This window comes from Phyllobates terribilis, unplaced genomic scaffold (genome assembly GCF_046119375.1).
Source record: "Phyllobates terribilis strain yellow unplaced genomic scaffold, ASM4611937v1 Scaffold_1__5_contigs__length_1240528914, whole genome shotgun sequence".
Lineage (NCBI taxonomy): Eukaryota > Metazoa > Chordata > Amphibia > Anura > Dendrobatidae > Phyllobates > Phyllobates terribilis.
Window position 1 is genome coordinate 467,037,916 of NW_027362761.1, and position 144,179 is coordinate 467,182,094.

Below are 144,179 nucleotides of genomic sequence, written 5' to 3' on the forward strand. Positions count from 1 at the left end.
GGACACGTGGACAAGTGCTTGTGGGCAGGGATGATACATCTCGCTGACGGCACACAGGGTTAACATAGTGGAAGCCGGGACCCAGTTGGACCTTGGGACGGAACACGTCCTACCGACGACAAAGATTGTGGGCCCTAGGTCAATCAGGGTAGCCCCCACGGTCTACAGCTCCTGCACCTCATCCTCCTCAGCCTCCTCCTCCTCTTCAGCCTCCATCTCCAAAACGACCACATCAGTCACAAGCTGGAAGCACTACAGCACTGCCTCGGCCAAGTGGCAACTGGCTGTACTGAAGCTAATATGCTTAGGTGACATACCGCACAATGCTGAAGAGTTGTGGACAGCTCTGAAAGAGCAGGAAGATCTGTGGCTCACAGCGCTGAACCTACAGCCAGGCATGGTCGTGTGTGACAATGGCTGGAACCTGGTGGCGGCTCTGTGGCGAGACGAGCTCACACACGTACCATGCTTGGCCCATGTGCTTAACTTCATGTTTCAACAGTTTCTCAAATCCTATCCGGAGCTGCCAGATCTGCTTGTTAAAGTACGCTGCATGTGTGCCCATTTTAGAAAGTCAGCTACAGCTTCCGCCGCCCTTGCAGTCTTTCAGCAGCGTTTGCAGCTTCCAGCTCACAGACTGGTGTGTGATGTCCCCACGCATTGGAACTCTACACTGCAGATGTTGGGAAGGATTTGTGAGCAGAAGAGGGCAGTTGTTGAGTACCAGGCCGTCTGTATTCAGTTCAGACTCCACACATAAGGCCTCAGGAGTGGACATGGATGTCAGACATATGTACCATCCTCCAAAACTTTGAGGACTCCACCAAGATGGTGATCGGGGATGACGCCATAATTAGCGTCACCATCCGGCTTCTCTGTCTTCTGAAACGCTCTTTGCTCACAATCAAAGAGGATGCATTGCAGGCGGAGCATGATGAGATGGAGCAAGGAACCATACAGGGTGATTACACACAGCCAAGCCTCATCTCATCCCAATGTGGATTGGCTGACTATGAGGAAGAGGAGGAGGAGGAGGAAGGACAGGAGCTAGTTTTATGCACTATAGACGGTACTACCTGCACAGCTTTCATACCATCTGTTCAGCGTGCATGGCCAGAGGACAGAGAGGAGGAGGAGGAGGAGAGCATGATCAGTCATCCTCTTGGTGAGGACACAGAAGTCTTGCCTGTTAATAGTCTGGCACGCATGGCTGAGTTTATGTTACGCTGCCTTTCCCATGACCCTTGCGTTCTCAAAATTTTGGGTGACAGTCATTACTGGTTGGTGACACTTCTAGACCCACACTACAAGGAGAACTTTATATCTCTTATTCCTGAGGCGGACAGGTCTACAAAAATGGGGCTGTACCAGAAGGCCCTTGTTGCGGAACTATTAAAAAATTCCCATCTGAAAACGCTGGCGGCAGAGGGCACACTTCGTTGGACAACCAAGGAGTACAGGCGAGAGAGACACAACTTCAATCCAGCAGAGGCAGGGAAACACTGTCAAAGTTCTGGGAGAGTTTTCTCAGACCCTCAAATCTCACAGGCCCTCAGGCGCGGGGTACTCTCACAAGGAGTGCAAAGTTTGGAAAGATGCTGAGGGAGTACCTTGCCGACTGTACTAACATCCTCCGTGATTCCTCTGTGCTTTATAATTATTGGGTATCCAAGCTGGATACGTGGAATGAACTGGGTCTCTATGCCTTGGAGGTCCTGGCCTGCCCTGCCACCAGCGTTTTATCAGAGCGGGTTTTTAGTGACGCTCATGGAATTATAACTGATAAGCGCATCTGCCTGTCATCTGAAAATGCTGGCAGGCTGACTCTTATAAAAATGAACAAGGGCTTGATTGGGCCAGACTTCTCAACACCACCGAATGATAGCAGCGTAACATAAACTCAAATCCAGTGTCTTTTCTTGGGAGGTGTATTCCCATGCACCTTTTCACACCCACACATGGGTATACGCTTCCTGATTTTGGCTATTTTGCTCTTGTCCTCCTCCTTCTCCTTATCCTCCACCACCATACCACCAGGGTGATCGTGGTCTGTGATGCAACACCCACATAATTTTTTTTTAAAGGGTGTTTTTGATGCGCGTAAAAAAATTTTTTTATACAGTATGTTCATGTATACCCCCTAGGGGTAAATGTTTGTCAGCTCATACACTTAGTGCATGGGCATTACAAGTATAGGAGGCCCGCTCTTTTCTAATGGGAACATTTTTTTATGAGGCCCTCCTCCACATCTCTACCAAGGGGCATTGAAGTGCCTCCAAATTTTTGTCAGCCCTTGCGTTCACTGCATAGGTCAACACTATGGGAGACTCTCTCCTTTCTAATGGGAATTTGTCGCTACTGTGGCCCTGCTCTATGTGTTTTTAAATTGTTAGTGGGGTTTTTCCTAAAATTGGTCAGTCGTTGGACTCACTGCATACCCTATAACTGTATAGCAGACCCTCTCCTTTCTAATGGGAACATGTCTTACTTGTTTCTGTGGCCCTGCTCTGTGTGTCTTTAAATTGTTAGTGGGGTTTTTCCTAAAATTGGTGAGCCATTGTACTCACTGCATACCCTATAACTGTATAGCAGACTCTATCCTTTCCAATGGGAATTTGTCATTACTGTGGCCCTGCTCTATGTGTCTTTAAATTCTTAGTGGGGCTTTTCCTAAAATTCTTCAGCTGCTGGACACATTGCATAGCCTATAACTGTATAGCAGACCCTTTCCTTTCTAATCGGAACATGTCGTACTTGTTAATGTGGTCCTGCTCTGTGTGTCTTTAAATTCTTAGTGAGGTTTTTCCTAAAATTGGTCAGCCTTTGGAATCACTGCATACACTATAACCATATAGCAGACTCTCTCCTTTCTTATGGGAATTTGTCGTTAATGTGGCCCTGCTCTATGTGTCTTTAAATTCTTAGTGGGGTTTTTCCTAAAATTGATCAGCCTTTGGACTCACTGCATGCCCTTAAACTGTATAGCAGACTCTCTCCTTTCTAATGGGAATTTGTTGTTACTGTGGCCCTGCTCTATGTGTCTTTAAATTCTTAGTGGGGTTTTTGCTAAAATTTGTCAGCCTTTGGACTCACTGCATACCCTATAACTGTATAACAGACTTTCTCCTTTCTACTGGGAATATGTCATACTCGTTATTGTGGCCCTGCTCTATGTGTCTTTAAATTCTTAGTGGGGTTTTTCCTAAAATTGGTCAGCCTTTGGAATCACTGCATACACTATAACCATATAGCATACTCTCTCCTTTCGTATGGGAATTTGTCGTTAATGTGGCCCTGTTCTATGTGTCTTTAAATTCTTAGTGGGGTTTTTCCTAAAATTGATCAGCCTTTGGACTCACTGCATGCCCTAAAACTGTATAGCAGACTCTCTCCTTTCTAATGGGAATTTGTTGTTACTGTGGCCCTGCTCTATGTGACTTTAAATTCTTAGTGGGGTTTTTGCTAAAATTGGTCAGCCTTTGGACTCACTGCATACCCTATAACTGTATAACAGACTTTCTCCTTTCTAATGGGAATATGTCGTACTCGTTATTGTGGCCCTGCTCTGTGTGTCTTTAAACTCTTAGTGGGGTTTTTCCTAAAATTGGTCAGCCGTTGCACCCACTGCATACCCTATAAATGTATAGCAGACTCTCTCCTTTCTAATGGGAATTTGTCTTTACTGTGGCCCAGCTCTATGTGCCTATAAATTCTTAGTGGGGTTTTTCCTAAAATTGGTCAGCCTTTGGACTCACTGCATACCCTATAACTGTATAGCAGACTCTCTCCTTTCTTATGGGAATTTGTCGTTACTGTGGCCCTGCTCTGTGTGTCTTTAAATTCTTAGTGGGGTTTTTCCTAAAATTGGTCAGCCTTTGGACTCACTACATACCCTATAACTGTATAGCAGACTCTCTCCTTTCTAATGGGAATTTGTCGTCACTGTGGCCCTGCTCTATGTGTCTTTAAATTCTTAGTGGGGCTTTTCCTAAAATTCTTCAGCTGCTGGACACACTGCATAGCCTATAACTGTATAGCAGACCCTCTCCTTTCTAATGGGAACATTTCGTACTTGTTACTTTGGCCCTGCTCTATGTGTCTTTAAATTCTTAGTGGGGTTTTTCCTAAAATTGGTCAGCCTTTGGACTCACTGCATACCCTATAACTGTATAGCAGACTCTCTCCTTTCTAATGGGAATTTGTTGTTACTGTGGCTCTGCTCTATGTGTCTTTAAATTCTTAGTGTGGTTGTTCCTAAAATTGGTCAGCCGTTGGACTCAATGCATACCCTATAACTGTATAGCAAATTCTCTCCTTTCTTATGGGAATTTGTGGTACTCATTACTGTGTCCCTGCTCTGTGTGTCTTTAAATTCTTAGTAGGGTTTTTCCTAAAATTGGTCAGCCTATGGACTCACTGCTTACCCTATAACTGTATAACAGACTCTATCCTTTCTAATGGGAATTTGTCGTTACTGTGGCCCTGCTCTGTGTGTCTTTAAATTGTTAGTGGGGTTTTTCCTAAAATTGGTAAGTCGTTGGACTCACTGCATACCCTATAACTGTATAGCAGACCCTGTCCTTTCTAATGGGAACATGTCGTACTTGTTTCTGTTGCCCTGCTCTGTGTGTCTTTAAATTGTTAGTGGGGTTTTTCCTAAAATTGGTCAGCCGTTGTACTCACTGCATACCCTATGACTGTATAGCAGACCCTCTCCTTTATAATGGGAACATGTTGTACTTGTTACTGGGACCCTGCTCTATGTGTCTTTAAATTCTTAGTGGGGTTTTTCATAAAATTGGTCAGCCTTTGGACTCACTACATTCCCTATAACTGTATAGCAGATTCTCTCCTTTCTAATGGAAATTTGTAATTACTCTGGACCTGCTCTATGTGTCTTTAAATTCTTAGTGGGGTTTTTCCTAAAATTGATCAGCCTTTGGACTCACTGCATGCCCTAAAACTGTATAGCAGACTCTCTCCTTTCTAATGGGAATTTGTTGTTACTGTGGCCCTGCTCTATGTGTCTTTAAATTCTTAGTGGGGTTTTTCCTAAAATTGGTCAGCCTTTGGACTCACTACTTACCCTATAACTGTATAGCAGACTCTCTCCTTTCTAATGGGAATTTGTCGTTACTGTGGCCCTGCTCTATGTGTCTTTAAATTCTTAGTGGGGCTTTTCCTAAAATTCTTCAGCTGCTGGAAACATTGCATAGCCTATAACGGTATAGCAGACCCTCTCCTTTCTAATGGGAACATGTCGTACTTGTTACTGTGGCCCTGCTCTGTGTGTTTTTAAATTCTTAGTGGTGTTTTTCCTAAAATTGGTCAGCCTTTGGACTCACTGTACACCCTATAACTGTATAGCAGACTCTCTCCTTTCTTTTGGGAATTTGTCGTTACTGTGGCCCTGCTCTATGTGTCTTTAAATTCTTAGTGGGGTTTTTCCTAAAATTGGTCAGCCTTTGGACTCACTGCATACCCTTTGACTGTATAGCAGACTCTCTCCTTTCTAATGGGAATTTGTTGTTACTGTGGCCCTGCTCTATGTGTCTTTAAATTCTTAGTGTGGTTGTTCCTAAAATTGGTCAGCCGTTGGACTCACAGAATGCCCTATAACTGTATAGTAAACTCTCTCCTTTCTTATGGGAATTTGTCGTACTCGTTACTGTGGCCCTGCTCTGTGTGTCTTTAAACTCTTAGTGGGGTTTTTCCTAAAATTGGTCAGCCATTGCCCCCACTGCATACCCTATAACTGTATAGCAGACTCTCTCCTTTCTAATTTGAATTTGTCGTTACTGTGGCCCTGCTCTATGTGCCTTTTAATTCTTAGTGGGGTTTTTCCTAAAATTGGTCAGCCTTTGGACTCACTGCATACCTTATAACTGTATAGCAGACTCTCTACTTTCTTATGGGAATTTGTCGTTACTGTGGCCCTGCTCTGTGAGTCTTTAAATTCTTAGTGGGGTTTTTCCTAAAATTGGTCAGCCTTTGGACTCACTAAATACCCTATAACTGTATAGCAGACTCTCTCCTTTCTAATGGGAATTTGTCGTTACTGTGGCCCTGCTCTATGTGTCTTTAAATTCTTAGTGGGGCTTTTCCTAAAATTCTTCAGCTGCTGGACACATTGCATAGCCTATAACTATATAGCAGACCCTCTCCTTTCTAATGGGAACATGTCGTACTTGTTACTTTGGCCCTGCTCTGTGTGTCTTTAAATTCTTAGTAGGGTTTTTCATAAAATTGGTCAGCCTTTGGACTCACTGCATACCCTATAACTGTATAGTAGACTTTCTCCTTTCTAATGGGAATTTGTCGTTACTGTGGCCCTGCTCTATGTGTCTTTAAATTCTTAATGGGGTTTTTCCTAAAATTGGTCAGCCTTTGGAATCACTGCATACCCTATAACCGTATAGCAGACTCTCTCCTTCCTTATGGGAATTTGTCGTTACTGTGGCCCTGCTCTATGTGTCTTTAAATTCTTAGTGGGGTTTTTCCTAAAATTGGTCAGCTTTTGGACTCACTGCATACCCTATAAGTGTATAGCAGACTCTCTCCTTTCTAATGGGAATTTGTTGTTACTGTGTCCCTGCTCTATGTGTCTTTAAATTCTTAGTGTGGTTGTTCCTAAAATTGGTCAGCCGTTGGTCTCAATGCATACCCTATAACTGTATAGAAAATTCTCTCCTTCTTATGGGAATTTGTCATACTCATTACTGTGTCCCTGCTCTGTGTGTCTTTAAATTCTTAGTGGGGTTTTTCCTAAAATTGGTCAGCCTTTGGACTCACTGCTTACCCTATAACTGTATAAGAGACCCTCTCCTTTCTAATGGGAACATGTCGTACTTGTTTCTGTGGCCCTTCTCTGTGTGTCTTTAAATTCTTAGTGGGGTTTTTCCTAAAATTGGTCAGCCTTTGGACTCACTGCATACCCTATAACTGTATAGCAGACCCTCTCCTTTATAATGGGAACATGTTGTACTTGTTACTGGGGCCCTGCTCTATGTGTCTTTAAATTCTTAGTGGGGTTTTTCCTAAAATTGGTCAGCCTTTGGACTCACTACATTCCCTATAACTGTATAGCAGACTCTCTCCTTTCTAATTGGAATTTGTCGATACTCTGGCCCTGCTGTATGTGTCTTTAAATTCAAAGTGGGGTTTTTCCTAAAATTGGTCAGCCTTTGGACTCACTGCATACCCTATAACTGTATAGCAGACTCTCTCCTTTCTTATGGGAATTTGTCGTTACTGTGGCCCTGCTCTATGTGTCTTTAAATTCTTAGTGGGGTTTTTCCTAAAATTGGTCAGCCTTTGGACTCACTGCATACCCTTTGACTGTATAGCAGACTCTCTCCTTTCTAATGGGAATTTGTTGTTACTGTGGCCCTGCTCTATGTGTCTTTAAATTCTTAGTGGGGTTGTTCCTAAAATTGGTCAGCCGTTGGACTCACAGAATGCCCTATAACTGTATAGTAAACTCTCTCCTTTCTTATGGGAATTTGTCGTACTCATTACAGTGTCCCTGCTCTGTGTGTCTTTAAATTCTTAGTGGGGTTTTTCCTAAATTTGGTCAGCCATTAGACTCACTGCATACCCTATAACTGTATAACAGACTCTATCCTTTCTAATGGGAATTTGTCGTTACTGTGGCCCTGCTCTATGTGTCTTTAAATTCTTAGTGGGGTTTTTCCTAAAATTGGTTAGCCTTTGGACTCACTGCATACCCTATAACTGTATAACAGACATTCTCCTTACTAATGGGAATATGTCGTACTCGTTACTGTGGCCCTGCTCTGTGTGTCTTTAAACTCTTAGTGGGGTTTTTCCTAAAATTGGTCAGCCATTGCCCCCACTGCATACCCTATAACTGTATAGCAGACTCTCTCCTTTCTAATTTGAATTTGTCGTTACTGTGGCCCTGCTCTATGTGCCTTTTAATTCTTAGTGGGGTTTTTCCTAAAATTGGTCAGCCTTTGGACTCACTGCATACCTTATAACTGTATAGCAGACTCTCTACTTTCTTATGGGAATTTGTCGTTACTGTGGCCCTGCTCTGTGAGTCTTTAAATTCTTAGTGGGGTTTTTCCTAAAATTGGTCAGCCTTTGGACTCACTAAATACCCTATAACTGTATAGCAGACTCTCTCCTTTCTAATGGGAATTTGTCGTTACTGTGGCCCTGCTCTATGTGTCTTTAAATTCTTAGTGGGGCTTTTCCTAAAATTCTTCAGCTGCTGGACACATTGCATAGCCTATAACTATATAGCAGACCCTCTCCTTTCTAATGGGAACATGTCGTACTTGTTACTTTGGCCCTGCTCTGTGTGTCTTTAAATTCTTAGTAGGGTTTTTCATAAAATTGGTCAGCCGTTGCACCCACTGCATACCCTATAACTGTATAGCAGACTCTCTCCTTTCTAATGGGAATTTGTCGTTAATGTGGCCCTGCTCTATGTGTCTTTAAATTCTTAGTGGGGTTTTTCCTAAAATTGGTCAGCCTTTGGAATCACTGCATACCCTATAACCGTATAGCAGACTCTCTCCTTCCTTATGGGAATTTGTCGTTACTGTGGCCCTGCTCTATGTGTCTTTAAATTCTTAGTGGGGTTTTTCCTAAAATTGGTCAGCTTTTGGACTCACTGCATACCCTATAACTGTATAGCAGACTCTCTCCTTTCTAATGGGAATTTGTTGTTACTCTGGCCCTGCTCTATGTGTCTTTAAATTCTTAGTGTGGTTGTTCCTAAAATTGGTCAGCCGTTGGTCTCACTGCATACCCTATAACTGTATAGCAAACTCTCTCCTTCTTATGGGAATTTGTCATACTCATTACTGTGTCCCTGCTCTGTGTGTCTTTAAATTCTTAGTGGGGTTTTTCCTAAAATTGGTCAGCCTTTGGACTCACTGCTTACCCTATAACTGTATAAGAGACCCTCTCCTTTCTAATGGGAACATGTCGTACTTGTTTCTGTGGCCCTTCTCTGTGTGTCTTTAAATTCTTAGTGGGGTTTTTCCTAAAATTGGTCAGCCTTTGGACTCACTGCATACCCTATAACTGTATAGCAGACCCTCTCCTTTATAATGGGAACATGTTGTACTTGTTACTGGGGCCCTGCTCTATGTGTCTTTAAATTCTTAGTGGGGTTTTTCCTAAAATTGGTCAGCCTTTGGACTCACTACATTCCCTATAACTGTATAGCAGACTCTCTCCTTTCTAATTGGAATTTGTCGATACTCTGGCCCTGCTGTATGTGTCTTTAAATTCAAAGTGGGGTTTTTCCTAAAATTGGTCAGCCTTTGGACTCACTGCATACCCTATAACTGTATAGCAGACTCTCTCCTTTCTTATGGGAATTTGTCGTTACTGTGGCCCTGCTCTATGTGTCTTTAAATTCTTAGTGGGGTTTTTCCTAAAATTGGTCAGCCTTTGGACTCACTACATACCTTTATAACTGTATAGCAGACTCTCTCCTTTCTAATGGGAATTTGTCGTTACTGTGGCCCTGCTCTATGTGTCTTTAAATTCTTAGTGGGGCTTTTCCTAAAATGCTTCAGCTGCTGGACACATTGCATAGCCTATAACTGTATAGCAGACCCTCTCCTTTCTAATGGGAACATGTCGTACTTGTTACTGTGGCCCTGCTCTGTGTGTCTTTAAATTCTTAGTGGGGTTTTTCCTAAAATTGGTCAGCCTTTGGACTCACTGCATACCCTATAACTGTATAGCAGACTCTATCCTTTCTTAGGGGAATTTGTCGTTACTGTGGCCCTGCTCTATGTGTCTTTAAATTCTTAGTGGGGTTTTTCCTAAAATTGGTCAGCCTTTGGACTCACTGCATGACCTAAAACTGTATAGCAGACTCTCTCCTTTCTAATGGGAATTTGTTGTTACTGTGTCCCTGCTCTATGTGTCTTTAAATTCTTAGTGGGGTTGTTCCTAAAATTGGTCAGCCGTTGGACTCACTGCATACCCTATAACTGTATAGCAAACTCTCTCCTTTCTTTGGGAATTTGTCGTACTCATTACTGTGTCCCTGCTCTGTGTGTCTTTAAATTCTTAGTGGGGTTTTCCTAAAATTGGTCAGCCTTTGGACTCACTGCTTACCCTATAACTGTATAACAGACTCTATCCTTTCTAATGGGAATTTGTCGTTACTGTGGCCCTGCTCTATGTGTCTTTAAATTCTTAGTGGGGTTTTTCCTAAAATTGGTCAGCCTTTGGACTCACTGCATACCCTATAACTGTATAACAGACTTTCTCCTTTCTAATGGGAATATGTCGTACTCGTTACTGTGGCCCTGCTCTGTGTGTCTTTAAACTCTAAGTGGGGTATTTCCTAAAATTGGTCAGCCGTTGCACCCACTGCATACCCTATAACTGTATAGCAGACTCTCTCCTTTCTAATGGGAATTTGTCGTTAATGTGGCCCTGCTCTATGTGTCTTTAAATTCTTAGTGGGGTTTTTCCTAAAATTGGTCAGCCTTTGGACTCACTGCATACCTTATAACTGTATAGCAGACTCTCTCCTTTCTTATGGGAATTTGTCGTTACTGTGGCCCTGCTCTGTGTGTCTTTAAATTCTTAGTGGGGTTTTTCCTAAAATTGGTCAGCCTTTGGACTCACTACATACCCTATAACTGTATAGCAGACTCTCTCCTTTCTAATGGGAGTTTGTCGTTACTGTGGCCCTGCTCTATGTGTCTTTAAATTCTTAGTGGGGCTTTTCCTAAAATTCTTCAGCTGCTGGACACATTGCATAGCCTATAACTGTATAGCAGACACTCTCCTTTCTAATGGGAACATGTTGTACTTGTTAATGTGGCCCTGCTATGTGTGTCTTTAAATTCTTAGTGGGGTTTTTCCTAAAATTGGTCAGCCGTTGTACTCACTGCACACCCTATAACTGTATAGCAGACTCTCTCCTTTCTAATGGGAATTTGTCATTACTTTGGCCCTGTTCTATGTGTCTTTAAATTCTTAGTGGGGTTTTTCCCAAATTTTGGCAGCCTTTGCAGTCACAGCATGGGCATTACCACTTTAGGAGACCCGCTCCTTTATAATGGGAACATTTTTTTTACTGAGACCCTCCTCTATGTCTCTTCAAAGGGGTATTGGGTTGCGTCCAAATTTTTGGCAGCCCTTGCAGTCACTGGATACACAATAAAAGTATAGGAGACCCACTTGTTAATAATGCGAACAACAAAGCATAGCCGGCTGATGGCTCTCTAACAATAGCGAGGGCCGACTGCTTTATGACTTTCAGAGTCCCTCCATCATAAATAAAACAGGATATGTCTGATGATGTGTAACATAACACATTGCCAGATAAGGTTGTAAAATGTTAAAATGACATTTCCCGGTGAATGCATTTGTCTTAAAAAATAACGTAAAAAAAACAAAACAATAAGATTTTCTTTAGTATAAAAAACAGCGTCATCAATTTAACCTCAATGTAATCACATTGTTCAGCTCATGCACCTCCTCCTTCATCTCTGAAATGACCACATCAGTCACAAGCTGACAGCACTGCAGCACTGCCTTGGCCAAGCTGCAACAGGCTGTGCTGAAGTTAACATGCTTAATGCCTAATTGACAAACCACCCAGCGCAGCAGAGTTGTTGAAATCTTTAACACAGCAGCCTGATCTGTAGCTCTCACCGCTGAACATACAGCCAGGCATGGTCGTGTGTGACAATGGGCAGAACCTGGTGATGGAGAAATGACAGCCGGAGTAGATACGGTTTCCCTCTATGCCAGTACAAGCTAAATACAACTCTCAGCAAAAAAAGTTGTAGACTGGCTCCGTACCGTCCCTTGCCACATTAACCTGTCCAAGTGTTTGTGGTTAGGCGGTCCTTCCCAGTAAGTGCACTGGAGAGGGCACAGGTAATGTTGGGACCTGTGCTTGTGGAAGGCGGAGATGATACCGGGAGAAACAGTGGCGGCTGGGTACCGAGTATGGACACCCGGCCGCCGCCGGCTTGAGGTTGTGAATTCTTCCGCCTCCACGAGCTTAAAAGGCCATATTTCAAGTGCAAGCAGCTGCCCAGAAATCTGGCAGTTTAGTGTTGCGGCCTGTGGGTGGGTAGGTGTGTGGCTGGCTGCATACTTGCACTTGCATTCCAAGTAACAGAAAACTAAGCAGATGGTGGCCTCTATTATCATCATGGCCTCACCTCGGCACTATGAACTCTTCTAAAGGAGAAGCCAGGGCCCTCCGGGGGAGTCTCCGCTTCTCTGGTGGGGCCCGTTCATCCCTGCCGAGAAGCAGCCCTGGCTAAGAAAAGTGTGGCGGAAGGTTCCAGGACACTCTGTGGCTGCTTTTTTAATGTGGATCGGCCATGCTTATGCATGTTATTTCTTAATCCGCATTACAGATCAGGCCATTGTCCAACTCTGTATTCAAGAAATTAAATGCGCAAAGAAAGATGTGTGTGTGTGTCAAAGTACCACTGACAAGTGCGAGTTGATGTTGGACGGGCTGCCATTGCTTCTGCAACAAGCGGCATTAGAGGACTTCCTGGGAGAAATGACATGCAGGGTAGATACGGTTACCCTCTATGCCAGTCCTTTCACTGAGCTAAAAACAACTCTCAGCATAAAAAGTTGTGGACTGGCTCCGTACCGTCCCTGGCCACATTCACCTGTCCACGTGTTTGTGGTTAGGTGGTCCTTCCCAGTAAGTGCACTGGGGAGGGCACGCGTAATGTTGTGGGACCCATGCTTGTGAAAGGCGGAGGCGACACTGGGAGTAACAGTGGCGGCTGGGGACGGAGTATGGACACCCGGCCGCCGGCATAAGGTTATGAAAAGCTTCCGCCTCCACGAGCCTAAAAAGGCCAAATTTCAAGTGCAAGCAGCTGTCAAAAATTTGGCAGTATAGTATTGCAGCCTGTGGGTGGGTGGGTGGCTGGCTGCATACTTGCACTTGCATTCCAAGGAATGGGGTAGGGGCAACTGAACACTGCACTAGGTCAAGGACGTGGATGGTAATTGTTGCAAGTCTGCAATGACAAGTGCATGGCGGGAGGCATCTTCACATGTGCCACGGATCACTTATGATGGGCACACTTTTAGGCAGTGACCTGGGAGTCAGAAATGCTTCCAGAGGTCTTCCCCATGCTTTTCTCATGTCTTTTCAGCACTGTATGCATGTGTTTGATGATGTGTCACACACCACATGGCCAGATAAGGTTGTAAAATGTTAAAATGACATTTCCCAGTGAATGCATTTGTCTTTGTTGAAAGCAATGCAAAAGTGCAAAAACACATCAAAAACGCTACGTGTGAACATAGCCCAAGGTGTGGAGGAGTATTTTTGTTTTTGGTTATTTATTTTGCTTTATATACATTGTACATGTCATGGAAAAGATGTTCCATAAGTTTTATTGTGAGTCCGTAAAAGTGGCGTAATACCTGTGACAACGCTGTTGACAGCAGTGACCTGGGAGTCAGAAATGCTTTCAGGGATCTTCCCCATGCTGTTCCCATGTCATTTGAGCACTGTTCCCATCGATTTGGGCAATTTTTTGGCCCTCTGCAGACCGCCGGGGGGAGCCGCCTGAAAAATGCTCGAGTTTCCCATAGACTTAAATTGGGCTCGTTGCTCGGGTCGAGCACCAGAGTATTCCAATTTGCTCGACCCGAGAAACGAGTACCCGAGCATTTTAGTGCTCGCTCATCACTAGTTCCTTGTAATACGTTCCAGTGGGATTCCGATGGGATTCCTAAGAATAACCCCTATAGAAATGGAGTTTCTAAACCAGAAAACACTTTTAAGTTTCTTTATATTAAAACAGTATCCATGCCAATAGTATATGCAATTACAGTTAAATGCACATCAGTCAATTACATTTTAATCTCTCCATATATTTTCTTGGAACGTAAAATACCTTGTTAAAGATAGTCTGTATTTTATAACTGACTACCATAAACCAAATACTGTGATTGAAAACTCTGGGTTTTATGCAATACTGTATTCTGAGTGATTCATTTTTTTTTATAACCAGTTTTATAACTTCACGATGAAAATGATGAATTTAATAATCCTAAAATAAGACATAAAACTTCAGGTAAGCTTTTTTTATGGACTACAAAGTTTTATGTTTTCCTGGTCTGCAAACTTCTATGAAAAAAAGTTTTGAAAGATAAAACCTATTTAGATATCCTGTCTTCTGCATCTGGATATTCTTGGATTTGAAAAAAAAATAGTTTTCATGTCCTACTGCACAAACAATCTATCATACGAATGTATGTAAAACTTGTTCAAGCCTATTTAATACAAATTAAGAGAAATAGTAGTAGGACAAACCCTGACATACAACTCAGACATGTTTTTTTCAGCAGTGGCCTAAAACATCTATGGACAAAATCACATGTGTCAGTAGATTTCCTCCATTACAGGTTTATAACCTAATAATACGTTTTACAGGTTTAAAACTTATTACTCTGACCTTCACTGTGCCAAACAAGCTTATTTCACCACCCTCTCATTTCATCACTATATCATAATCCAGAACAATTGATATTTTTCACTCCTCAGTAGTGTTGAGCATGCTCGACACTGCTCGGTACTCGCCCGAGCATCTCACTACTCAGGATGTTCGGCGAGCACCGAGCATTTCTTGGTTACTCGGGCGGGAGCTTGGGTCTCTGCCCTGCACGTTTGGCGCTCTTTACAGAGCCAATGAACATGCAGGGATTGCCAGCCAGTCACTGTAATGTCGCAGCCATGTTGTTTGTGGGCATTGCAGTGATTGGCTGGCCGCACAGCGTCACCTCGAGTATTTAAAACCGGGTGCCGCCATCTTGGACACAGTCGCTCCGGATCAGCCAGTGTAGGGTTAGTGCTGCTGAGCTAGGGAGAGATTTATACTCCGAAATAGTTAGTGTAGGGTCTCTAAAGCCTGCCAAATCAAACAAACAGTCCTTCTCAGGACTAATATCCATCCCAGATATCAGGCAGGCAGGCAGGCAGGCTGTATAGGAGATGCAGTGGTTATACCAGCAAACGCTGCATTACAGTCCTGTGTGCTCCTGATGTTCAAATTGCTAGACTTATCACCCCGGTCTCAGGGGCCAGGAAAAATTTTTTTTTTTTCATCTAAATCCTGTATTTTTTTTTTCCTCAGTCAGACTGTCCAAATACGAGTCTTATTAACCTTTTGGTATTACCCCCACTCCCCCCAAAAAATTGAGTGTGTCTGTGACTGTTCAGACACCAATATATCTGTTTAAATTAGTCTGGTGTAGGCCAGAAAAATAGAACTGTGGTTTTGCAGTTCCACGAGTCAAATCCCTGTATTATCCTGTTTTGGGCATTTTTTGCCGTAAAAAAAACTGTAATAGTGTCTCCCTGAGTGGTTAGACACCAATATATCTGTTTAGAAGAGTCTGGAGTAGGCCAGAAAAATATAACTGTGGTTTTGCAGTTCCACGGGTCAAATCTCTGTATCATCCTGTTTTTGGCATTTTTTGCCATAAAAAAAAACTGTAATAGTGTCTCCCTGACTGTTCAGACACCCATATATCTGTTTAAAAGAGTCTTGTGTAGGCCAGAAAAATATAACTGTGGTTTTGCAGTTCCACGCGTCAAATCTCTGTATTATCCTTTTTTTGGCATTTTTTGCCATAAAAAAAACTGTAATAGTGTCTCCCTGATTGTTCAGACACAAATATATCTGTTTGAAAGATTCTGGTGTAGGCCAGAAAAATTTAACTGTGTTTCTGCAGTTCCACGGTTCAAATCTCTGAATTATCCAGCTTTTGGTATTTTTTCCGTAAAGAAAAACAGTAATAGTGTCTCCCTGATTGTTCAGACACAAATATATCTGTTTGAAAAATTCTGGTGTAGGCCAGAAAAATATAACTGTGATTTTGCAGTTCCATGGGTCAAATCTCTGTATTATCCAGATTTTGGTATTTTTTCTGCAAAGAAAAACAGTAATAGTGTCTCCCTGATTGTTCAGACACAAATATATCTGTTTGAAAGATTATGGTGTAGGCCAGAAAACATAACTGTGGTTTTGCAGTTCCACGGGTCAAATCTCTGTATTATCCTTTTTTGGCATTTTTTGCTGTAAAAAAAAAACAGTAATAGTGTCTCCCTGATTGTTCAGACACAAATATATCTGTTTGAAAGATTCTGGTGTAGGCCAGAAAAATATAACTGTGGTTTTGCAGTTCCACGGGTCAAATCTTTGTATTATACTGTTTTTGGCATGTTTTACCGTAAAAAAAAACCCGTAAGGGTATGTGCACACGGTGCAGAAATGAAGCAGAAAATTTCTGCATCATTTCTGCATCTCCCTGGCAGAAAAAATGCATGCAGATTGTGCATGCGTTTTTCCTGCAGAATACATGCGGATCCACATGCGGATTCACATGCTTTTCCGCATGCAGGTTGACAAGCGCTTTCCAGGCGATTTTAGCATCACCTGGAAAGTGCTTGACAACTAGGTCACACTATATAAATCCATGCAAACAGCATGGATTTATATAGTGTGACCCGAGAGAATGTATGTACTTACCTCCGATGGCCCGCGCTGTCCTGCTTTACACTCCGTTCTCCCGACGGCTGGCAACTTTGAATTGAAAGACCTGCCGACGTCAGCGTCACGTGACCCGTCACATGACTCTGACGTCAGCGCAGGTCCTTCAACTCACTGCAAGTACCGGGAACCAAGCAGGAGCGCTGCGCGGGCCGACAGATGGTAAGTATATATGTATTTTTTATTTTATTCTTGCTTTACAGCTTTTTTTCAAATTCAAGTTTTTTTTTTTTTGTGTTGAAAAAGTACAAGAAAATACAATATACATAGTAAAAGGGGTAACGTAACTATAAATCTATGCATAACTACAGTACATTGGGGGGTACAGGGAGGGTTTTCCATCAATATCCAGATCAAGCATGTATTTTTCCATATGAAATATAGAGAGAGAGGGAGCGGACCACGGCAGACCACAAATCAATAGAGTGTGATTATGATCTTTGTTGTGACGACATCCCGGATAACTTTAGTTGGGGGCTAGATGGTAGGCGTCAGAGTTTTGGAAATCCATCCAATCCCTCCAAGTCACACAGTGTCTATCAACATCAGCCGGTGAGATGGCAATCAGATGCTCCATCCTATTAAGGAGGGAGATCTCCGCAAACCATTCCTCCACAGTGGGTGGGTCTCTGCTTTTCCAGTGTCGTGGAATGACATTCTTAGCCGCCTGTATTAGGTAGCCTATTGATGACCTTTTATAACTACGTTTACTTATTGGTAACATTGATAAAAGGAGGGCTTCTGGCGTATTAGGGATAGTCAAACCAGTTATTTTCTCAATCATGGGAACCACCTTTGCCCAAAATGCATTTATTATAGGGCACCCCCACCATATGTGTGACATTGTCCCTTCCCCCTCCCCACATCTCCAACATCTGTCTGAGACCACTGGGTACCATCTATGAAGGACTGCTGGTACCCGGTACCATCTAGAGATAATTTTGAAGTAGGTTTCCTGAGCTTTGGACCCTATTGAGGTTTTATGTGTTAGGAAGAAACATTTATCCCATTGTGAGTAAGAGAAGGACTTCCCCAGTTCCCTTTCCCATGCACCGCAGAATCCTGGCCTATTGTCAGCTACCTGGGCAATGAGGAGATTATACAGTAGGGAGATGGAGTGTGTAGGGGGAGACAATGATAGGCACAATTTTTCAAAGTTTGTGAGATCTCTATGAAGATGTGCGCGCTTCTTCACAGTTGAATAGAAGTGTTGTAATTGACTATATTCAAAATTAGCCTTCGGGGAAGTGGCTCTTCCCTGTAACAAGTCATTGAGGGGGAGCAGCGAAGTGTTGGAGATGACATGAGAAAAGAATATCGGATGGGATTTGTTTGAACCGAGAAATCTATTTGCAGATAGTCCTGGTGGGAAATCCGGATTATCTGAAATCGGGAGCAAGGGGCCCTGGGGGTCGATTAAGGATAAGCTTTTTTTATGGGATCTCAAAGCCAGAGCAGTGGCATAAGTACTATATGACATAAGGCCAAGAGAGGGGACAGTTAAATGGGCGCACTCTCCTCTCCTCCACACTCGGGTACCATCCGAACATTAGAACGCGCCAATAACGCAAGTACAGATGCAGTCTTGCGGAATTGGCGCGTTCTAATGCAAGTCAATGGCGGCGAAAATGCCGCATTTACGCAAAATTAATTGACATGCTGCGGATTTTTGAGCGCAGCGTTTACGCTGCGGAAAAATCCGCATCATGGGCACAGCACATGCTAATTTCAATTGGGGAACATTGCTGCCCTTCTACCATGCGTTTTTCATGCGTTTACGTAACTGCAAAAATGCCGCGGAAACACATTAAATACGCATCGTGTGAACTCAGCCTAATAATGTCTCCCTGATTGTTCAGACACAAGTATATCTGTTTGAAAGATTCTGGTGAAGGGCAGAAAAATATAACTGTGGTTTTGCAATTCCACGGTTCAAATCTCTGTATTATCCAGCTTTTGTTTTTTTTTCTGTAAAAAAAGACAGTAATAGTGTGTCCCTGATTGTTCAGACTCAAATATTTCTGTTTGAAAGATTCTGGTGGAGGCCAGAAAAATATAACTGTGGTTTTGCAGTTCCACGGGTCAAATCTCTGTATTATCCAGCTTTTGGTATTTTTTCCGTAAAGAAAAACAGTAATAGTGTCTCCCTGATTGTTCAGACACAAATATATCTGTTTGAAAGATTCTGGTGTAGACCAGAAAAATATAACTGTGGTTTTGCAGTTCCACGGTTCAAATCTTTGTATTATCCACTTTTGGGCCTTTTTTACATAAAAAAAACCAGTTTGAGTGTGTCGCTGACTGTTCTGCCCCAAATATATCTATTAAAAAAAGTCTGGTATACGCCAGTAAATTAGAACTGTGGTTTTGCAGTTCCACGGTTCAAAGCTCTGTATTATCCAGCTTTTGGCCTGTTTTACTTAAAAAAAAAAATAGTGTCTCCCTCTCTGTTCAGTCACAAATATATCTGTTTAAAAGATTCTGGTGTAGGCCAGAGAAATAGAACTGTGATTTTCCTCTTCCACTGTTCTAATCTCCTTTTTATTACCCTTTTTCCATTGATAGTGCGAGTGTAAGCTATTTTACTTAATTTACAATGGGCAAGGTGCGTGGAAAGCGATGTGGAACTGGACGTTCTGGTGATGGTGCATGTAGAGGACGGGGCCGTGGCCAAGGTGAAAAGTGTCACCACCAACAGCCACATCTTATCGCTCCCACTTCTTGACCGAATTACTAGAGAACCACACTACAACACCAGTATTGCAAACTGATCACTGTGAACAGGTTATTAATTGGATAGCAGATAATACTTCCAGTTACCTTGGCACCACCACCTCCGGTCTGTCTTCCACACGGTCAAGTTTTAGTAGCCATGAGTCACGACCGCATACTCCTCCTCACCCTGATGCTCCTTCCTCCCACCATGCCGAGTGTCGTCAAACAGCAACTGATCCCACACTTGGACACTCTGAAGAGCTGTTCACTGGTCCATTTCCATATTTGTGCCCCTCGCCTGCTCCGCTTGAAGTGGTGGAAGAGGAGATCCCATGTAGCGATGCCCAAATATTTGAACAGCCACGACCACAGGAAGTCTACGCTGGCAAGTTGTCACAAGAGGTGGACGATGACGAGACACAATTGCCAGGAAGTGAGGAGGAGGATAGTGGTTCGCAAGTGGAAGAGGAGGAGGTGGTGGAAGATCTAGTAACTGACCCAATGTGGCAGGAGGACAACCAGAGCGAGGCCAGCAGCACACAGGGGGAGGGAGGCAGAGAACCCCAACAGGCAGGAAGAAGCAGTGTGGTGGCCGCACACAGAAGGCGGAAAACAGTTCCCCGTAACACCAACACGAGGGACGTTGCCAGTACAACCGGTAGGTCTTGCAGAGTCTGGAATTTTTTTAAAGACTCTGCTGATAACCCCAAAAAGGCCATTTGTACCACCTGCCATGCCACCATCAGCAGGGGTGACAAAACTACCAGCCTGACTACCACCAGCATGATCAGGCACATGGCAGCAAAGAACCTGACTTTTTGGGGCGAACCCCAGGGTCCACGTCCAGTGTCAGCGGGTGTCACCACTGCTTCTTCCTCTGTTGTGCATGTAATAGAACCCCCTGCTGTACGTGCAAGGCAATCCCCTGTCCATACTGCATGCAAAGATGCCCCCACCTCTCAGTCTTCACTTGTTATGGCAGTTTCTCAAGAAACAACATCAACGTCCACGTCCACGTCCCACCGCAGCGTTCAGTTGTCCATATCCCAGAGCTTTGAATGAAAGCGCAAATTCGCAGCCAACACCCCACAGGCCACAGTCCTAAATTCGCACATTTCACGATTGCTTGCATTGGAAATGCTGCCTTTTAGGCTGGTGGAGATGGAATCCTTCCACAACCTTATGGCGGTTGCCATCCCTCGGTACTCGGTCCCCAGCCGACACTATTTTGCCCGGTTTGCCATCCCCGCACTACACAAGCAAGTGTCACAAAACATCTGCCGTGCCCTCAACAATGCAGTTACTGGGAGAGTCCACCTGACAACGGACACATGGACAAGTGCTTGTGGCCAGGGACAGTACATCTCCCTGACGGCACACTGGGTAAACATAGTGGAAGCCGGGACCCAGTCAGACCTTGGGACGGAACACATCCCCCAGAGTATACAGCTCCTGCGCATCATCCTCCTCCTCCTCATGATCAGCCTCCATCTCAGATATCACCACATCAGTTACAAGCTGGAAGCACTTCAGTACTGCCTCAGCCAAGCGGCAACAGGCTGTGCTGAAACTCATAAGCTTAGGTGAGAAACCTCACTCTGCTTGTGAGTTGTGGACAGCTGTGAAAGAGCAGGCAGATCTGTGGCTGAGACCGCTGAACCTACATCCAGGCATGGTCGTGTGTGACAATGGCCGTAACCTGGTGGCGGCTCTGAGCCGAGGCGAGATCACACATGTACCATGCCTGGCTCATGTGTAGAGATGAGCGTTGTTTGACTCGAACTGTTCGCCAATCTCAAATTCGAGCTGTTTTGGGTGGTGTTCGAGCCGTTCGGCAAACACGAACAATTTGAAAAAATTCGGCTGTTCGAGGTTATGTTCGATAACTGTTCGTGCACCAAAATCATAACTAGATTCTTTCTCAGTAATGCTGAAAATTAATGTTAATACGCAGTTTGAGTGTTCAGCGGGGCGGGGGGAGGGGCAGGGGATGGATCTCTGCAGGAATAATGAAGATCTCCATTTTTTTTTCTCTTTCCCGCATTTACAGTGGGGAGGTGCAATCTGTCAGCCTATCAGCAGAGCACACACGGAGCGAACTGCTTTTTTTCATACAAGCAAGGGCATGTGTCATTGGCAGTGCATGTCACATGTCCTTGCCCTATAAGACCCAGCGATTTTCCCCGTCGCCACCATTTTCTCACTGCTGCAGCTGCGTGTTAGACGGCACCGATGTTGCTGTGTGCGCTATACCTTGTTAATTTAAAGCCAATTTTCGCACAAATCTACAGATAGCTTGGGAGTAGGGAAGAGTTGTGATTGCAGTCCTTTTAAGGACTATGTTACAGCATTTCCTACGACTTTTATCAGGCAGGTCTGTGCTCTTAAATAGATAGGTTGGGAGTAAAGACTAATTGTAATTGCAGTCCTTTTCAGGACTAAGTTACATCAGTTCCTATCAGTTTTTGCCAGGCAGGTCTGTGCCAGTGCTGTGCAAGTTTTTTTCACAGTATTTGGCTAAATCTAGCAAAGCTAATTCTTTTTGGCCTATTGCAGAGTGTGTTAGTCAGTGGAGTAGCCTATCTGTATTGCAAGCTACACCACCTGTGTATAGAATACCAATTTTTTGACTGCACCTAGTGAAGTAAAACCTTATGGGCATAGCATCATTCTATTAGTCCATCTATACCGACCTCCATCAGGTTGCAAATTGAATATAATTTTTATCTGCATCTAGCTCTGAAAAAATATTTGGGCTTCTAGCAGTGTGTGGGACTTGGTCTATTAGTCCATCTATACTGACCTCCATCAGGTTGCAAATTAAAAATATTTTTTTTCTCCATCTAGCTCTGAAAAAATATTTGGGCTTCTAGCAGTGTGTGGGACTTGTTCTATTAGTCCATCTATACTGACCTCCATCAGGTTGCAAATTGAATATAATTTTTTTCTGCATCTAGCTCTGAAAAAATATTTGGGCTTCTAGCAGTGTGTGGGACTTGTTCTATTAGTCCATCTATACTGACCTCCATCAGGTTGCAAATTAAAAATAATTTTTATCTGCATCTAGCTCTGAAAAAATATTTGGGCTTCTAGCAGTGTGTGGGACTTGGTCTATTAGTTCATCTATACTGACCTCCATCAGGTTGCAAATTAAAAATATTTTTTATCTGCATCTAGCTCTGAAAAAATATTTGGGCTTCTAGCAGTGTGTGGGACTTGTTCTATTAGTCCATCTATACTGACCTCCATCAGGTTGCAAATTGAATATAATTTTTTTCTGCATCTAGCTCTGAAAAAATATTTGGGCTTCTAGCAGTGTGTGGGACTTGTTCTATTAGTCCATCTATACTGACCTCCATCAGGTTGCAAATTGAATATAATTTTTTTATGCATCTAGCTCTGAAAAAATATTTGGGCTTCTAGCAGTGTGTGGGACTTGTTCTATTAGTCCATCTATACTGACCTCCATCAGGTTGCAAATTAAAAATAATTTTTTTCTGCATCTAGCTCTGAAAAAATATTTGGGCTTCTAGCAGTGTGTGGGACTTGTTCTATTAATCCATCTATACTGACCTCCATCAGGTTGCAAATTCAATAAAAAAAATTTCTGCATCTAGCTCTGAAAAAATATTTGGGCTTCTAGCAGTGTGTGGGACTTGGTCTATTAGTCCATCTATACTGACCTCCATCAGGTTGCAAATTGAATATAATTTTTTCTGCATCTAGCTCTGAAAAAATATTTGGGCTTCTAGCAGTGTGTGGGACTTGGTCTATTAGTCCATCTATACTGACCTCCATCTGGTTGCAAATTAAAAATAATTTTTTTCTGCATCTAGCTCGGAAAAAATATTTGGGCTTCAAGCAGTGTGTGGGACTTGGTCTATTAGTCCATCTACACTAACCTCCATCAGGTTGCAAATTAAAAATATTTTTTTTTTGCATCTAGCTCTGAAAAAATATTTGGGCTTCTAGCAGTGTATGGGACTTAGTCTATTAGTCTATCTATACTGACCTCCATCAGGTTGCAAATTAAAAATAATTTTTTTCTTCATCTAGCTAAGAAAAAATATTTGGGCTTCTAGCAGTGTGTGGGACTTGTTCTATTAGTCCATCTATACTGACCTCCATCAGGTTGCAAATTGAATATAATTTTTTTCTGCATCTAGCTCTGAAAAAATAATTGAGCTTCTAGCAGTGTGTGGGACTTGGTCTATTAGTCCATCTATACTGACCTCCATAAGGTTGCAAATTAAAAATATTTTTTTTCTGCATCTAGCTCTGAAAATATATTTGAGCTTCTAGCAGTGTGTGTGACTTGGTCTATTAGTCAATCTATACTGACCTCCATCAGGTTGCAAATTCAATATAATTTTTTTCTGCATCTACCTCTGAAAAAATATTTGGGCTTCTAGCAGTGTGTGGGACTTGGTCAATTAGTCCATCTATACTGACCTCCATCAGGTTGCAAATTGAATATAATTTTTTTCTGCATCTAGCTCTGAAAAAAAATATTTGGGCTTCTAGCAGTGTGTGGGACTTGTTCTATTAGTCCATCTATACTGACCTCCATCAGGTTGCAAATTGAATATAATTTTTTTCTGCATCTAGCTCTGAAAAAATGTTTGGGCTTCTAGCAGTGGTTGGGACTTGGTCTATTAGTCCATCTATACTGACCTCCATCAGGTTGTAAATTAAAACTAATTTTTTTCTGCATCTAGCTTTGAAAAAATATTTGGGCTTCTAGCAGTGTGTGGGACTTGGTCTATTAATCCATCTATACTGACCTCCATCAGGTTGCAAATTGAATATAATTTTTGCTGCATCTAGCTCTGAAAAAATATTTGGGCTTCTAGCAGTGTGTGGGACTTGTTCTATTAGTCCATCAATACTGACCTCCATCAGGTTGCAAATTGAATATAATTTTTTTCTGCATCTAGCTCTGAAAAAATATTTGGGCTTCTAGCAGTGTGTGGGGCTTGGTCTATTAGTCCATCTATACTGACCTCCATCAGGTTGCAAATTCAATATAATTTTTTTCTGCATCTAGCTCTGAAAAAATATTTGGGCTTCTAGCAGTGTGTGGGACTTGGTCTATTAGTCCATCTATACTGACCTCCATCAAGTTGCAAATTAAAAATATTTTTTTTCTGCATCTAGCTCTGAAAAAATATTTGAGCTTCTAGCAGTGTGTGGGACTTGGTCTATTAATCCATCTATACTGACCTCCATCAGGTTGCAAATTCAATATAATTTTTTTCTGCATCTAGCTCTGGAAAAATATTTGGGCTTCTAGCAGTGTGTGGGACTTGGTCTATTAGTCCATCTATACTGACCTCCATCAGGTTGCAAATTCAATATATTTTTTCTCTGCATCTAGCTCTGAAAAAATATTTGGGCTTCTAGCAGTGTGTGGGACTTGTTCTATTAGTCCATCTATACTGACCTCCATCAGGTTGCAAACTGAATATAATTTTTTTCTGCATCTAGCTCTGAAAAAATATTTGGGCTTCTAGCAGTGTGTGGGATTGGTCTATTAGTCCATCTATACTGACCTCCATCAGGTTGCAAATTAAAAATATTTTTTTTCTGCATCTAGCTCTGAAAAAATATTTGGGCTTCTAGCAGTGTGTGGGACTTGGTCTATTAGTCCATCTATACTGACCTCCATCAGGTTGCAAATTAAAAATATTTTTTTTCTGCATCTAGCTCTGAAAAAAATATTTGGGCTTCTAGCAGTGTGTGGGACTTGTTCTATTAGTCCATCTATACTGACCTCCATCAGGTTGCAAATTGAATATAATTTTTTTCTGCATCTATCTCTGAAAAAATATTTGGGCTTCAAGCAGTGTGTGGGACTTGTTCTATTAGTCCATCAATACTGACCTCCATCAGGTTGCAAATTGAATATAATTTTTTTCTGCATCTAGCTCTGAAAAAATGTTTGGGCTTCTAGCAGTGTGTGGGACTTTGTCTATTAGTCCATCTATACTGACCTCCATAAGGTTGCAAATTAAAAATATTTTTTTTCTGCATCTAGCTCTGAAAAAATATTTGGGCTTCTAGCAGTGTATGGGACTTGGTCTATTAGTCCATCTATACGGACCTCCATCAGGTTGCAAATTGGATATAATTTTTTTCTGCATCTAGCTCTGAAAAAATATTTGGGCTTCTAGCAGTGTGTGGGACTTGGTCTATTAGTCCAACTATACTGACCTCCATCAGGTTGCAAATTGAATATCATTTTTTTCTTCATCTAGCTCAGAAAAAATATTTGGGCTTCTAGCAGTGTGTGTGACTTGTTCTATTAGTCCATTTATACTGACCTCCATCAGGTTGCAAATTGAATATAATTTTTTCCTGCATCTAGCTCTGAAAAAATATTTGGGCTTCTAGCAGTGTGTGGGACGTGGTCTATTAGTCCATCTATACTGAACTCCATCAGGTCGCAAATTCAGTATAATTTTTTTCTGCATCTAGCTCTGAAAAACTATTTGGGCTTCTAGCAGTGTGTGGGACTTGGTCTATTACTCCATCTATACTGACCTCCATCAGGTTGCAAATTAAAAATAATTTTTTTCTGCATCTAGCTCTGAAAAAATATTTGGGCTTCTAGCAGTGTGTGGGACTTGGTCTATTAGTCCATCTATACTGACCTCCATCAGGTTGCAAATTAAAAATATTTTTTTTCTGCATCTAGCTCTGAAAAAATATTTGAGCTTCTAGCAGTGTGTGGGACTTGGTCTATTAGTCCATCTATACTGACCTCCATCAGGTTGCAAATTAAAAATATTTTTTTTCTGCATCTAGCTCTGAAAAAATATTTGAGCTTCTAGCAGTGTGTGGGACTTGGTCTATTAGTCCATCTATACTGACCTCCATCAGGTTGCAAATTCAATATAATTTTTTTCTGCATCTAGCTCTGAAAAAATATTTGGGCTTCTAGCAGTGTGTGGGACTTGGTCTATTAGTCCATCTATACTGACCTCCATCAGGTTGCAAATTCAATATATTTTTTCTCTGCATCTAGCTCTGAAAAAATATTTGGGCTTCTAGCAGTGTGTGGGACTTGTTCTATTAGTCCATCTATACTGACCTCCATCAGGTTGCAAATTGAATATAATTTTTTTCTGCATCTATCTCTGAAAAAATATTTGGGCTTCAAGCAGTGTGTGGGACTTGTTCTATTAGTCCATCAATACTGACCTCCATCAGGTTGCAAATTGAATATAATTTTTTTCTGCATCTAGCTCTGAAAAAATGTTTGGGCTTCTAGCAGTGTGTGGGACTTTGTCTATTAGTCCATCTATACTGACCTCCATCAGGTTGCAAATTAAAAATATTTTTTTTCTGCATCTAGCTCTGAAAAAATATTTGGGCTTCTAGCAGTGTATGGGACTTGGTCTATTAGTCCATCTATACTGACCTCCATCAGGTTGCAAATTGGATATAATTTTTTTCTGCATCTAGCTCTGAAAAAATATTTGGGCTTCTAGCAGTGTGTGGGACTTGGTCTATTAGTCCATCTATACTGACCTCCATCAGGTTGCAAATTGAATATCATTTTTTTCTTCATCTAGCTCAGAAAAAATATTTGGGCTTCTAGCAGTGTGTGTGACTTGTTCTATTAGTCCATCTATACTGACCTCCATCAGGTTGCAAATTAAAAATATTTTTTTCTGCATCTAGCTCTGAAAAAATATTTGGGCTTCTAGCAGTGTGTGGGACGTGGTCTATTAGTCCATCTATACTGAACTCCATCAGGTCGCAAATTCAGTATAATTTTTTTCTGCATCTAGCTCTGAAAAACTATTTGGGCTTCTAGCAGTGTGTGGGACTTGGTCTATTACTCCATCTATACTGACCTCCATCAGGTTGCAAATTAAAAATAATTTTTTTCTGCATCTAGCTCTGAAAAAATATTTGGGCTTCTAGCAGTGTGTGGGACTTGGTCTATTAGTCCATCTATACTGACCTCCATCAGGTTGCAAATTAAAAATATTTTTTTTCTGCATCTAGCTCTGAAAAAATATTTGAGCTTCTAGCAGTGTGTGGGACTTGGTCTATTAGTCCATCTATACTGACCTCCATCAGGTTGCAAATTAAAAATATTTTTTTTCTGCATCTAGCTCTGAAAAAATATTTGAGCTTCTAGCAGTGTGTGGGACTTGGTCTATTAGTCCATCTATACTGACCTCCATCAGGTTGCAAATTCAATATAATTTTTTTCTGCATCTAGCTCTGAAAAAATATTTGGGCTTCTAGCAGTGTGTGGGACTTGGTCTATTAGTCCATCTATACTGACCTCCATCAGGTTGCAAATTCAATATATTTTTTCTCTGCATCTAGCTCTGAAAAAATATTTGGGCTTCTAGCAGTGTGTGGGACTTGTTCTATTAGTCCATCTATACTGACCTCCATCAGGTTGCAAATTGAATATAATTTTTTTCTGCATCTAGCTCTGAGAAAATATTTGGGCTTCTAGCAGTGTGTGGGATTGGTCTATTAGTCCATCTATACTGACCTCCTCAGTTTGCAAATTAAAAATAATTTTTTTCTGCATCTAGCTCTGAAAAAATATTTGGGCTTCTAGCAGTGTGTGGGACTTGGTCTATTAGTCCATCTATACTGACCTCCATCAGGTTGCAAATTAAAAATAATTTTTTTCTGCATCTAGCTCTGAAAAAATATTTGGGCTTCTAGCAGTGTGTGGGACTTGGTCTATTAGTCCATCTATACTGACCTCCATCAGGTTGCAAATTGAATATACATTTTTTCTGCTTCTAGCTCTGAAAAAAATATTTGGGCTTCTAGCAGTGTGTGGGACTTGTTCTATTAGTCCATCTATACTGACCTCCATCAGGTTGCAAATTGAATATAATTTTTTTCTGCATCTAGCTCTGAAAAAATATTTGGGCTTCAAGCAGTGTGTGGGACTTGTTCTATTAGTCCATCAATACTGACCTCCATCAGGTTGCAAATTGAATATAATTTTTTTCTGCATCTAGCTCTGAAAAAATGTTTGGGCTTCTAGCAGTGTGTGGGACTTGGTCTATTAGTCCATCTATACTGACCTCCATCAGGTTGCAAATTAAAAATATTTTTTTCTGCATCTAGCTCTGAAAAAATATTTGGGCTTCTAGCAGTGTATGGGACTTGGTCTATTAGTCCATCTATACTGACCTCCATCAGGTTGCAAATTGAATATAATTTTTTTCTGCATCTAGCTCTGAAAAAATATTTGGGCTTCTAGCAGTGTGTTGGACTTGTTCTATTAGTCCATCTATACTGACCTTAATCAGGTTGCAAATTAAAAATTATTTTTTTCTGCATCTAGCTCTGCAAAAATATTTGGGCTTCTAGCAGTGTGTGGGACTTGTTCTATTAGTCCATCTATACTGACCTCCATCAGGTTGCAAATTGAATATAATTTTTTTTTGCATCTAGCTCTGAAAAATTATTTGGGCTTCTAGCAGTTTGTGGGACTTGTTCTATTATTCCATCTATACTGACCTCCATCAGGTTGCAAATTCAATATAATTTTTTTCTGTATCTAGCTCTGAAAAAATATTTGGGCTTCTAGCAGTGTGTGGGACTTGTTCTATCAGTCCATCTATACTGACCTCCATAAGGTTGCAAATTGAATATAATTTTTTTCTGCATCTAGCTCTGAAAAAATATTTGGGCTTCTAGCAGTGTGTGGGACTTGTTCTATTAGTCCATCTATACTGACCTCCATCAGGTTGCAAATTGAATATAATTTTTTTCTGCAACTAGCTCTGAAAAAATATTTGGGCTTCTAGCAGTGTGTGGGACTTGGTCTATTAGTCCATCTATACTGACCTCCATCAGGTTGCAAATTGAAAATAATTTTTTTCTGCATGTAGCTTTGAAAAAATATTTGGGCTTCTAGCAGTGTGGGACTTGGTCTATTAGTCCATCTATACTGACCTCCATCAGGTTGCAAATTCAATATAATTTTTTTCTGCATCTAGCTCTGAAAAATTAATTGGGCTTCTAGCAGTGTGTGGGACTTGGTCTATCAGTCCATCTATACTGACCTCCATCAGGTTGCAAATTGAATACAATTTTTTTCTGCATCTAGCTCTGAAAAAATATTTGGGCTTCTAGCAGTGTGTGGGACTTGTTCTATTAGTCCATCTATACTGACCTCCATCAGGTTGCAAATTGAATATAATTTTTTTCTGCATCTAGCTCTGAAAAAATATTTGGGCTTCTAGCAGTGTGTGGGACATGTTCTATTAGGCTGTGTGCCCACGTAGCGTTTTACAAGCGTTTTTGATGCGGAATTTCCGCAGCGGAAACGCTTGTAAAATGCTTGGTAACCCGCACCCCATGATCCCCAATGGGTTTCCGCAACTTCTATGCACATGCTGCGGATTTTTCCGCAGCGTTTATGCCGCGTTCAAAAATCCGCAGCATGTCATTTAATTTTGCGTTTCCGCATGCAGAATTGCCTTTGTCCAATGCATAAAAAACGCAAGGCAATTCCGCATGTGGAAAACGCGTGATAAACGCGCGAAAAAAGCGCGATAAACGCGTGCGGAATTCCGCATGCGTTTTTCCGGGAGAGGACTTGCATTTATGCAGCAGAAATTTTCTGCTTCATAAATGCAACGTGGGCACATAGCCTTAGTCCATCTATACTGACCTCCATCAGGTTGCAAATTGAATATAATTTTTTTCTGCATCTAGCTCTAAAAAAATATTTGGGCTTCTAGCACTGTGTGGGACATGGTCTATTAGTCCATCTATACTGACCTCCATCAGGTTGCAAATTAAAAATAATTTTTTTCTGCATCTAGCTCTGAAAAAATATTTGGGCTTCTAGCAGTGTGTGGGACTTGGTCTATTAGTCCATCTATACTGACCTCCATCAGGTTGCAAATTAAAAATAATTTTTGCTGCATCTAACTCTGAAAAAATATTTGGGCTTCTAGGAGTGTGTGGGACTTGGTCTATTAATCCATCTATACTGACCTCCATCAAGTTGCAAATTCAAAATAATTTTTTTCTGCATCTAGCTCTGAAAAAATATTTGGGCTACTAGCAGTGTGTGGGACTTGTTCTATTAGTCCATCTATACTGACCTCCATCAGGTTGCAAATTGAATATAATTTTTTTCTGCATCTAGCTCTGAAAAAATATTTGGGCTTCTAGCAGTGTGTGGGACTTGTTCTATTAGTCCATCTATACTGACCTCCATCAGGTTCCAAATTGAATATAATTTTTTTCTGCATCTAGCTCTGAAAAAATATTTGGGCTTCAAGCAGTGTGTGGGACTTGTTCTATTAGTCCATCAATACTGACCTCCATCAGGTTGCAAATTGAATATAATTTTTTTCTGCATCTAGCTCTGAAAAAATGTTTGGGCTTCTAGCAGTGTGTGGGACTTTGTCTATTAGTCCATCTATACTGACCTCCATCAGGTTGCAAATTAAAAATATTTTTTTTCTGCATCTAGCTCTGAAAAAATATTTGGGCTTCTAGCAGTGTATGGGACTTGGTCTATTAGTCCATCTATACTGACCTCCATCAGGTTGCAAATTGGATATAATTTTTTTCTGCATCTAGCTCTGAAAAAATATTTGGGCTTCTAGCAGTGTGTGGGACTTGGTCTATTAGTCCATCTATACTGACCTCCATCAGGTTGCAAATTGAATATCATTTTTTTCTTCATCTAGCTCAGAAAAAATATTTGGGCTTCTAGCAGTGTGTGTGACTTGTTCTATTAGTCCATCTATACTGACCTCCATCAGGTTGCAAATTCAATATATTTTTTCTCTGCATCTAGCTCTGAAAAAATATTTGGGCTTCCAGCAGTGTGTGGGACTTGTTCTATTAGTCCATCTATACTGACCTCCATCAGGTTGCAAACTGAATATAATTTTTTTCTGCATCTAGCTCTGAGAAAATATTTGGGCTTCTAGCAGTGTGTGGGATTGGTCTATTAGTCCATCTATACTGACCTCCATCAGTTTGCAAATTAAAAATAATTTTTTTCTGCATCTAGCTCTGAAAAAATATTTGGGCTTCTAGCAGTGTGTGGGACTTGGTCTATTAGTCCATCTATACTGACCTCCATCAGGTTGCAAATTAAAAATAATTTTTTTCTGCATCTAGCTCTGAAAAAATATTTGGGCTTCTAGCAGTGTGTGGGACTTGGTCTATTAGTCCATCTATACTGACCTCCATCAGGTTGCAAATTGAATATACATTTTTTCTGCTTCTAGCTCTGAAAAAAATATTTGGGCTTCTAGCAGTGTGTGGGACTTGTTCTATTAGTCCATCTATACTGACCTCCATCAGGTTGCAAATTGAATATAATTTTTTTCTGCATCTAGCTCTGAAAAAATATTTGGGCTTCAAGCAGTGTGTGGGACTTGTTCTATTAGTCCATCTATACTGACCTCCATCAGGTTGCAAATTGAATATAATTTTTTTCTGCATCTAGCTCTGAAAAAATGTTTGGGCTTCTAGCAGTGTGTGGGACTTGGTCTATTAGTCCATCTATACTGACCTCCATCAGGTTGCAAATTAAAAATATTTTTTTTCTGCATCTAGCTCTGAAAAAATATTTGGGCTTCTAGCAGTGTATGGGACTTGGTCTATTAGTCCATCTATACTGACCTCCATCAGGTTGCAAATTAAAAATATTTTTTTTCTGCATCTAGCTCTGAAAAAATATTTGGGCTTCTAGCAGTGTATGGGACTTGGTCTATTAGTCCATCTATACTGACCTCCATCAGGTTGCAAATTGGATATAATTTTTTTCTGCATCTAGCTCTGAAAAAATATTTGGGCTTCTAGCAGTGTGTGGGACTTGGTCTATTAGTCCATCTATACTGACCTCCATCAGGTTGCAAATTGAATATCATTTTTTTCTTCATCTAGCTCAGAAAAAATATTTGGGCTTCTAGCAGTGTGTGTGACTTGTTCTATTAGTCCATCTATACTGACCTCCATCAGGTTGCAAATTGAATATAATTTTTTTCTGCATCTAGCTCTGAAAAAATATTTGGGCTTCTAGCAGTGTGTGGGACTTGGTCTATTAGTCCATCTATACTGACCTCCATCAGGTCGCAAATTCAGTATAATTTTTTTCTGCATCTAGCTCTGAAAAAATATTTGGGCTTCTAGCAGTGTGTGGGACTTGGTCTATTAGTCCATCTATACTGACCTCCTCAGTTTGCAAATTAAAAATAATTTTTTTCTGCATCTAGCTCTGAAAAAATATTTGGGCTTCTAGCAGTGTGTGGGACTTGGTCTATTAGTCCATCTATACTGACCTCCATCAGGTTGCAAATTAAAAATAATTTTTTTCTGCATCTAGCTCTGAAAAAATATTTGGGCTTCTAGCAGTGTGTGGGACTTGGTCTATTAGTCCATCTATACTGACCTCCATCAGGTTGCAAATTGAATATACATTTTTTCTGCTTCTGGCTCTGAAAAAAATATTTGGGCTTCTAGCAGTGTGTGGGACTTGTTCTATTAGTCCATCTATACTGACCTCCATCAGGTTGCAAATTGAATATAATTTTTTTCTGCATCTAGCTCTGAAAAAATATTTGGGCTTCAAGCAGTGTGTGGGACTTGTTCTATTAGTCCATCAATACTGACCTCCATCAGGTTGCAAATTGAATATAATTTTTTTCTGCATCTAGCTCTGAAAAAATGTTTGGGCTTCTAGCAGTGTGTGGGACTTGGTCTATTAGTCCATCTATACTGACCTCCATCAGGTTGCAAATTAAAAATATTTTTTTTCTGCATCTAGCTCTGAAAAAATATTTGGGCTTCTAGCAGTGTATGGGACTTGGTCTATTAGTCCATCTATACTGACCTCCATCAGGTTGCAAATTGAATATAATTTTTTTCTGCATCTAGCTCTGAAAAAATATTTGGGCTTCTAGCAGTGTGTGGGACTTGTTCTATTAGTCCATCTATACTGACCTTAATCAGGTTGCAAATTAAAAATTATTTTTTTCTGCATCTAGCTCTGAAAAAATATTTGGGCTTCTAGCAGTGTGTGGGACTTGGTCTATTAGTCCATCTATACTGACCTCCATCAGGATGCAAATTAAAAATTATTTTTTTCTGCATCTAGCTCTGAAAAAATATTTGGGCTTCTAGCAGTGTGTGGGACTTGTTCTATTAGTCCATCTATACTGACCTCCATCAGGTTGCAAATTGAATATAATTTTTTTTTGCATCTAGCTCTGAAAAAATATTTGGGCTTCTAGCAGTGTGTGGGACTTGTTCTATTAGTCCATCTATACTGACCTCCATCAGGTTCCAAATTGAATATAATTTTTTTCTGCATCTAGCTCTGAAAAAATATTTGGGCTTCTAGCAGTGTGTGGGACTTGGTCTATTAGTCCATCTATACTGACCTCCATCAGGTTGCAAATTCAATATAATTTTTTTTTGCATCTAGCTCTGAAAAAATATTTGGGCTTCTTGCAGTGTGTGGGACTTTTTCTATTAGTCCATCTATACTGACCTCCATCAGGTTGCAAATTGAATATAATTTTTTTCTGCATCTAGCTCTGAAAAAATATTTGGGCTTCTAGCAGTGTGTGGGACTTGGTCTATTAGTCCACCTATACTGACCTCCATCAAGTTGCAAATTAAAAATATTTTTTTTCTGCATCTAGCTCTGAAAAAATATTTGAGCTTCTAGCAGTGTGTGGGACTTGGTCTATTAGTCCATCTATACTGACCTCCATCAGGTTGCAAATTAAAAATATTTTTTTTCTGCATCTAGCTCTGAAAAAATATTTGAGCTTCTAGCAGTGAGTGGGGATTGGTCTATTAGTCCATCTATACTGACCTCCATCAGGTTGCAAATTCAATATAATTTTTTTCTGCATCTAGCTCTGAAAAAATATTTGGGCTTCTATCAGTGTGTGGGACTTGGTCTATTAGTCCATCTATACTGACCTCCATCAGGTTGCAAATTCAATATATTTTTTCTCTGCATCTAGCTCTGAAAAAATATTTGGGCTTCTCGCAGTGTGTGGGACTTGTTCTATTAGTCCATCTATACTGACCTCCATCAGGTTGCAAATTGAATATAATTTTTTTCTGCATCTAGCTCTGAGAAAATATTTGGGCTTCTAGCAGTGTGTGGCATTGGTCTATTAGTCCATCTATACTGACCTCCATCAGTTTGCAAATTAAAAATAATTTTTTTCTGCATCTAGCTCTGAAAAAATATTTGGGCTTCTAGCAGTGTGTGGGACTTGGTCTATTAGTCCATCTATACTGACCTCCATCAGGTTGCAAATTAAAAATAATTTTTTTCTGCATCTAGCTCTGAAAAAATATTTGGGCTTCTAGCAGTGTGTGGGACTTGGTCTATTAGTCCATCTATACTGACCTCCATCAGGTTGCAAATTGAATATACATTGTTTCTGCTTCTAGCTCTGAAAAAAATATTTGGGCTTCTAGCAGTGTGTGGGACTTGTTCTATTAGTCCATCTATATTGACCTCCATCAGGTTGCAAATTGAATATAATTTTTTTCTGCATCTAGCTCTGAAAAAATATTTGGGCTTCAAGCAGTGTGTGGGACTTGTTCTATTAGTCCATCAATACTGACCTCCATCAGGTTGCAAATTGAATATATTTTTTTTCTGCATCTAGCTCTGAAAAAATATTTGGGCTTCTAGCAGTGTATGGGACTTGGTCTATTAGTCCATCTATACTGACCTCCATCAGGTTGCAAATTGAATATAATTTTTTTCTACATATAGCTCTGAAAAAATATTTGGGCTTCTAGCAGTGTGTGGGACTTGTTCTATTAGTCCATCTATACTGACCTTAATCAGGTTGCAAATTAAAAATTATTTTTTTCTGCATCTAGCTCTGAAAAAATATTTGGGCTTCTAGCAGTGTGTGGGACTTGGTCTATTAGTCCATCTATACTGACCTCCATTAGGTTGCAAATTAAAAATAATATTTTTCTGCATCTAGCTCTGAAAAAATATTTGGGCTTCTAGCAGTGTGTGGGACTTGTTCTATTAGTCCATCTATACTGACCTCCATCAGGTTGCAAATTGAATATAATTTTTTTTTGCATCTAGCTCTGAAAAATTATTTGGGCTTCTAGCAGTTTGTGGGACTTGTTCTATTATTCCATCTATACTGACCTCCATCAGGTTGCAAATTCAATATAATTTTTTTCTGTATCTAGCTCTGAAAAAATATTTGGGCTTCTAGCAGTGTGTGGGACTTGTTCTATCAGTCCATCTATACTGACCTCCATAAGGTTGCAAATTGAATATAATTTTTTTCTGCATCTAGCTCTGAAAAAATATTTGGGCTTCTAGCAGTGTGTGGGACTTGTTCTATTAGTCCATCTATACTGACCTCCATCAGGTTGCAAATTGAATATAATTTTTTTCTGCAACTAGCTCTGAAAAAATATTTGGGCTTCTAGCAGTGTGTGGGACTTGGTCTATTAGTCCATCTATACTGACCTCCATCAGGTTGCAAATTAAAAAAATTTTTTTCTGCATGTAGCTTTGAAAAAATATTTGGGCTTCTAGCAGTGTGGGACTTGGTCTATTAGTCCATCTATACTGACCTCCATCAGGTTGCAAATTAAAAATATTTTTTTTCTGCATCTAGCTCTGAAAAAATATTTGGGCTTCTAGCAGTGTTTGGGACTTGTTCTATTAGTCCATCTATACTGACCTCCATCAGGTTGCAAATTGAATATAATTTTTTTCTGCATCTAGCTCTGAAAAAATATTTGGGCTTCTAGCAGTGTGTGGGACTGGTTCTATTAGTCCATGTATACTGACCTCCATCAGGTTGCAAATTGAATATAATTTTTTTCTGCATCTAGCTCTGAAAAAATATTTGGGCTTCTAGCAGTGTGCGGGACTTGGTCTATTAGTCCATCTATACTGACCTCCATCAGGTTGCAAATTAAAAATAATTTTTTTCTGCATCTAGCTCTGAAAAAATATTTGGGCTTCTAGCAGTGTGTGGGACTTGGTCTATTTGTCCATCTATACTGACCTCCATCAGGTTGCAAATTAAAAATAATTTTTTTCTGCATCTAGCTCTGAAAAAATACTTGGGCTTCTAGCAGTGTGTGGGACTTGGTCTATTAGTCCATCTATACTGACCTCCATCAGGTTGCAAATTCAATATAATTTTTTTCTGCATCTAGCTCTGAAAAAGTATTTGGGCTTCTAGCAGTGTGTGGGACTTGGTCTATTAGTCCATCTATACTGACCTCCATCAGGTTGCAATTTGAATATAATTTTTTTCTGCATCTAGCTCTGAAAAAATGTTTGGGCTTCTAGCAGTGTGTGGGACTTGTTCTATTAGTCCATCTATACTGACCTCCATCAGGTTGCAAATTGAATATAAATTTTTTCTGCATCTAGCTCTGAAAAAATATTTGGGCTTCTAGCAGTGTGTGGGACTTGTTCTATTAGTCCATCTATACTGACCTCCATCAGGTTGCAAATTGAATATAATATTTTTCTGCATCTAGCTCTGAAAAAATATTTGGGCTTCTAGCAGTGTGTGGGACTTGGTCTATTAGTCCATCTATACTGACCTCCATCAGGTTGCAAATTCAATATAATTTTTTTCTGCACCTAGCTCTGATAAAATATTTCGGCTTCTAGCAGTGTGTGGGACTTGTTCTATTAGTCCATCTATACTGACCTCCATCAGGTTCCAAATTGAATATAATTTTTTTCTGCATTTAGCTCTGAAAAAATATTTAGGCTTCTAGCAGTGTGTGGGACTTGGTCTATTAGTCCATCTATACTGACCTCCATCAGGTTGCAAATTAAAAATAATTTTTTTCTGCATCTAGCTCTGAAAAAATATTTGGGCTTCTAGCAGTGTGTGGGACTTGGTCTATTAGTCCATCTATACTGACCTCCATCAGGTTGCAAATTAAAAATAATTTTTTTCTGCATCTAGCTCTGAAAAAATATTTGGGCTTCTAGCAGTATGTGGGACTTGGTCTATTAGTCCATCTATACTGACCTCCATCAGTTTGAAAATTCAATATAATTTTTTTCTGCATCTAGCTCTGAAAAAATATTTGGGCTTCTAGCAGTGTGTGGGACTTGTTCTATTAGTCCATCTATACTGACCTCCATCAGGTTGCAAATTGAATATCATTTTTTTCTGCATCAAGATCTGAAAAAATATTTGGGCTTCTAGCAGTGTGTGGGACTTGGTCTATTAGTCCATCTATACTGACCTCCATCAGGTTGCAAATTGAATATAATTCTTTTCTGCATCTAACCCAGCCAATAGTTTTGGCCTAATTACACAGTTTGGCCCCTCAGCTCTGCTCGGTTCCCATTCATTGTTTTTTTGTGCAAACAACTCCTGAGTTGTGAATTAGTTAACTACCAAAATGAGTGGTAAAAGGCCTGCTGCTGGTGGAAAGGAGAATAGGCCTGTTGGGAAGGGGAAAAAAGGTTGTGTACGTGGGGTAGGTGTTAAAGCAACAGTAACATCTGCAGAAGAAATACCATCTTCCAGCCAAACTAAAATGTCTACTTCTTTTAGCGGACAATGTGATAAGATCCCTTTCTTACGGCAACGCCAATCGCTACAAATTCCAGTTGAGGCACAAAAACAGCAGGTGCTTCAATGGATATCAAGTGCTCCTTTAAGTGGCTCTCCTCCACATCAACTTCAACATCACAAATACTCCAGTCCTCAAAGGTGTCACCCCAATCGCACTTGCTTCCTCACAGCTCCCAAATCTCCAGCTGCCCGTCTGAGTATGAGGTAGAACAGATGGTTGAGTCTGCAGAGCTGTTTACTCATACTATAGCCTGGGAATCAGAGGTCGGCTCCAGCGCTTCTGTGAATCCAGACGAGGAAATGATCTGCACTGATGCCCAGAATCTTTATGAGTCGGATCCAGGACCAGACGCTGAAGGTTCTGACCATAATGTAGACCCTCATTCCCAAACTGTAAGTCCTGTTGGTGGAGACAATGAGGAAGACGATGATGAGACTCAAATACCTGATTGGAGCGACAACTCTTGTTTTTTGTCAGGGCAGGAACAGGTTGGCTCTGAGGACGACGGGTGTGATAACGCACAGGGTGATGATGATGAGGTTGGAGATCCCACTTACTGTCAACCCACAGTCAGCCAAGAGATGAGGTCAGCAGAGGAGGTGGAGGAGAATGCTAGTGATGACTAGGTCAGGTTGCGCCTTCCTGGACAGAGACGTAGTACTGGAAGCACGTCAACAACTGCATCCTCAAACACAACTCTGCCTCTCACCACAAGTCGTGGTGGCTCTTCAGGTCGCATGGGTGCTAAGCCTTGCATAGCCTGGGCATTTTTTCAGATCGATAAAGATGACCCAACTCTTGTTATCTGTAACATTTGTCAGCAAAAGCTAAGTAGAGGCCAAAAAATACATAGTTTGAGTACTTCATGCATGAACCGGCACATGGACATGAAGCATAAGTTGCAGTGGGAAGCTCACTGTGCTACAATGCGGCCTAGCCGGCCGGGCCAACCACCGTCTGCCATATCTTGTGCATCCGCGGCCTCTTCATCCTCTGTGGCTGGGGGGACAGCAGTCACACCTGTTTTGGGACGCAGACCTGCCACCTCTTTACCCGCAACAGCCAGCGTGATTGGCAGGTCATCATTTTCTTTGGAGGTGGTAACACCAGCTGGTGTTGAGCGCTGTCCGACATCGATAGCACCACCTTTGGATCAAGGCAACCTAACATGTCCTCCTGCATCTTCCTCACAGACCGGCAGTTTGCCGGGGACACTCTTATCAACCCCGTCTAAGCACAATAGCCAGCCCTCGGTCCCTCAGATGTGGACAAGTAAAAGACCATTTCCTCCTAGCCATGAGAAAGCTAAGAGGTTGAATTTCACCATCTGCAAGCTCTTGGCTACAGAAAGGCTGCCTTTCCGCCTGGTGGACACAGAGGGTTTTCGAGACCTTATGTCCTTCGCAGTGCCCCAGTACCAGATGCCCAGTCGGCACTACTTCTCAAAGAAAGGTGTGCCTGTGCTCCACCAGCATGTCGCACACAACATCACCTCTTCTTTGAGAAACTCTGTGTGTGACAGGGTGCATTTCACCACAGACACTTGGACGAGTAGGCATGGACAGGGGCGTTACATGTCGCTGACTGGGCACTGGGTTACTATGGTGACAGCAGGACAAGGGGCTGCTGTCCAAGTCTTGCCGTCCCCACGAGTTGTGCGTCAATCCTCTTTATCTCAAAGTTCCTCCACTGCTTCTGCCTCCTCAACCTCCTCTCGGTCCTCCACCTGCACCCAAAGCCTGTCTGGTCATGCCACAAGCTTTCTAACTGCGCAGAAGGGATCCTGCACACCTCCTTACTATGCTGGCAGTAGGGCTCAATGTCATTAGGCGGTTTTTACTTTGAAATGTCTGGGAAATGTGAGTCACACAGCTGAGGAGTTGTGGTCAGCTCTGGAGAACTAATTTCATGAATGTTTGTTTCCACTGGACCTGAAACCAGGGAAGGCCGTGTGCGACAATGCTGCAAACCTGGGTGCGGCCCTTCGCCGGGGCAATGTCACACACGTGCCTTGTATGGCTCACGTGTTGAACCTGGTTGTCCAGCAATTTTTAGCCCAATATCCCGGACTAGATGGCCTTCTGCAGAGGGCACGGTCGCTGTGTGCTCACTTCCGCCGTTCGCATCCCGCAGCTCAGTGACTTACATCTCTACAGAAGTCGTTGGGCCTGCCAATTCACCGGCTAAAATGCGATATGCCTACCCGGTGGAATTCAACTCTGCACATGTTGCAGCGACTGTGGCAGCACCGACAATCACTGGTGCAATACTTTCTGACGTATAGCCTGGGCCAACGAGATCCAGAGGTGTGGCAAATCACGCTGGAGGAGTGGTCTCAGATCAGGGACCTATGCACCCTTCTGCACAGTTTTGAAATGGCGACGAAGATGTTTAGTGCTGACGATGCCATTATCAGCATGACTATTCCGGTGATTTACATGCTGGAGCACATGTTAAACAGAATTCAGAGTCAGGTGGTGGCACAAGAGGAGGTGGAGGAAGTAAAGGAGGAGGAGTTGTATGCGGAAGGGCTAACATCTGCAAGGTCCAGACGGTCGGCAGCACCAAGGCGGCAGGCATGTGAGGGTGGGGGAGATGGTTTTACCAGGGCGCATGGTAGCAGCCAAACTAGTGAGGAAGGTGCAGGAGCCCAGGAAGAAGTGGAGGACGAACTGATGGAAGACTCATCAGATGAGGGAGACCTTGATCACATTTCTGTAATGCGAGGTTGAGGGGAGAGGACAGAGGAAGGAAGCATGATTGTTACCTCGCCACCAACACAACAGGGACTTGGTGCTCCTGGATGCGCAAGACACATGAGTGCCTTCTTGCTGCACTACCTGCAATATGACCCTCGAATTGTGAGAATTAGAAATAATCCTGACTACTGGGTTGCCACACTGTTAGATCCCCGGTACAAATGTAAATTTGCAGAAATTATTCCTGCCATAGAAAGGGATGCACGCATGCAGGAGTATCAGCAGAGACTGTTGCAGAATCTTACATGTGCTTTACCACAAAACACCAGTGGTGCACGTAGTGAATCTCACAGTTCCAACTTGCCAACCGTGGGACCGTCGAGTGTTCAGCACTCAATCCGTAACAGAAACACAGTATCTGCTGGTAACATCAATTTTGCGGAATCATTTCACCACTTTTTTAGCCCATCCTTTGCAAGGCCACAGGAGACAAGAAGTCTGACACATAGTCAACGCCTAGAGACGATGGTACAGGAGTATCTCCAAGTAAACATTGAAGCCATGACTGTGTCACTGGACCCTTGCTCTTTTTGGGCTTCCAATCTGGATAAATGGCCGGAGCTAGCCACTTACGCCTTGGAGATCTTGTCATATCCCGCAGCCAGCGTTCTGTCTGAACGTGTGTTCAGAGCTGCTGGTGGTGTGCTGACAGATAAGCGCACGCGGCTCTCCACTGATAATGTAGACAGACTCACGTTCATAAAGATGAGCAAATCATGGATCCGAAATGACTTTTCTACCCCTGTGTCATCCTGGGGAGAGTAAAAGCTTGATGATTGGTTAAAATCACCTCACCAACCGTTTTAAGCTTTCAAATTACTAATCATGTTTATCTGTATCTTGGCTGGAAAATAATTTGGGCTTTGTAGCAGTGTGCAGCACTGATTCTAATAGGCCATCTATACTAAGCTCCACCAGATTTAAAATTACTAATCATGTTTATCTGTATCTTGGCTGGAAAATAATTTGGGCTTTGTAGCAGTGTGCAGTACTGATTCTATTAGGCCATCTATACTAAGCTCCACCAGATTTAAAATTAATAATAATTTTTAGCTGCATCTAGCCCGGAAAATAATTTTGGGGCTCCGAGATGCGCAAGACACATAAGTGCCTTCTTGCTGCACTACCTGCAACATGACCCTCAGATTGTCAGAATTCAAAGTAATCCTGACTACTGGGTTGCCACACTCTTAGATCCCCCACACTCTTCGATCAACCTTTTCATTTTAATAAAGACCAAAAAAATGGTCATTTTTGAAATTATAAGCATTAGCAGGTTATTAGAAACTGAAATCAAACAGTTTTCAACTCAAAACTTTATTCTAGGTGATGTTACATTTGCACATAGGACCCCTTGTTCGAAAGGAGCTTCTGAACTCTCTCGTCCATTGAATTTGTCAGGTTTTGGATGGTTTCTGCTTCAATTGTTTTGCATGAGGACAGAATACCCTCCCAGAGCTGTTGCTTAGATGTGAACTGCCTCCCGCCATCATAGATACTCCTTTTGATGATGCTCCAGAGGTTCTGAATGGGGAAGAGGTCAGGGGAGCATGGGGGTCACAGCATAAGTTTGTCCCCTTTTATGCCCATATCAGCCAGAGATGCAGATGTGTTATGTGCAGCATGAGACGGTGCATTATCATGCATAAAAATGATCTTTCTGTGGAACACACGGTTCTTCTTCTTGAACCATGGCAGGAAGTGCTGTTTGAGAAACTCCACATACATTATGGAGTTCATCTTTACACCTTCAGGGATCCTAAAGGGGCCGACAATCTCTCTCCCCATGATTCCAGCCCCAAACATTACTCCACCTCCACCTTGTTGGCGCTGTAGCCGTGTTTGCGTGGGGTGTCCATCAACCAGCCATCCTCCACTCCATCCATCTGGACCATCGAGCGCTGCACAGCACTCATCCGTAAAGAAAACAGTTTTGAAATCAGTCTTCATGTAATGTTTGGCCCACTGGAGCCGTTTCTGCTTGTGTGAAGTGGATAGAGGAGGTCGACAGGATGGCGTACGCACAGCTGCAAACCTCTGAAGGACCCTGCATCTTGTTGTTCGGGGGACGTTGGAGGCACCAGCAGCTTAAAAAACTTGTCTGCTGCTATGACAAGGCTTTTTTGCCGCTGCTCTTTTAACCTGACGTAATTGCCTGTAGGAAAGAGTCCTCAATTTGCCCTTATCAGCACGCACACGTGTGTACTGTGAATCAGCTACATACTTCTTGATTGCCAAGACACTTCATCCTGATCATCGCACAATGTTGATTGTAGTCATGCCTTGACCTAAACACTCCACAATTTATTGCTTCTCAGCAGCCGACACATCCTTTTTCTTTCCCATTTTGGCAGAAAATGTAGGCTGCTTAATAATGTGGCACAGCCTTCTTAAGTAGTCTTGCCTTTCATTGTACACACCTGCCAAACTAATTAGCACAGGTGTCTGCAATTGCTTACAGTGATATAAAGAGCCCTGACACACATCACCATCAATGAGTTTAACTGACAAACAAACAAATTCTTCCCTTATCACTCCTAAACACTTTATGGATAATAATTTGGAACACAGTGTACATGTGCTTTTCCACCAAACACCAGTGGTTCACGTAGTGAATCTTACAGTTCTAACTTGCCAACCGTGGTCTGTATGGAGTTGTTCAATAAAGGGCCCAAAATTAAGATAACATAGACGGCAGAGGTCTCTATGAATAGGAATTCCTAAGTATTTGATACCCTGTGAGGGCCAGGCAAAGGGAAAGTTGGACTGGATGGAATCCTGTATGGATTTTGGGAGGGAGACATCGAGGGCCTCAGACTTCGCTGCACTGATTTTAAAATTTGACCATGTAACAAAGTGATCTATTTCAGCCATAACAGCAGGGATGGATATTTGTGATTGAGTGATATATACTAGGACATCATCAGCAAATAGAGAGCACTTGTACTTGGTGCCTCCCACCTCAATCCACCTAATATTGGGGTTATGGCTAATTGATGAGAGCAGGTGCTCCGTCACTAGGATGTATAAGAGAGGGGACAGAGGACATCCCTGCCTTGTCCCATTGGTGATTATGAAAGGTGATGAAAATGTTCTGACGCGCCCCCTGGGCCTTGGGACACCCGGAGCCGGACCCTTTTTGGTGGATGCTGGTGGTTGTAGTCTCCGTGGCGGCGACCCGGTTCCGTGGCTCAGGGCGGTCAAACCAGTGGCGGAACTATTTATGTGGTTTTGATGTTTAAATGTCCGACTATGCCACCCGTGGATTGCGGTCAGAGTGAACCTCCGCTTCAGGGCAGACCACTGAGGCTGGTGTTGTGGGTGCAGCAGAGCGTAGCATAACTCCCCACGGGAGGAGTATAGACTCAGGGCAGTGTATGCGGAGGATGGGGGTGATGGTGCAGGGCAGCAGCAGTAACGACACGGAGTCAGTGATGCAGTCCAGGGCCTTTACTCACGGTTCTTATTATCCCGACCACTTCTGCAGGTAACGGCTGCCCACGTCGTACTGTGCTTACCAGGTGAGGGGCTCAGACAACTCCCAGATAACTTTGGAGCGCTTCACAGGACTCCCTTTGTGTGTCCTTTCTTACCAATGCTTCTGTCCGGCTGCCTCGGGCCTCCTCTTGGTAAACTTGGCGCCAGTTTCCCTGACCCTATGTGGTGCCTTCCTAGCGGGTGTAGCGAGGGGCTGCGCCACATAAAATGTCACAGCCTCCGGTTTCTAGCTGAGGGTCATTTCCCGCCTCCACTAGTTTCAGGGACCGGTCTCCCTCTTTGGCCTGACCCCTCCACGCAGGTGGATTCGGGCGTGCGGTGGCGACTCGCCCGTCCGCACCCCTGGGATCACTTCGTTCCTCGTCCCTGGAGCCTTCTCCGCTCCTTTTCCTTCCTTCTCCCTCTTCCAGGCCTCGGCCTCGGTTACTAAGCCCGCCTCCGGAGCAGAGCTCATGCAGAGCCCCTGCTCCCAGTCACTTCTGCTCAGACTTTTCTGCACTGAACTAAGATGGTGCCCACCTTTTATACTTCCTTCTCAATGCACCCAGGAACTGCTTCCTCCCTGCTCCTGCACTACAGGGTTCCCCTTCCTCAGTCTTCCCTCCCCCCACTCCAGCCAGGGACAGGGACTGTCGTGCCCATCTCAGAGGCATATTGGTCGTCCTGCCCCACTGCAATGTGGTGTAATGCATGCAGGTGCCGGGGTCCTGATCCACACTCCATCCTTACCTGAGAGTGAGATATCACACCTCTGGGTGAGGTGCAATACCTCTGTAGCAACCAAGCCCTCGGGGTGCTACAGTTCCATTTATCTTCAGCCTTGGTGACGTATTGCGATACAGGGCCGTGATTTTGGCTATAAAAGGGTCCCCTAGACCCCTACCCCAAGCTTTTAAAGAGAATAATATATGGCGTGCCAGGAGACTCTATGGAATGCTTTCTCAGCATCCAACGAGAGTATCTAATTACAAATTTTTAACTGCATCTAGCCCAGGAAATACTTTGTGCCTAGTAGCAGTGTCTGCTAGTCAGCGGATTATCCCAGCTGTTAAGCAAGCTACACCACCTGTAGTTTGGACACTTAATTTTTTCAAAGGAAATGGTTCGGGCCCCCGGGACTCTCAGTGAAGAGCATCGGGGAGGCACCCCAAGGCATAGGGGCTGGGACTGGCGGTAGGACGCCTTGCGGTGGACAGCCGAGCTCGATCCTTATAAAAGCTTTTTAACTGCAGCAGCTTTAGTGGACGCTACTGGAGCTGGAACTACGCGGCTGCTGGCATGAGACTTGCCCTCCAATAGATCCTTGTAAAAGGATTTAAAGTGTATTCATTCAAATTAGAGAGACAATTTAAATTAAAAAGCTTAGACCTGCCTCCACCACAGAGGGCTCTCTCGACCCACCAGCGGACAGGCACCAGTATTGGGAGAGGAGGGCTGGCCGTCAGGGTCCACCGCGGCTCTGGCACAAACCCGGCGACACGGAGGTGGCATGGGCAGGAACGGACTGGCCGTGTCGGCTTCTCACTTTTTGGATTTTAGAAGGGCATGACATGCCTATATCTGTGTCTCCCCCTCCTTTTACTCCTCCACCTCTTTTCTTTTCGCATGACTATATGTACTTGTCACTTTTCCATGTGTTAGTTATGTCTTCTGAGCAGTTTGTCAGCTTTTGGACACCTTTGAAGGTGTTTTCTATGTGTTCCTATGTGTTTTTGTTTGCCTGCCATTGGATTTAACGGTGTTCGAAGGTGTTCGACGAACAGTTCGACGAACAGTTCGGCGAACACAAGGGTGCTCGACGAACCAAACTGAACTCGAACACTACGGGGGTGGCTCAACACTACTCATGTGCTTAACCTCGTGGTTCAGCGGTTTCTTAAATCGTACCCCGAGTTGCTAGATCTGCTCGTCAAAGTATGCCGCCTGTCAGCTCATTTTCACAACTCAGCTACAGCTTCCGCCGCCCTTGCTGTGTTGCAGCAGGGTTTGCAACTTCCGGCACACCAACTGGTGTGTGATGTCCCAACACGTTGGAACTCTACCCTCCACATGTTGCAAAGGATTTGTGAGCAGAAGAGAGCAGTTGTGGAGTACCAGCTGCAACAAGGCCGTCGATATTCAGGTCAGACTCCACACATAAGACTTCAGGAGTGGACCTGGATGTCTGACATATGTACCATCCTGACAAACTTTGAGGAGTCCACCAAGATGGTGAGTGGCGATGACGCCATCATTAGCGTCAGCATCCCACTTGTCTGTCTTTTGCAACCTTCTCTGCAGAGAATTAAAGAGGAGGTGGAGGAGAGCATGGTCAGTCGTCATCTTGGTGAAGACACGGAGGTATTGCCCGTTACCAGTCTGGCACGCATGGCTGACTTTATGTTACGCTGCCTTAACCGTGACCCTCGCGTTGTAAAAATGTTGGGAGACAGTCATTACTGGTTGGTGACACTTTTAGACCCCCGCTACAAGGAGAACTTTCACTCTCTTATTCCTGAGGTGGAGAGGTCTACAAAAATGGGGCAGTACCAGAAGGCCCTTGCTGCAGAACTGTTAAGAAATTCCCATCTGAACACGCTAGCGGCAGAGGTCACAGTTCGTTGCCCAACCAAGGCGTACAGGCGAGAGAGATGCAACTTCAATCCAGCAGAGGCAGGGGAACACTGTCAAGGTTATGGGACAGTTTTCTGAGACCCGCCCAGCTTACAGGCCCTGAGGCGTGGGGTACTCTCACAAGGAGTGGAAAGTTTCAAAAGATGGTGAGGGAGTACCTTGCGGACCGTACCAGCATTCTCCGTGATTCCTCTGTGCCTTTTAATTATTGGGTATCCAAGCTGGACACTTGGAATGAACTTGCTCTGTACGCCTTGGAGGTTCTGGCCTGCCCTGTCGCTAGCGTGTTATCGGAGTGTGTTTTTAGTGCCGCTAGGGGAATTATAACAGATAAGCGCACTCACCTGTCAACTAACAATGCTGACAAGCTGACCCTTATCAAAATAAACAAGGGCTGGATTGGGCCAGACTTCTCATCAACACCAAATGACAGCAGAGTAACATAAAGTCAAATCCACTGTGTTATTTCGGGAGGTGTATTCCCATGCACCACTTCACACCCACACATGGGTATACGCTTCCTCATTTTGGCTGTATTTTGCTCTTCTCCTTATCCTCAGCCTCCACCACCACTATACCACCAGGGTAACCTTGGTCCGTGTTGCCAGCATAGCAAGTTCCTCTGTCCTAATTTTTGGCAGCTTTTGCTTGGAAGGCATAGGCAAAGACTATGGGAGACCCTCTCCCCAATAATGGGAATAATGTTTTGAAGATGCTGTACTGCATGGCTCTTCCAAGGGGCATTTAAACCGTCTTGTTAAGCTACTGCAACCTCCACGTCTCTTCCAAGGGGCATTAAAAATATCTTGTTAAGCTACTGTGACCTCCACCACTTTTCCCAGGGGCATTAAAACCATCTTGTTAAGCTACTGCGACCTCCACCACTCTTCCAAGGGGCATTGATATTGTCTTTTTATTCCACTGTGACCTCCACCACTCTTCCAAGGGGCATTAAAACCGTCTTGATAAGCTACTGTGACCTCCAAGTCGCTTCCAAGTGGAATTAAAACCGTCTTGTTAAGCTACTGCGACCTTCACCGCTCTTCCAAGGGGCATTAAAACTGTCTTGTTAAGCTACTGCGACCTCCACCACATTTTCAAGGGGCATTGAAATTTGTCTTTTTATTCCACTGCGACCTCCATGTCTCTTCCAAGGGGCATTAAAACCGTCTTGTTAAGCTACTACAACCTCCACCACTTCTCCAAAGGGCATTAAAACCATCTTGTTAAGCTACTGCGACCTCCACCACATTTTCAAGGGGCATTGATATTGTCTTTTTATTCCACTGCGACCTCCACTTCTCTTCCAAGGGGCATTAAAACCGTCTTGTTAAGCTACTGCGACCTCCACCACTTTTCCAAGGGGCATTAACACAGTCTTGTTAATCTACTGCGACCTCCACCACTTTTCCAAGGGGCATTTAAACCGTCTTGTTAAGCTGCTGCGACCTCCACCACTTTTCCCAGGGGCATTAAAACCGTCTTGCTAAGGTACTGCGACCTCCACCACTCTTCCAAGGAGGAATGATATTGTCTTTTTATTCCACTGTGACCTCCATGTCTCTTCCAAGGGGCATTAAAACCATCTTTTTAAGCTACTGTAACCTACACCACTCTTCCAAGGGGCATTAAAACCGTCTTGTTAAGCTACTGCGACCTCCACCACATTTTCAAGGGGCATTGATATTGTCTTTTTATTCCACTGTGACCTCAACGTCTCTTCCAATGGGCATTAAAACCATCTTGTTAAGCTACTGCGACCTCCACCACTTCTCCAAGGGGCATTAAAACCGTCTTGTTAAACTACTGCTACCTCCACCACTTTTCCAAGGGGCATTAAAACTGTCTTGTTAAGCTACTACGACCTCCACCACTTCTCCAAGGGGCATTAAAATTGTTTTGCTAAGCTACTGCGACCTCCACCACTTTTCCAAGCGGCATTAAAACCGTCTTGGTAAGCTACTGCGACCTCCACGTCTCTTCAAAGGGGCATTAAATCCGTCTTGTTAAGCTACTGCGACCTCCACCACTTCTCCAAGGGGCATTAAAACCATCTTGTTAAGCTAATGTGACCTCCACCACTCTTCCATGGGGCATTAAAACCGTCTTGTTATGCTACTATGACCTCCACGTCTCTTCCAAGGGGCATTAAAACCATCTTGTTAAACCACTCTGAACTCCACAGCTCTTCCAAGGAGCATTGAAATGTTATTTTTAAATAACTCTAACCTCCACGACTCTTCTAACGGGCATTGCATTTCCTCCTAATTTTAGTCAGCTTTTGCTTTTCAATGCATAGGCGAACACTAAGGGAGACCCACTCCCCAATAATGGGTAGAAGGCTTTTAGTATGCTGTAATCCACGTCTGTTTCAAGGGGCATTGCAGTTCCTCATAATTTTTGGAAAGCCTTCCATTCACTGCTTAGGCCAACAGTATACTGGAGACCCAGTTGCTATAAATGGAAAAAACGGTTTAGTTAAGGCCCTCTGACCTCCATGTCACTTCCAAGGGGCATTGGAGTGCCTCGAAATTTTTGGTAGGCATTGCACTCACTGCATGCCCTTTAACTGTGTAGCCAAACCGCTCCTTTTGGTACAGAAACATATCCTACAAGACATGTGTGGTTGACTGGCCTGATGTTGATGTGAATGGTCCCTGTTCCTCCTGCTCTTTCTCCTTTGCCACCACCTCATCCATCATTCATCACCTGAAGCTTTGTTTTAACGGGAGTCATAGAACTGGGATAGTAGCAGGAAAACATCCAGCAATCCTCGGAGGAGGTAGGATATGCGCCAAAACGCTGACCACCTCAGGCCTAGCCGCTACTACATACATGCGCTTGCATTCCAAGAAAACAAAGCAGACGCTAACTTCTATCATCATCATCATGCTCCTCATCTTGGCACTCTCAACTCCCCTGATGGAGAAGCTAGCGCCCACCGGAGGAGTCTGGTTCTCTGGTGGGCTCATCCAATGCTGCCCTAAAGCAGGCCCGGCTAAGAAAAGTGTGTGGGGCGATGTTCCAAGGAGAAATGGGGCGGCTGGGGACCGAGCGTGGACACCCGGCCGCCGGGCGGCTGGGGACTGAGTATGGATACCTCGCTGCTGAAGCAGCCATGAGGTAGTGGCCAGCTTCAGCCTCCTCCAAACTAAAAGGCCCCATTTCAAGTGCAAGCTAACAGTATGGTATTGCAGCCTGGGGGTGGGTGGGTGTTTGGTTGCACACTTATGCTTGCATTCCAAGGAAACAAAGCAGATGCTAACTTCTATCATTATCATCATGCTCCTCACCATGGCACTCTCAACTCCCCTGATGGAGAAGCCAGGGCCCACCGGAGGAGTCTGGTTCTGCCCTAAAGCAGGCCGGGCTAAGAAAAGTGTGTGGGGGGATGTTCCATGGAGAAATGGGGGCGGCTGGGGACCGTTTATGGACACCCGGCTGCTCCCAGGCTGCTGGGGAGCGTGTGTGGACACCCGGCTGCGGGGTGGCTGGGGACCGTTTATGGACACCCGGCCGCTCCCAGGCTGCTGGGGAGCGTGTGTGGACACCCGGCCGCGGGGTGGCTGGGGATCGAGTATGGACACCCGGCCGCCCCCCGGCGGCTGGGGACCGAGCGTGGATACCCGGCCGCTGGGCACCTGGTGACTGAGTATGGGTACCTTGCTGCCGAAGCAGCCATGAGTTAGTGGCCAGCTTCGGCCTCCTCCAAACTAAAAGGCCCCATTTCAAGTGCAAGCAAGCTAGCAGTATGGTATTACAGCCTGGGGTTGGGTGGGTGTCAGGCTGCATACTTGCGCTTGCATTGCAAGGAATGGGGGAGGTACAATTGAACACTGCCCTGGGACAAGGACTTGCATGGGGATAGTTGCAAGTCTGCATCTTCTGATGCGGAAAGGATCACTTCTGATGAGCACACTTTTAGGCACTGACCTGGGTGTCAGAGATGCTTCCAGGGGTCTTCCCAATGCTGTTCCCATGTCTTTTCAGCACTGTATGCATGTGTTACACAGCACATGGCCAGATAAGATTATAAAATGTTGAAATGACATTTCCCGGTAAATGCATTTGTCACGGTTGAAAGCAATACAAAAGTGCAAAAACGCATAAAAAATGCTACTTGTGAACATAGCCCAAGGTGTGGAGGAGTATTTTTGTTTTGGTTATTTATTTTACCTTATACACAAGTCTTTACCCTGGAAAGGAAGTTCCTTAACATATTTCACAGGAAAACAGTTTCAGTTTAGTTTTTGAACGCTTTATTGTGAGCCCGTAAAAGTGGCATAATACCTCTGACCACGTTGTTGACAGCAGTGACCTGGGGGTCAGAAATGCTTCCTGGGGCGATGCCCATGCTGTCCCCATGTCTTTTGAGCACTGTCACTATCGTTTTGGGCACTTTTTAGACTTTCTACAGACTGCCGGGGGTGCCGCCGCAAAAATGCTCGGGTCTCCCATAGACTAACATTGGGCTCATTGCTCGGGTCGAGCACCCAAGTATCACGGCGAGCTCGGCCCGAGCTTCGAGCACCCGAGCATTTCAGTGCTCGCTCAACACTACTCCTCAGTCCTATTAAAAGGAGAAAACTCCCAATATTTAGCAAGAAATTATTTCTTAGTCCCATGGTAGCATCAATTGCAATCCCTCCCGCACTGCCTATTGTTCATTTTCTTCCTTTGAGAAAAAAAAAAACAGAAGTGTTCAGGCTCCTCTTTTCTTTTCACCCTAGTAACTACACTAGTGACCCTATTCCTATGTACCTTGTTCAGTGCTTCTCCCAAGTGTTCATGCATAAAAGTTCTGCATGTAAAGTTTTGATGCTGATGTTAATACTGATTGTGAGTCTAAAAAAGAAAAATTGAAGACGAACAAGTATGCTGAGAATTTTGCTTGTAGACTATACTGAGGCAATATTTCCTATCTCTATAGGAGGACTCAGTACCAACTGTATTGTATATACTACAGCCCTGTGTCAGGTGTGAGCCGACTGTCCATGGATAGCAGTCACATCAGTGACGGCTGACATGACTGCTCTCCAAGTCATCTGGATTGTCATGGTACAGTATGGATTATCTTCACGGTGGACAGTTGAGGGATATGGTTGTTTTTTTTTTTTTGTTTGTTTTTACAAGGGCCAAGAGCTTTACTGGATTAGGCAATAAGGTGAGTATAAATTTGCTTTTTTTATTTTTATTTTTTTACAGGGGACATTGGTTTCAATTGATTAGGTGTTAAAGTGAGGGGGAGTAAGACTGTCTTTTATTTTTTAATAAATGTGTAAAACATTGTGTTGAGTTTTCTTTCAAAGAATGGATTTTATTCTTGCTGTGTGTTTATTTCAAAAATTACTATGGATGGGGTTAGTAATGAAGACTTCTTATAGACTGGGCTTGATGTCAGCTGCCAATACAAAGCTGACATCAACCCCAACCCTATTACTCTACTTGCCACAGGAGTCTAAGCGTCAGAATTGGCACATCTTATTGATGTGCCATTTCTGGAGCCGCAGAGGACTGATCTTATTAGCCACAGAGGGGGCCAATATCAATGGCCGCTTCCCTGGCTATTAATATCAGCCCACAGCTGTCTGTTTAGCCTTTGCTGGTTACAATTTATAGGAAGACTATGCTTCAATATTTTTCTGGGGTCCCCCTGTAAACTAGCTAGTAAACGCTAATCTAACAGCTGTGAGCTGTTATTAATAGTCAGGAAACATTTTGGCCTGGAGGCATCTTCCCTGGCTAATAATATAAGCCCCCAGCGAACAGCTTTCCCTCTGCTGGTTATCATTAATCGGTGGGAGCCCAAGCTGGTTTTTTTATTTAATTCTTTATTTTATTCATAATGTACACGGCGCATCTCAGGGAGACCAGGAAACAATGATGTGAGCTGCACTCAGAACCGGCGCCTGTCTGGCACTCAGCACTCCGGCATTCAACAGTCCTGCACTCTAGCTACCGTGAGACTCAGTGGCTTGAACCCAGTTAACCTTTCAGGTAACCAGAGTTCAAAGCCATTGGGTCTCCCGGCAGTTGTGAGGCCTGGAAACCTAATGGGCATTTTAAGGAGCATTTTAAGGTTACTGGAGTTTCCATATAATTAGCTATTATGCAACCCACCTGTCACGGGTGTGTCAGAGGTGACAGACAGTCGCCCTGCAGTTGGTTGCAGGAGATCTCTACGTTTTGCATTATGGACAGCTTCTTAGAGGCTGGCTGTCTCTAGGACCCAGCAGCTACCTCCCTCTGACTAATTAGCTCCATGGCCTGGGTGTATAAATACCTGGTGTGTCTGAGAGGGAGGTGGCGGCGATATTCATTACTACTTGTGAGGCTTTAGCAAGAGCAGTACTTCGTCCTCTCTGGAGCTTGACGCCGTGTGCAGATTTGTTTGGAGTCATCTAAAGCTAAGCAATTCCCCCCTGTTTGTCTCCTAGTCGACTAGTGCTCATCTCCTTCCTTTCCTAGTATTAGCCATATGCCAGGAAGAGTCAGGGTGAGGCACATGTGCGGCGATTGTTGAAGAGCCAATATAGGGACAGTAGTTGAGACAGGGTGACACTAGACCAGACTAGGAGGTCTCCACTCCCACCTTTCCCTACAGTCTGGGCTCCCTTTCCCTCTTCCCGCTGTGTTGAACTAAGTCTTTCCCACACCTTACATGACATCACCATTACAAATATAAATTGTAATCCACCACTGTGCTCCCCACTAACTATAAATAGCCATTTTCCCCACCCGATAAATATATATAATTTAATTAGAACCTTTACTCTTTCCCCCAATTCAATACCAGTCACACTCCTGCATCCTCAACGCCCCCTCTCTGAACCTCCCGCTCCCCTGATTCATTATATTTACATGCCCCCCTCCACCCTAATTTATTGTGTCATGTTCTCTCTCTCTCCTACCTCCACCCTCAATTTATTATCATTTACTGTCCCTGTAAAGATCTGAGGTTGTGGGTTGTAAGTAATCACCTAGGCAGGTTAACGATGCAACAATATTTTATTGATCACAGCCATGGTAATAAAGCAATTCCAGATAAATGGCCAAAATTCAGTTCTCTTAGTCCTCAAATTCCCAATCTGGGTTCAGTAGTTCCACTGGCTTTGTATCATGCCATACTCACTGTCTCCCAACTTTTGGTTGGCCCACAGATTTCGTATCTCCAGCCAGTATAGTCGGTAGCCACAGTCCATGATCCTCTAGATGGCAGATAAAACGATGAAAGCAAAGTGTAAATCCAAACGAAATAATCCATAATGGTAACATGTTTATCCATCCTTCCAAGTCCACAGTCTCCATGCTCTTTCTTCAATCCTTCCACACAACTCTCTAAAACGTGTCTCCACTTTCTTCCACTGGGATCAGTCCCCTCCCAGGCCAGAAGTGATCACACCCTGCTCCTTAAACATTCAATGTTTGCTAAAACAATGAAGAATATTCTGGAAGCCTTCACCTGAGACTGCTTGTAAGACCCCCTGTGGTGACAGCTCCATTGTGACTCAATCTACGCTCACCTAAGCAGATTATTGGCTGTTGAAACAATGGACTCCTGAGAAAAAGATGAGATTAGTGGAATGCTGGACATTTTACAAGTGAATCTTACATACTGACAAGTTAGCAGAACTATATAAAACATAACAAGTAAATCACTAATAAAGCACAATAATAATATTGACAAAAATGGTGGTCCATTGCTGGAAAAGTATAATAGTCTTTAGTAAGTGGGCAGCTCCTCACATACCTCCTCCACTTCCACCTTTTCAGCACGGACACGAATGTAAGAGGTCTCGCCTTTATGAGAACGAAACTTTGTATCATCCAGTTTCCTCAAAGCATATTCCATGTCGTCCTTGCGAATATACTCCACAGTCCCCATTCCACCCTGGTATATGTCAGTGTAATAGACATCTCCAGCTTCTCTCATATGGTCTTTCAGATCCTGTCAACTTCACGATGGGGGAAGCCCTGAGACAAGGAATCTGTATATAGTTTGCTGGATCAGGGGTCTGTCCTTTCCGCGGGGTCCTCCATATCCCCCCCTGATCCCCGGTTTGTCCTGGGAATCTCCCGACATGCCCAATGAGAACCAAACCATTGCGACCAACCCCAGAGTGTTGACACCCAGTTAGGGGGATGGTCACTTGGCGGCCTGGTAAAGAGAGCCCTGGGGGGACAGTATCTGGGGTGACCAGGGTGAGGGTAGATCCAGTGTCCCGAAGTCCCTGGGCCTCCACCCTGATGTAATTTACCTCCCCCAGATTACATTCCTTCATTGTGACAGTCATTGCATTTTGTGTATTACTCACCACAGGAGGGGGGTTAGTCTGCAGATAGTGCCGCTCCCTCTCGGCTGAAGCAGTGAGAACCGGTCTTTGGCTTTGGTTTACGACATTGGCCCTGTGGCACACCAATCCTCGTCCTAGGTTGTGATGTGGGCTAGAACATTCCCAGCATTCCCTGGCAAAGTGTCCCATGCGTCCACAGTTATGGCAGTTAAGCCTTCCTCGCCCCAACACGGGCCGTACTTGGGGGCTTGGGCAACCTCCCCCTCTTTGTGAAGTCCGAACTCCCTGACGTTCCTCCTCTGGCCAGTCCATGGGTTTCAATGGCCTCCCTGTAAGCTCCTGTTCTTGAGTCACTGGGGCTGTACTTCTACGTTGCCCTGGTCGATTAGCAGACCAATCATCAGCCAATCTTGCAGCCTCATCCAGGCTGAGTGGTTTTCTATCTGCCACCCATTCTTTTAAATTACCTGGGAGCTTTGACATAAATTGTTCCAGCATGATTATATCCATTACATGTTCTGCTTCCTGTGCCCTCAGTCCTTCTATCTGTAAGACCCCTTGTGGTGACGGCTCCACTGTGACTCAATCTACGCTCACCTAATCAGATTATTGGCTGATAATGATAACAATGGACTCCTGAGATAAAGATGAGATTAGTGGAATGCTGGACATTTTACAAGTGAATCTTACATACTGAAAAATTAGCAGAACTATATAAAACATAACAAATAAATCACTAATAAAACACAATAATAATATTGACAAAAATGGTGGTCCGTTGCTGGAAAAGTATCATAGTCTTTAGTAAAAGGGCAGCTCCTCAAAGTCCCCATCACCCAGTCTCAATTCAGAATTTTCTCTCCCCCAACCCTCAATTTATTATCAGTTGCTCTCATTCCCCTCAATTCATTATCATTTACTGTATAACACCCTCAATTAATCATTATTTGCTCTCCCACCCCCAACCCTCGATTCATCATCATTTGCTCCACCCACCCTCTGTTCAATAACATTTGCTGTACCCCACCCTAAATTCATCATTATTTCCTCTGCCCACCCTCCCACCCTCAAATTATCATATGTTGTACCCTGCCCCCCACCCTCAATTCATCATTTGTTGTCCCCCGTCCCCCAACCTCATTTCAACATTTACTGTCCACCACCCCCAATTCATTATTTACGCTCCCCCACCTCAATACATCATCATTCACAGTCTTCCATCCCCCACCCTCAATTCATCATCATTTGCTACCCCTCAAGCCCATTTAATTCATTTTATTAAAAAAAAACAAAAAAAAAACAGTTTCTTATACTTACCTTTCATACGATCTCCAGCAGGTGCAGCTCCACTTCTGATATCCTCCTGGCGAGTGGCGTGCATACATTCCACGGTGTCACAGAATGGGTGGAGGGACTCCCTTGGAGATTCACGGCTGTTCTGTGGAGTTCCAAGTAAGGCTAACTGCCCCAAGATGTGCGCCGCCCCTACTACATTATTATACCCTGGGGCCCTGAGGAGGGGACTGCACTGTAAGGGCAACAGTAAGGGCAGTAATGCCCTGATGTCGACCCTGCTCACAGTTGAAGTGTACCTACAATAAAAATTACAGACCTCTCCATTATTTGTAGGTGGAAACTTGCAAAATCGGCAGTCTATCAAATACTTATTTTCCCCACTGTATCATGAGATTGTCCTCAAATCCATGTCTGGCAATGGTCTGCAGATAAATATCTTATTTCTAAAGTTTAGGGATATAATTCAAATGCTACATGCTTATCTGTTTTATGCCTGCTTTGCATAAAACGTGAATCCTTTTACTGTGTTCTACTTTATAGAGAATTATGTGGGCCTAAAAAGTGCTAAAATGGCTTTGTTTCAAGAGCAAAGGACAAATAAGACAATTTCCCTAACATCTGGGTCTTTTCTGCCATAGAATGATTTATGGATTTGGTGACAAGAATATCAATTTAAGCAAGATACCTTTGGCAGGTAAAGCAACTTTTTTTTACCCTATTAGATTTTGGCTGAAAACCATGGGTACTACTAAATGTACACTCTCTCTTTCTGGACTTTTTGAACCAATAGCTTGTATTCTTTGTACTAAGAGCTTGAAAGATTTACAATCACATTTGGATTCAGTAGAATGCAATTTAGAAGATTAAGTGAGAAAGTGGTTGGACAGAGCCAGATTAAAGCAATTTTTCAAGACTAGAAAGATTCTTTAAGGATTGAGAAATTTGTAGAACTTTTCTATCATTGCATAATTTATAATAGTTTAAAAAGATAGACTACAGAATCTTCCATTAAATATATTTTAAGTGAGCAGCAGTGAAATAAGCCTTATAGGTTATGCAAACAATGCTTTTCTATAGAAAGAATAAAGCAGTATTTTCTATACAATTTCAATGGTGGGATGCTTTTATGTACATATCAATTCCTTTTACTAAAGCACCAACATGCCCTGCGGTTCCCACACTTATTTATAGTGGAAGTGACTAAGTGGTCACTGTTGATTTTAGCAGTATAATCATATAGGTCTAAATTACAAAAGTGATTTTGACTAATACTTGCATATAGATAGAATTTTTTTATTTCATAGAATCATAGAATGGTTAAGTTGGAAGGGACCTCCTGGGTCATCTGGTCCAACCCCCTGCTCAAAGCAGGATTCACTAGATCATCTCAGACAGATGTCTGTCCAGCCTCTGTTTGAAGACGTCCATTGAAGGGGAACTCACCACCTCTCGTGGCAGCCTGTTCCACTCATTAATCACCCTAACTGTCAAAAAGTTTTTTCTAATATCTAATCTGTGTCTCCTCCCATTTAATTTCATCCCATTGCTTCTAGTCTTTCCTTGTGCAAATGAGAATAAAGATGATCCTTCTACAATGTGACAGCCCTTGACATATTTGTAGACAGCTATTAAGTCTCCTCTCAGTCTTCTTTTTTGCAAGCTAAACATTCCCAAATCCTGCAACCGTTCCTCATAGGACATGGTTTGCAGACCAGTCACCATTCTGGTCGCTCTTCTCTGAACTTGCTCCAGTTTGTCTATGTCTTTTTTAAAATGTGGTGCCCAAAACTGTACACAGTATTCCAGATGAGGTCTGACCAAAGAGGAGTAAAGACCGATAATGACTTCACGTGATCTAGACTGTATGCTTCTGTTAATACATCCCAGAATTGTATTTGCCTTTTTTGCTGCTGCATCACACTGTTGACTCATGTTCAGTCTATGATCTATTAGTATACCTAAGTCTTTTTCACATGTACTGTTGCTTAGCTCTATTCCTCCCATTCTGTATATGCTTTTTTCATTTTTATTGCCCAGATGCAGTACTTTGCATTTTTCCCTGTTAAAAACCATTCTGTTGGTTGCTGCCCACTGCTCCAGTTTATTTAGGTCTTTTTGAATCCTCTCTCTCTCTTCTCTAGTATTAGCTATCCCTCCTAGCTTTGTGTCATCAGCAAATTTAATCAGCTTACCCTCAATTCCTTCATCTAAATCATTGATAAAGATGTTGAACAATACAGGTCCCAGGACGGAGCCCTGTGGTACCCCACTTGAGACATTCATCCAGCTGGATGTGAAGCCATTTACAACCACCCTTTGAGTCCGATCACTAAGCCAGTTATGAATCCACCTAACAGTTGCCTGGTCCATTGCATACTTGGTCATTTTTTCAATAAGGATGGTGTGAGATACTTTGTCAAATGCTTTGCTGAAGTCAAGATATACTATATCTACAGCATTTCCCTGATCCACCCAGTCAGTGATTCTGTCATAGAAGGAAATTAAGTTAGTCTGACATGACTTGTTAGTTACAAACCCATGCTGACTCTGGTTAATCACTTCATTCTTATCCATGTACTTACACGAACAATTTGAGAAAAATTCGGCTGTTCGAGGTTATGTTCGATAACTGTTCGTGCACCAAAATCATAACTGGATTTTTTCTCAGTAATGATGAAAATTAATGTTAATACGCAGTTTGAGTGTACAGCGGGGTGGGGGGAGGGGCAGGGGATGGATCTCTGCAGGAACAATGAAGATCTCCATTTTTTTTCTCTTTCCCGCATTTGCAGTGGGGAGGTGCAATCTGTCAGCCTATCAGCAGCGCACACAAGGAGCGAAGTGCTTTTTTTCACACAAGCAAGGGCATGTGTCATTGGCAGTGTATGTCACATGTCCTTGCCCTATAAGACCAAGCCATTTTCCCCGTCGCCACCATTTTCTCACTGCTGCAGCTGCGTGTTAGACGGCACCGCTGTTGCTGTGTGCGCTATACCTTGTTAATTTCAAGCCAATTTTCGCACAAATATACAGATAGCTTGGGAGTAGGGAATAGTTGTGATTGCAGTCCTTTTAAGGACTAGGTTACAGCATTTTCTACGACTTTTATCAGGGAGGTCTGTGCTCTTAAATAGATAGGTTGTGGGAGTAAAGACTAATTGTAATTGGAGTCCTTTTCAGGACTAGGTTACATGAGTTCCTATCAGTTTTTGCCAGGCAGGTCTGTGCCAGTGCTGTGCAAGTTTTTTTCACAGCATTTGGCTGAATCTAGCAAAGCTAATCCTTTTTGGCCTATTGCAGAGTGTGTTAGTCAGTGGAGTAGCCTATCTGTGTTGCAAGATATAACACCTGTGTATAGAATACCAATTTTTTTACTGCACCTAGTGAAGTAAAATCTTTTGGGCATAGCATCATTCTATTAGTCCATCTATACTGACCTCCATCAGGTTGCAAACTGAATATAATTTTTTTCTGCATCTAGCTCTGAAAAAATATTTGGGCTTCTAGCAGTGTGTGGGACTTGGTCTATTAGTCCATCTATACTGACCTCCATCAGGTTGCAAATTAAAAATAATTTTTTTCTGCATCTAGCTCTGAAAAAATATTTGGGCTTCTAGCAGTGTGTGGGACTTGGTCTATTAGTCCATCTATACTGACCTCCATCAGGTTGCAAATTAAAAATAATTTTTTTCTGCATCTAGCTCTGAAAAAATATTTGGGCTTCTAGCAGTGTGTGGGACTTGGTCTATTAGTCCATCTATACTGACCTCCATCAGGTTGCAAATTAAAAATAATTTTTTTCTGCATCTAGCTCTGAAAAAATATTTGGGCTTCTAGCAGTGTGTGGGACTTGGTCTATTAGTCCATCTATACTGACCTCCATCAGGTTGCAAATTAAAAATAATTTTTTTCTTCATTTAGCTCTGAAAAAATATTTGGGCTTCTAGCAGTGTGTGGGACTTGTTCTATTAGTCCTTCTATACTGACCTCCATCAGGTTGCAAATTGAATATAATTTTTTTCTGCATCTAGCTCTGAAAAAATAGTTGGGCTTCTAGCGGTGTGTGGGACTTGGTCTATTAGTCCATCTATACTGACCTCCATCAGGTTGCAAATTAAAAATAATTTTTTTCTGCATCTAGCTCTGAAAAAATATTTGGGCTTCTAGCAGTGTGTGGGACTTGGTCTATTAGTCCATCTATACTGACCTCCATCAGGTTGCAAATTAAATATAATTTTTTTCTGCATCTAGCTCTGAAAAAATATTTGGGCTTCTAGCGGTGTGTGGGACTTGGTCTATTAGTCCATCTATACTGACCTCCATCAGGTTGCAAATTAAAAATAATTTTTTTCTGCATCTAGCTCTGAAAAAATATTTGGGCTTCTAGCAGTGTGTGGGACTTGGTCTATTAGTCCATCTATACTGACCTCCATCAGGTTGCAAATTAAAAATAATTTTTTTCTTCATTTAGCTCTGAAAAAATATTTGGTCTTCTAGCAGTGTGTGGGACTTGTTCTATTAGTCCTTCTATACTGACCTCCAGCAGGTTGCAAATTAAAAATAATTTTTTTCTGCATCTAGCTCTGAAAAAATATTTGGGCTTCTAGCAGTGTGTGGGACTTGGTCTATTAGTCCATCTATACTGACCTCCATCAGGTTGCAAATTAAAAATAATTTTTATCTGCATCTACAGTACCTCTGAAAAAATATTTGGGCTTCTAGCAGTGTGTGGGACTATTTGTATTAGTCCATCTATACTGACCTCCATCAGGTTGCAAATTCAAAATAATTTTTTTCTGCATCTAACCCAGCCAATAGTTTTGGCCTAATACCACAGTTTGGCCACTCAGCTCTGCTTGGTTACCATCCATTGTTTTTTTGTGCAAACAACTCCAGAGTTGTGAATTAGTTAACCACCAAAATGAGTGGAAAAAGGCCTGCTGCTGGTGGAAAGGGGAATAGGCGTGTTGGGAAGGGGAAAAAAGGTTGTGTCCGTGGGGTAGGTGTTAAAGCAACAGTAACATCTGCAGAAGAAAGACCATCTTCCAGCCAAACTAAAATGTCTACTTCTTTTAGCGGACAATGTGATAAGATCCCTTTCTTACGGCCACGCAAATCGCTACAAATTCCAGATGAGGCACAAAAACAGCAGGTGCTTCAACGGATATCAAGTGCTCCTTTAAGTGGGCTCTCCTCCACATCAACTTCAACATCACAAATACTCCAGTCCTCAAAGGTGTCACCCAAATCGCACTTGCTTCCTCACAGCTCCCAAATCTCCAGCTGCCCGTCTGAGTATGAGGTAGAACAGATGGTTGAGTCTGCAGAGCTGTTTACTCATACTATAGCCTGGGAATCAGAGGTCGACTCCAGCGCTTCTGTGAATCCAGAGGAGGAAATGATCTGCACTGATGCCCAGAATCTTTATGAGTCGGATCCAGGACCAGACACAGAAGGTTCTGACCATAATGTAGACCCTCATTCCCAAACTGTAACTCCTGTTGGTGGAGACAATGAGGAAGACGATGATAAGACTCAAATACCTGATTGGAGCGACAACTTTAGTTTTTTGTCAGGGCAGGAACAGGTTGGCTCTGAGGACGACGGGTGTGATAACGCACAGGGTGATGATGATGAGGTCGGAGATCCCACTTACTGTCAACCCACAGTCAGCCAAGAGATGAGGTCAGCAGAGGAGGTGGAGGAAGATGCTAGTGACGACGAGGTCAGGTTGCGCCTTCCTGGACAGAGACGTAGTACTGGAAGCACGTCAACAACTGCATCCTCAAACACAACTCTGCCTCTCACCACAAGTCGTGGTGGCTCTTCAGGTCGCATGGGTGCTAAGCCTTGCATAGCCTGGGCATTTTTTCAGATCCATAAAGATGACCCAACTCGTGTTATCTGTAACATTTGTCAGCAAAAGCTAAGTAGAGGCCAAAAAATACATAGTTTGAGTACTTCATGCATGAACCGGCACATGGACATGAAGCATAAGTTGCAGTGGGAAGCTCAGTGTGCTACAATGCGGCCTAGCCGGCCGGGCCAATCACCGTCTGCCATATCTTTTGCATCCGCGGCCTTTCATCCTCTGTGACTGGGGGGACAGCAGTCACACCTGTTTGGGGCGAGACCTGCCACCTCTTTACCCACAACAGCCAGCGTGATTGGCAGGTCATCATTTTCTTTGGAGGTGGTAACACCAGCTGGTGTTGAGCGCTGTCCGACATCGATAGCACCACCTTTGGATCAAGGCAACCTAACATGTCCGCCTGCATCTTCCTCACAGACCGGCAGTTTTCCGGGGACACCCTTATCAACCCCGTCTAAGCACAATAGCCAGCCCTCGGTCCCTCAGATGTGGACAAGTAAAAGACCATTTCCTCCTAGCCATGAGAAAGCTAAGAGGTTGAATTTCACCATCTGCAAGCTCTTGGCTACAGAAATGCTGCCTTTCCGCCTGGTGGACACAGAGAATTTTCGAGACCTTATGTCCGTCGCAGTGCCCCAGTACCAGATGCCCAGTCGGCACTACTTCTCAAAGAAAGGTGTGCTTGCGCTCCACCAGCATGTCGCACACAACATCACCGCTTCTTTGAGAAACTCTGTGTGTGACAGGGTGCATTTCACCACAGACACTTGGACGAGTAGGCATGGACAGGGGCGTTACATGTCGCTGACTGGGCACTGGGTAACTATGGTGACAGCAGGACAAGGGGCTGCTGTCCAAGTCTTGCCGTCCCCACGAGTTGTGCGTCAATCCTCTTTATGTCAAAGTTCCTCCACTGCTTCTGCCTCCTCAACCTCCTCTCGGTCTTCCACCTGCACCCAAAGCCTGTCTGGTCATGCCACAAGCTTTCTAACTGCGCAGAAGGGATCCTGCACACCTCCTTACTATGCTGGCAGTAGGGCTCAACGTCATCAGGCGGTTTTTACATTGAAATGTCTGGGAAATGTGAGTCACACAGCTGAGGAGTTGTGGTCAGCTCTGGAGAACCAATTTCATGAATGGTTGTCTCCACTGGACCTGAAACCAGGGAAGGCCGTGTGCGACAATGCTGCAAACCTGGGTGCGGCCCTTCGCCGGGGCAATGTCACACACGTGCCTTGTATGGCTCACGTGTTGAACCTGGTTGTCCAGCAATTTTTAGCCCACTATCCCAGACTAGATGGCCTTCTGCAGAGGGCACGGTCGCTGTGTGCTCACTTCCGCCGTTCGCATCCCGCAGCTCAGCGACTTACATCTCTACAGAAGTCGTTGGGCCTGCCACTTCACCGGCTAAAATGCGATGTGCCTACCCGGTGGAATTCAACTCTGCACATGTTGCAGCGACTGTGGCAGCACCGACAAGCCCTGGTGCAATACGTTCTGACGTATAGCCTGGGCCAACGAGATTCAGAGGTGGGGCAAATCACGCTGGAGGAGTGGTCTCAGATCAGGGACCTATGCACCCTTCTGCACAGTTTTGAAATGGCGACGAAGATGTTTAGTGCTGACGATGCCATTATCAGCATGACTATTCCGGTGATTTACATGCTGGAGCACATGTTAAACAGAATTCGGAGTCAGGTGGTGGCACAAGAGGAGGTGGAGGAAGTAGAGGAGGAGGAGTTGTATGCGGAAGGGCTAACATCTGCAAGGTCCAGACGGTCGGCAGCACCAAGGCGGCAGGCATGTGAGGGTGGGGGAGATGGTTTTACCAGGGCGCATTGTAGCAGCCAAACTAGTGAGGAAGGTGCAGGAGCCTAGGAAGAAGTGGAGGACGAACTGATGGAAGACTCATCAGATGAGGGAGACCTTGATCACATTTCTGTTGTGCGAGGTTGGGGGGAGAGGACAGAGGAAGGAAGCATGATTGTTACCTCGCCACCAACACAACAGGGACTTGGTGCTCCTGGATGCGCAACACACATGAGTGCCTTCTTGCTGCACTACCTGCAACATGACCCTCGAATTGTGAGAATTAGAAATAATCCTGACTACTGGGTTGCCACACTGTTAGATCCCCGGTACAAAAGTAAATTTGCAGAAATTATTCCTGCCATAGAAAGGGATGCACGCATGCAGGAGTATCAGCAGAGACTGTTGCAGAATCTTACATGTGCTTTTCCACAAAATACCAGTGGTGCACGTAGTGAATCTCACAGTTCCAACTTGCCAACCGTGGGACCGTCAAGTGTTCAGCACTCAAACCGTAACAGAACCACAGTATCTGCTGGTAACATCAATTTTGCGGAATCATTTCACCACTTTTTTAGCCCATCCTTTGCAAGGCCACAGGAGACAAGAAGTCTGACACATAGTCAACGCCTAGAGACGATGGTACAGGAGTATCTCCAAGTAAACATTGAAGCCACGACTGTGTCACTGGACCCTTGCTCTTTTTGGGCTTCCAATCTGGATAAATGGCCGGAGCTAGCCACTTACGCCTTAGAGATCTTGTCATGCCCCGCAGCCAGCGTTCTGTCTGAACGTGTGTTCAGCGCTGCTGGTGGTGTGCTGACAGATAAGCGCACGCGGCTCTCCACTGATAATGTAGACAGACTCACGTTCATAAAGATGAACAAATCATGGATCCGAAACGACTTTTCTACCCTTGTGTCATCCTGGGGAGAGTAAAAGCTTGATGATTGGTTAAAATCACCCTACCAACCGTTTTAAGCTTTCAAATTACTAATCATGTTTATCTGTATCTTGACTGGAAAATAATTTGGGCTTTGTAGCAGTGTGCAGCACTGATCCTATTAGGCCATCTATACTAAAGCTTCACCAGATTTAAAATTAAAAATAATTTTTAGCTGCATCTAGCCCGGAAAATAATTTTGGGGCTCCGAGATGCGCAAGGCACATAAGTGCCTTCTTGCTGCACTACCTGCAGCATGACCCTCATATTGTCAGAATTCGAAGTAATCATGACTACTGGGTTGCCACACTCTTAGATCCCCCAAACTTTTCGATCAACCTTTTCATTTTAATAAAGACCAAAAAAATTGTCATTTTTGAAATTATAAGCATTAGCAGGTTGTTAGAAACTGAAATCAAACAGTTTTCAACTCAAAACTTTATTCTAGGTGATGTTACATTTTCACATAGTACCCCTTGTTCGAAAGGAGCTTCTGAACTCTCTCGTCCATTGAATTTGTCAGGTTTTGGATGGTTTCTGCTTCAATTGTTTTGCATGAGGACAGAATACCCTCCCAGAGCTGTTGCTTAGATGTGAACTGCCTCCCGCCATCATAGACACTCCTTTTAATGATGCTCCAAAGGTTCTGAATGGGGTAGAGGTCAGGGGAGCATGGGGGTCACACCATAAGTTTGTCCCCTTTTATGCCCATATCAGCCAGAGATGCAGATGTTTTATGTGCAGCATGAGATGGTGCATTATCATGCAGAAAAATGATCTTGCTGTGAAATACACGGTTCTTCTTCTTGAACCATGGCAGGAAGTGCTGTTTGAGAAAATCCACATACATTATGGAGTTCATCTTTAGCGCCTTCAGGGATCCTAAAGGGGCCGACAATCTCTCTCCCCATGATTCCAGCCCAAAACATTACTCCACCTCCTCCTTGTTGGCGCTGTAGCCGTGTTTGCGTGGGGTGTCCATCAACCAGCCATCCTCCACTCCATCCATCTGGACCATCGAGCGCTGCACGGCACTCATCCGTGAACAAAACAGTTTTGAAATCAGTCTTCATGTAATGTTTGGCCCACTGGAGCCGTTTCTGCTTGTGTGAAGTGGATAGAGGAGGTCGACAGGATGGCGCATGCACAGCTGCAAACCTCTGAAGGACCCTGCATCTTGTTGTTCGGGGGACGTTGGAGGCACAAGCAGCTTCAAAAACTTGTCTGCTGCTATGACAAGGCTTTTTTGCCGCTGCTCTTTCAACCTGACATAATTGCCTGTAGGAAAGAGTCCTCAATTTGCCCTTATCAGCACGCACACGTGTGTACTGTGAATCAGCTACATACTTCTTGATTGCCAAGACACTTCATCCTGATCATCGCACAATGTTGATTGTAGTCATGCCTTGACCTAAACACTCCACAATTTGTTGCTTCTCAGCAGCCGACACATCCTTTTTCTTTCCCATTTTGGCAGAAAATGTAGGCTGCTTAATAATGTGAGAGAGCCTTCTTAAGTAGTCTTGCCTTTCATTGGACACACCTGCCAAACTAATTAGCACAGGTGTCTGCAATTGCTTACAGTGATATAAAGAGCCCTGACACACATCACCATCAATGAGTTTAACTGACAAACAAACAAATTCTTCCCTTATCACTCCTAAACACTTTTTGTATAATAATTTGGAACGCAGTGTACATGTGCTTTTCCACAAAACACCAGTGGTTCACGTAGTGAATCTTACAGTTCTAACTTGCCAACCGTGGTCTGTATGGAGTTGTTCAATAAAGGGCCCAAAATTAAGATAACATAGATGGGAGAGGTCTCTATGAATAGGAATTCCTAAGTATTTGATACCCTGTGAGGGCCAGGCAAAGGGAAAGTTGGACTGGATGGAATCCTATATGGATTTGGGGAGGGAGACATCGAGGGCCTCAGACTTCGCTGCATTGATTTTAAAATTTACCATGTAACAAAGTGATCTATTTCAGCCATAACAGCATGGATGGATATATGTGATTGAGTGATATATACTAGGACATCATCAGCAAATAGAGAGCACTTGTACTCGGTGCCTCCCACCTCAATCCACCTAATATTGGGGTTATGGCGAATTGATGAGAGCAGGTGCTCCGTCACTAGGATGTATAAGAGAGGGGACAGAGGACATCACTGCCTTGTCCCATTGGTGATTGTGAAAGGTGATGAAAATGTTCTGACGCACCCCCTGGGCCTTGGGACACCCGGAGCCGGACCCTTTTTGGTGGATGCTGGTGGTTGTAGTCTTCGTGGCGGCGACCCAGTTCCGTGGCTCAGGGCGGTCAAACCAGTGGCGGAACTATTTATGTGGTTTTCATGTTTAAATGTCCGACTACGCCACCCGTGGATTGCGGTCAGAGTGAACCGCCGCTACAGGGCAGACCACTGAGGCTGGTGTTGTGGGTGCAGCAGAGCGTAGCATAACTCCCCACGGGAGGAGTATAGCCTCAGGGCAGTGTATGCGGAGGATGGGGGTGATGGTGCAGGGCAGCAGCAGTAACGACACGGAGTCAGTGATGCAGTTCAGGGCCTTTACTCACAGTTCTTATTATCCAGACCACGTCTGCAGGTAACGGCTGCCCACGTCGTACTGTGCTCACCAGGTGAGGGGCTCAGACAACTCCCAGATAACTTTGGAGCACTTCACAGGACCCCCTTTGTGTGTCCTTTGTCTGGCCTTTCTTACCAACACTTCTGTCCGGCTGCCTCGGGCCTCCTCTTGGTAAACTTGGCGCCAGTTTCCCTGACCCTATGTGGTGCCTTCCTAGCGGGTGTAGCGAGGGGCTGCGCCACATAAAATGTCAGAGCCTCCGGTTTCTAGCTGAGGGTCGTTTCCTGCCTCCACTAGTTCGGGGACCGGTCTCCCCCTTTGGCCTGACCCCTCCACGCAGGTGGATTCGGGCGTGCGGTGGCGACTCGCCCGTCCGCACCCCTGGGATCCCTTCATTCCTCGTTCCTGGAGCCTTCTCCGCTCCTCTTCCTTCCTTCTCCCTCTTCCAGGCCTGGGCCTCTGTTACTAGGCCCGCCTCCGGAGCAGAGCTCATGCAGAGCCCCTGCTCCCTGCCACTTCTGCTCAGACTTCTCTGCCCTGAACTAAGATGGTGCCCACCTTTTATACTCCCTTCTCAATGCACCCAGGAACTGCTTCCTCCCTGCTCCTGCACTACAGGGTTCCCCTTCCTCAGTGTTCCCTCCCCCCACTCCAGCCAGGGACAGGGACTGTCGTGCCCATCTCAGGGGCATATTGGTCGCCCTGCCCCACGGCAATGTGGTGTAATGCATGCAGGTGTCGGGTCCTGATCCACACTCCATCCTTACCTGAGAGTGAGATATCACACCTCTGGGTGAGGTGCAATACGTCTGTAGCAACCGAGCCCTCAGGGTGCTACAGTTCCATTTATCTTCAGCCTAGGTGACGTATTGCGATACAGGGCCGTGATTTTGGCTATAAAAGGGTCCCCTAGACCCCTACCCCAAGCTTTTTAAGAGAATCATATATGGCGTGCCAGGAGACTCTATGGAATGCTTTCTCAGCATCCAACGAGAGTATCTAATTACAAATTTTTAACTGCATCTAGCCCAGGAAATACTTTGTGCCTAGTAGCAGTGTCTGCTAGTGAGCGGATTATCCCGGCTGTTAAGCAAGCTGCACCACCTGTAGTTTAGACACTTAATTTTTTCAAAGGAAATGCTTCGGGACCATGGGATACTTAGTGAAGAGCATCAGGAGACACCCCAAGGCATAGGGGCTGGGACTGGCAGTAGGATGCCTTGCGGTGGACAGCCGAGCTCGATCCTTATAAAAGCTTTTTAACTGCAGCAGCTTTAGTGGACGCTACTGGAGCTGGAATTACCGCGGCTGCTGGCATGAGACTTGCCCTCCAATAGATCCTTGTAAATGGATTTAAAGTGTATTCATTCAAATTAGAGAGACAATTTAAATTAAAAAGCTTAGAGCTGCCTCCACCACAGGGGGGCTCGCTCGACCCACCAGCGGACAGGCACCAGTATTGGGAGAGGGGGGCTGGCCGTCAGGGTTCACCGCGGCTCTGGCACAAACCCGGCGACACGGAGGTGGCACGGGCAGGAGCGGACTGGCCGTGTCGGCTTCTCACTTTTTGGATTTTAGAAGGGCATGACATGCCTATATCTGTGTCTCCCCCTCCTTTTACTCCTCCACCTCTTTTATTTTCGCATGACTATATGTACTTGTCACTTTTCCATGTGTTAGTTATGTCTTCTGAGCAGTTTGTCAGCTTTTGGACACCTTTGAAGGTGTTTTCTATGTGTTTCTATGTGTTTTTGTTTGCCTGCCATTGGTTTTAACGGTGTTCGAAGGTGTTCGACGAACAGTTCGACGAACAGTTCGGCGAACACACGGGTGTTCGACGAACCGAACCGAACTCGAACACTACGGGGGTGGCTCAACACTAGTGCCAACCTCCGCTGGTAGGCAGGTATAAGACTATAGGCTTAGCCTAGAGGGTCTGTTTAGCATAGCTGCTGTGGACACCATTTGATGTGTTTTTTGAGATATTGTGAGGGATTTGTCTCTATTGATTTTATTCATGCACATGTCACTTTGTACACTTGTCATTTTTTATTGCAAGGCACCAATGAGGAATTGGGATATATCAGAATGTATCTCTGTTGCCTTCTAGAGATTATCAACTAGGGATATATTGTAGGTAAAATGAACACTTATTGACTGGTTTCTTTGCATAAGAGAATTGTCCAAAGTAGTGAACCTGAATTGAGCACATATTGTTTTTCTTGCAGATAGTCTTTAATTATAGTTTAAAAACTATGCGTGTTTTCAGAGAGGGATGCTCCAGGAAATCAACCAATGTGGTTCATGAAAAATTGTACATAGGCAAGAGCAAAGAGCCAAGCATACTGTTGACTTATTAATGGTGGGTGGACCACAAGGTATTCTCCAAATGGAATTTCAGGACTATAATTATTTTCACTAAAAATAATCCTTTAGACGAGCAACGTTTGTAGAAGAATTTCAACAATGATAGCCATGTGTTGTCTTTTTAGATTTTTATGCAAGCCCAACTATATGTCTGTGCAGAGAGAGACAATTATAAGGATTCTCTGATATAAAATATTCTGCCATTACTTATCTTATATAAAAAAAAATCTTGGCTTGTCTTCCTCAAAGCTCTGTTCCCTTCCAATTAATTTTCCATACCTTTCTATCATTATTGAATAATCCAGAATATTTGATAATCCAATATCCATCTGGTCCCAATACTGCCAGATTACATGAATTTGACTAGTTCCAGATATAGTTATACTTGTTATAAAATCAATTTGTTATTTAGGTTGAAAGCACCTGATAATGTTCTATTATTTCTATTAAATTTAAGCACTCCTAATTTCTTTCCCTTTTCACAGAAAGCTATTTTCATAATGAATGTTTTGTAGCGCTGCCGAGGTTTGATTTATAATTAAGATAACAGATGTGGTTATCCAGGTCTTCATTTATATTACATATCTGCTCCTAATAAGAACATAATGGGAAAAGTTTAATGCTGTATGTCATTTTCAAATATGACTCACTGCCCAATTATCTGCTTTTGAATAATTACTTCAACTTGATCTGAACAAGCAATAAATAGATGTCCAATTTTAATTCATAATAAAAAAAGGAAAATGTTCAGAAATGCTCATTTATAGCAGAAAATATTCAGTGATTTCAAAATGAGGGGTTATTGACCCATATGCTAGTAGAGCCCTCCCAAACAGTTTACACAAGCAAAAATATTGTGGCTATATATGTAATTAATCATATGTAATTTCAAAACCGTTTCATGGTAGCAAAAATGGTATCATTGCTGCATATAAATTACTTTAGTAAATAGGAGCTGAAGGCTAAGAATCTTCAGTAGTAATGACAAACATCTATGATAGCACCAATTTTTAAAAGGAATCAGTCAGTAGGGTCACCCCCCTAAACCATCTGTATGGGCATTTGGTTATGGAAAGGTGAATAAAAAGATACCTTGATATCTGCGACTAGATGTTTTATTGCAGAGAAATGCACATTTTTAGAAATATGTAAATTAGCTGTTAAGATCTTTGGGACGGACATAGATCTTCCATAGAATCTGCCTCCAGGGCTTATTTTAAATGAAAAGGGATGTGTGAGACATGTAATAAACTGAAAGTCTGCTCTCTTGAGCTATATGAGGAGAAAAAGGAGAGACAATCGCACATAGGGTATTACATTATAGGGTAGAGCAAATTAGGGGAAAGTGAAGAGGATGCTCACCTGACCAGGTTGCACTTGTCACAACCCCATTGTATGCCCGGACAATATGAAGCTGCTGCAATCCCCCCCCCGCGGATAGAAGGAAATCTTCATCTGCAAATACATTGAGGAGTAAAAGCATACAGACTTTTCTAGTTGACCGAGCTGCTGCTGGAAAAGTAGCCATTCCATGCTGTGTCAGTATTTGATAGTAGCTTTATTATGCATTTCAAATTTGCACCAAACTCTTTTTAAAAAATTGACTACGTTTTTCAAGAAGAGTACAGTGCAAACTTGAAACGCGTTATAATGCTACTATTAAGTACTACCACAGCGTGTAATGACTACTTTTCCAACAGCTCCGCTGTCAACCAGGAACATACATTTCCTTTTACTCCTCCTGATCTACATGTGACGCTGAGTCATTTTTCACGGACAAGCCGTGAGGAGGAGAAGTCAAGGACTTTGAGGTCAAAAGCCAGGAGGGTAGGTCAAAGTCAAAGGAATAAGACAAACGGATAGTCAGAGGTAGAGTCCGGGGTCAGATAACTAAGTTCTGATTGCATGAAAAACAAAAGAGGTAATACAAATGAGTCGTCAAAAGGCAAATCCACCGTCTGGCAACAAAGATCAGAAAATCAGAACGTAGAGCACAGAGTAAACACACCACTCAGCAAGGCTACAACCAGAAATGGTCTGACCATTGCCGGCCAGCTAAATAGCCAAGTAATCACACCGAACAGGTGACAGGAAACCCCACAGGCCTGGCAAGATTGGACAGCTGGGCTGTCATTTACAATACTGACAGCCCAGCATGCCCCTGCCTGTGGTGGAATTATGACAGTTCCCCCTCTTATAGAGGGGCCATGGGACTCCCAGATTTCCCAGAAAACATAGAATAAAAGATCCTGACCAGATGATCGGCCTCCATGGAGGATCTCTCCTCTGGTCCATATCCCTTATAGTGGATGAGGTACTGTAGGAAATTTTGGACCTTCCAAGAATCCATGATTCTCTGTACCTTGTACTATAAACTACCATCGACAGAACCAGGAGGAGGCGGGGATGAGGGAGATAAAATCGAAGGAATAAACTCTTATAAAAGGGATATGTTAAAGATGTTAGGAAAGCAAAAAGATGAAGGAAGCTTCAACCTAAAAGCCACCGAATTGACCAGTTCCAGAATTTCATAGGGACTAATGAACTTTGGTCCCAATTTCTCCGACAGTACTTTAAGTTTAAGTTTAATATTTTTGAATGACAACTAAACCTACTTTAAAAACAGGACTAGTCAAATGTTTTCTGTTCATTTTTGGCGAATTATGAGTGGCCAAAATATTCTTTTGAACTTCCCTTTAGACATCCCTAAGTTTTTGTATGGTGGTACTTTCAGGCCCAGATAAATTGTAAAGTCGGACTTTAGGTAGTTTGGAATTAGGGACAAGGTTAATAGCACAATCATAAGGACAATGAGGAGGTAATGCCTCTGCTTTTTTTTCTAGAAAAACACATCTCAAAAGTCTTTCAGGTACCCCGGCAGCATATTAGTAAATAATTTAAACATTTCTTATGACAATTGAGGCTCCATTTAACAATCTCCTTCAAACATCAATCAATAACAGAATTAAGAAAAAACAGCCATGGAATCCCCAGTACCACCCCAGCAAGTCAATTATACAAGACAAAACAGGAAATGGATTCAGAGTGAAGTGCTTCCATTTGAAGGGTGAATTCCACTGTTACCCATTTGGCAATGTTCTGAAGTATCGGTGTTTTGTCAATAGCCAATATTTCAATGAGTTTTTCCAGACTAACTGTCCCTAATCCTAATTTCAGGACCAGTCCTGAATCAATAAAGTTAGCTCCAGACCCACAGTTAATGAAAACAAATTCTGGCAATGCTTGGGTCTTGTAGGACAAAATCATTTTAAGCAGTACTTTATCTGAGGAGAAAAAAAGGTACCTGGAAGTATGGATGACCCCCTTGACAATCACCAAGAGATTGACATTTTATCAATGGCTTGTTTGCTTGAGGGAGAGTTGGACAATTCTTTAAAAAATGTTCTATGAGACCACAACATAGACCAAGATGTTGTCTATGTTTATTCTCCACAGCACTAAAACTGGCAGCTCAAACCTCTATTGGCCTTACCTCCGGTAAATGCACATGCTCCGGAGGAGTTTACAAGACACCCTGCTGTCCACCACGCCTCTCACCAATTCTGCAGTCCATCTGTATGGCTTGGCTTATGGCCTCTGCCAAAGAGCAAGGGAGATCATGAAGAGCCAGAACTTCCTTACGAGATTCAGACAGACCTCTATGGAATTGACACCTAAGGGCCGCGTCTTTCCACTGAACTTCAGTGGACCATTGTCGGAATTCGGTACACTAGTCCTCACCGGTGCAGCTCCCCTGTGTCAGGTTCAAGATCTTAGCCTCAGTGACCTGTATTTTGTCAGGTTCGTCATCAATTAACCCTAAGGCGTCAAAGAAGGCGTCAACAGAAACTCATTTTGGGGCTTGTGGGGAAAGTGAAAACTTACAGGTCTGAGTACCCACTTGCAGGAGGGACATAATTATTCCTACCCACTGGGGATCATCTCTGGAAAACTGAGGATGCAGGTTAAAAAATAACATACAGCTCTCCCTGAATACCCTAAACTGATTCTTCTTTCTCGAAAATTTATCAGGTAGGGCCACTGCAGGTTCGGAAGAGGTCAACTGCACATCTGAAAGTACAGACATCGCAGTCATTGCCAGCAGCGAAGAACTATAGGGAGCTTTCATAAAGATAGACACCTTGCCCTATAAGTGAAAATGTGATGATTTAAGGTTCTGGTGCTCTTTATCCAGATCCTTAATCATTTGGGTCAGATTCTCCACTTGATCACAAAGTGTGTGAATAGCATTCATACTGGCGGAAAAAAAATTGTAAAGCCGAACTTTAGGTAGTTTGGAATTAGGGACAAGGTTAATAGCACAATCATAAGGACAATGAGGAGGTAATGCCTCCACTTTTTTTTCTGGAAACACATCTCAAAAGTCTTTCAGGTACCCCGGCAGCATATTAGTAAATAATTTAGACATTTCTTATGACAATTGAGGCTCCATTTAACAATCTCCTTCAAACACAAATCAATAACAGAATTAAGAAAAAACAGCCATGGAATCCCCAGTACCACCCCAGCAAGTCAATTATACAAGACAAAACAGGAAATGGATTCAGAGTGAAGTGCTTCCATTTGAAGGGTGAATTCCACTGTTACCCATTTGGCAATGTTCTGAAGTATCGGTGTTTTGTCAATAGCCAATATTTCAATGAGTTTTTCCAGACTAACTGTCCCTAATCCTAATTTCAGGACCAGTCCTGAATCAATAAAGTTAGCTCCAGACCCACAGTTAATGAAAACAAATTCTGGCAATGCTTGGCTCTTGTAGGACAAAATCATTTTAAGCAGTACTTTATCTGAGGAGAAAAAAAGGTACCTGGAAGTATGGATGACCCCCTTGACAATCACCAAGAGATAGACATTTTCCCAATGGCTTGTTTGCTTGAGGGAGAGTTGGACAATTCTTTAAAAAATGTTCTATGAGACCACAACATAGACCAAGATGTTGTCTATGTTTATTCTCCACAGCACTAAAACTGGCAGCTCAAACTTCTATTGGCCTTACCTCCGGTTAATGCACATGCTCCGGAGGAGTTTACAAGACACCCTGCTGTCCACCACGCCTCTCACCAATTCTGCAGTCCATCTGTATGGCTTGGCTTATGGCCTCTGCCAAAGAGCAAGGGAGATCATGAAGAGCCAGAACTTCCTTACGAGATTCAGACAGACCTCTATGGAATTGACACCTAAGGGCCGTGTCTTTCCACTGAACTTCAGTGGACCATTGTCAGAATTCGGTACACTAGTCCTCACCGGTGCAGCTCCCCTGTGTCAGGTTCAAGATCTTAGCCTCAGTGACCTGTATTTTGTCAGGTTCGTCATCAATTAACCCTAAGGCGTCAAAGAAGGCGTCAACAGAAACTCATTTTGGGGCTTGTGGGGAAAGTGAAAACTTACAGGTCTGAGTACCCACTTGCAGGAGGGACATAATTATTCCTACCCACTGGGGATCATCTCTGGAAAACTGAGGATGCAGGTTAAAAAATAACATACAGCTCTCCCTGAATACCCTAAACTGATTCTTCTTTCTCGAAAATTTATCAGGTAGGGCCACTGCAGGTTCGGAAGAGGTCAACTGCACATCTGAAAGTACAGACATCGCAGTCATTGCCAGCAGCGAAGAACTATAGGGAGCTTTCATAAAGATAGACACCTGGTCCTATAAGTGAAAATGTGATGATTTAAGGTTCTGGTGCTCTTTATCCAGATCCTTAATCATTTGGGTCAGATTCTCCACTTGATCACAAAGTGTGTGAATAGCATTCATGCTGGCGGAAAAAAAATTGTATTGCGCCAGTTATAATGTGACACTGAGTCACTTATCACGGGCAAGTCAAGAAGTCTGAGGTCAAAAGCCAGGAGGGTACTTCAGGGACAAAGAAATGAGACAAACAGATAGTCAGAGGCTAAATCAGGTCAGGTAACTAAGGTCAGAGTGCCTCAAAGGAAAAAGGGGTAATAAAAAAGAGTAGTCAAAAGGTAAATCCAGAGTCCGGCAACAAATCAAAAAATCAGAGCATTGAGCACAAAGAATAAAGGTATTTTGGGCAAGGCTACAATTGGCAATATTTTGACCATTGCCAGCCAACTAAATAGCCAGGTAATCTCCCTGAAAAGCTGACACTTGGAGGAAACCCCACAGGCCCAGCCAGATTAGACAGCTTGGCTGTCATTCTCAATACTGACTGCACAACATGCTCCTGCCCAGATTGGACGACTGAGCTGTCACTCACAATACTGACAGTCCAGCAAACTCTTGATCCTATAGCGCAGCTGATCTGTCACTCGCAGTGTCTTTAGGACACCATGGGTGGTGGAATCGTGGCACTACATGTCTCACACTGGTAACATTCCCTTTATTTTAAAATAATCTCTGGAGGCATCGATCTTAACATAGATTTTAACATCTCATTTACATATTAAGAAACGTGGATTACTTGGAAATAAAACATTGGATTGCAGATATCAAGGTATCATTTTATTCAGCTTTGTATGACCTTTGTGCCCATATAGACGATTTAACAGTGCAGTATAATGCCCAGTGGCAATGCAAGCTCAGGTGCATTAGGAAAGGTGAAGACTTGAGACCAGAGACTGTATATATTTTTCGGGGTTCAGCTGTTGCGCTTACAAATTTCTCCATATTGAATGACTGTAAATACAGTAAAATCTCTATCGACTGATCCTTTGGTTTCTTGTCAGGGAGCCAGTGTATACTGGGTACACAGTACAGTAGGAGCAAAATTACATCCCGTCTTACATTAGTACTAATGATATTTATTTTCTTAGAACTGCATTTGACCATTCCATTTATTTCTCCTGGATATGTATGAATGAATTGGTAATTACATTTGTTCTTACAAACATTTAGTAAAGCAGATATGGAATAAAAGCTGACAGGTCTCTTCAAAGTAATCGATTGCCTTCAGAGGTTTCTATCTAGTGTGATTCATTTTTTTTAGGTTAACATATATGCCATCTGATTATCTTCCATGATGGTATTCCTTATCATTTCTTTTCCATGAATCCCATGAGGGTTTAATGGCTGGAAAATACATACAGTACAGACCAAAAGTTTGGACACACCTTCTCATTTAAAAATTTTTCTGTATTTTCATGACTATGAAAATTGTACATTCACACTGAAGGCATCAAAACTATGAACTAACACATGTGGAATTATATACTTAACAAAAAAGTGTGAAACAACTGAAAATATGTCTGATATTCTAGGTTCTTCAAAGTAGCCACCTTTCGCTTTGATGACTGCTTTGCACACTCTTGGCATTCTCTTGATGAGCTTCAAGAGGTAGTCACTGGAAATGGTTTTCACTTCACAGGTGTGCCCTGTCAGAATTAATAAGTGGGATTTCTTGCCTTATAAATGGGGTTGGGACCATCAGTTGTGTTGTGCAAAAGTCTGGTGGATACGGAGCTGATAGTCCTACTGCATAGACTGTTAGAATTTGTATCATGGCAAGAAAAAAGCAGCTAAGTAAAGAAAAACGAGTGGCCATCATTACTTTAAGAAATGAAGGTCAGTCAGTGCAAAAAATTGGGAAAACTTTGAAAGTGTCCCCAAGTGCAGTTGCAAAAACCATCAAGCGCTACAAAGAAACTGGCTCACATGAGGACCGCCCCGGGAAAGAAAGACCAAGAGTCACCTCTGCTTCTAAGGATAAGTTTATCCCAGTCACCAGCCTCAAAAATCGCAGGTTAACAGCAGCTCAGATTATAGACCAGGCCAATGCCACACAGAGTTCTAGCAGCAGACACATCTCTTCAAGAACTGTTAAGAGGAGACTTTGTGCAGCAGGCCTTCATGGTAAAATAGCAGCTAGGAAACCACTTCTAAGGACAGGCAACCAGCAGAAGAGACTTGTTTGGGCTAAAGAACACAAGTAATGGACATTAGACTAGTGGAAATCTGTGCTTTGGTCTGATGAGTCCAAATTTGAGATCTTTGGCTCCAACCACCGTGTCTTTGTGCGACGCAGAAAAGGTGAAAGGATGGACTCTACATGCCTGGTTCCCACCGTGAAGCATGGAGGAGGAGGTGTGATGGTGTGGGGGTGCTTTGCTGGTGACACTGTTGGGGATTTATTCAAAATTGAAGGCATACTGAACCAGCATGGCTACCACAGCATCATGCAGTGGCATGCTATTCCATCCGGTTTGCGTTTAGTTGGACCATCATTTATTTTTAAACAGGACAATGACCCCAACCACACCTCCAGGCTGTGTAAGGGCTATTTGACCAAGAAGGAGAGTGATGGGGTGCTACACCAGATGACCTGGCCTCCACAGTCACCAGACCTGAACCCAATCGAGATGGTTTGGGGTGAGCTGGACCGCAGAGTGAAGGCAAAAGGGCCAACAAGTGCTAAGCATCTCTGGGAACTCCTTCAAGATTGTTGGAAGACCATTTCCGGTGACTACCTCTTGAAGCTCATCAAGAGAATGCCAAGAGTGTGCAAAGCAGTCATCAAAGCAATAGGGGGCTACTCTGAAGAAACTAGAATATAAGTCATATTTTCAGTCGTTTCACACTTTTTTGTTAAGTATATAATTGCACATGTGTTAATTCATAGTTTTGATGCCTTCAGTGTGAAGGTACAATTTTCATAGTCATGAAAATACAGAAAAATCTTTAAATGAGAAGGTGTGTCCAAACTTTTGGTCTGTACTGTAGGTGTCTGTTTTTTACCTGTTTTTCATCCTCCTTAATTCAAGTCAATTAGATGTGGTCACAGTCATGTGGGGTAAAATATTAGTACTAAAACATGATGCAAAAAAATAAGCCAAGAAAACAAATGCCAAATAGACGCAAAAAGACAAATTGAAGTAAGTATGAGACAATGAACATTTAAGAAAACCTCAAGCTTTTATGGTTGGGGACAGGCAATGTTACATCAATGAAAAATATTTGCTGAAAAGTGCTAATATAAAGTATTGATGTGTATACTCAACTAGAGATGAGTGGATCAATCCACAGACGAATGGCTTTAAGTCAAATTTCCTGAAATTTGCAGGTCCCCTTGAATTTGAACACTCTGCCATTTGCGAGGATCAGGCAAAAAAAATAATGCCCTATGCCGTTTCACACTCTGTTGAAAAGTCAGAGAGTGGGATAATGGCATGTGGGCTTCACCATAATGTCCTGAAACTTTCATATAACATGGACTAGCACAGCCAAACGGGTTGGGGGGGCATCACAGGCATTGTAAAAGATGCAAGCCAGGGTGTGGCCTCCCTTCCTTGAGCTGGAAAACACATTTATATAGCTTCCCTGGGCTGGTGTCCACAGTTCGGGACCCGATCCACTGTCTGCCCTTATTCACACACTGAGGTCAACTTTGACACATGGTAAGGTTTTAAATATTAGACAGAATAGGACCATCCCAAATATGGGGTCACCATACCATGGTGGGATGGCTTTTATACTATTTTTGATAAAAAACAGTGTTACTAAGAACCCTATGTTATTTAAATGCACTTTTGCTTTTTTTTTTTACCGCAGGGTTTTTGTTCATTTTTGCTTCTTGCAGGTGTTTTCTGAATTATGGCCAATTTAAACGTGCATTTATGTGCTACATGTAAACTAAACTAACCTCCTAAACCAAGCTCAGTTTTTGTGTTTTTTTTTTTTTCATTGTAAAAGATGGGGCCTGGCCACAGAACGCCATTTTATTTTTATACAGTGTAGGGATAGGAGATCAGAGCTCACAGCTTATTCCTCCTAAGAATAGAAAAAGGTCTAATTTATTGTTTTGTACTACTGCAGTGCTGAAGTAAATTGAAAATGGGAGTGCAAGTTTAAGTCTGTGAATAATAATTCAAAGTTTTAAGTGATATATATGGAAGTGTTGTAGCTGTATACTCACTTGGTGTGACTGTGAATTGATTGATCTGAGATACACTACAGTAATAGTACCTTAATAACAGCTTTTTTTTCACATACTGCAAACAAGGAGGGAAATGTAAAACCCCTCAGAGTTCTCTCTCTCCCCATCTCCCCTTTTTCCAGGCAGTTAGTTGGTTTACAGTATTGTGATTCGAGGTGATTTAAAGAAGCACATACATCAACGTTTTTTTCATCTTAATATATTGCAATCATCATATTATATAGCACTGTCTACTTACAATTGCTCATTTTTCCTTTCTACCCAGTGAATTCTTCTCTTTTCTCTGCTGTATATAGAAACAGTGTAGCATCGGCATCTCTGCCCCCTGCCAGGCAGAGACGCCATCCCTCTCACCGCCACGCTCCCTGCCCAGTGTCCTCCAGCGCTCCTCTTCCTGCTTCTGCTGCCGGCGCACGCAACTTCCCGGGCACTGTGCTTAAGCCGCGCGCGCCGCCCTAAGGAGTCCCCGGCCAACTGCCGGAGGTCCTCCCATATATAAGGCACCTCCTCCAAAATGGAGGTGCCCGAGCAATAGTTGATGCACAGTTTACTTACCTCTGCTTCAGCCCTCAGGTCCCGCTGCTAGCCTGACTACTAGTCCTGCCCCCCAGCCTGACTACCAGTCCAGTCCGCCAGCCTGACTACTCTCCAGCCCGACAGTCTGTCTCCCGCCAGTCTGTCTATGGGCTTTGCACTCCTGCTTGCTACCTGCCGTGCCTACCTGGAGGCTCCTGCTTGCTACCTGCCATGCCTACCTGGAGGCTCCTGCTGTCACTTGCCATGACCACCTCTCAACCTACCCGGAGGCCCCTGCCCATCACTTGCCGTGACCACCTGACAGCCTACCTAGAGGCTCCTGCTGTCACTTGCTGTAACCACCTGTCAGCCTACCTGGAGGCTCCTGCCCATCACTTGACGTGACCACCTGACAGCCTACCTAGAGGCTCCTGCCTGTCACTTGCCATGACCATCTGTCAGCCTACCTGGAGGCTCCTGCCCGTCACTTGCCGTGACCACCTGACAGCCTACCTAGAGGCTCCTGCCTGTCGCCTGCCATGTCTGCCAGTCCATCCACCATGACCCCTCATCAGCCTGCCTGCTGTGCCCTTCTGCTATACCGGTCAGTCCCAGCCATCTGACCTGTGGGAGTCACCTGCTCTCTTACAAGGTTGTCCCCAGAGTAGCACCTGGTCCCTCTGCTCGGTCCCTCCCTGGTCGCGGAGTCATAAGCCGCCGTACGACCTAGGTCAGTCCGAGTTGATACTTAGTTACGCCCCTCTGGGTCCCTCCTTGCACCGCGGCACAGAGGTTCCACCACCCGGATTCGTAATAAACAGTAAGTGTCTTGTACCTGCAGAAATCATTTCCCTCTTCAACTCCTGACCCAGCTGCTCAGCTCCTCCCCCCTGCCATTGACTTTTGCTGTGACAGATGAGCAGGGAAAATTGACCTCCTGTTTCTACATAAAGCTTAGAAGGATTCAGTTAGTCAGTTTTTAATCACGTGATGCCATAGACCTAATGGAAAACAGGTGAATTATCTGGGTAGAAAGACAAAATGAGCAATTGTAAGTGCACACTGCTATATAATATGATGATTGCAATTGCAATATATTAAGAGGATAAAAATTTTGATGGGAGGAGTGCTTCTTTAATTAGACGCAAATCAAATATTTGAAGAAAATTTGGCAAACCCCAAGATTTTGAATTTTAAAAGATCTGCTCATTTCTTCATTTAATATATTACTGTTTATAATTTTCTTCTACTTTCTCATCTTAAACATATTTCTCAAACATTTCTGAAAAGTTTGTTAACATCCTTGGAAAGATCTGCTTGCTATTTTATATTCAGACAAGCTCTTAGGATTAGTGCTGAGATACAAAGATCAAGCAGAAATAGGGTCACTGGACTTGAAAGTGATTTATAGTTAATTAAAAGGAACAGTGTTAGTATAAAGTTCCACATTTTAATGCTTTCTATTGCCTCTTTGGGATTAACGTTTTAAGTAGTTTGTGAGTATTTGATGAAATGAAGTAATATTTTTTAATACAGCCTCTGCTGAACTAAATAGTGATCATGAAAAGGAAATTTGTTCTTACAAATCTATTAAAGATTATGAATGTGACTTTGACACAAGTTGTATATATAAATGAAAAGCTATCTCAGTTTTAATTTTCTGAACAGCTTAAAGGGGTCTTATAACGCTATGTAATGAAAAGTTTTATTGTTTTCTGATGCACGTTCTGTATCAGTTTTATCATTCTGTACTGCTAATATTTCATTCTTTCCTAACACAAACACGTTAAAAGTTTTTATAGATAACGCTCTTATTTTGCATAAACTTGAGATAGTAAATTGAATTGATGCAAATGGAATTCATCAAATTTTATAAAATTCTCAGGTCGCAGTGAATTCAAACACTTTGTCATTTGATTGTCGTGAATTGTCAAAAAATATCCATCATATTTTTACTCATTGCAAAAGATTGCATCAAACAAAGAAGGCAGACATGACATCAGAGGCAGCTGAACAGACTTTCCCATAATACGTGTAGCGTCGGCGTCCCTGCCTCCTGCTAGGCAGAGAAGCTGTTCCTCTCACCTCCCTGCTCCTTCCTCAGCGTCCTCTTCCCGCGCTGCTGGCAGCGCTCGCCGCTTCCCGGGCACTGTGCTTAGGGCGCGCGCGCTCCCTCTCTCTTAAAGGGGCCGCGCGCGCCGTCCTAAGGAGTCCCTGGCCAATTGCCGGTGGAGCTCCCATATATAAGGCACCTCCTTCAAAATGGAGGTGCCCGAGCAAAGTTGTTGCAAAGCCTTTCACCTCTGCTTCAGCCCTCAGGTCCCGTTGCCAGTCTGTTTTCCAGCTCTGTCTACCTGTCTGTCTATGGACCAGTCCGCCTGCGGATCAGGAAGCACCTGCCTGATACCTGCCTGATACCTGCCTGAGACCACCTGCCAGTCTGCCGAGAGACTCTTATCCGCTCTCCTGGGAGCGCTCACCTGCTACTCACCAGCTAGCCTACCTGGAGGCTCCGCCGTCACTTGCCGTGACCACCTGCCAGCCAGCCGAGCGACTCTTACCCTGCTGTCACTTGCCGTGACCACCTGCCTGTCTAGAGACTCCTACCCTGCTGTCACTTGCCGTGACCACCTGCCTGTCAAGTGACTGTTCCCGTCACTTGCTGTGACCTCCTGCCCTTCTGTCCAGAGACTGTCCCTGTCACTTGCCGTGACTACCTGCCCGCCTTCCCTGGGAGCCATCCGCTTCCTTACAAGGACTGCCCCTTTGTTTAGTAGCTCAGGGGTTCCACCTCCCAGACCCGTTACAGTTTGCTCGGGCCATGGAACCTGGTGGCACCCAAGCTCCCTCGCTCTCGGACCTATGTCATGAACTTTCCCGTCAGAGGTCCCAACAGGACTCCATCTTGGGCCACCTGCATAGTGCTCACTCCCGCCTGGACACACTGACAGCCTCGGCGGGAGCTGCTTCCACTCGCACAACTACTACCCCGGCAGCGCCGCTGCCCATCAACACCATGGCATCCTTTCCCGGTCCCCGCCTTACCGCCCCGCCTCGTTTTGGTGGAGATCCCGGTCAGGCACGGGGCTTCATTAACCTGTGCACCCTGCACTTCGAACTTTTGGCACACCAGTTTTCCACCGACCGAGCCAAAGTGGCCTTCATCATGTCCCATCTCACGGGAGAGGCGTTGGCTTGGCTAAATCCTCTATGGGAGAGAGGAGACCCCCTGGTGTCCAACCTGCCAGCCTTTCTCATGGCCTTCCGGAAAGTCTTCGACGAACCAGGACGAAAGACCTCCTCCGCCTCATCTCTGCTACGCCTCCGTCAAGGGAGTCTCACCGTGGGCCGATATGCCATACGCTTCCGTACCCTTGCTTCTGAGCTTGCTTGGGATAACGACGCCCTGGTGTCCGTCTTCTGGGAGGGTCTATCCGGTCGGATTAAAGATGAACTTGCTGGTCGGGACATTCCTACTACTCTCGACGACTTAATAACACTTGCCACCCGGATTGACATCCAGTTCCAGGAGCATACCAAAGAGGTCACCCGTGAGAGGAGGTTTCCTCGCCTTGCTCCTACCTTCCAGAATCCCGTCACTTCCTCTGTTACTCCCCAGGCGCACTCACCCGAGCCTATGCAGGTCGACCAGACCAAGATGGTCAAAACCCGTCAAGAGTCATAGAATCATAGAATCATAGAATCATAGAATGGTAGAGTTGGAAGGGACCTCCTGGGTCATCTGGTCCAACCCCCTGCTCAAAGCAGGATTCACTAAATCATCTCAGACAGATGTCTGTCCAGCCTCTGTTTGAAGACGTCCATTGAAGGGGAACTCACCACCTCTCGTGGCAGCCTGTTCCACTCATTAATCACCCTAACTGTCAAAAAGTTTTTTCTAATATCTAATCTGTGTCTCCTCCCATTTAGTTTCATCCCATTGCTTCTAGTCTTTCCTTGTGCAAATGAGAATAAAGATGATCCTTCTACAATGTGACAGCCTTTGACATATTTGTAGACAGCTATTAAGTCTCCTCTCAGTCTTATTTTTTGCAAGCTAAACATTCCCAAATCCTGCAACCGTTCCTCATAGGACATAGTTTGCAGACCAGTCACCATTCTGGTCGCTCTTCTCTGAACTTGCTCCAGTTTGTCTATGTCTTTTTTAAAATATGGTGCCCAAAACTGTACACAGTATTCCAGATGAGGTCTGACCAAAGAGGAGTAAAGACCGATAATGACTTCACGTGATCTAGACTGTATAGTTACATAGTTAGTAAAGCCGAATAAAGACTTGCGTCCATCAAGTTCGACCTGTTAGTTCTGTAATTGCTAAAGTTGATCCAGAGGAGGGCAAAAACCCCAAATGATTTAGCCAATCTTCACCTGAGGAAAAATTCCCTCCCGACTCTGAAACCAGCAGTCAGAATAAATCCCTGTATCAACCTACTATTTTATTCTATTTTTAAGTATATGCAGAAATCTGCCTGGTATCTAGAAAAGCATCCAGTCCCCGCTTGAACTGGTGTAGTGAATCTGACATTACCGTCTCCTCACTCAGTGAATTCCATATTCTCACTGCTCTTACCGTAAAGAACCCCTTCCTATGCTGGTGCTGAAACCTTTTCTCTTCCAGTCTTAGTGAATGCCCTCTTGTTACCGTAATATCCCTCCTTTTGAACAAATCCCGGGCAAGGTCTCTATACTGTCCCCTAACATATTTGTACACATTTATTATGTCCCCCCTCAACCTTCTCTTTTCCAGGCTGAATAGTCCTAGTTTTGCCAACTTCTCTGGGTATTGCAGTCCCTCCATTCCCCTTATTAATTTTGTTGCCCTCCTTTGTACCTTTTCAAGCTCATTTATATCCTTTCTATATATTGGGGCCCATAACTGAGCACAGTATTCCAAGTGTGGTCTGACCAGTGCTTTGTACAGTGGAAGAACAATGTTCTCCTCCTTTGCAGCTATACCTCTTCTGATACATCCCATTACCCTGTTTGCCCTTACAGCAGCGGCCTGACGTTGGGCACTCCAATTTAGTTTGCTATCAATCAAGATGCCCAAGTCCTTCTCCATCTCTGAATTCCCCAATGATTTCCCATTCAGTGAGTACTGGTGACTTCCATTTTTCCTTCCCATATGTATGACTTTACATTTCTCCTCGTTAAACCTCATTTGCCATTGAATGCTCCACCTACCCAGCTTATCCAAATCCCTCTGTAGGTCTGCACTGTCCTCTTTTGTATTACTTGTTTTACATAACTTTGTGTCATCTGCAAATATTGATATTTTACTATTTATCCCGTTGACTATGTCGTTAATAAAGATATATAAATAACATTGGGCCTAGTACAGACCCCTGTGGTATCCCACTAGTGACGCTTACCCAATCTGAGTATATTCCATTTATAACCACCCTCTGCCTTCTATCCTTTAGCCAGTTAGCTACCCACTTGCAGACATTTTCCCCCAGCCCCATCATTCTCATTTTGTATACCAACCTATTATGTGGCACGCTATCGAACGCTTTTGAGAAGTCGAGATACACGACATCCACTGGTTCCCCCTGATCTACTCGAGAGCTAACCTCCTCGTAGAAGTCAATCAGGTTTGTTTGGCAGGAGCGATTCCTCATGAATCCATGTTGGTTCGGGGTTAATAGATTATTAGCATCAAGATGCTCCATGATTGCCTCATTAATAAAGCCTTCAAAAATTTTGCCCACAACGGACGTCAGACTCACCGGCCGATAGTTTCCGGTGTTACTTTTTGCTCCCTTTTTGAATATTGGCACTACATTCGCCTGTCGCCAATCAAGTGGTACAGACCCAGTCTCAACAGAGTCCTTAAATATAAGATATAACGGTCTGTCTATCACATTACTTAGTTCCCTTTGTACCCGTGGGTGTATGCCATCAGGTCCTGGTGATTTGTTTATTTTAATGTTACTGAGGCGTTTCTGTACCCCAGCTTGGGTTAGATTTGTCATACTTAGTGGAGGATTAAGCTTGTCACTTCTCATTTCGCCTGTTAGTTCTTTTTCCTTTGTGAAAGTTGACGAAAAAAATTTATTTAATAGATTAGCTTTATCCTCATCTTTCTCTATGATTTTGCCTTCATCACTTTTTATCGGTCCAATATTATTCGATTTAATCCTTTTACTATTTATATACGTAAAGAACAGTTTGGGATTTGATCTACTTTCCCTAGCAATACGTCTCTCTGTTTCCTCCTTTGCTATTTTTATTTGTTTTTTGCAGGTTCTCATTTTTTCCTTGTAACACATTAGTGCCTCCTTGCTGTTTTCCTGTTTTAATCTCTTGAATGCCTCTTTTTTGCTATTTAACGCCCCTTTTACGTTCTTATTCAACCATATTGGTTTCCTCTTATTTCTGGCCCTTTTATTCCCATACGGTATATACCTCTCGCACTGAGTATTCAGAATTCTTTTGAAGGTTTCCCATTTACTATTCGTATTTCCTTGATTAAGAACTTTGTCCCAGTCTATAAGTTGAAGGTTTTCTTTCAGCTGATCAAACTTCGCCCTCCTAAAGTTTAATGTTTTAGTTGTTCCCTTATTGATAACCCTACTGAAGGGCATTTTGAAAATGATAATATTATGATCGCTATTACCTAGGTGCCCCCCTATCTGTACCTCAGTTATTCTATCAGGCCTATTAGTCAATATTAAGTCCAACACTGCCTTCCCTCTCGTTGGTTCCTGCACTAGTTGGGAGAGATAATTATCCTTGATATTTGTCAAGAACCTTTCTGTTAATACATCCCAGAATTGTATTTGCCTTTTTTGCTGCTGCATCACACTGTTGACTCATGTTCAGTCTATGATCTATTAGTATACCTAAGTCTTTTTCACATGTACTGTTGCTTAGCTCTATTCCTCCCATTCTGTATATGCTTTTTTCATTTTTATTGCCCAGATGTAGTACTTTGCATTTTTCCCTGTTAAAAATCATTCTGTTGTTTGCTGCCCACTGCTCCAGTTTATTTAGGTCTTTTTGAATCCTCTCTCTCTCTTCTCTAGTATTAGCTATCCCTCCTAGCTTTGTGTCATCAGCAAATTTAATCAGTTTACCCTCAATTCCTTCATCTAAATCATTGATAAAGATGTTGAACAATACAGGTCCCAGGACGGAGCCCTGTGGTACCCCACTTGAGACATTCATCCAGCTGGATGTGAAGCCATTTACAACCACCCTTTGAGTCCGATCACTAAGCCAGTTATGAATCCACCTAACAGTTGCCTGGTCCATTGCATACTTGGTCATTTTTTCAATAAGGATGGTATGAGATACTTTGTCAAATGCTTTGCTGAAGTCAAGATATAGTATATCTACAGCATTTCCCTGATCCACCCAGTCAGTGATTCTGTCATAGAAGGAAATTAAGTTAGTCTGACATGACTTGTTAGTTACAAACCCATGCTGACTCTGGTTAATCACTTCTTTCTTCTCCATGTACTTACATACATCTTGTTTAATAATTTGTTCAAAGATCTTTCCTGGTATAGAAGTCAGACTCACCGGCCTATAGTTCCCTGGGTCCACCTTCTTCCCCTTTTTGAAGATAGGAACAACATTTGCTCTTCTCCAGTCTTCTGGGACTTCTCCTGTTCTCCAAGAATTTTCAAAGATTATGGAGAGTGGTTCTAAAATTTCTTCTACGATCTCCTTCAGTACTCTGGGGTGTAATTCATCTGGACCTGGAGACTTGAACTCATTTATGTTAGCTAAATATTCCCTCACAATCTTTCTGTTTACAGATAACTTGGATTCTTCTATTCCTTTGAAAGGACAGTGAAGATCAGTTGATGTTACATTTTCTTTCTGAGAGAAAACAGATGCAAAATAGGAATTAAAAAGTTCGGCCTTCTCAACATCCTCTCTTACCATTTCTTGCCGAGGGGAGCTGCTTCTACTGTGGCAGTAAGGAGCACCGGATCCGTTCCTGCCCGGAGAGGTCGGGAAACGCCTGTGTCTAGGATCGCTCAGAGAGGTCGTCCTAGACAAGAATAAACCCTCTCCATCTCTGATGCTGTCGGTCTCTATCATCTGCGGGAAGAACCGCTACTTTGAACTAGCTCAACTTGATTCTGGAGCTGCCGGAAATCTCATTTCTCAGTCCCTGGTAGAGAAATACCGCATTCCCACCAAACCTCTGGTCGAACCCTTATCTGTCGCCTCCGTGGATGGGGGTCTCTTTCCGCATACCATCCAACTTATCACCGAACCCATAACTCTGCAGGTGGGAATGCTGCACTCTGAGATCATCTTCTTTCATGTTCTACCAGAACTCTCTCATGCCCTTTTGCTTGGCCTACCTTGGCTCCAGAGACATGCACCCGTACTTGATTGGCAGACCGGAGAAGTCCTTCGCTGGGGACAGGACTGCCATAAGACTTGTTTAGTTCCCGTTCGTCCTGCCCATCCTTCTCCTCCCCCAGCCAATCTACCCGGCCTGCCGGTACCCTATTGGTCTTATGCTGATGTCTTTAATAAAAAGGAAGCAGAGACATTACCTCCTCATAGACCATACGATTGCCCCATCGACTTGGTACCTGGCGCTACTCCGCCCCGAGGGCGTATCTACCCTTTGTCCGCTGCTGAGACCCGGTCCATGTCTGAATATATTGAGGAGAACCTGGCCCGGGGATTTATCCGGAAATCTACCTCCCCGGCGGGAGCAGGCTTCTTCGTTAAAAAGAAGGACGGCTCGCTTCGTCCCTGAATAGACTATAGAGGCCTTAACCAGATCACGGTGAAGAATAAATACCCTCTTCCGCTCATTCCCAAATTATTTGACCGTCTGAGGGGTGCTAGAATCTTCACCAAGCTGGATCTCCGTGGGGCCTATAACCTGGTTTGTATCCGTCAGGGGGATGAATGGAAGATGGCATTCAACACCCGGGACGGCCACTATGAATACCTTGTAATGCCCTTCGGTCTCTGTAATGCTCCCGCCGTCTTTCAAGAGTTGGTCAATGATATCTTCCGTGACCTTCTCTACTCCTGCGTGGTGGTATACCTGGACGACATCTTGGGCTTCTCTCCGGATCTCCCCACACACCGGAGGGACGTTCGTTAGGTCCTGCTCAGGCTCAGGCAAAACCACCACTACGCAAAATTTGAGAAGTGCCTCTTTGAGCAGACCTCACTTCCATTTATGGGCTACATCATCTCTCAGACCCTTCTACGAATGGATCCTGAGAAACTTTCTGCCATCCAGAAGTGGCCCCGACCGGAGGGGTTAAAGGCTATCCAGCGGTTCCTGGGTTTCGCCAACTACTACCGCCTCTTCATTCCGCACTTCTCTTCCCGGACTGCCCCTATCTCTGCGCTCACCCGTAAGGGCGCTAATCCCAAAGAATGGCCGCCCGAGGCAGAGGAGGCCTTCCTGTCTTTGAAACAAGCTTTCTCCTCCGCTCCTGTGCTGCACCGTCTGGACAGCCACAAACAATTCTTCTTAGAAGTAGACGCTTCCTCCTCTGGAGCCGAAGCGGTGCTCACCCAAAAGTCGTCTTCCGGAATAGTGGTAACCTGCGGCTTCTTCTCCAAACTCTTCTCCTCATCTGAGCGCAATTATTCTATAGGAGACCGAGAATTGTTAGCCATTAAGTTGGCACTGGAGGAGTGGCGTTACTTGCTCGAGGGGGCTCCTCACCCGGTAATAATCTACACGGATCACAAAAACTTGGCTTATCTCCAGAGTGCCCAAAGTCTTAACCCGCGCCAAGCCCGGTGGTCCTTGTTCTTCGCCCGCTTTGATTTCATTCTTCATTTTCGCCCGGCAGACAAAAATATCAAAGCTGATGCCTTGTCCCGATCCTTTTTGTTCTCCGATGTAGAGGAGGAGCCAAAGCACATCATCGACCCCGCCAAGGTAATGCTGGTGGCTCCCGTGGATCTTAATCATCTTCCACCCGGTAAGACGTTCGTAACAGTACCTGATCGTGAGAAAGTCCTACACTGGGGACATTCATCTAAGCTAGCTGGCCATGCTGGCCAGAAAAAGACCCTCCTGCTTATTACCCGGCATTACTGGTGGCCTACCCTGCACAAGGACGTAATAGACTTTGTCTCAGCCTGTGCGTCCTGCGCCCGCAACAAGGTTCCTAGACATCTGCCAGCTGGCCGCCTTCTGCCTCTTCCCATACCTGCTGCCCCGTGGCAGCATATAGCCATGGACTTTATAATGGATCTCCCTGTCTCTGCTGGTTGTACGGTCATCTGGGTGGTCGCTGACCGCTTCTCTAAGATGGCTCACTTCATTCCCCTGCCAGGCCTTCCGTCTGCATCTGAATTGGCTAAAGACTTTATCCATCATATTTTCCGTCTTCATGGTCTCCCTCTCCACATCGTATCCGACCGAGGAGTTCAGTTCACCTCTCGCTTCTGGAGAGCCATGTGTAAACTGCTGGGGGTCACCTTGGACTTCTCCTCTGCTTATCACCCACAGTCCAATGGTCAAGTAGAGCGGATCAACCAAAGATTAACCAGTTACCTCAGGCACTTTGTTAATGCCCACTATTACGACTGGGTGGATCTTTTACTGTGGGCCGGATTTTCCTATAACAATCACGAGAGCGACTCTTCCTCCAAATCCCCGTTTTTTATTGTCTACGGTCAACATCCTCGGATGCCGATTCCCATCTCCGCCTCGGTGGATAATCCGGCCGCGGAATCTCTTGTTAGCGAATTCTCCTCCATTTGGGAGAGTACCAGATCCGCACTTCTTCAGTCCTCCGAGCGGATGAAGAAGCAGGCTGACAAAAGACGTCTGGATCCGCCCCAATTCCGTCCTGGAGATAAAGTCTGGCTCTCGTTCAAGTATGTCCGGCTCAAGATTCCTTCCTACAAGTTAGGGCCTGGAAGTTATCAAACAAATCAACCCGGTGGCCTATAAATTGAAACTCCCGGCCAACTTGCAGATCTCTAACTCCTTCCATGTATCTCTCCTCAAACCTATGGTACTTAACTCTTTTTCCAAGTCTACAGGTATGCCTCCTGCTCCGGTTTCCACTGAAGACGAGTTTGAGGTAGAGAGCATTCTGGCCACCAAAAGGGTAAGAGCAAAGACCTTTTTTCTAGTGGATTGGAAGGGGTTTGGTCCTGAGGAGAGAACGTGGGAGCCCCGGGAGAACATCCATGCCCCGCTCATCCTTGATAAATTTCTCTCCGGCCTAAAAAAGGGGGGGCCTAAAGGGGGGGGTACTGTAGCGTCGGCGTCCCTGCCTCCTGCTAGGCAGAGACGCCGTTCCTCTCACCTCCCTGCTCCGTCCTCAGCGTCCTCTTCCCGCGCTGCTGGCAGCGCTCGCCGCTTCCCAGGCACTGTGCTTAGGGCGCGCTCGCTCCCTCTCTCTTAAAGGGGCCGCGCGCGCCATCCTAAGGAGTCCCCGGCCAATTGCCGGTGGAGCTCCCATATATAAGGCACCTCCTCCAAAATGTAGGTGCCCGAGCAAAGTTGATGCAAAGCCTTTCACCCCTGCTTCAGCCCTCAGGTCCCGTTGCCAGTCTGTTTTCCAGCTCTGTCTACCTGCTTGCATTTCCTGCGGTCCGACAGTCTGTCTACCAGCTTCCGCCAATCTGTCTATGGACCAGTCCGCCTGCGGATCAGGAAGCACCTGCCTGATACCTGCCTGATACCTGCCTAATACCTGCCTGAGACCACCTGCCAGTCAGCCGAGAGACTCTTATCCTCTCACCTGGGAGCGCTCACCTGCTACTCGCCAGCTAGCCTACCTGGAGGCTCCGCCGTCACTTGCCGTGACCACCTGCCAGCCAGCCGAGAGACTCTTACCCGCTCACCTGTGAGCGCTCACCTGCTACCCGCCAGTTAGCCTACCAGGAGGCTCTGCCGTCACTTGCCGTGACCACCTGCCAGCCAGCCGAGAGACTCTTACCCTGCTGTCACTTGCCGTGACCACCTGCCTGTCTAGAGACTCCTACCCTGCTGTCACTTGCCGTGACCACCTGCCTGTCAAGTGACTGTTCCCGTCACTTGCCGTGACCTCCTGCCCTTCTATCCAGAGACTGTCCCTGTCACTTGCCGTGACTACCTGCCCGCCTTCCCTGGGAGCCACCCGCTTCCTTACAAGGACTGCCCCTTTGTATAGTAGCTCAGAGGTTCCACCTCCGAGACCCGTTACAATACGTAGCAGTTGTCACATCACAGGGTATAGCATAGCAAGCAGGAGGGACTATCACAGTTTGTATGATAGCTTAGGAAGGGAATAGAAGATACATTTTAGAGTGATTTAACACCTTACTGACATCTGCCGTACATGTCGGTAGTGAGCCTGACCCAGCAGATAATGGCTGTAACACATAGCCAGGACCTGCCTCTAACAGCCGTGGGTGGAGCGGAGTTATGCCCGTGACTGTTAACCTATTAATGGGAATCTGTCAGGAGGTTTTTGCTATGTAATCTGAAGACAGCATGAAATAGGAGTTAAAACACAGAATTCAACAATGTGTTAATTATCAATATGTGTGCTGTTGTTTACCTAGGCTTTAACACCTGGTGATTATCATTGCTGTGACTAGCTGGCAAGTGGGCACTGTCTATAGACAATGTACATACAGAGACTGGTGTGCTCGGGGGAAGCTTTCTCAGCTCTAATTCATTGCTAAATCTAAAAATGATGATTGTGTCACAACTGCTTCACCCAGTAAACTAAGTGATACATTGCAGGAAGCAGAGTTTCTTTGCCTACATCATGCTGCTCTTAGGTGAGGTAGCAAAAACCTGATGACAGATTCCTGTTAAAGGAACCACCGTGTCTTTGTGTGACGCAGAAAATGTGAACGGATGGTTCCCACCGTGAAGCATGGAGGAGGAGGTGTGATGGTGTGGGCGTGCTTTGCTGGTGACACTGTTGGGGATTTATTCAAAATTGAAGGCATACTGAACCAGCATGGCTACCACAGCATCTTGCAGCGACATGCTATGCCATCCGGTTTGCGTTTAGTTGGACCATCATTTATTTTTCAACAGGACAATGACCCCAAACACACCTCCAGGCTGTGTAAGGGCTATTTGACCAAGAAGGAGAGTGATGGGGTGCTACGACAGATGACCTGGCCTCCACAGTCACCAGACCTGAACCCAATCGAGATGGTTTGGGGTGAGCTGGACCGCAGAGTGAAGGCAAAAGGGCCAACAAGTGCTAAGCATCTCTGGGAACTCCTTCAAGATTGTTGGAAGACCATTTCCGGTGACTATCTCTTGAAGCTCATCAAGAGAATGCCAAAAGTGTGCAAAGCAGTCATCAAAGCAAAAGGTGGCTACTTTGAAGAACCTAGAATATAAGCCATATTTTCAGTTGTTTCACACTTTTTTGTTAAGTATATAATTCCACATGTGTTAATTCATAGTTTTGATGCCGTCAGTGTGAATGTACAATTTTCATAGTCATGAAAATACAGAAAAATCTTTAAATGAGAAGGTGTGTCCAAACTTTTGGTCTGTACTGTATGTAAATTGATTATCTCAAACAATGAGAACTGAGCCATGTGAAGCTGCCCCCCAAAAACCCCCTGACCTGTGGATGTGTATTTAAAAAGGAGATGTGCTTCTGTAACCGTCAGTCTTGGGACAGAGATTCAGAAAGACTTTACAAGGAGAATGAGAAACATCCTTTAGGACAGCAGATGGCATCCAAAGAGACCCAGATTTGCATTCTACATGAATCTATTCTAAGGGTACCGGTCCTGACTGGAAAGATTCGGATCTACTCCATTGACCATCGGAGAGAACATGGATACATTTTGGGGAGTCCAGGAGAGGACAAAGAAGTCACCTGGCCCCATGGATATGTTGTTTTGGGGTTGTTAGGAAGGACCTATCAGTCGCCTAGTACCCATGGAGACATTTGGAGTTGCCAGAAGGGACCCACTGGTCGCCTGGCTCCATAGAAACTCTCGGAGAGGCCAGGGTGGGACCCTTGTGTCTTCTGGTCTTGTACCTCGATGGACTGTTAGCTTCCTAAGCTTGCCGCTACCTCCTCTCTGCACTGTGGGGGCCCACCAAAAGTGGGGGGCCACTGGTTGAGGTTGTCGGCCCTGGAAGTCTCCAAAGTCTCAGCTGTTCTATCCCAGGCGGGCGGTAAAGAAAGGGTGAGACTTTGTAAGGTTGTACCATCTTGGGTATTTTCTGAGACTGTTCTGTGTGTTTATTGTCTGATTGGTGGTTCAATAAAGTATTGCCATGCTGTTTTACCCTCACCCTGTGTAGTCTGAGTAGCGTTATGCCAACGGCAGGCCCTGGGTCTTCACAAGCGGCATTAACAGCGTGTCATTCCATGTGCCCATTGGCACCCCCATGCAGAGTGCTGAAGGGTTGTTGAAGATCTCTGTACCTGTCATCATTTAAGCTCCTTTGAAACTCTGCCTGTGGCTGGACTTCAAGGGAAACCGTGATTTTTACTGTATGCGACAATACTATGGTATTACTTTATATAGTACAAGGGATCAGAAGATCGCAGATTCAAGTGCTATCATGAGACTAATAAATACAGTAAAAAGTAAAAAAAATTAAGGTAATTTAAAAAACATAAAAGTTCAAATCATTCCCTTTTTCCCCCATTAAAAATAAAGAGGCTACATCAAGGAAGACCATAAAAATCCCAAAAAGTATGCAGACTTGTATGGTGGGTAAGTACACTGCTTAAAAAAATAAAGGGAACACTTAAACAACAGAATATAACTCCAAGTAAATCAAACTTCTGTGAAATCAAGCTGTCCACTTAGGAAGCAACACTAAAGCTGTGTGCCCACGATGCGTTTTTTAAGCGTTTTTGCAGCGGCAATTCTGCTGCAGAAATGCTTAAAAAACGCTTGGTAGAAGGCCTGCCATGTTCCCCAATGATAATCCGCATGTGCTGTGCACATGCTGCGGAAATTTCCGCTGCGGATTATCATTGCGGAAAAAAATACCAACTATTTTGCGTTAGCGCTGCATTTTCGCCGCCATTTACTTGCATTGGAACGCATGAATTACGCATCACTGCATCTGTAGATGCACATTCCATGCGTTTCAATGTGCAGATGGTAACCGGGTCTGGAAGAGAGGAGACTCTCCTCCGGACCCAGGTACCATAGAACCTTTTAAAAAAAGAATAAAAAATATATATATATATTTACCTTCTGATGGCCCCTGGTGTGCTTGTCTTCGCTTGCTGGCAGATCGCGGTGGACTGAAGGACCTGCGCTGACGTCATTTAGTCATGTGACGGCAGGTCCTTCAATGCACCGTGAGCTGCCGGCAAGCCGAGACACATCGAATCAAGACTCTGGGGGCCATCAGAAGGTAAGTATATATTTATTTTTTACCATTCTTTACGGTCACACTATATAAATCCATGCCGTTTGCCGTTTGTCAAGCACTTTCCAAGTGATGCTAAAATCGCTTGGAAATAAATTATCAACCCTCATGCGGAAATGCATGTGAAGAACGCTTCACATCCGCTTATCCCTGGCAGGAAAAACGCATGTACAATTCCCATGCGTTTTTTCTGCCAGAGAGATACAGAAATGCTCAGGAAAAAATCCGGAGCATTTCTGCATCATGGGCACATAGCCTAATTGACAATCAATTTCACATGCTGTTGTGCAAATGGAATAGACAATAGATGGAAATTATTGGCAATTATCAAGACACACTCAATAAAGGAGTGTTTCTGCAGGTGGGGACCACAGACCACATCTCAGTACCAATGCTTTCTGGCTGATGTTTTGGTCACTTTTTAATGTTGGTTGTGTTTTCACACTCGTGGTAGCATGAGACGGCCTCTACAACTCACAGAAGTTGCTCAGGTAGTGCAGCTCATCCAGGATGGCACATCAATGTGAGCTGTGGCAAGAAGGTTTGCTGTGTCTGTCAGCATAGCATCCAGAGGCTGGAGGTGCTACCAGGAGACAGGCCAGTACACCAGGAGATGTGGAGGGGGCCGTAGGAGGGCAAAAACCCAGCAGCAGGACCGCTATCTCCGCCTCTGTGTAAGGAGGAACAGGAGGAGCACTGCCAGAGCCCTGCAAAATGACCTCCAGCAGGCCACAAATGTGCATGTGTCTGCACAAATGGTTAGTAACCGACTCCATGAGGGTCGTATGAGGGCCCGATGTCCACAGATGGGGGTTGTGTTCACAGCCCAACACCGTGCAGGACGCTTGGCATTTGCCACAGAACACCAGGATTGGCAAAGTCGCCACTGGCACCCTGTGCTCTTCACAGATGAAAGCAGGTTCACACTGAGCACATGTGACAGACGTGACAGAGTCTGGAGACACCGTGGAGAGCGATGTGCTGCCTGCAACATCCTTCAGCGTGACCGGTTTGGCTGTCGGTCAGTAATGGTGTGGGGTGGCATTTCTTTGGAGGGCCGCACAGCCCTCCATGTGCTTTCCAGAGGTAGCCTGACTGCAATTAGGTACTGAGGTGAGATCCTCAGACCCCTTGTGAGACCATATGCTGGTGCGGTTGGCCCTGGGTTCCTCCTAATGCAGGACAATGCCAGACCTCATGTGGCTGGAGTGTGTCAGCAGTTCCTGCAAGATGAAGGCATTGAAGCTATAGACTGGCCTGCCTGTTCCCCAGACCTGAATCCAATTGAGCACATCTGGGACATCATGTCTCACTCCATCCACCAACGTCACGTTGCACCACAGACTGTCCAGGAGTTGGCGGATGCTTTAGTCCACGTCTGTGAGGAGATTCCACAGGAGACCATCCGCAACCTCATCAGGAGCATGCCCAGGTGTTGTAGGGAGGTCATACAGGCAAGTGGAGGCCACACACAATACTGAACCTCATTTTGACTTGTTTTAAGGACATTACATCAAAATTGGATCAGCCTGTAGTGTGTTTTTCCACTTTAATTTTGGGGGGGACTCCAAATCCATGCCTTTATTGGTTAATAAATTTGATTTCCATTGATGATTTTTGTGTGATTTTGTTGTCAGCACATTCTACTTTGTACAAAACAAAGTATTTAATGAGAATATTTCATTCATTCAGATTTAGGATGTGTTTTTTGAGTTTTCCTTTTATTTTTGAGCAATGTATAAGGTAAATGAAAATAGTATAATACTATGCAATAGTCTGTTAGAGGGTCATAGAAAAGGAGATGACTATGGTAATGAAGTAGTACCTCATGATCCAAACAAACAAGACAGTGTTAATAGTAATGGCAACTATATGGATGGCTTCGGGCCCTTTCACATTGTGTTCTTGCCCATGTCCAGTGGTCCCTTTGTGGCTTACATGCGAACCACCTGCAAAACGTGATTCGGGCATATGCTCTGACGGGGCCATAGACTATAATGGTGCCGACAGAGTCAACGTGTGCTCTGTCGAGCTTCATTTTCGGACGTGTATGCCTACTGGAGGCAGATACTCAGACGTAGTGGACTGCGTGAGTGTCCATCTCCAGTAGGTGTATATGCCTGAAAATGATGCACGACAGAGCACACATTCACTCTGTCGGCAACATTATGTTCTATGGCCACGTCCAAACAATGAAATAGTGGGCACCACCCTATAACACAGGGGTCAACCTATTTGAAAGCCAGGATTCAAGAAAAGCCACCTGGTGAAATGTATGTTGGAGTCCCTGGGTGCTCATACTTGGTAATTTATTTTCACTTTACTATTTTTATAGTTGTTATTATGATGTCTGTATATGATTATTGATGTATCAATCCACTTGGATTTACTATTTAATGTTTTATACAGTACAGACCAAAAGTTTGGACACACCTTCTCATTTAAAGATTTTTCTGTATTTTCATGACTATGAAAATTGTACATTCACACTGAAGGCATCAAAACTATGAATTAACACATGTGGAATTATATACTTAACAAAAAAGTGTGAAACAACTGAAAATATGGCTTATATTCTAGGTTCTTCAAAGTAGCCACCTTTTGCTTTGATGACTGCTTTGCACACTCTTGGCATTCTCCTGATGAGCTTCAAGAGGTAGTCACCGGAAATGGTCTTCCAACAATCTTGAAGGAGTTCCCAGAGATGCTTAGCACTTGTTGGCCCTTTTGCCTTCACTCTGCGGTCCAGCTCACCCCAAACCATCTCGACTGGGTTCAGGTCTGGTGACTGTGGAGGCCAGGTCATCTGTCGTAGCACCCCATCACTCTCCTTCTTGGTCAAATAGCCCTTACACAGCCTGGAGGTGTGTTTGGGGTCATTGTCCTGTTGAAAAATAAATGATGGTCCAAATAAACGCAAACCGGATGGCATAGCATGCCGCTTCAAGATGCTGTGGTAGCCATGCTGGTTCAGTATGCCTTCAATTTTGAATAAATCCCCAACAGTGTCACCAGCAAAGCACCCCCACACCATCACACCTCCTCCTCCATGCTTCACGGTGGGAACCAGGCATGTAGAGTCCATCCGTTCACCTTTTCTGCGTCACACAAAGACACGGTGGTTGGAACCAAAGATCTCAAATTTGGACTCATCAGACCAAAGCAGAGATTTCCACTGGTCTAATGTCCATTCCTTGTGTTCTTTAGACCAAACAAGTCTTTTCTGCTTGTTGCCTGTCCTTAGCAGTGGTTTCCTAGCAGCTATTTTACCATGAAGGCCGGCTGCACAAAGTCTCCTCTTAACAGTTGTTGTAGAGATGTGTCCGCTGCTAGAACTCTGTGTGGCATTGACTTGGTCTCTAATCTGAGCTGCTGTTAACTTGCGATTTCTGAGGCTGGTGACTCAGATAAACTTATCCTTAGAAGCAGAGGTGACTCTTGGTCTTCCTTTCCTGTGGCGGTCCTCATGTGAGCCATTTTCTTTGTAGCGCTTGATGGTTTTTGCAACTGCACTTGGGGACACATCCAAAGTTTGCCCAATTTTTCGGACTGACTGACCTTCATTTCTTAAAGTAATGATGGCCACTCGTTTTTCTTAACTTAGCTGCTTTTTTCTTGCCATAATACAAATTCTAACAGTCTATTCAGTAGGACTATCAGCTGTGTATCCACCTGACTTCTGCACAACACAACTGATGGTCCCAAACCCATTTATAAGGCAAGAAATCTCACTTATTAAACCTGACAGGGCACACCTATGAAGTGATAACCATTTACGGTGACTACCTCTTGAAGCTCATCAAGAGAATGCCAAGAGTGTGTAAAGCAGTCATCAAAGCAAAAGGTGGCTACTTTGAAGAACCTAGAATATAAGACATATTTTCAGTTGTTTGACACTTTTTTGTTAAGTATATAATTCCACAAGTGTTAATTCATAGTTTTGATGCCTTCAGTGTGAATGTACAATTTCCAAAGTCATGAAAATACAGAAAAATCTTTAAATGAGAAGGTGTGTCCAAACTTTTGGTCTGTGCTGTATATATATTGATATATGGATTTTTTCTACAGTATATTGGTTATTATTAAGGGTAAAATGCCATTTGTTTACTATACCTACTTCCTATACGTTTCCCTGTGATTTACCTGTGTAGGATTTTTTTGTCCCCTTTCTTATTTTTCTTATAAATATTTTTATCCTTATGTATTAATAAAGATATGTGTTTTTACTAAACACTTTTGTGTCTATTCACATCATTGAGTTGGATCTGTGATGTTAACTTGAAGAAAGACATGAGCTTTTTGCAGTTTAATTAATTTTTGCACTCTAATTATTGTGTTCATTATGCGTTATACATCACTTTGCACATATTATCATATCTTATAATATTGAATCATTCATCAAGATAATATTTATTGTATCTATGTTGTATTCATATGTATTTTTATTGTATTTATTTACTTGTATGATTTATCTTTATTTAGCACTTTCTAATCAGACGGACACGTGAAACACATGTTGAGGTAGCGGCGGCCATATGATACACTCCTGCTTTGCATATTATGGATAAGCACTATGTTTGAATATGATGTCTATGTAGTAAAATGTGATGCTTTGTAATAACTGTACTTTGCAATGTAATAGATGAGCTATGGCACTAGTAATTTCTGTCTCATTGTTATGTCACAGGAACAGACATGTCACATTATAATTGGATCAAAATACAGTATATACTGTGAGTGTTATATTCATATTGCCTTGCTGTTCCTTATTTGAATCTTTCCTTTTAAAACTTCCATATAACCCTATGAATTGTGTTCTTTTTATTGTTGAATAATAAAGTTGTAGTTTTTATTTTCATGATAGTTTTGTTGCCCTATATTTTTTGTGTGGAATAATGTAGTAGCTGCTCCTGCTTTGGCTTCTTGTTGTTGCTCTAGTGCTGGCAAACATAGGGGAGTGTTGGCTTTACAGGGAGTGAAGAGAGGCCTCTTTGTAAGCCATGAAGGTGGCAGATATACACTCAGCAAAAGCTTTGGTGAGCAGGAAACAAAGCTTATTCTGGTAATAAGTCAATTTGGACAACCTTTCAGAAATCAGAAAAATCCCTTATTTTGCTTTTATAGAGATTGGCTAACAGGATGGGTATCCAATGCCTTTAGTCTAATCTGTTGACCCAATGGATTGAGGCTCAGTATATTTGCCTGAGAAAAGATGCAGCAACCTGGCAGTTCAGTCGGTGTATCTCTGTTTGTTGTAGTTAGTCAGTTTGTTGCAAAATTCCCTCATAGCGAGAGTCTAAAACCATGGCTATCCAATAGTCATCCCTTTCATTAATGGTAACAATATGCCTGTCATCCCATAAACATTACAACACACAGCACGTCATGCTCACCAGCATAACCGAGGGACTAGTTAGATCTCTTTCAGAATCCTGTTGCAACTGTTGGAGGTCATGGCCAGCACCATCATCATTTTCACTATGCCAGCTTCATTCCCTGGCTATGTTAACTTAATGTCCCTTTCCACATCCACCAGTTCCTCCTCCTCTTCCACCTACTGCCACTCCCAATCCTCCACATCATACTGCATTTACTGTAACTTGGATCAAGAGGGTACAAAACATCCACATAGCAGCAATGAATCTGTAAAAGTTGCTGTGCTTCCTCCATTGCCATTTGCATTCTGGTGAATGTTTTTGTCCATGATAAATATGAGGGAGATAATATTATTAATGTCAGATTATTGACAAATTTTGTACCCTCTTCAAAGGTCTTCAGTAGTTCCTCATCAGCTGCCATTTGTGGCCCTCAAAGTAACCCAAGTTTCAGTTTGGCTGTTGGATGATATTATGTCACAATTTACACTGTTTATACAGATGCTCCAATGTATGCAATGACGAATTCTAACAGGTTGCAACGTTGCAAATCAAGCAGCACTCTGGCAGAATACTCTGTTTTTGCAAAGCCATCTTCCTCAAGCAGGTATATTTCTTAAAGAAATGTTGCCTAATTAATGTCAGTATATGTGCCATTCAGGGAGAGTGAAGTACTTTGCTTAACCAAAAGGTAACTAGAATGTTCCAGGCATTGTTGCAAAGTTGACTTGGAGCTATTTAGCATGAAATTTCCTGCTTAATGCACAGCAGCAACAAGTCCACTCTATGTCTTTTGTCTCTGATGCTTTCAAGCTTTAACCCCTTAAAGATCTTTGACGTACAGGTGCATCAAAGGTTGTTTCCCTGCCTTTGATGCGGGATTCGGCGCTGAGCCCACATCTTTCCCCACACATGACAGCTAATTTGATCAGCTGTCATGTGCTACTAACAGCCACAGGTGGATCTGAGATCCACCTGTGGCTGTTAACAAGTTAAATGCCTCTGTCAATCACTGACAGCTGCCTTTAACACTCGCGGAAGCACGTCACAAGTTCACCCATCAGCGCTCCTGCCACATGATCGGGGGGAGCTGATAGGTTGTCATGACAGCCAGGGGTTTGCAGCAGACCCTGTGCCTTTCATTGTAAATCTATGAATGCCAGCCTGTGACAGGCGTTCACAGGGGATTATGATTTTTGCTACACATAGCAGGGCTGAAGACTTGCAATAAAATGCAATTACGGGGGATGAAAACATCATATCTACCCCAAAATGGTATCAATAAAAATGTCAGCTCAGGGTGCAAAAAATAAGCCTTCACCCAGCCCAAGATCTTGTAAATTTTTACGCTACAGGTCTTGGAAAATTACAAAATAAGCAAATAGTTTTTTTTTTGTTACAAATTTCAGATTTTTTTTTCACCACTTAAATAAAAAAGAACCTATACATGTTTGGTATCTTCTGTGAAATTGTCTCTGGTAAAATACTGGAGGGGAGATATGTGTCACTGAGGATGTTAGCCTCAGTAACATGAATCCAGAAGTATGCTTCAGCATGTTATGTGCTGAGACGAGTTAATCGGACATAATAGGGCTGGGTTCATGGTGAACAGTTGAAGAGTGGGTGGGAGGCTGTTCACCATATCTCCACCCCAGGGTGTAGTCCAGAAGGCAAATGTGGAGCCGGAGACTCATTTAGTGTTCGGTGTGTCTGCAGATGAGGTTTCCAGAGCTATGCTCGTGTTAAATAGAACTGAACCTTGTTTTTTTTTTCCCATTATGCCAGAAGAGCCGTATTTGTTTACATAATTTTAGACTGGTTTATGCAGTACGTTTTTAATAAACCAGTTGAAAAGCATTCCTGTGACTATCTCTTTGAACAGCAGAGTGAACCGATCTACCATACTGCATTCTCATACTGCCCTTGAGAATCATTTAGCCAGGTCAGTTTTAGCATTTAGTGAACATGGTAAATAAAAAAACTGAAAAGAATTGCAGAGTTGCACTTTTTTTTTCAATTTCTTCACACTTGTAATTTTTTTCCTGTTTTCCGTTATGCTATATGGTAAAATCAATGGTGTCATTCAAAATTACAAATTGCTCCACAAAAAAAGCCCTCATGTGGCTATATAGACAGTAAAATAAAAAAAGTTATGGCTCTGGGAATAAGGGGAGAAAAAAATGAAAGCATAAAACCTGAAATCACAAGGTTGTGAAGGGGTTAAAACCACTTGGCAGTGCTTAAAGCCCCCGTCTCACATAGCGATATCGCTAGCGATATCGCTGCTGAGTCACGGTTTTGGTGACTCACCAGCGACCTCACCAGCGATGTCGCTGTGTGTGACACTTTGCAACGATCAGGCCCCTGCTGTGAGGTCGCTGATCGCTGCAAAGTGTCCTGGACCATTTTTTGGTCGTTGGCCTCCCGCTGGCCAGCACACATCGCTGTGTGTGACCAGCGGGACCAACGATCTGGCTGGTAACTATGGTAAACATCGGGTTACTAGGGGCACGCGCGCACTTAGTAACCCGCTGTTTACCATGGATACCACTCTGCTACGGTGCTCGGAGGCTCCCGCGCACCGTAGCAGAGTGGTATCCATGGTAAACAGCGGGTTACTAGGGGCACACGCGCACTTAGTAACCCGATGTTTACCATAGTTACCAGCCTGCTCCTGCTTGCAGCAGGCTGGTAACGGGAGCAGGACATCGTGGAACGATTCTTTCCACGATATCGCTGCTCCCCTGATCGCTGGTGAGCCTGCCTGTTTGACAGCTCACCAGCGATGTATTAGCGATGCAGCAACGATCCCTGACAGGTCGTATCGTTGTCGGGATCGCTGCTGCATCGCTTAGTGTGACGGGGCCCTTACTCTAAATAAAAAGAATGAGGGTAGTGTGTGGAATCAATGCTGTGCCCTGCAGCTGCTGGGATGGGTTCATTGCTGTTGAATAGAATGCGAAGGAGGTGTAGCAAAGAGATAAACATCTCCTGGTGGTGTAAACAGATCTACTGTAGCTTCCAGTCATGATGGCTTCACCACCTGTCCCAGTTTTGGTGATGCATCGCTGCTATTCACAACATTCACCCAGTGGGCTCTGAAACTCATATATTGTCTCTACCCATAGTTATTTTCCAGGTGTCTATGGTGCAGTGCATTTGGAAGCTCAAAGACGGCATCTTTTTCAGAGAACTGACCAAATACCACTCCTGAGAAAAGATGCTAATGTCACCTCAGGGTAGAAGTGGCCAAACTTGCATAGTCTGGAAATGGGTTAGACTAACTATGTAAAGCACTTTTAACATACACGCTTCAGAGCTGCAATCTCCAAGTATTGCATGATGACTCAATTTCTATTTTGCCTTGCTTTGGTAATAGAAAGTGACATGCACTGTACATTAATGTTAAATAAGCCAAGTGAACCATTGCATTAGTGGGCACAACTACAGTGGGTGCAGAAAGTATTCAGACCCCTTTCAATTTTTCCTTCTTTATTTCATTGCAGCCATTTGGTGAATTCTAAAGTTCATTTTTTTTCTCATTAATGTACACTCTGCACCCCATCTTGACTGAAAAAAAAAACAGAAATGTAGAAATTTTTGCAAATTTATTAAAAAAGGAAAAACTGAGGGAGCAAGTATAGCCTTCAAAAAAGGCCTCCCTTTCTCCTTCTAAGACAGTTTGAATGATACCGAAGGTAGATATATCTTCGTGAAAGGTCATATAGCAAACATGGCAGTAACTTTTGCCAATGTATACGCACCAAATACACGCCAGGTCCAGTGGTTACTCACAATGCTAGACACTTTGACTTTATTTAAACACGGCCTGCTAGTGCTAGGGGGAGACTTTAATATGACATTGAACCCCTTACTAGACTCGACCAGCGGCCAATCCCCAATTTCTCAAAAACTGAGGAAACGATTATTAGATAAACTCCACTCACTATCATTAACCGACGCCTGGCGTTCCTTACACCCCATAACAAAAGATTTCTCATTCTTCTCCCACATGACTCGTACCATCGGATAGATCTCTTTTTACTACAAGCCAGACCTCTCCCATTGCTTACATCTGCCAGCATAGATTTAATCTGCAATGACCTGGTGACTAAACGAAACCCTATTAGATCACTCACAAAATGTAGATAAATTACGTGATATTATATCACATTATTTTACGGAAAACACTACACCCGGAATGCCTGAGCCACTGATATGGGAAACACATAAGGCAGTTCTTAGAGGGGAAATCATTGCTTTGAGCTCTTACATTAAAAAACAGAAAGGAAAAGAGATATCCTCGATACTCCATCAAATTTATGCGATGGAGAGATTAAGCAAACGTGTCGGGGCCTCGGGGTCCCACTTGGAACTCACGACTCTACGAAACAGCCTTAAAAATTTACTAAATGCACAATCGGCTAAACAGTTCATGCGATGCAGGCAACGCATCTATATGCATGGAAATAAGGCTGGGAAACTAACCTCTTCCTTACTTAAAAAACAAAAAGAAAAAACTTTTATAAAACAAATTACTACAGAGGCTGGTGGAGAGGTCGTGGGGACCGAGGGGATAGCTGAGGCATTCCATCAATACTACGAATCTATTTACAATCTTCCCATGCCAGAGAGCATAAAGAACCCAATAGAAGCCACTACCTTAATCCAAGGTTTTCTCAATCAGCTCTCCCTTCCAACATTGTCCCCATCTGAGGCTAATATGCTTCTTTCTAAGATCTCCCCAGCAGAAATTACAGAGGCCATACAAACTTCACCCACAGGGAAAACACCAGGTCCAGATGGTTTTTCCATTGGATACTATAAGAATTTTTTAGACCTCCTCCTTCCACAGATGATGAAACTATTCAACGCATTCCTGGCAGGAGAGACACCACCATATCAAGCTCTAGAGGCCCATATAGCTATCATCCCGAAGGAGGGAAAGGACAGCAACCTTTGTAGCAACTATAGACTCATTTCATTACTCAATGTAGATATGAAGCTCTGGGCCAAAATTCGGGCAACCAGAATTGGGAAGGTTCTGGGGGGGTAATTCACCCAGACCAAGTGGGTTTTGTGAGAGGCAGAGAGGGCAAACAGAACTCAACACAAATTCTACAAGCTATCTCATTCGCTAGACGCTCCAATACCAGTCTTGCCCTTCTGTCTACCGACGCCGAAAAGGCATTTGACAGAATTAGTTGGCAGTATATGGTACGCGTATTGGAGAAATTAGCTTTTCCTCCTACCTTTATAGACGCCATTATGTCCTAATATACTCGCCCCACTGCAAAGGTCGGGGTGAATGGGGTCCTCTCAGCTCCTTTCACGATCCGTAACAGAACTAGGCAGGGCTGCCCCCTTTCCCCTACACTCTTCATTCTAGTGATGCAAACACTAATTCAAAAAATAAGGCAAGGTGAGTCAATTGCGGGCCTAAAAATTGGACAGGTGGAATTGAAAACTGCAGCTTTTGCAGATGATCTCCTACTCCTGGTGTCGAACCCAACAATAGCATTTCCCAAACTGCTGAAGGTTTTTTCAGAATTTGGTGTTATATCTAACTTCAAAATTAACATTAGTTAATCTGAAGCACTAAATATTACGATAACCAAGGCAGTAGCAGACGAACTGAAAAAGAACACCCCCTTTAATTGGCCCCCTAACAAATTGAAGTACTTAGGTATAAATCTAACTCCTGAACCAGAATCCTTATATACTGCTAACTACTTACCTCTGCTTAATAAGATTAGAGACACCCTAAAGAAATATGATATTCCTGTGTTATCGTGGATTGGTAGAGTTAACGTTGTTAAAACATATATTTTTCCGAAGATTTTTTATACCATGAACATGATGCCCATAAAACTCTCCAATTCCTTCTTTTATTCCTTACATCAAATCGTGTTCCAGTTCATATGGAAATACAAAAAATCCAGCTTATCCCTTAAAACCATAATGAAACCGAGAGAAAGGGGGGGACTGGGACTCCCAGATTTCCGCCTCTATTACTCGGCAATCCACCTCACCCGCTGGATTAACCTAGTAAAAGCTAAACAAGATAACAATATCTCTAATATAGAACTTATCATGCTGGGCACAGATGTTGATTGCTACCTGTGGACATCAAAACATCCCTCTCCAGGTAAGCTAGACGAAATAACCGACGCAACCCTTTCATTGAGACGTACCCTCATACCAAACCAACTGCATTACTGCCATTTTCTAGAAAATATGCCGCTAAAAGTATTACCGTGGCTGCAGACCCCCAATATAAGGATATATATAATGCATGGAAATTATTACCCAACTTACCAATTTCACTTTATATAGACGACCTACCTGCATACCGGGAAAGCTGGTTGACGGTAAGAAACAGACAATCATTCAACTTCCTTATGGAAGAACATATAAACTACACTATGTCACAATTTAAAACTGCACCCAAACACAAGACAGATTGGCTTTGGCTTGAACTATTTGTTAGACTCACGGGCACCATAACTAAACTCACTTCCAAAATTTATGCCAACCTGACCAACCCAATTGAACAGCACACCCCAGTATATATCCTTTCATGAGAAAAGGAGTTAGAGACTAAATTTTCCTCTCAAGACATACGTCGCATACTAGCAAACTCTCACGGATTTTCAAGGTGCACACTACTACAGGAAAATGCTTTTAAAATAGTGACCCGCTGGTATTATACCCCTGAACGCCTATATCACTTACAATTGGCAGAGTTATCTTTATGCTGGAGATGCTCTAACTCCAAAGGCATATTAACCCACATATTATGGTCCTGCCCTAAGATTCAGCCTTTTTGGCTGGACATAAAAAACTCACTTCGCTCGCTAGGCATAATAGAATGGGACCTTACTGCCCAAGAAATACTGCTATCCCTGCCTACCCATAAATATAAACCTAAGAAACACGCACTTGTTCCACTAGTACTCTCTTGTGCAAAAAATCTAATCACGACTCGCTGGAAACAGGTTTCACCACCAACCTTACACGATTGGGTACACAAACTACAAGATCTCTATCGTTTAGAAGAAATCTCAAGTTGGGAAACCGGATCCCATGACAAATTTGTAGATACCTGGTCCCCATGGTACGCAAACTTCCAATTGCTTGCGTGCCCCAAAACATCTCCTGCGGTCCCAATCTCAACCACTACTTGAGCCAATTACCTCAGACCTAAATCAATATACCACGACGACTGAAACCACTAGTGGTTGGAAGGACACTGACGTTAACCATCACAGCCGATAAGCTCGCACCTCCCCTTGACAAACTTAATTTGATGTTTTTACTGAACTTGACATGACACCTAATTCTATCATGCACGACTTGCTCGCCTAAGACTCTGTATCCCAAAGTTCTTCCCCATTCCACCCTCCCCCTCTTCCTTTCTTGTTAAAATTTTTTTTTTCCTAAATGAAAATAAATGTTTATTATACATTTTGACTCACTAAGTAATAATTGGAACAACATTTACCGTATTTGCTATCGCTTTATTATTATATGTATACAAATTCCTTAAATAAAGATTTGAAAAAAAAAAAGGATAAACTGAAATATCACATGGTCATAAGTATTCAGACCCTTTGCTCAGACATTCAAATTTAAGTCACATGCTGTCCATTTCCTTGTGATCCTCCTTGAGATGGTTCTACTCTCAGTCCAGCTGTGTTTAATTAAACTGATAGGACTTGATTTGGAAAGGCACACACCTGTCTATATAAGACTTCACAGCTCACAGTGCATGTCAGACCAAATGAGAATCATGAGCTCAAAGGAACTGCCTAAGGAGCTCAGAGACAGAATTGTGGCAAGGCACAGATCTGGCCAAGGTTGCAAAAGAATTTCTGCAGTGCTCAATGTTCCTAAGAGCACAGTGGCCTCCATAATCCTTAAATGGAAGAAGTTTGGGACCATCAGAAGTCTTCCTAGACCTGGCTATCCAGCCAAATTGAGCAATCGTGGGAGAAGAGCTTTGGTGAGAGAGGTAAAGAAGAACCCCAAGATCACTGTGGCTGAGCTCCAGAGATGCAGTAGGGAGATGGGAGAAAATTCCACAAAGTCAACTATCACTGCAGCCCTCCACCAGTCGGGCCTTTATTGCAGAGTGGCCCGATGGAAGCCTCTCCTCAGTGCAAGACATATGAAAGCCCGCATAGAGTTTGCTCAAAAACACATGAAGGACTCCCAGACTATGAGAAATAAGATTCTCTGGTCTGATGAGACAAAGATAGAACTTTTTGGTGATAATTCTAAGCGGCATGTGTGGAGAAAACCAGGCACTGCTCATCACCTGCCCAATACAATCTCAACAGTGAAACATGGTGGTGGCAGCATCATGCTATGGGGGTGTTTTTCAGCTGCAGGGACAGGACGACTGGTTGCAATTGAAGAAAACATGAATGTGGCCAAGTACAGAGATATCCTGGATGAAAACCTCTTCCAGAGTGCTCTGGACCTCAGACTTGGCCGAAGGTTCACCTTCCAACAAGACAATGACCCTAAGCACGCAGCTAAAATAGCAAAGGAGTGGCTTAAGAACAACTCTGTGACCATTCTTGACTGGCCCAGCCAGAGCCCTGACCTAAACCCATCTCTGGAGAGACCTGAAAATGGCTGTCCACCAACGTTCACCATCCAACCTGATGGAACAGGAGAGGATCTGCAAGGAAGAATGGCAGAGGATCCCCAAATCCAGGTGTGAAAAACTTGTTGCATCATTCCCAAGAAGACTGATGGCTGTACTAGCTCAAAAGGGTGCTTCTACTCAATACTGAGCAAAGGGTCTGAATACTTCTGACCATGTGATATTCCAGTTTTTCTTTTTTAATACATTTGAAAAAATTTCGGTATTTCTGTTTTTTTTTCAGTCAAGATGGGGTGCAGAGTGTACATTAATGAGAAAAAAAATTAACTTTTTAGAATTTACCAAATGGCTGCAATGAAACAAAGAGTGAATAATTTAAAGAGGTCTGAATACTTTCCGTACCCACTGTAGGTCTGATGTGCATAGCTGCAAGAAAAGCAAAATAATGTTGAGGTCTGATCGATTGTTTTCTGCACCAGAAGTGAAATCTTGTACAAATCTGCTGGAAATTCCACGATTAGGCCACAACCCCAGTATCACTATTTGGTCAGTATTCCGTCAGTATTTTTTCTCAGGATTGTGAGCCAAAACCAGGAGTGAGTGATAAATGCAGAATTGGTGCAATTGTTTCCATTATACTGTAGAGGTTTCACCAATTTAAGATACATCAGGTAACTGCTCTCCTCCAAATTAAAGATGTCCGAGTGCATGCAGAGAAGCTAATTAACCAAATCTGCTAATCTGGTTGAAAAACTTCACTCAGAGACTAACCACGCAAAATGGCATACTTTATTACATAGACATGGGGTTAAATAGTATTCTCCTTCTGGGTGGGATTAGTAAAATTCCTTGTTTTTTCTGTTAACTCGGCACACTGCAATTTGTTCATCCATGTATCTTTTGGCCTTAGTAATGCCTTAGGAATTCTGATGGGAGGGGGTGAGTTTGTCTCTCAGAGCCATCTTTGCCAACTCGACATGAATCTCTCTGTTATCAGCCATTCACATGCATACGTCATTCCCAGGAAATCATTTCTACAATAAGAATAGAAACTGTTAGTTATATATTCATTAACTATTAACATAATCCATGTGCATATACACATTTGCATACATACAGTACATGCACATAGATTATTCCATCATCCCTATATTAATTCACACTGATTAGGTAATCTATTAAAAGAAATTAATATATATATTTTACCTTGACAATACCTTTTCTCTGATTGTTCCTCACCTGGTTTTGTCTCCCACTCCTGAGAAAAAATACTGACCAAATACTGATAGTGGGGCCGTGGCCTAAATGTGTGTTTATCAGCAAATGTTTATGTTAACTTTAAAGGGGATTTTACCTCTTGTAAAACAGTAGTAACATTCTCATCAAATCCATGCAGAATAGGGCATGCTGCACTCAAATAAGGACCCATAATTTCCGTGCCACGAGGCAGCAGGGCTAATAACTGAGGTCCCATGCTGCCAAATTTGGATAAACTGTGTGAGCCATGGTTATATCAGATAGACAAGTATTTTTATTAATCTGAATTGATTTATCATGCAGGGGTTTTCCATCTTTAACTGTTTTGGTCCTAAGGCTTGGTTTGCATAAAAAACGCCAAAATCAGCCTTAGGCTGCATTCGCACTTCTGTTGGAATGTTTTTTTCATCCGTTGTTTTTGCACTAAAGCAGACAGACTTTCTGAACATTTTTTATGTATTGACTCTTAGCAATGGATCAGTTAATAGCAGATGAAACTCAGATGGAAAACTGACACAGCATGTCTTCAGTGCGTCATCCGTTTTATATGGATTCCAATAATATTTAATGGTCATGTTTGACCCAAAAAATATCGAACTACAATGAGGCATGCTCTCAGTCACACAGATCTCACACTTCGATCCATGATTGTAATGGATGTGTGAATACGTCCAGTCTACTCTATGGGTCCAAGTGCCTTGTGATAAAAATTTGGACTGCACAAGGACATGTTACATAGGTATGTGAATGCCGCTTTACTTCCCCCCTGCTGGTTCAGGATTGCCTCCCCGCTGCTGCCTCTAGTCTTTGTTTACATGGTTACAGTGGTGACATCACAGCTGCAGAACGTGACCAATTCAACCAACACTGGGTTCAGCGGTCTTACACTATCTACATTGCCAATAAGCTCAGGGCATGGCTGCAGTGGTCACGTGCTGTAGTCTTGACGTCTCTGATGATTCCATGTTAACTATGGGGTAGCTACAAAGAGGCAATACTGGAATGGCACATATATTTTTCACAGACTATACCTTAGAACTAAAAAATGTTTAAGATGGAATTCCCCTTTTACCTATGCTATAGTGAAGAAGAAGATTGGTTCAAAATTTATAGGTCTGAACCAACATTTGTACAAAAGATGTATTTGAGGCTAATGTAATGTGGCCTTATTATACAGTAGGCTCCTTATATACAAAATGAGAATTAAGATGGAAATATTTTTTGCTTTTTTGCTGAATTTCTATATTGACATATTTCTGAATGATTTACAAATGTATCACGTAAAAGTATAACATAACATTCTTACTATTTTCCATTTTAATATATTCTCAATTTTAAAGTAAACTTTTATTATAGTTTTATCTCCTGTGTTGTTTCTGTGACTCATTAGTAACAATCATACCCCATCTGTAAGCATTATTTGTTTTATTTTCAGCATTTGAACCTTCCAGTGATTTCCTTCCCACTGTTTTTGGCATGTTCACGCTCTGATTTTAGATAGCATGTTAGTTTAAGGAGTTGTGCTGATATATACTGTATATAATTGTTTTTCTTTTTACAAACATAACGCCTGACAGATGCGGTTTGCCTACTGACAATCGTTATTTCTAGAAAATCGAAAATTGTAAGGCAATATAATTAGTTATTAATCAGATAACATTTTGCATTTGATGTTGATCTTCAGATTGAAGTATTTTGTAATTGTAAGAGTGGAAAAACCAAATAAGGTGGTTTATTTTAACATCGTACAACTTGCTACTAAATTATGTTCTATGCTGTCAAAAATGTTCTCTTAATTAACATTAATTAGATTTGGATCACACTGAGCATTTTCTTGCAGTCATTAAAATGCTTTTTTTTAAATCTTACCTCATCAATGGATAGTAAGTAAAAATCTAACTATTAAAGGGAATCTGTCACCTACTGGCACTTATCTGATCTCTAATATGGGCATACAGGTCATAGAAACGTAAATCTATACATACCTGTGTGCCTCATATTAGAGGTCTTGTTGCTGTGAAATGTCTTTTTATTCAATCAAGTTTCTGATGCTTGCAGGCCCGGGGCTGGGAAGAAATCCCTGTGTGAATCCTCCTGTGTGAATTACCATGTTTCCCCCCTCCCCTGCATGTCACAGTGCCTGAATTTAGCTGCTGCAACTGCACATCACAGGGCAATGTGACATGTAGGGGAGGGGGGAAACATTATAATTACCACAGGAGGCGAGGATTTCTTCCAGTCCCCGGGACTGGAACACATCAGAAACTTGTATGAATAAAAAGACATTTCCCATCAACCAGACCTCTAATATGAGGCACACAGGTATGTTTAGATTTACATTTCTATCACCTATATGCCCATATAAGAGGTCAGAAAAGTGCCAGGGGGTGACAGATTCCCTTTAAGCCAACTATTTAGCAAAGGCTAAATTCACACTTTGCAATCTGTTATGAGCCAAAGCTGTAACAATGTATTTTGGGGACTGGAAGGAGAACGCCTTAGATAAAGGTTTGATTGGGAACCTGCAAATAAACAAGAAGTACAAAACCTACAGTAGCTGCAAAGTCATCCACTGTAGTCTCAGCAACTTTAAATTTTGGCCGTGTTGCTAAGATACAGTATTTACCGACGGGGTTATGGAAGATCTATCTTAGTCTTGCCATATTTTCTGTTTCAATTGTCATGAGTGGCATGTATTTGGACAAAGACAAAACTGAAGGAATCCCTAATGGTCTAATTATGAAGTATGGTTATGATGTTCACCTTATTGTATAGCGTGACTATAATGTACTAGCTATTGAACCCGTTCTACGCCCAGGTGGCGAGCATTTTTATTGGAATATGGTCTCCCATGCTGGTATGTGCTGCCCCCATCCTGGTATTTGTGCTGCCCCCCTCCTGTCCCCACCATCCTATCCTGGTATGCATGGCACCCCTCATCCCCATCCTGGTATGCATGGCACCCCTTATCCCTATTCTGCTATGCATGGCACCCCTCACCCCTAATCCTGGTATGCATGGCACCCCTCACCCCCAATCCTAGTATGCATGGCACCCCTCACCCCCAATCCTGGTATGCATGGCACCCCTCACCCCTAATCCTGGTATGCATGGCACCCCTCACCCTCAATCCTAGTATGCATGGCACCCCTCACCCCCAATCCTGGAATGCATGGCACCCCTCACCCCCAATCCTGGTATGCATGGCACCCCTCACCCCTAATCCTGGTATGCATGGCACCCCTCATCCCCAATCCTCGTATGCATGGCACCCCTCACCCCCAATCCTGGTATGCATGGCTTCCTCATCCCCAATCCTGGTATGCATGGCTCCTTCATCCTTGTATGCATGGGCCCCTCACCCACATCCTGGTATGCATGGCACCCCTCACCCCCATCTAGGTATGCATGGCACTCCTCATCCCTATCCTGGTATGCATGGAAACTCCTCATCCCCAATCCCGGTATGCATGGCACCCCTCATCCCCAATCCCGGTATGCATGGCACCCCTCATCCCCAATCCCGGTATGCATGGCACCCCTCATCCCCAATCCCGGTATGCATGGCATCCTCATATTCAATCCCGGTATGCATGGCACCTCTCACCCCCAATCCTGGTATGCGTGGCACTCCTCATCCCCAATCCTGGTATGCATGGCTCCTTCATCCTTGTATGCATGGGCCCCTCACCCACATCCTGGTATGCATGGCACCCCTCACACCCATCCTGGTATGCATGGCACTCCTCATCCCTATCTCGGTATGCATGGAAACCCCTCATCCCCAATCCCGGTATGCATGGCACCCCTCATCCCCAATCCCGGTATGCATGGCACCCCTCATCCCCAATCCTGGTATGCATGGCACCCCTCATCCCCAATCCCGGTATGCATGGCACCCCTCATCCCCAATCCCGGTATGCATGGCACCCCTCATCCCCAATCCCCGGTATGCATGGCACCCCTCATCCCCAATCCCGGTATGCATGGCCCCCTCATTCCCAATCCTGGTATGCATGGCTCCCTCATCCCCAATCCTGCTATGTATGGCTTCCTCATCCCCAATCCTGGTATGCATGGCACCCCTCATCCCCAATCCTGGTATGCATGGCCCCCTCATCCCCAGTCCTGGTATGCATGGCTCCCTCATCCCCAATCCTGGTATGCCTGGCACTCCTCATCCCCAATCCTGGTATGCATGGCACCCCTCATCCCCAATCATGGTATGCATGGCTCCCTCATCCCCAATCCTGGTATGCATGGCTCCCTCATCCCCAATCCTGATATGCATGGCTCCCTCATCCCCAATTCTGGTATGCATGGTACCCCTCATCCCCAATCCTGGTATGCATGGCACCCTTCATCCCCAATCCTGGTATGCATGGCACCCTTCATCCCCAATCCTGGTATGCATGGCTCCCTCATCCCCAATCCTGGTATGCTTGATCCCCTCACCCCACAATCCTGGTATGCATGGTTCCCACTCCCCCCAATCCTGGTATGCATGGTCCCCTTGCCCCACAATCCTGGTACGTGTGGTCCCCTCACCCCCCAATCCTGGTATGCATGGTCCCCTCACCTCACAATCCTGGTATGTGTGGCCCCCTCATTCCTTTCATGCTATACATACATACAAAAAAAATAAATAGTTATACTCACCTATCTTTTCTGTGCTCCAGCGCTTCTGTGTCCTGTTCTGCCGGAGGCCGGGGGAGGAGTGCGGCACTGGAGCACCGTGCTGTCCGGCGCCATTTTGCTGAAGACACACTGCAAATGTGTCTTCAGTAAAATGGCGCCGGATAGCGCTATGCGCATGCGCCGATCCGACGCTTCACTCCTGCCCCGGTCTCCGGCGAAGAGAGAGACGCCGCGGCAATGCTCCTCCCGGTCAAGTAAGTATGCAAGTATGGCGCCGGAGATCGCGGTATGCATTCAATGTCTACGCATACCGCGATCTCCGGCGCCATACATTCCTCTTACCTGTAACAGCTGGATGCGGTCTTCTGTCTGGAGCCAGACTGCGCATCACGCATGCGCAGTCTATAAAGGCTTCAGACAGAGACACGCTTTGCCGATTATATTATAGATGTGAAGCATAAAAGAGATGGTCTCCAAATCTGAACTAGAATGGCCTGCAATTGGTCTGCTCTTTGTACTTCCACAGGGGCACTAGTATTTCTTGCAGCAGAAAAGCACGTAAGGCACAAAGACTTGACTTGAAGCACTGGAGGCCGCAGGCAGACAGAACACAGAGAAACAGGTATGAAGCAGGGAGTGGTGCATAGTCAAACAGGACTTAGAGCCCACTAATTGGACAACTTCTTGTCATTCCCCACTCTTGACCTCAATAAAATAAAAAAGCTTATACTCACCTCCTTTGCTGGCGCCGTTCCCACGGTGTCGGCACTTGCTCTCCCCGGGACTCCCGTGCTATTGTTGTGACTTGTGACCCCGGCGTCCAGTCAGCGCTGGCATCACTGTCCCCTCCTCCTGTTAATTTGAACATGAAGAGGAAGTTAGAGAGCAGCCGCTGGACTTCCTCTTCATATTTGATTTGTCCGAAGGAGGAGAGAGTGACGCCAGCGCTGATTATTCACCGGAGTCACATGTCACAACCACCACATGGCACAGAATAATCAAGGGAGCAGAGGGAGCAGAGGGAATACAATAATATCAAACCCTGCCTACTTATGGCCTTTTGACAGAACATCTTTAAACCATATAGTCATACCACAAAAAATAGTTTAGAAATAACATTTACTATGGATGGGCAGTGGAATTGAATTCTACTCAAATTTTACCAAAATTCGTATTCTCAAGAATACAATTTTTTTCAGTTTGCTCTATGCCAATTCAGCAAGCCGGCCAACATGTTCCTGAACAGTATAGGGCCAGCATTTTTCTTAAAAAAAAACATAACACTTCATCACTCAACTGTCCCAGCACTCCCACTGCCTTAAGTGTCCACTGTCCTCCGTCTGGTCCTCAGGGCCTATTTTTTCCACAGATGTGCGCCAGACAAGACTTCGAGTCGCAGTTAGGCTTCAGAGGTCACAGTATATCATGCCATGCCGTGACCTCTGAGGCTCGGTGTTTGATGGATGTACTATTCTATATTGAATACACCAGGCATCAGAAATCACAGTGCGTTGTAATATCTTGACATTAGGATCTGTCATGACTAGTGTTGAGCGAACACTAAAATGCTCGGGTGCTCGAAGCTCGGGCCGAGCTCGCCGTGATACTCGGGTGCTCGACCCGAGCAACGAGCCCAATGTTAGTCTATGGGAGACCCGAGCATTTTTGCGGCGGCACCCCTGGCAGTCTGTAGAAAGCCTAAAAAGTGCCCAAAACGATAGTGACAGGGCTCAAATTACATGGGGACCACATGGGCATCGTCCCAGGAAGCATTTCTGATCCCCAGGTCACTGCTGTCAACAACGTGGTCAGAGGTATTAAGCCACTTTTACAGGGTCACAAGAAAACGTTCAAAAATGAAACTGAAAGTGCTTTCCTGTGAAATATGTTAAGGAACTTCCTTTCCAGGGTAAAGACTTGTGTATAAGGTAAAATAAATAACTAAAAGCAAAAATACTCCTCCACACCTTGGGCTATGTTCGCAAGTAGCATTTTTTATGCGTTTTTGCACTTCTGTATTGCTTTCAACTGTGACAAATGCATTCACCGGGAAATGTCATTTTAACATTTTACAACCTTATCTGGCCATGTGCTGTGTGACACATGCATACAGTGTTGAAAAGACATGGGAACAGCATGGGGAAGACCGCTGGAAGCATCTCTGACACCCAGGTCACTGCCTAAAAGTGTGCCCATCAGAAGTGATCCTTGCCGCATCAGAAGATGCAGACTTGCAACTATCCCCGTGCAAGTCCTTCTCCCAGAGCAGTGTTCAATTGTACCTCCCCATTCCTTGCAATGCAATCGCAAGTATGCAGCCTGCCACACACCCACCCCCAGGATGCAATAGCATACTGCTAGCTTGCTTAGGCATGTGGAGGCAGACGCTGGCCACCATGTCATGGCTGTATCGGCGGCCTGGTATCCATACTCAGTCCCCAGCCGCCCGGCGGCCGGGTGTCCACACACGGTCCCCAGCCACCTGGGGGTGGCCGGGTGTCCATAAACAATCCCCAGCCACCCCTATTTCTCTGCTGAACTTCCCCCACACTTTTCTTAGCCTGGCCTGCTTTAGGGCAGTATTGGACGAGCCCACCAGAGAACCAGACTCCTCCGGTAGACCCTGGCTTCTCCATCAGGGGAGTTGAGAGTGCCAAGGGGAGGAGCATGATGATGATAGAAGTTAGCATCTGCTTTGTTTTCTTGGAATGCAAGCGTAAGTGTGCAGCCTGCCACCCACCCACACCCAGGCTGCAATACCATACTGCTAGCTTGCTTGCACTTCAAATTGGGCCTTTTAGGCATGTGGAGGGGGAATCTGGCCACCACGTCATGGCTGTGTCGGCGGCCTGGTATCCATACTCAGTCCCCAGCCGCCCGGCGGCCGGGTGTCCACGCTCCGTCCCCAGCCGCCAGGGGGTGTCCATACTCGGTCCCATTATTCCCATTATTGGGGAGTGGGTCTCACATAATCTTTGCCTATGCGTTCCAAGAAAAAGCTGCCAAAAATTAGGACGGAGGAACTTGCAATGCCCCTTACAAGAGCCATGCAGTACCGCATATTACAAACATTATTCCCATTATTGGGGAGTGGGTCTCCCATAGTCTTTGCCTACGCCTTCCAAGCAAAAGATGACAAAAATTAAGACGGAGGAACTTTCAATAATGGCAACACGGACCATAGTCACCCTGGTGGTATAGTGGTGGTGGAGGCTGAGGATAAGGAGAAGAACATAAAACAGCCGAAATGAGGAAGCATATACCCATGTGTGGGTGGGAAGTGGTGCATGTGAATACACCTCCCGAAATAAAACAGTGGATTTGACTTTATGCTACTCTGCTGTCATTTGGTGGTGATGAGAAGTCTGGCCCAATCCAGCCCTTGTTCATTTTGATAAGGGACAGCTTGTCAGCATTGTCAGTTGACAGGCGAGTGCGCTTATCAGTTATAATTCCCCCAGCGGCACTAAAAGCACGCTCCGATAACACGCAAGTGGCAGGGCAGGCCAGGACCTCCAAGACGTACAGAGCGAGTTCATTCCAAGTGTCCAGCTTGGATACCCAATAATTAAAAGGCACAGAGGAATCACGGAGGATGCTGGTACGGTCAGCAAGGTACTCCCTCACCATCTTTTGAAACTTTCCACTCCTTGTGAGAGTACCCCACGCCTCAGGGTCTGTCTGAAGGGAGGGTCTGAGAAAACTGTCCCAGAACGTTGACAGTGTTCCCCTGCTTCTGCTGGATTGGAGTTTCATCTCTCTGGCATGTATGCCTTGGTTGGGCAACGAACTGTGACCTCTGCCGCTAGCGTGTTCAGATGGGAATTTTTTTAACAGTTCTGCAGCAAGGGCCTTCTGGTACTGCCCCATTTTTGTAGACCTCTCCACCTCAGGAATAAGAGAGTGAAAGTTCTCCTTGTAGCGGGGGTCTAAAAGTGTCACCAACCAGTAATGACTGTCACCCAACATTTTGACAATGCGAGGGTTACGGTTAAGGCAGCATAACATAAAGTCAGCCATGCGTGCCAGACTGGTATCGGGCAAGACTTCCATGTCCTCACCAAGATGACGACTGACCATGCTCTCCTCCTCCTCCCCCCTGTCCTCAGCCCACCCACGCTGAACTGACGGTATGACAGTTGTACAGGTACTACCGTCTACAGCGCATGATACAAGCTCCTGTTCTTCCTCCTCCTCCTCCTCTCCCTCATTGTCCCCCAATGCACGTTGGGATGAGATGAGGCTGGGCTTTGTGTAATCGACCGCTACGGCTTCTTGATCCATCTCATCATACTCTGGCTGCAATGCCTCCTCTTTAATTCTCTGCAGAGAGCGTTGCAAAAGACAGACAAGTGGAATGCTCACGCTAATGATGGCGTCATCGCTACTCACCATCTTGGTGGACTACTCAAAGTTTGTCAAGATGGTACATATGTCAGACATCCAGGTCCACACCTGAGGTCTTATGTGTGGAGTCTGACCTGAATATCGACGGCCTTGTTGCAGCTGGTACTCCACAACTGCTCTCTTCTGCTCACAAATCCTTTGCAACATGTGGAGGGTAGAGTTCCAACATGTGGGGACATCACACACCAGTCGGTGTGACGGAAGCTGCAAACGCTGCTGCAACACAGCAAGGGCGGCGGAAGTTGTAGCCGACTTGCGAAAATGAGCTGACAGGCGGCGCACTTTGACGAGTAGATCTGGCAACTCGGGGTACGATTTAAGAAACCGCTGAACCACGAGGTTAAGCACATGAGCAAGCATGGTACGTGTGTGATCTCACCTCACCTCAGAGCCGCCACCAGGTTACGGACATTGTCACACACGACCATGCCTGGATGTAGGTTCAGCGGTGTCAGCCACAGATCTGCCTGCTCTTTCACAGCTGTCCACAACTCACAAGCAGTGTGAGGTTTCTCACCTAAGCTTATGAGTTTCAGCACAGCCTGTTGCCGCTTGGCGGAGGCAGTACTGCAGTGATTCCAGCTTGTAACTGATGTGGTGATATCTGAGATGGAGGTTGAACATGAGGAGGAGGAGGACGATGATGCGCAGGAGCTGTACACTGTGGAGGCAACTCTGACTGACATAGGGCCTGCAATCCTTGGTGTGGGGAGGATGTGTTCCGTCCCAAAGTCCGACTGGGTCCCGGCTTCCACTATGTTTAGGTTTTACCCGGCTTCCACTATGTTTACCCAGTGTGCCGTCAGGGAGATGTACCGTCCCTGGCCACAAGCACTTGTCCACGTGTCCGTTGTCAGGTGGACTCTCCCAGTAACTGCGTTGTTGAGGGCACGGCAGATGTTTTGGGACTCGTGCTTGTGTAGTGCGGGGATGGCACACCGGGCAAAACAGTGTCAGCTGGGGACCGAGTACCGAGGGACGGCCAACCGCCATAAGGTTGCGGAAGGATTCCTTCTCCACCAGCCTAAAAGGCAGCATTTCCAGTGCAAACAGTCGTGAAATGTGCGAATTTAGGACTGTGGCCTGTGGGGCGTTAGCTGTGAATTTCCGCTTTCGTTCAAAGGTCTGGAATATGGACAATTGCACGCAGCGGTGGGACGTGGACGTGGACGTGGACGTTGTTGCTGTTTCTTGAGAAACTGCCATAACAAGTGAAGACTGAGAGGAGAGGGCATCTTTGCATGCAGTATGGACAGGGGATTGCCTTGCACACAAACAGGGGGTTCTATTGCAAGCACAACAGTGGAAGAAGCAGTGGTGACACCCGCTGACACTGGTCGTGGACCCTGGGGTTCATGCCACAAAGTCGGGAGCTTTACTGCCATGTGCCTGATCATGCTGGTGGTGGTCAGGCTGGTCATTTTGTCACCCCTGCTGATGCTGGCATGGCAGTTGGTACAAATGGCCTTTTTGGGGTTATCAGCAGAGTCTTTAAAAAAATTCCAGACTCTGGAAGACCTACAGGTTGAACTGGCAACGTCCCTCGTGTTGGTGTTACGGGGAACTGTCGCCCGCCTTCTGTGTGCGGCCACCACACTGCTTCATCCTGCCTGTTGGGGTACTCTGCCTCCCTCATCCTGTGTGCTGCTGGCCTCGCTCTGCATGTCCTCCTGCCATGTTGGGTCAGTTACTAGATCATCCACCACCTCCTCCTCTTCCACTTGCACACCACGATCCTCCTCAAGTCCTGGCAATTATGTCTCGTCATCGTCCACCTCTTGTGACAAATTGCCAGCGTCGACTTCCTTCGGCCGTGGCTGTTCAAATATTTGGGCATCGCTACTTGGGATCTCCTCTTCCACCACTTCAAGCGGAGCAGGCGAGGGGCACAAATCTGGAGATGGAACAGTAAACAGTTCTTCAGAGTGTCCAAGTGTGGGATCAGTTGCTATCTGACGACACTCGGCATGGTGGGAGGAAGGAGCATCAAGGTGAGGAGTAGTATGCAGTCAAGACTCACGGCTACTAAGATTTGACCATGTAGAAGACAGACCGGAGGTGGTGGTGCCCAGGTAACTGGAAGTATTATCTGCTATCCAATAAATAACCTGTTCACACTGATCAGTTCGCAATACTGGTGTTGTTCTGTGCTTCCCTAGTAATTCGGTCAAGAAGTGGGAGCGAGAAGATGTGGCTGTTGGTTGTGGCACATTTTCACCTTGGCCACGGCCCCGTTCTCTGCACGCACCATCACCAGAACATCCAGTTCCACGTCCCTTGCCACGCACCTTGCCCATTGTAAAGGAATACATAAAGGAGTGCCGAAGCAGAAAACAACGATCACATGGCCATAATGTGAAAAATGTGTATAAACTTTATTGAAAAATTCTTTACATACAAAGTAGAAAATGGAGCAAAATGTCCAGGGAGACAAATGAGTACCAAATCAACATACAAATCGTTAAAACATAAGTAAAAACAGGCAGGCAGCATAAGAAATGCAGGAATCTCGTCTCACGACTACCATACTCCCCATTATCATATGCTTAGGAGACTCTAGCAAATATGAAGGGACACCATGGCGAAACATCAATATATATTATAAACAGCCATGTCCCAGGGGTAAACATCCCTATCCTCACATAATCAAAAGGTCATGCATAATTACCTAGGTGGGAGACGGAGAGCCTGCACGATGCGTGCTTCCCCGACGCGCGTTTCGGCGCTATTGCCTTTCTCAAGGGGACTGCTGTGGCTCAATAGACAATCATTTAAATATATAGCGCGAAAAAGAGCTGGCCAATAAGACGGCACACCGCCCACACCGGAAATAGCAACTCACATGTGTGTAGTCATAGTGATGAGTGACGCTACCCAGTCAAGCCCTGCAACTTACCGGAAGTGACGCAGCGAGCAACGCCGTAACCAGGACACCAGGCTCCGTCGGCATCGCGGCAGGAAACTACCCAAGGATGCCGAAAGAATTCAGGTATGTAGGGACGGCGATGCCCCTGCGTACCAAGACGCGGGCATGTGTGCATGTCGCACAATCTAGCAATGTAAACATGTTTGTATATGCACCGAAAGAAGGAAGGAGAGCCCATACCTTACGGAAAAGAGCTGCGGACACCAGAATGCCACCCCCCCATAGAGTTAAACCATACTGTAACAATGAACATAGATAGAAGTGGATACATTATGGTAACAGGGATGTAAATATATAGGATATTTGTATATATTACAATACAATAGTCAATGAATAGCATATATTGAATAAATATACAGATTGACCCTTTTAAATGTGGCCACCACTCACATAATGTAAATGGTCAACAGCCATATAATTATAAAGTCAAAACCCCATAGATATACATCATCACAGGTCATAAATAATTCACATATACAGACCTACTTTAGAAGAGAGGGAGTGCCACATACAGTGTATAAGTATATCATACGATGTAAAAATACAAATATATGAAATACAAGGTATAACAATTACATGGTATGCATTCAACTGTTTCCACAGTCATCTTGTCCCAAATGGAGTCTCCCGACACGGATGGCAACCTTGTTTTATATAGATGTGCACAAATGATGGCCACATAAATAATACATATAAATGATCAAATATTCAGCCTCAGCCAAAGTCAATAAGCCTGCTAAAGAAAAATAAAAAATAAGAAACTACAAATAAACAAGTTAAAAATAAGTATTGTATGAATACATGGTACCAGCGCTATAAATTAATGACACAGAAGGGTCCCAAAAATGGGGCAAAGCTATTGTTCTCATTTAGACCATTAGGGTGTAAGGTTTTCAAGGTCCAAATCCACCTCGTCTCTATCTGTGCAAGTCTCCAGGATACAGGACCCCCACGTATATTCACGTCCACCATATCGATCCCTCTCACCTTTAATAATTTAGCGTTACAGTTATGATGTAGTTTAAAGTGTCTTGGTATAGGTTTAAGGGTGGACATATCATTCTGTTCAGATGCAGCCAGTATCCCCAATACGTGTTCTCTAACACGTGTTTTCAGACAACGTGTGGTCATCCCAACGTAGATCAGGTCACAAGTACACGTAGCATAATAAATCACATAACGTGACAAACATGTAATGTGTTTTTTGATTTCAAATGAACGTTCACCCATAGAGTCAACAAATGTAGTGCACCTGATCACGTTGGGACAAGCAACACATCGCCCACAAGGTGTACATCCAGGGTGTACCCTGGCATTGTCCAAAAAGGTATGTACACCATTTCCCTCATAATGACTACGGACCAAATGGTCTCGAAGGTTCCTAGCACGCCGGAAAACAATCGATGGCTTAGCCGAGACGTATTTTGACAAAACAGGGTCAGCAGTTAATACTGGCCAGGCTTTGGCAAGGGCCTGCCTGACAGCGGGTATCTGGGTATGGAACGCGGTAACAAACCTGACCAGATCATTATTCTGTCTCTCGCTAGATCTATAAAGCAGGTTCTGGCGAGAAGAGTGTTTAGCACGGTTGTAGGCCCTCTTCACCATTCTATGACTGTACCCACGTTCATGGAAATGTTCCTTCATATCTTTTGCCTGCGTCTCAAAATCATGTTCAGTGGAGCAGATTCTGCGAAGACGCAGAAACTGCCCCACCGGAACAGATTGAATCATATGACGTGGGTGAAAAGACGAGGCATGGAGAAGAGTATTTGTTGATGTTGGTTTTCTAAAGATATTCGTTTGGATGACATTGTCTTTGTCCCTCATCAAGCATACATCTAGAAATTCAATTTTATTAGGATCATCAATAAATGTGATCCGTATATTTAGTGTATTACTATTTAAACCTTGCATAAATATCACAAGGTGATCACGTGAACCCTGCCAGATCAGAAAGATGTCGTCGATGTACCGCGTCCAGGAAAGGACGCGGCCCATCGCAGACCCCTGATCTGGCAAGGAGAGGTCCCTCTCCCACAACCCCAGGAAGAGATTAGCATAGGAGGGGGCAAAGGCCGCCCCCATAGCTGTCCCCTGGAGCTGCAGGTAGAAGGACCCCTTAAATATGAAAAAGTTGTGAGTAAGCGTGAATTCTAACAATTCCAATACCAATGCCTGCATGTCATGGGACAAGGAAGATTCCTGCAGAAAGTGTTGTTCAGCGCGAAGCCCATCGTTGTGTCTAATACTGGTATATAACGACTCAATGTCGGCAGTAACCATCATAGAATCTACTTCCAGATATAGACCATCTACCCTTCTCAGCAGATCGCCAGTGTCTCTTAAAAACGAGGGGAGACTCTCGACTAGTGGATTTAGAATAGAGTCTATCCATCTATTGATGGGCTCCAGGTAGTTCCCCCTACCCGATAAAATTGGACGTCCTGGGGGTCTGTTCAGATTTTTATGTATCTTCGGAAGGAGATACAGGGTGGGAATTGTTGGTTCGGCCACGATCAAAACAGATGCTAATTCACATGAAATCACTCCTCCACTAGTAGCTCTATCTAAAATTTTATTCAATTGTTCCTGAAAAGTAAGGAGCGGATTATATGTCAACCGTCTATAACACGTTTTGTCGCGTAACTGTCTTAGAGCCTCGGTTTCATACATCTGTCTCGGCCAAACCACCAAATTCCCACCCTTATCGGCGGGTTTAATCACCACATCTGGTAAGTCCTTCAGAATTTTTAACCTTTGTCTCTCATCTCTACTTAGATTGTCATTTGAGATGTAACACGGTATTTTACCTAATTCATTAGATACAATACGAACAAACATTTCCACATTGGTATTGCTAGAAAGGGGGGGGGGAACGTCTGGAGCCCCTTCTAATAGATGGAGGAATCTTACCACTGTCCGGGGTGTAGTGCTCCACTGCTAATTCCTCCAGGGTCCTCAATGCTTGTTGTTCCTCCTCTAGGGGAAACAATTTCCAAAGATTATGATCATGAAAATGATACTTGAAAATTAAGGCCCTAGCGAAGAGGTGCAAATCTTTGATCAAAGTAAACTCATCGAACCCCGCAGAAGGAGAGAAAGACAGGCCCCTGCTGAGAAGGGAAAGGTCAGAATCTGAAAGAGAATATTGACTCAAGTTAATCACCTTATAATCGCTTTTTTTCTTTTCTGGGGACCTCGAATTCTGTCGTTTATATGGATGGAAAAAGTCACATTGCCTCTTGGTGTATGAACCTGACCTGGTCACAATTGCTGTAGATGTTTCACCACACCCTTCACTTAACGATGAACCTGATGTAAGTGATGGCATACGGGATACACGAGATTGTGGATTGGTTGCTTGTCGCCATCGATACACCTTTTTCAACTGATAGTCCCGCATATCTCTATTTATTTTATTTACTTGAGCTTCCTGTATTTTTTTGACAATGCCATCCAAAGTCCTCTCCAACTTAACCTCAAATGTAGTTAATTTGTCAGCAGGACAATCAGACTTCAAAGCTGTTTGGGCAGTATCAATGGATATAACCAAACCAGCAATTTTGCCCGTGTTAAGTTCAATCAACTGCTTCATTAATTTAAAGGAACATTCGTCACATGTTGTTTCCCACTTGGAAATGAATAAAGCATCATCCACAGGGAAGGTGGGAACAGTCCTTACACGTAAGCCCCTTGGTATCATTTTTCTATTGAGGTAAGTATCCAAAAACACCCTATTCCACCATAACCTGGTACGCTTGATGAACATATCCTGTATTCCGGAGAAGTTATCATCCCATTTGTGATCCCCATCTTGCTGTCTTTCCATTGTAAAGGAAGTAAAATAGCTTACACTTGCACTATCAATGGAAAAAGGGTAATAAAAAGTAGATTAGAACCGTGGAAGAGGAAAACCACAGTTCTATTTCTCTGGCCTACACCCGACTCTTTTAAACAATCTGAACAATCAGGGAGAAACTATTACTGTTTTTCTTTACGCAAAAAATACCAAAAGCTGGATAATAGAGATTTTTTACTGTGGGACGGCAAAACAGTTATAATTTACTGGTGTATACCAGACTCTTTTAAACTGATATATTGGTGTCTGAACAATCATGAGACACTATTCCTGTTTTTCTTTACGGCAAAAAATGCCAAAAGCAGGATAATACAGATATTTGACCCATGGAACAGCAAAACCACAGTTCTATTTCTCGGGCCTACACCAGACTATTTTCAACAGATATATTTGTGTCTGAACAATCAGGGGACACTATTACTGTTTTTCTTCACGGCAAAAAATGCCAAAAGCAGGATAATACAGATATTTCACCCGTGGAACTGCAAAACCACAGTTCTATTTCTCGGGCCTACACCAGACTATTTTCAACAGATATATTTTATTTGTGTCTGAACAATCAGGAGACACTATTACTGTTTTTCTTTACGGCAAAAAATGCCAAAAGCAGGATAATACAGATATTTTACCCGTGGAACTGCAAAACCACAGTTCTATTTCTTGGGCCTACACCAGACTATTTTCAACAGATATATTTGTGTCTGAACAATCAGGGAGACACTATTACAGTTTTTTTTTTACAGCAAAAAATGGCAAAAGCAGGATAATAGATATTTTTTACCGTGGAACAGCAAAACCACAGTTATAATTTACTGGTGTATACCAGACTTTTTTAAATATATATATTTGCGGCTGAACAGTGAGCGACACACTCAAACTGTTTTTTTTAAGATACAAATGGCCCAAAAGTGGATAATGTAGAGGTTTGAACCATGGAACAGCAAAACCACACTTCTGTTTCTCTGGCCTACACCAGACTACTTTCAACAGATATATTTGTGTCTGAACTGTCACAGACACACTTTTTTATTTTTTTTGGGGGGGGGGACACCAAAAAGTTAATAAGACGGGTATTTGTACAGTGTGAAGGAGGAAAAAAAAGAGGATTTAGCTGAAAAAAAAGGATTTTTCCTGGCCCCCGAGACCTGGAGCTAAGTCCAGCAATTTCATCAGCAGGAGCACACAGGACTGTAATGCAGCGTTTGCTGGTATAACCACTAGTGTTGAGCCACCCCTGTAGTGTTCGAGTTCGGTTCGGTTCGTCGAACACTCGTGTGTTCGTCGAACTGTTCGTCGAACTGTTCGTCGAACACCTTCGAACACCGTTAAAACCAATGGCAGGCAAACAAAAACACATAGAAACACATAGAAAACACCTTCAAAGGTGTCCAAAAGCTGACAAACTGCTCAGAAGACATAACTAACACATGGAAAAGTGACAAGTACATATAGTCATGCGAAAATAAAAGAGGTGGAGGAGTAAAAGGAGGGGGAGACACAGATATAGGCATGTCATGCCCTTCTAAAATCCAAAAAGAGAGAAGCCGACACGGCCAGTCCGCTCCTGCCCGTGCCACCTCCGTGTCGCCGGGTTTGTGCCAGAGCCGCGGTGAACCCTGACGGCCAGCCCCCCTCTCCCAATACTGGTGCCTGTCCGCTGGTGGGTCGAGCGAGCCCCCCTGTGGTGGAGGCAGCTCTAAGCTTTTTAATTTAAATTGTCTCTCTAATTTGAATGAATACACTTTAAATCCATTTACAAGGATCTATTGGAGGGCAAGTCTCATGCCAGCAGCCGCGGTAATTCCAGCTCCAGTAGCGTCCACTAAAGCTGCTGCAGTTAAAAAGCTTTTATAAGGATCGAGCTCGGCTGTCCACCGCAAGGCATCCTACTGCCAGTCCCAGCCCCTATGCCTTGGGGTGCCTCCTGATGCTCTTCACTAAGTATCCCATGGTCCCGAAGCATTTCCTTTGAAAAAATTAAGTGTCTAAACTACAGGTGGTGTAGCTTGCTTAACAGCCGGGATAATCCGCTGACTAGCAGACACTGCTACTAGGCACAAAGTATTTCCTGGGCTAGATGCAGTTAAAAATTTGTAATTAGATACTCTCGTTGGATGCTGAGAAAGCATTCCATAGAGTCTCCTGGCACGCCATATATGATTCTCTTAAAAAGCTTGGGGTAGGGGTCTAGGGGACCCTTTTATAGCCAAAATCACGGCCCTGTATCGCAATACATCACCTAGGCTGAAGATAAATGGAACTGTAGCACCCTGAGGGCTCGGTTGCTACAGACGTATTGCACCTCACCCAGAGGTGTGATATCTCACTCTCAGGTAAGGATGGAGTGTGGATCAGGACCCGACACCTGCATGCATTACACCACATTGCCGTGGGGCAGGGCGACCAATATGCCCCTGAGATGGGCACGACAGTCCCTGTCCCTGGCTGGAGTGGGGGGAGGGAACACTGAGGAAGGGGAACCCTGTAGTGCAGGAGCAGGGAGGAAGCAGTTCCTGGGTGCATTGAGAAGGGAGTATAAAAGGTGGGCACCATCTTAGTTCAGTGCAGAGAAGTCTGAGCAGAAGTGGCAGGGAGCAGGGGCTCTGCATGAGCTCTGCTCCGCAGGCGGGCCTAGTAACAGAGGCCCAGGCCTGGAAGAGGGAGAAGGAAGGAAGAGGAGCGGAGAAGGCTCCAGGAACGAGGAATGAAGGGGATCCCAGGGGTGCGGACGGGCGAGTCACCACCGCACGCCCGAATCCACCTGCATGGAGGGGTCAGGCCAAAGGGGGAGACCGGTCCCCGAACTAGTGGAGGCAGGAAACGACCCTCAGCTAGAAACCGGAGGCTCTGACATTTTATGTGGCGCAGCCCCTCGATACACCCGCTAGGAAGGCACCACATAGGGTCAGGGAAACTGGCGCCAAGTTTACCAAGAGGAGGCCCGAGGCAGCCGGACAGAAGTGTTGGTAAGAAAGGCCAGACAAAGGACACACAAAGGGGGTCCTGTGAAGTGCTCCAAAGTTATCTGGGAGTTGTGTGAGCCCCTCACCTGGTGAGCACAGTACGACGTGGGCAGCCGTTACCTGCAGACGTGGTCTGGATAATAAGAACTGTGAGTAAAGGCCCTGGACTGCATCACTGACTCCGTGTCGTTACTGCTGCTGCCCTGCACCATCACCCCCATCCTCCGCATACACTACCCTGAGGCTATACTCCTCCCGTGGGGAGTTATGCTACGCTCTGCTGCACCCACAACACCAGCCTCAGCGGTCTGCCCTGTAGCGGCGGTTCACTCTGACCGCAATCCACGGGTGGCGTAGTCGGACATTTAAACATCAAAACCACATAAATAGTTCCGCCACTGGTTTGACCGCCCTGAGCCACGGAACCGGGTCGCCGCCACGAAGACTACAACCAACAGCATCCACCAAAAAGGGTCCGGCTCCGGGTGTCCCAAGGCCCAGGGGGTGCGTCAGAACATTTTCATCACCTTTCACAATCACCAATGGGACAAGGCAGGGATGTCCTCTGTCCCCTCTCTTATACATCCTAGTGACGGAGAACCTGCTCTCATCAATTCGCCATAACCCCAATATTAGGTGGATTGAGGTGGGAGGCACCGAGTACAAGTGCTCTCTATTTGCTGATGATGTCCTAGTATATATCACTCAATCACATATATCCATCCCTGCTGTTATGGCTGAAATAGATCACTTTGTTACATGGTAAAATTTTAAAATCAATGCAGCGAAGTCTGAGGCCCTCGATGTCTCCCTCCCCAAATCCATATAGGATTCCATCCAGTCCAACTTTCCCTTTGCCTGGCCCTCACAGGGTATCAAATACTTAGGAATTCCTATTCATAGAGACCTCTCCCATCTACGTTATCTTAATTTTGGGCCCTTTATTGAACAATTCCATACAGACCACGGTTGGCAAGTTAGAACTGTAAGATTCACTACGTGAACCACTGGTGTTTTGTGGAAAAGCACATGTACACTGCGTTCCAAATTATTATGCAAAAAGTGTTTAGGAGTGATAAGGGAAGAATTTGTTTGTTTGTCAGTTAAACTCATTGATGGTGATGTGTGTCAGGGCTCTTTATATCACTGTAAGCAATTGCAGACGCCTGTGCTAATTAGTTTGGCAGGTGTGTCCAATGAAAGGCAAGACTACTTAAGAAGGCTCTCTCACATTATTAAGCAGCCTACATTTTCTGCCAAAATGGGAAAGAAAAAGGATGTGTTGGCTGCTGAGAAGCAACAAATTGTGGAGTGTTTAGGTCAAGGCATGACTACAATCAACATTGTGCGATGATCAGGATGAAGTGTCTTGGCAATCAAGAAGTATGTAGCTGATTCACAGTACACACGTGTGCGTGCTGATAAGGACAAATTGAGGACTCTTTCCTACAGGCAATTACGTCAGGTTGAAAGAGCAGCGGCAAAAAAAGCCTTGTCATAGCAGCAGACAAGTTTTTGAAGCTGCTTGTGCCTCCAACGTCCCCCGAACAACAAGATGCAGGGTCCTTCAAAGGTTTGCAGCTGTGCATGCGCCATCCTGTCGACCTCCTCTATCCACTTCACACAAGCAGAAACGGCTCCAGTGGGCCAAACGTTACATGAAGACTGATTTCAAAACTGTTTTGTTCACGGATGAGTGCCGTGCAGCGCTCGATGGTCCAGATGGATGGAGTGGAGGATGGCTGGTTGATGGACACCCCACGCAAACACGGCTACAGCGCCAACAAGGAGGAGGTGGAGTAATGTTTTGGGCTGGAATCATGGGGAGAGAGATTGTCGGCCCCTTTAGGATCCCTGAAGGCGCTAAAGATGAACTCCATAATGTATGTGGATTTTCTCAAACAGCACTTCCTGCCATGGTTCAAGAAGAAGAACCGTGTATTTCACAGCAAGATCATTTTTCTGCATGATAATGCACCATCTCATGCTGCACATAAGACATCTGCATCTCTGGCTGATATGGGCATAAAAAGGGACAAACTTATGGTGTGACCCCATGCTCCCCTGACCTCTACCCCATTCAGAACCTTTGGAGCATCATTAAAAGGAGTGTCTATGATGGCGGGAGGCAGTTCACATCTAAGCAACAGCTCTGGGAGGGTATTCTGTCCTCATGCAAAACAATTGAAGCAGAAACCATCCAAAACCTGACAAATTCAATGGATGAGAGAGTTCAGAAGCTCCTTTCGAACAAGGGGTCCTATGTGAAAATGTAACATCACCTAGAATAAAGTTTTGAGTTGAAAACTGTTTGATTTCAGTTTCTAACAACCTGCTAATGCTTATAATTTCAAAAATGACCATTTTTTTGGTCTTTATAAAAATGAAAAGGTTGATCGAAAAGTTTGGGGGATCTAAGAGTGTGGCAACCCAGTAGTCATGATTACTTCGAATTCTGACAATATGAGGGTCATGCTGCAGGTAGTGCAGCAAGAAGGCACTTATGTGCCTTGCGCATCTCGGAGCCCCAAAATTATTTTCCGGGCTAGATGCAGCTAAAAATTATTTTTAATTTTAAATCTGCTGAAGCTTTAGTATAGATGGCCTAATAGGATCAGTGCTGCACACTGCTACAAAGCCCAAATTATTTTCCAGTCAAGATACAGATAAACATGATTAGTAATTTGAAAGCTTAAAACGGTTGGTAGGGTGATTTTAACCAATCATCAAGCTTTTACTCTCCCCAGGATGACACAGGGGTAGAAAAGTCGTTTCGGATCCATGATTTGTTCATCTTTATGAACGTGAGTCTGTCTACATTATCAGTGGAGAGCCGCGTGCGCTTATCTGTCAGCACACCACCAGCAGCGCTGAACACACGTTCAGACAGAACGCTGGCTGCGGGGCATGACAAGATCTCCAAGGCGTAAGTGGCTAGCTCCGGCCATTTATCCAGATTGGAAGCCCAAAAAGAGCAAGGGTCCAGTGACACAGTCGTGGCTTCAATGTTTACTTGGAGATACTCCTGTACCATCGTCTCTAGGCGTTGACTATGTGTCAGACTTCTTGTCTCCTGTGGCCTTGCAAAGGATGGGCTAAAAAAGTGGTGAAATGATTCCGCAAAATTGATGTTACCAGCAGATACTGTGGTTCTGTTACGGTTTGAGTGCTGAACACTTGACGGTCCCACGGTTGGCAAGTTGGAACTGTGAGATTCACTACGTGCACCACTGGTATTTTGTGGAAAAGCACATGTAAGATTCTGCAACAGTCTCTGCTGATACTCCTGCATGCGTGCATCCCTTTCTATGGCAGGAATAATTTCTGCAAATTTACTTTTGTACCGGGGATCTAACAGTGTGGCAACCCAGTAGTCAGGATTATTTCTAATTCTCACAATTCGAGGGTCATGTTGCAGGTAGTGCAGCAAGAAGGCACTCATGTGTGTTGCGCATCCAGGAGCACCAAGTCCCTGTTGTGTTGGTGGCGAGGTAACAATCATGCTTCCTTCCTCTGTCCTCTCCCCCCAACCTCGCACAACAGAAATGTGATCAAGGTCTCCCTCATCTGATGAGTCTTCCATCAGTTCGTCCTCCACTTCTTCCTGGGCTCCTGCACCTTCCTCACTAGTTTGGCTGCTACCATGCGCCCTGGTAAAACCATCTCCCCCACCCTCACATGCCTGCCGCCTTGGTGCTGCCGACCGTCTGGACCTTGCAGATGTTAGCCCTTCCGCATACAACTCCTCCTCCTCTACTTCCTCCACCTCCTCTTGTGCCACCACCTGACTCCGAATTCTGTTTAACATGTGCTCCAGCATGTAAATCACCGGAATAGTCATGCTGATAATGGCATCGTCAGCACTAAACATCTTCGTCGCCATTTCAAAACTGTGCAGAAGGGTGCATAGGTCCCTGATCTGAGACCACTCCTCCAGCGTGATTTGCCCCACCTCTGAATCTTGTTGGCCCAGGCTATACGTCAGAACGTATTGCACCAGGGCTTGTCGGTGCTGCCACAGTCGCTGCAACATGTGCAGAGTTGAATTCCACCGGGTAGGCACATCGCATTTTAGCCGGTGAAGTGGCAGGCCCAACGACTTCTGTAGAGATGTAAGTCGCTGAGCTGCGGGATGCGAACGGCGGAAGTGAGCACACAGCGACCGTGCCCTCTGCAGAAGGCCATCTAGTCTGGGATAGTGGGCTAAAAATTGCTGGACAACCAGGTTCAACACGTGAGCCATACAAGGCAAATGTGTGACATTGCCCCGGCGAAGGGCCGCACCCAGGTTTGCAGCATTGTCGCACACGGCCTTCCCTGGTTTCAGGTCCAGTGGAGACAACCATTGATGAAATTGGTTCTCCAGAGCTGACCACAACTCCTCAGCTGTGTGACTCACATTTCCCAGACATTTCAATGTAAAAACCGCCTGATGACGTTGAGCCCTACTGCCAGCATAGTAAGGAGGTGTGCAGGATCCCTTCTGCGCAGTTAGAAAGCTTGTGGCATGACCAGACAGGCTTTGGGTGCAGGTGGAAGACCGAGAGGAGGTTGAGGAGGCAGAAGCAGTGGAGGAACTTTGACATAAAGAGGATTGACGCACAACTCGTGGGGATGGCAAGACTTGGACAGCAGCCCCTTGTCCTGCTGTCACCATAGTTACCCAGTGCCCAGTCAGCGACATGTAACGCCCCTGTCCATGCCTACTCGTCCAAGTGTCTGTGGTGAAATGCACCCTGTCACACACAGAGTTTCTCAAAGAAGCGGTGATGTTGTGTGCGACATGCTGGTGGAGCGCAGGCACACCTTTCTTTGAGAAGTAGTGCCGACTGGGCATCTGGTACTGGGGCACTGCGACGGACATAAGGTCTCGAAAATCCTCTGTGTCCACCAGGCGGAAAGGCAGCATTTCTGTAGCCAAGAGCTTGCAGATGGTGAAATTCAACCTCTTAGCTTTCTCATGGCTAGGAGGAAATGGTCTTTTACTTGTCCACATCTGAGGGACCGAGGGCTGGCTATTGTGCTTAGACGGGGTTGATAAGGGTGTCCCCGGCAAACTGCCGGTCTGTGAGGAAGATGCAGGCGGACATGTTAGGTTGCCTTGATCCAAAGGTGGTGCTATCGATGTCGGACAGCGCTCAACACCAGCTGGTGTTACCACCTCCAAAGAAAATGATGACCTGCCAATCACGCTGGCTATTGCGGGTAAAGAGGTGGCAGGTCTGCGCCCCAAAACAGGTGTGACTGCTGTCCCCCCAGTCACAGAGGATGAAGAGGCCGCGGATGCACAAGATAAGGCAGACGGTGACTGGCCCGGCCGGCTAGGCCGCATTGTAGCACACTGAGCTTCATGTCCATGTGCCGGTTCATGCATGAAGTACTCAAACTATGTATTTTTTGGCCTCTACTTAGCTTTTTCTGACAAATGTTACAGATAACACGAGTTGGGTCATCTTTATCGATCTGAAAAAATGCCCAGGCTATGCAAGGCTTAGCACCCATGCGACCTGAAGAGCCACCACGACTTGTGGTGAGAGGCAGAGTTGTGTTTGAGGATGCAGTTATTGACGTGCTTCCAGTACTACGTCTCTGTCCAGGAAGGCGCAACCTGACCTCGTCGTCACTAGCATCTTCCTCCACCTCCTCTGCTGACCTCATCTCTTGGCTGACTGTGGGTTGACAGTAAGTGGGATCTCCGACCTCATCATCATCACCCTGTGCGTTATCACACCCGTCGTCCTCAGAGCCAACCTGTTCCTGCCCTGACAAAAAACTAAAGTTGTCGCTCCAATCAGGTATTTGAGTCTTATCATCGTCTTCCTCATTGTCTACTCACAAACAGGAGTTACAGTTTGGGAATGAGGGTCTACATTATGGTCAGAACCTTCTGCGTCTGGTCCTGGATCCGACTCATAAAGATTCTGGGCATCAGTGCAGATCATTTCCTCGTCTGGATTCACAGAAGCGCTGGAGTCGACCTCTGATTCCCAGGCTATAGTATGAGTAAACAGCTCTGCAGACTCAACCATCTGTTCTACCTCATACTCAGACGGGCAGCTGGAGATTTGGGAGCTGTGAGGAAGCAAGTGCGATTTGGGTGACACCTTTGAGGACTGGAGTATTTGTGATGTTGAAGTTGATGTGGAGGAGAGCCCACTTAAAGGAGCACTTGATATCCGTTGAAGCACCTGCTGTTTTTGTGCCTCATCTGGAATTTGTAGCGATTGGCGTGGCCGTAAGAAAGGGATCTTATCACATTGTCCGCTAAAAGAAGTAGACATTTTAGTTTGGCTGGAAGATGGTCTTTCTTCTGCAGATGTTACTGTTGCTTTAACACCTACCCCACGGACACAACCTTTTTTCCCCTTCCCAACACGCCTATTCCCCTTTCCACCAGCAGCAGGCCTTTTTCCACTCATTTTGGTGGTTAACTAATTCACAACTCTGGAGTTGTTTGCACAAAAAAACAATGGATGGTAACCGAGCAGAGCTGAGTGGCCAAACTGTGGTATTAGGCCAAAACTATTGGCTGGGTTAGATGCAGAAAAAAATTATTTTGAATTTGCAACCTGATGGAGGTCAGTATAGATGGACTAATACAAATAGTCCCACACACTGCTAGAAGCCCAAATATTTTTTCAGAGGTACTGTAGATGCAGATAAAAATTATTTTTAATTTGCAACCTGATGGAGGTCAGTATAGATGGACTAATAGAACAAGTCCCACACACTGCTAGAAGCCCAAATATTTTTTCAGAGCTAAATGAAGAAAAAAATTATTTTTAATTTGCAACCTGATGGAGGTCAGTATAGATGGACTAATAGACCAAGTCCCACACACTGCTAGAAGCCCAAATATTTTTTCAGAGCTAGATGCAGAAAAAAATTATTTTTAATTTGCAACCTGATGGAGGTCAGTATAGATGGACTAATAGACCAAGTCCCACACACCGCTAGAAGCCCAAATATTTTTTCAGAGCTAGATGCAGAAAAAAATTATTTTTAATTTGCAACCTGATGGAGGTCAGTATAGATGGACTAATAGACCAAGTCCCACACACCGCTAGAAGCCCAAATATTTTTTCAGAGCTAGATGCAGAAAAAAATTATTTTTAATTTGCAACCTGATGGAGGTCAGTATAGATGGACTAATAGACCAAGTCTCACACACTGCTAGAAGCCCAAATATTTTTTCAGAGCTAGATGCAGAAAAAAATTATTTTTAATTTGCAACCTGATGGAGGTCAGTATAGATGGACTAATAGACCAAGTCCCACACACCGCTAGAAGCCCAAATATTTTTTCAGAGCTAGATGCAGAAAAAAATTATTTTTAATTTGCAACCTGATGGAGGTCAGTATAGATGGACTAATAGACCAAGTCCCACACACTGCTAGAAGCCCAAATATTTTTTCAGAGCTAGATGCAGAAAAAAATTATTTTTAATTTGCAACCTGATGGAGGTCAGTATAGATGGACTAATAGACCAAGTCCCACACACCGCTAGAAGCCCAAATATTTTTTCAGAGCTAGATGCAGAAAAAAATTATTTTTAATTTGCAACCTGATGGAGGTCAGTATAGATGGACTAATAGACCAAGTCCCACACACTGCTAGAAGCCCAAATATTTTTTCAGAGCTAGATGCAGAAAAAAATTATTTTTAATTTGCAACCTGATGGAGGTCAGTATAGATGGACTAATAGACCAAGTCCCACACACCGCTAGAAGCCCACCTATTTTTTCAGAGCTAGATGCAGAAAAAAATTATATTCAATTTGCAACCTGCTGGAGGTCAGTATAGAAGGACTAATAGAACAAGTCTCACACACTGCTAGAAGCCCAAATATTTTTTCAGAGCTAAATGAAGAAAAAAATTATTTTTAATTTGCAACCTGATGGAGGTCAGTATAGATGGACTAATAGACCAAGTCCCACACACTGCTAGAAGCCCAAATATTTTTTCAGAGCTAGATGCAGAAAAAAATTATTTTTAATTTGCAACCTGATGGAGGTCAGTATAGATGGACTAATAGACCAAGTCCCACACACCGCTAGAAGCCCAAATATTTTTTCAGAGCTAGATGCAGAAAAAAATTATTTTTAATTTGCAACCTGATGGAGGTCAGTATAGATGGACTAATAGACCAAGTCCCACACACCGCTAGAAGCCCAAATATTTTTTCAGAGCTAGATGCAGAAAAAAATTATTTTTAATTTGCAACCTGATGGAGGTCAGTATAGATGGACTAATAGACCAAGTCCCACACACTGCTAGAAGCCCAAATATTTTTTCAGAGCTAGATGCAGAAAAAAATTATTTTTAATTTGCAACCTGATGGAGGTCAGTATAGATGGACTAATAGACCAAGTCCCACACACCGCTAGAAGCCCAAATATTTTTTCAGAGCTAGATGCAGAAAAAAATTATTTTTAATTTGCAACCTGATGGAGGTCAGTATAGATGGACTAATAGACCAAGTCCCACACACTGCTAGAAGCCCAAATATTTTTTCAGAGCTAGATGCAGAAAAAAATTATTTTTAATTTGCAACCTGATGGAGGTCAGTATAGATGGACTAATAGACCAAGTCCCACACACCGCTAGAAGCCCAAATATTTTTTCAGAGCTAGATGCAGAAAAAAATTATTTTTAATTTGCAACCTGATGGAGGTCAGTATAGATGGACTAATAGACCAAGTCCCACACACTGCTAGAAGCCCAAATATTTTTTCAGAGCTAGATGCAGAAAAAAATTATTTTTAATTTGCAACCTGATGGAGGTCAGTATAGATGGACTAATAGACCAAGTCCCACACACCGCTAGAAGCCCAAATATTTTTTCAGAGCTAGATGCAGAAAAAAATTATTTTTAATTTGCAACCTGATGGAGGTCAGTATAGATGGACTAATAGACCAAGTCCCACACACTGCTAGAAGCCCAAATATTTTTTCAGAGCTAAATGAAGAAAAAAATTATTTTTAATTTGCAACCTGATGGAGGTCAGTATAGATGGACTAATAGACCAAGTCCCACACACTGCTAGAAGCCCAAATATTTTTTCAGAGCTAGATGCAGAAAAAAATTATATTCAGTTTGCAACCTGATGGAGGTCAGTATAGATGGACTAATAGAATGATGCTATGCCCAAAAGATTTTACTTCACTAGGTGCAGTAAAAAAATTGGTATTCTATACACAGGTGTTATATCTTGCAACACAGATAGGCTACTCCACTGATTAACACACTCTGCAATAGGCCAAAAACGATTAGCTTTGCTAGATTCAGCCAAATGCTGTGAAAAAAACTTGCACAGCACTGGCACAGACCTGCCTGGCAAAAACTGATAGGAACTCATGTAACCTAGTCCTGAAAAGGACTCCAATTACAATTAGTCTTTACTCCCACAACCTATCTATTTAAGAGCCCAGACCTCCCTGATAAAAGTCGTAGGAAATGCTGTAACCTAGTCCTTAAAAGGACTGCAATCACAACTATTCCCTACTCCCAAGCTATCTGTATATTTGTGCGAAAATTGGCTTGAAATTAACAAGGTATAGCGCACACAGCAACAGCGGTGCCGTCTAACACGCAGCTGCAGCAGTGAGAAAATGGTGGCGACGGGGAAAATGGCTTGGTCTTATAGGGCAAGGACATGTGACATACACTGCCAATGACACATGCCCTTGCTTGTGTGAAAAAAAGCACTTCGCTCCGTGTGTGCGCTGCTGATAGGCTGACAGATTGCACCTCCCCACTGCAAATGCGGGAAAGAGAAAAAAAAATGGAGATCTTCATTGTTCCTGCAGAGATCCATCCCCTGCCCCTCCCCCCACCCCGCTGTACACTCAAACTGCGTATTAACATTAATTTTCATCATTACTGAGAAAAAATCCAGTTATGATTTTGGTGCACGAACAGTTATCGAACATAACCTCGAACAGCCGAATTTTTCTCAAATTGTTCGTGTTCGCCGAACGGCTCGAACACCGCCCAAAACAGCTCGAATTTGAGATTGGCGAACAGTTCGAGTAGAACAACGCTCATCTCTAATAACCACTGCATCTCCTATACAGCCTGCCTGCCTGCCTGATATCCGGGATGGATATTAGTCCTGAGAAGGACTGTTTGTTTGATCTGGCAGCCTTTACAGACCCTACACTAACTATTTTGCAGTATATATCTCTCCCTAAATCAGCAGCGCTGTCCCTACACTGTCTGATCCCAGCCGTCTGTGTCCAAGATGGCGGCGCCCGGTTTTAAAAACTCGAGGTGACGCTGTGCGGCCAGCCAATCAATGTAATGCCCGCAACCAACATGGCTGCGGCATTACAGTGACTGGCTGGCAATCCCTGCATGTTCATTGACTCTGTAATGAGCGCCAAACATGCAGGGCGGAGACCCGAGCTCCCGCCCGAGTAACCCGGAAATGCTCGGTGCTCGCCGAACATCCCGAGTAGCGTGATGCTCGCGCGAGTACCGAGCAGTGTCGAGCATGTTCGCTCAACACTAGTCATGACCTCAGAGGCCAAGTTGTGGTTGGAAGCCCTGTTCTAAAGTGGGCACCAGAGGAAGTGTGAGTGCCAGAACAGGTGAATGGTTGGTTGGGTATTAATTTTTAGTTATTTTTTATATCTTATGTTAATTATGCTCATGGGTTTAGAGATATGCCAAAGCATAAAAAGAACATTTCATTTTAAAATCTGTGTGATTTGGCAAATTTGAATTTTGCCAGATCCACTCATCTCTAACATTGACCATATGTGTACTTTATGATAAGAATTATCATGATTTTTCAAACAACCTTTTATTTTGTTAGAAGGTTTGAAAGTTTAACAGCTATTTTTCATTTCTTCTAAGATATTTATAAAACATATTTTTTAGGGATCTATTCATTTTGGAAGTGACTTTATGGAGCCTATATATGATACTAGAAACTCCAATATGTAATGCCAATATAAATAAAACTGCAGCCCTGAAAGTATTGAAAACTACTGTCAGAAAATTTGTTAATCCTTCACGTGTTTCACAGCAATTAATACAAATGGCATAAAAAAATCGAAAATTACATTTCTACCATTAAAATGTTGCTTATGACTAGGAATGAGCGGACCCGAACTTAAAAGTTCTTTGTTTATACCTGACAGTTAGAGTCTGGTGCTAAACGCCGACCATGGACTTTCCATGGAAGTCCATTGCAATGTTCGGAGTTCCGGGGGAAGAGACAGAGAGACAGAAAGAGAGAGAGAGAGAGAGAGAAAGAGAATTTTCCGGTTCAAAAGTCCCGGTCGCCATTGTTTTCAATGGAGATCGGGTTCTGGTTCAAGTTTGGGTAGCGTTCTGGTATCTGAACCGAACTTTGGAATAAAGTTTGTGACGGGTAACAGAATCTGAACTTCCATGGGTCTGCTCACCCGTACTTATGATCCAAAATTTTCATTTTCAGAAGGGCTGATGGGAGAAAATACACTTCAATTTGTTGTGCAATTTATCCCTAAAGTAGCAATACCCAAATATAACAAAACTGTTAGGGCACATGGCTGAACCTGGAAAGGAAGGACCGCTGTCTGTTATTTATTTCTTCAACAGCCCACAGACCCGTAGAATTTAATTGATCTATACATACTCTACATCAGGCACACAGCCTCTGTGCATGCCCTATTATCATCCATTTTGCAGATCAGACTCTGTCTTTGAGGATCTATATAAAGCTGATGAAAAATAGAAGACATACTGTTCATCAATTTTTCACTTATACAATAGTCAAGGGTAAATAAATATTCAGACCTCTTTCAGATTTTAAATATGGATTAGATTGAGGCATCAGGAATGACACGAAAAAAAAAAAACGTTTCTTTTCTAATGAGTGGTAAAATTCACATGGATGTGGTCATGCAGGGCAGTGAGCATTTTGAACTCTCATATGTTTCACCTAATTTTATAACTTGGCTGTGAAAATGAAAAATTAATTTTTTCCACTAAATTTATTTTTTTCTCCAAATATGTAATTTTCACAATGAGCAATGGGAAAAAATGGATCCCACAATTTGTTATGTAATTTATCTCAAACATGGTGGCAAGATTCAATAAGTGGTCAAAAACCACTGTCTTTGGAAGCAAAGACTATTGACTATAGACTGCTATTTGACTCTTGGAGCACAGATGTTCTGGAATGGTTTTCCGGCACCATTTTTAGAGCTATTAAGGTACCAGAAAAGCAGAAAATTCCCAAAAGTTATGTGATTTTGAAAAGATATCCTTCAGTAAATTCATTTATGTGTGTAGTGACTATTTTGGTCCTACAGTTGTTTTCCAGTAAAAAACACAATTGGTGTTGCAGAGTGAAAATTGTGAATATACCATTTTATTGCCCACAACATGGTGCCCAGCATGTACTTCTACTGTAGAGACATGCGCCCCATATATTGTTAAATAGGTTTTTCTGACTACAGCAATGACACTACAGCAATGTAGACCATAACCATGGTTTTGGCACAATGCAGGGCTCAGAAGGGAAGGGGGTCATTTGACTTTGTAAGTGTGGATTTTGCTTGATATTTCTTTGTAGGGGTAGCCAAGTTGTTATTCAGGAGCATTTGTGCTAGAAGAAACATAGAAGCCCCATATTGTTCCATTGATAGATGACAAACCTTAGTGGGGGCTTGTTTTTTGTGGGATGACTTGAAATTTTTTATTGGTACCATTTTGGTGTACATAACATTTTTTTTTATCTCTTAGATACATTATCAAGCTGTTAATAAAATCATTTAATCATTTCTGAATTTGCCAATTGATAGTTTTTTCGGAGACTAGTTATATTATTACAAGGTAGAAGTTAAGATGATGGCACTCCCCACGTAATGGAAAAATCTTCTTTCTTATTTCACAGTAAGCAATAAAAATCAGGTGGGGAGAGTTCAGGGAAACAACAGCAGCCCTTTCATGTCTTATGACATGTCCACTGACCACTATATATATTAGTACATATCACATCTGCTCAACATACTCATATATTTTTTATCAAGCAGGAGTCGGCTGGTGACATGCCTTCTATTTGACTGCTAGGACAACCTCTAGGGTCATTAGGGACAGATGATGAGGAGCAAGGGCACCATATCTATTGTCATCTTATATTGTGCTAACCTCTGCAGTAGCTTATGGAATCAACTAACATGCACACTACCAAACAGCTTTTTTCCCTATTGTATTTTTTTCTTTATATAATGCTTTACTTTAGGGATACATTTTAGTAATAAAAGTTTAAGAGATATTTTTTCATATAACCAGCGATTTAAGTCCGCATCTCATTTTAGCATTGTGACACATGTAAACCTTGAGTGATATAAGACCATAATAACTTTATCATATGCAAGCCAAATATAAATTTAACAATCCACTACACCAAATTCACCATGGAGCAGACTCTATACATCAGACTCTTTATAGAAACATCGTCACCAAAGACCTGACATTTACTACATAAATAGGAACAGAACCACATTAACTCCATAGATATGGAAACAGAACCTAGCTTACTCCGTAGAAGGAGGAACAGAAACAGTAGGAATAGACAGTCGGTGAGAGAGCTCTTCTGAAAAATTCACAGGACTAATTTCTTTCCCCGGACAGGTGTTATGCTGCAGGGAAGTAAATAAAATCCAGCATGGGGGTGAAAGGAAAGTCCTTGCTTTGCAGGAGATTTTTAATGATGTTTTTTTTTCTTTACCAATTTTCCTGGTGTTCTCTAAATTAAAAACAAACAAACATACAAACATGGACAACTGCTTTAAATAACATCATGGCATTGGTTTGCCAGCAGATGTGATACCTCAAGTCCAAGCATGTACGGTCATTCAGGGATTCAGTTTTTGATTGATACATTTCACACAAAAAGGTATCAGTCGTGAGGTGGAAGCAGGTGTAAAATAGACATAGCAGTGTGCAAAGAAATCAGATCCTCATTAGAAGTTACAAGTAGAGATGAGCGATTCTTTTGAAATTTTAATTCACCGGCTTCAACTATTTTTCCCTAAATATTTGATTTGTGGAGAATAAATTCTCATTACTGGAAAGCTTGTAGTTGCTTGGAAAATAATCGTGGGAGAGAATAGAGAAAGCGAGAACCTCGTTGACCATAAGAGCTTACATTTTATAGGAGAGAGAGGACCTCACTGATAATAAGAGCTTACACACTACAGAAGAGAAAGAGAGAGAGGACCCCACTGATCATAACAGCCTACGCTCTACAGAAAAGAAAGAGAAAGGATACAGCTGACCATAAGAGCTTACACTCTACAGGAGACAGAAAGGACCCCACTAACCATAAGAGCTTACACTTTACAGAAGGGAAAGAGGAACCTGCTGACCATAAGAGCTTACAAGAAACAAAGGACCCTACTGACCATAAGTACCACACGGAACAAAGAGACTTACTAAGTGACTCTGGAATTGGAAAATGA